At 42.3% G+C, this 144,179-nt stretch overlaps 2 protein-coding genes across 2 annotated transcripts in view; both read left to right on the forward strand.

Moving 5' to 3' along the window:
• The first annotated feature begins 5,216 nt into the window (after positions 1-5,216).
• Positions 5,217-55,812, forward strand: LOC124775670 (brachyurin-like). The gene is made up of 7 exons (XM_047250498.1): positions 5,217-5,264; positions 22,347-22,440; positions 32,340-32,505; positions 41,315-41,487; positions 46,379-46,471; positions 49,251-49,390; positions 55,639-55,812. Exons 1-7 carry the CDS (start codon positions 5,217-5,219, stop codon positions 55,810-55,812), a joined length of 888 nt encoding a protein of 295 aa, XP_047106454.1.
• Positions 55,813-115,140: 59,328 nt separating this feature from the next.
• LOC124775672 (brachyurin-like) overlaps positions 115,141-144,179 on the forward strand; it is a 38,781-nt gene continuing 9,742 nt past the window's right edge. Inside the window, exons 1-4 of the mRNA XM_047250499.1 lie at positions 115,141-115,188; positions 122,940-123,045; positions 132,741-132,906; positions 143,311-143,483. Of these exons, the coding sequence (XP_047106455.1) occupies positions 115,141-115,188; positions 122,940-123,045; positions 132,741-132,906; positions 143,311-143,483 (493 nt within the window). The remainder of the gene's footprint in view (positions 115,189-122,939; positions 123,046-132,740; positions 132,907-143,310; positions 143,484-144,179) is intronic.

Consider the following 144,179-nt stretch of genomic DNA (forward strand, 5'->3'; position numbering starts at 1 on the left):
TCTGCAATGGGCACATACCTGGGGTGGGGACAGTTAGTAGTAGAAAACACCTATTTTGAGTCACCGGATGAAAAATATTATGTTCATATTGCTTTTTGCTCCAGTATATGTCGCTTGTTGGAGCTCAGCCATTAATTCTTAAGACTTCAACAAAAACTCATCATAGTACCAGTAACATAGTGCCTAGTGGTGTAGCGGTGGGGTTCCAGCTTAAGCAGCCGATCAGAGTAGTCGTGTTGTGTGTTTCTGCCTGTAGCGCGAGCACACTCGCTTTGTTTACTTTCTTCGGCCGACAGCTGACGTGAAGCCATTGCGCTACAAGATGATGGCGAATCAATACAGGAAATCGACATTGAAAGTCTTGTTTAGAGACGACTTTCCTAGGCCAATATCACATGAAATCGTGTGCTTTTTGAATAAGGGGGCCAAAATCCCGGCTGTGACATCGTCGGCATCCACTTTTCAATCCTAAGTAGAACGGTCTGTGTGTATCTTATTAACGATGCTACATTTGACAAGGTCCTTCGAGAGACGAAACAAGGACTCCACTTTTGTTACACTGACGGCAATGTTGGCAACGTGGAAGGTGACCATGCTAGGTTGGGACAGCTGACTGTATGCATATTCGAACTACCCGTTAAACTCCAGCAGCAAACGCCATGGCTGTGTAGCGCCCCTACTGCATGGCACAAGAAAACGTGGCAGAAAAGTGGACTCAATTTAAGACATGTCTAGTTCTCAACAGAGTGCGCCAAGCGCACATTGAGCATTGAATTTTGATGACACGTACAATTGTACCTTCAGATAGGAGGCTGCCGACCGATAATTATTTATGATGCCAACCTAAAATGAGCTCCGGATGTAGTAAAGAAGTCACCTACGTTCCGAGTGACTTTAACGTCGGATCACACAACTTGCTCTACGGGACGTGGTACCTCCACCGACGCCAAAGATCCTCCTAAAGACTTTATTTATTTAATCGTATGGCTAGGGCCCCCCTTCGGACAGACTGTTCGCCGGGTGCCGGTCTTTCGATGTGACGCCACTTCGTCGACCTGCAGTCGATGGAGGATGAAATGATAATGATGAGGACAGCATAACACCCAGTCCCTGGGCTCCCATAGACTAATGCGGCGACACTCACGACGTTTCCTCTTGTCCAGACACACCAGACCGACGTTGCTAAACCAGACCCAACCACTGCGGACCGACGCCTGGCCGTCTAAATGGCTTTGAGCACTATGGGACTTAACATCTATGGTCATCAGTCCCCTAGAACTTAGAACTACTTAAACCTAGCTAACCTAAGGACGTCACGCAACACCCAGTCATCACGAGGCAGAGAAAATCCCTGACCCCGCCGGGAATCGAACCCGTGGCCGCCCAATGGCATTGATACAAACGAGCACTGCAGGCACCACTGACGATTGATTCACTTATCGTACCAACTGAAGCCTGGGAGGTGTGAGTCAATGCCATGGTTCGACATGGAAGGCCAAACGCGAAAACAACTTTCACCGAAACCCAGGAAAGGATGCCAAGGGACCGTGTCAGGTCACAGCAGTTCCCACTCGCTGGAGGAAGAACAAGTGATCTCGTAGGACGCCACCAAGGGGCCCACACCATTTATACCGAGTCCATCGTGTGGAACGGACGGCAGGATGGGCGGTGTCCATCTACCACTCCTCTGAGGTGACCACGGCGACCAGTAAGGATCTAGTGCAGGTTGCGAAGCCACAAAGTCTCATCCTATAAACCACTACGATGTCATGGACTATAAACAGACTTTTGCGCCCAAGTCGTGGGCAGAGGACGTCGAGATTGGGCAGGACAGCGATCTGGGTCCCACTGAGGACTGAACAATACTGCAAGGTCTGTGATCGGTGAGACGTGATGTCAGTCGTAGCGTCCGCTTCTCTCCAACATCACCATGGGTAACCCTGCCCAGCCACTGCACCTCCAGGGTTAGCGCTTGGCCACAATGAGTACAAGGTGGTTAGCTCTCCTGCCAAGATCTAACTTCTGAGAGAATGCAAGCTACAGGAGTCGACTTCGAATTCTTGAAAGACGTGTAGACCAACAGTATTTTTATGATTATGCAACGAATGTGATGCCTGGTGATCAATAGACACCGACATGGGGATTTTAGTGTGTGACAGCATCGAAGCCAATGACATCAGTTATGTTCCCTCCGCTGCGGTATTAGCAGTCATAACAATATGCACTGCTAATCGGTCGTTATATTGGTATATAACTTGCTTTGTTATATAGACATGTCGGATATTTTGTGACAACTTGCACTTGAGAATGACTATAAAGTCGAAATCAAGATTATGTAAGATAAATGGATAGTAATTTACAGTTTCATGTCGGAAATTTCTTTCAAAACGGTTACGTATGTAGCGGGTTGTCGCAAGACCGCGGCTTTACTTGCGAACTCGTCTTCTCACCCTCCTTTCTGAGCCAGTCGAGCCCCTTAGTACCCGACAGCAGATAAATGACAGCTGCGGAGATTCACGAGTCGAGTTACGGGCATACTGAGACGGGGAGTTCGGAGATGACTTTACAGGACTCGCTGGCGACTTTAAAACGATTATACGGACCTGATGTCTGATCCCTACCAGAAACGGCACTGATTCGGATTCCACGTTAAACTGTTCGCCCTCTCCCCCGCTGGGTAGCTCGGGTAGATTAGGGACACGCAAGCCGCCGAAGTGACGTCCAACTGAAAGACGTACAGCAGGCCATTGAGTTAAAAGAAATAGTTTTACTAGTAACAATATTGCGTAGGCATCCTTAATGAGCGAACTGAAGACTTTGAGGCAAAAGTTTAGTAATACTTGCCGCTTCGATTTTTCTTGCTTTTAGTTAGAGCATGCAGTGTTCCTACACCCGGTTTCTCCACCTTTCCTATTGAATTCAAATGTAGCACAAAGTAATCATCTTGAGGTTGCTTCTCTTATGTCCGTGTTTGCTTGCAAACAGATCTGTTTTTCGGGGGATCCGCCTTGAGTTAAACATAATTGGGTTTTTTACCATCTTCTATAAAACAGGAAAAATGCTTTTTACTGTTTGTACACATATAAATTTCGGTTTTTATGACAGTATTTCCATATCTGAAAAAAGAAAAATCTTGTACATTTACCTTGTTGCCACATGCCGTGGATTTCCTGGATTTTATGTCATTTAATGTAGCTGTTCTGTTTTACAGTTTGTTGGGTCTTCACAGTGAAGATCATGATGAAATCAGCAGAAGTAAGTGAAACGTAGCACGTAGTAACACGTTATATATGCAAAGTTTATCTGTTTCTTTTAATTCGTAAATACTGTCTTAAAAACTCATATATATATGTGTACAGGAGGTAAAATAAATTTTTCCTCTTTTATAGAAGATAGCAAAAATCCCACTGACGATGTTGAAACTTCAGAAAAACATGTCCGAAAAATTAAAAAAAAAAAGAAAATTATGATTTGCGCAAGGTGGACTCTCCCCAAACACAAATCTATCTGTAGCACCAAGGTTAAAGTGTTGCAGTTCATCACATAGGTACGTTATCGAAACTTCCTGAATGTGGAAAATCATTCATGCCAGAACGTTCTTTCTCGAAAACATTTCCCTCTGCTACCTTCACCGTTCTGTCACATCCAAAGCAAATATACCGCAAGTATTAGACATTTTTCCACTTGCGACTCAACTTTCCATCGCTTACAAAACGTTCATAAGTTTGAAGTATGCAAAACCTATTATGTAACAGCAAGATAAATACCGAACTTCAAGTAAGAAGATATCAATTGATAAACACCTTGATATCGCCCTGCCGCGGTCTCCTGGTCGGACGCTGCCTGAAATAATGTGGTCGGTGGCGCGTGGTCGCTGTGGGGCGATGGAACTGTAGAGCGTAAACTGCTCTGGTCTTCACGCACCCGCGAGCTGTTCTGCAGGATTATTTCTGGAAGTTTTCGCTATTGCTGGTCGGTTAGAAAGTGAATAGGATTATCTTTGAGATTCCATCGGACTGATACCTTTGGAAGACAGTTGAAACGCCGATTAAAAAATAAAGGAGGGAATGGACTGCAACTCGTGACTTTGCGTCTACAGTGCGCGAATTTCACGAGTAGACCACGAGGTGACAGAGCGCGCTAGTATTTCTGTCTCGCAGACTGGTTCATTACAAGTCAAGAGGATCTTCAAGTATTCACTGCCCTGGTAGCAACATGTTAAAGCTTTAAAGCTCCACTCGACCCCATGGCGAATATAAAGTGGTGTCAGTTCGATGTGCATCTTCAGCATACTTCCATCAGGACAATTAATACCTTAAGATGCTCTCGCCTGATGAAAGAAACCAGTAATACACTCCTTTGGGATGCAACTTACTTACTGTGTAAATTGATTATATTTATCTTTCGAAATATTCTGGTACACCACATGAGAATAGTCTAATCTGCCTTACGTTCTGGACACTGATGTAGTTATGTGTCCTACTTGTTGTGCGTGTAACTCCGACTGCGGAAGCGGGTTCCGAGACTAACGAGTATTGGGATTAGCTCGGTCACGCTTCAGGGAGAGAAGGCAACTGAGGCAGCGCAGCGGTTATCTTACAGAGCTCCCGCACGCAGGAGGATCAGACTTCCAATCCTCCTCCAGTCATCCAGGACTAGCTTTTCCTAGGTTTCCATGAAGACAAATGCCTGGATGGTTTCTTTGAAGACAGAATGTTTCCTTCCCCACCCTTGTCCAAAACTTGAATGTGTTCCAATTTCGTCATAGTCAACGACACGTTAAACACTAATCTTCCTTTCTGTTTTATGCCGACCAGAATTCGTAGGTCCCCTCAGTAACAAATGACTGGTGGTTACTTCATATCGATGCTACTTTACACTTGAATTAGGCTACAAGCTATCACCAGCTTCAGATCGTAGCGCAGCAGAAATTGTTCACCTCACCTGGTTTCCATGAAAATTTCCACTTGCACAATCAGGATATAAAATGTATTACAGCCTCATGCTCTGAGCGAGCTCGAAACAGAGATTTCAAAATCAGTGCTTTTAAGCACTTTAACACAGTATTCCAGCAGTCAGGGACGACAAACTCTTATCTGCGCCTCATAAATGTGGCAATAATCTTATCGAGCTACATTCAAAAACCACTGTGTTGGTGCTCTTCAGAAGGTGTATAAATTGGTCGACTCCATCGTTGCTCCATTCACTGACTAGATATGAAACTCCTGTTGGCGTGCGTTCTCCTGTCAGTGGCGGTGGCGCAGGTAAGTGGAAGTCTATTACTTATTCACGAAGTGTTATACAGAATACACGCACCGACGTGATACATCAGCGAACTGATATATTTGTAATCAGGACACGCGTAAAAATCGTGTTATTGTTATCAAATGGTTCAAATGGCTCTGAGCACTATGGGACTTAACATCTGAGGTCATCAGTCCCCTAGAACTTAGAACTACTTAAACCTAACTAACCTAATGACATCACACACATCCATGCCCGAGGCAGGATTCGAACCTGCGACCGTAACAGTCGCGCGGTTCCGGACTGAAGCGCTTAGAACCGCTCGGCCACCGCGGCCGGCGTGTTATTGTTATCGTACGAGTTATATAAACTCTCTGATATAACCCTCTCCGTTTCCCAGGCTAATATAGGACTCATTTCCCTAACAAAGAATATGTCTGACGTTTTCCACGGTCTCACAAAAACCAAAGTGAAGTGCCATCTCTCTTAAACTCTTTAACATAAATAAGAGAAAACGATGTAATTTTCCTAGCCGACTTACAGTTGTGTAACGTGCTGAAAATAATTTTACATGTAAAAAATTACTTCTCTTTCATTACACGCACTATTCCGCTCGTATACCCACCATACCCCTTCTTCCTTCCCCCACCTCACTATCTCTCTCTCTCTCTCTCTCTCTCACACACACACACACACACACTTTCTCTGCAATCTACCATGTAATAATTCTGATTTGGTTCATAAGTAAATTGCAGTGATAAATATAAACCAACCTAACAGAATAACATTTCATACCATTACACACCAAAAATACTATTTGGTGAAGCCTCCACTCAATCTGATAAGGAACTCTAGAGGTCCTAGTACAGAACCAAACAGGTTGTTTACCCACAAGTATTGTACCTATGTGGATATACTGCTCAAACATTTCGTATTATGATTTCTCTGTATACGAAAGCGTGCTGAAAAATAATACCTCCGAATTTTTATGTAACACTGTTAAAGCCTTTTAAACGATACAGACTTTATTGACATTCAACATCATTATTCTTCATGTCAACATATTTACTCCACATCGTAGTCCCCCTGGTGTGGAACAAATTTCTCTCAACGAGAGACCAGTTTGTTGATGCCGTCAGTGTAGAATGTCTGACATTGTTGACGGAGCCACAATTGCACCTCTCCTTGCACCGCTTCATCTCTACCAAAATGAAGGCCTCGAAGGTGTCCTTTATGTTTTGAAACAGGCGAAAATCGGATAAGGCCAAGTCGGGACTGTATGGAGTATGATAGATGGCAGTGAGCACGAATAACCCAACATTGTACATTATTGACGTTGATACAATCATCATCGTATATAGAATTCATTCTTCTAAGGATCTGTACTGGAGACACGTTTTCTGCGGTTATAAAATCGATTGCAGCATGCCGTTTCTCACTGACCGACATTGTTACGTTACACATCGCATTATTACACAAACAATTCTGGGCCCTCTAGCGGAAGAGGGTTGCGAATGTGTTGACGTGAAAAGTAAAGATGCAGAATGTTAACAACGTTTGTTTTATATAAAAAGTTTTAAGAGTTTTCACATAATGAAAATCGGAGACATTGCTTTTCAGAGAGTCGTCGAATTTGGTTTCTGTAGTTGTCCAAAGTTGCTGCAGCATGATAAAAAAACACGCCAAATAATAAAAATAAAATAAAAAACACAGTAAGTAGATAATCAATTACAATGCAGAAGGTGTTTCTACCGTCTGGAGGAAAAGGCCTGAACATTACCGCTTATTTGTGGACGAATATTGGCGTTTGGAATACCGATCCACAAATTATGTGAAACAGGAAACAAGATTGTGCCACACACTATTATTTCACTAAAAGTTGTTTTTTATTGAAAGTAGGTGTTGTGCGCATGGATGTCGTTTTCATTCGATATGATTATCACACGCATTACGCTAAAACTATAATCTAATTAAAAGTGGAATGTATGAAAAGCTAGTTTCCCTATCGTCTCACCATTTCTTGCGTGTTCTAGGTATCTTGAGCAGAGTCGAATAGAGGGTGGTCTCAAACAGTCTGAAAAGCTTGTAAGGGTGTTGCAATGTATGCTGTGATGAGAAATATGTGTTAAGAAAAGAATTTTATTGGCTGCGTCTTTTCCAAATTAAATGACATTGAAGTTAGCCAGTCAGGCTGTGCGGGAGCAAATTCAAGCGGCCCGCCAGATACAACTAGTGTCAGCTGTTGTCATAGTGATCCTTTGGCTCGGGTTCGATCCTTACCACCGTCCCATGTCCAATGTTTTTATTGTTCTTTTGTTCGGATTTAGGAAACCAAGAGGAAAACACATTTTGCGACACCGTCTCCGTGCGCAGCAGCCTGATTAGCTAACTTCAATGCTTATTAACTCGGAAACGGTACAACGTATCGAATTTTTTTCTTGACAATTTTTTCTCAGTGCAGCCTACCCTGCAACACCCTTAAAAGCTTTTCAAACTATTTCTGACGAACCTCGTATAAAATCAATCCACACCGCTGGATATAATGGTGCACAGACAGGCATGGAATGTCGCACCTGTAACAGTGTTGTGGGACAGAAGGTGTTACACAGATGAAGTGTCTGTCTTCCAGCGCCCATGACACAGCTGGCTTTACTGGCTTTTTTTCTACTTCCACACATGGAGATTTGCTGTAGGTTATACCGCATTCCTTATAGGCTGGAAATTCATGGCTGGACAGGCTACTTTCACCGCAGCAACATATCACTCCATTTGACTTCCAGAACTCTGTTATGTTCACCGCTGTTGGACAACTTTTTATACACATTGTTCAACCAGAACTATTGACTAACCCTCTACTGTCAGGAACGAAATCCGACATTACGTGAATGGAAGGTGACACGTTACAATGTATACGCAAGATGCTGTCGATACAGAATAATCGTACAAACGACTTCTTACACAAAGAATGCCGTTGACTTGAATTAAGCTGCTGCGAAATAGAAAGGGTTGTGATAAACGGTGGCTGAAGACAAATATGACGGAACCTGCAAGTCTCCTCCGTCGCCATCTGTGGTCGAACAAATACGGTGCGATCTCTAGCAGAGGACAAGATGTTCCACATCAACGCCTCTGCAAAAAGAGTAGGCGGCAGCTAAAGCAAAAACTGCATGAAAAATAGAATGAAATCCCTTTAGACAACAGGTCACATCATTACACAAAGTGAAATAATTTGTCAAATTGGATGATGTTGCAATTACGGGTCGACAATAGACAACACGAGGGCTGCTTGGGATCCACCAACGAATTTCCTTGGATCATCTATTTCACTTTTGCCTACATTTCATTTTCTTCTTCTATTGTTTCACCGGCGTTCGGAATACGTTAAACTAAGCACTTTTTAATGGTCTGGGCCTTACTTTCAGCCCAGAACTGTTTCGTTCTTTCTGATTTTTGAGATGGAACCATCCTGCTTGCCTCCGGTTTTATTTCAGTTTTATCTTTGAGCATTTTTACCCTCCTCTGTTCCCTTAAACTTTTTTTTTTCGAATTTAGAGAACCAATTTCTGGCTGTCTGTTGGGTTCACTTCAAGGATCTGTCCATAACAATCAATACTTGTGTGTGAGAGATTTAGGCTTTTTGGTAAAGGGTTTCGTTTCTCATTTGGATTGATTTGTTGTTATGGAATTTTGGACCTAGGATTTTTGTCGTTATCTTGATTTCTTTGACCTCGAATGTTTCAATTGGGCCCTGGCAGATGATGCATGGTGTTTCGTTTTATAGGGACTTATTATTGTATTCCATAAGTGGGACTTTGTTATATGTGTTTTTGATGGGTTGGAAGGCTAGTTCATTTTATCAGTATCTGTCGGTTTTTTCTCGAGGACATTCCACCTGATACATTCTTCAAGGTATTTGAATTGGTTGGTTGGTTTGTGGGATTAAAGGGACCTGACTGCAACTATTTGAATTCTTTCAAAAATGTTCAAATGTGTGTGAATTCCTAAGCGACCAAACTGCTGAGGCCATCGGTCCCTAGACTTACACTAATTAAAGTAACAGGCTAAGAACAACACACGCACCCGTGCCCGAGGTAGGACTCGAATCTGCAGCGGGACGGGCTGTGCAATCCGGGACATGGCGCTTCTAACCAAGCGACCACTCCGCGCCGCTTGAATTCATTAACGATACCTGTTTAAGTTCTCCCATTTTAGGATGTTTCTGTGTGTTTTTTTATGTTTGTCGTTATTTTAGTCTTTTAGAAGGATTTTTTGAGACATGTTTTCTTATTGCGTTTTTAGTTGATGGCATGTTGTTTGGCATCTTTTCAGGTCTCGGTTAGAAGGGCGACATCTTCTGCCACTATTATGTCAAGGGTCGGACAGTTCTCCCGTTAACTTTGAATTATATGTTGGAAAGGTTTTCGCCTATTCGGTTCGTGACTTTGTTTCTACCTTTATTACAGAGGTGAGGGAATCCAATTCTGTTGAGTCGTATGTTTCTTGGAAGTCAATGAAAGTAATACCAAGTGATTTGATTAGTCATGGGGTTTTTGGAGGTTCTGGACAGTATCTTAATTTCCTGAAACCCGCTTGGTATTCTCCAGGTTGATGGTTGAGTTGCGGTTCTGCTTTGTTTAGTAGGACTCTAGAGAATATCTCGTATGTTACGTTTAAGAAAGAAGTCTCTCTGTAGTTGCTGGGGTCTGTTTTGGACCCTTTATTATGAAGTACGTGGATGAGGGCCTTCTTCCAATAACCTGGGATTATTTCATTTATCTGAATTTCTTCAAAGATGTTTTGGTGGGACTCCATGGAATTTTGGTCGACATTTTTCCCAAGTTTAGCTGTGATATGGTTTTCTCCCGAGGTCTTAGTTTTTGAGATTCGGTGTAATTGTTCGTTGTTTCTCGACGATGTGTGGCTCCAAGATTGGATTGGTTAATTTTGAGGTACTTCCGTCCAGTTTTTCTACAAGGTTTCATAGTTGAGAAGTCTCTGAAATATTCTCCAGATGCATTACTATTATCCCTGTTGCTGTGGGGAATATTTCCGTTTTTGCCTTGGAGTTGTAGGGCCGATGGGCTTTATTTGGTTATTTTTCGTTTAATCGTCTTATAAAAGTTACTTGTGTTTTTCTTCTGGATCTGAAAGAGGAGTTGTTCTTCTTCGGCTTTCTTGATTCTTTTGAGTCTCTTGTTCATTAATTTTCTTGCACTTAAGAAGTTTTGTCTGTTGTGCTCGTTTTTGTGTGACTGCCACGTTTCGTGTAAGTCGTAATTATGCCTTTCACTTCAGTCTGTTCCCTGATTCACATGTTGCCTAGTCCCTAGTTCCCTAATACACAACATGCATTCCCCCCGCCCCCTGACGTTTTGATAGGTTTTCAAAATAAGTCATGATGATAGACGAAGCAGAGGGGACATAAAGAGTAGATTAACACTCAACTAGATAGTATTCGTGGCCAAAAGAAGTCTCTTAGTATCAAACATAGGGCCACATTACCTGATGCATTTGCGGAGAACAATAATTGTAGCAGAAGACAGAGACTGCAATATACACAACAAGTAATGGAGGACGTTGGATGCAAGTGCTACTCTGAGATGAAGATGTCAGCAAGGAAAGAAATTACTGAAGAACAGTATCGAATCAGCCGGAAGGTTGATGACACAAAACTATTGTAATTATAATAGCTACCATAAAGAAAAAATGGTAATGCAAACAGAGAGTAAGTTTTCCCCTTACGAATTTGCGAAAGCTAGGTTCCAGGTTGTTTAACCTATTTTATTCATCACAAGCACTTTTACTCTTCTGTTTTTTTCCTGTCCATACAAGCATCGTTTCAGCTATCTTAAACACAAAAACTTATCAACTAGTTGTATGACTTAACTGTTCATTTTTAGCGTTTCATTTGATGCATTATTTCAGTGTTGTTATAATGTATTTCAGACCTAGTTACAAACTTTCTTTGTTCATCCTCTGTTCTGCACTGAGGGCAAAGAGCACAAAAGTAACTCGAAGGTGAGTTACAGAAAATCCAGTGATCCGATACCTTCTTCGATATACACTGAAGACCAAAAGAAGCTGATACACCTGCCTAATATTGTGTACAGTCCCCGCGAGCACGCAGAAGTGCAGCAACACGACGTGGCATGGACTCGACTAAAGTCTACAGTAGTGCTGGAAGGAATAGACACAATGAATCCTGTAGGGCTGTTCATAAATCCGAAGAAGTACGAGGAGGTGGAGATCTCTTCTGAACAGCTCGTTCCAAGGCATCCAAGATACGCTCAATAATGTTCATGTCTAGGGAGTTTGGTGGTCAACGGAAATGTTTAAACCCAGAGGAGTGTTCTGGAGCCACTATGTAACTATTCTGGACGTGTGGAGTGTCGCATTTGTCTGCTGGAATTGTACAAGTCCCTCGGAAAGCGCAGATGCAGGCGATCAGACGGATGCTTACGAACGTGTCACGTATCAGAGTTGTATCTAGACGTGTCAGCGGTCCCATATCACTTCAGCTGCACGCGCTCCACACCATTACATTGTCTCCACCAGCTTGAACAGTCGCCTGCTGACATGCTGGATTCATGGACTCATGAGGTTGTCTCCGTACCCGTACACGTCGATCAGCTCGATACAATTTGAAACGAGACTCGTCTGACCAGGCTACATGTTTCCAGTCATCAACAGTCCAATGATGTTAACAGGCTCAGTCGAGGCGTAAAGCTTTGTCTCGTGCGATCTTCAAGGGTACACGACTGGGTCTTCGGGTCCGAACGCCCATATCAATGATCGTGACAAAACAAAACACCTGCATCTTTCCTTATGATTTTACTTTATTTTGTTGCTACCAGTTTCAACGCTTCAGTTGGCAGTTGATGGTTGGAGTGCTGACTCATTATCTGCGTATCCAGTAATGCTAGTAACTGATGTGTTATGAATGGGGCTCATATCAACCTGTTCCACATCTAAAACAGCCTGAAGATGACGCACCGAAGCGCTGAAACTGGTAGCAACAAAGTAAAATAAAATCATAAGGACGGCTTTAGGTGTTTTATTTTGTCACGATAGTAAACGGCCGTCGTGCCAGAGATCTCCTGCCAAAAGAATGAACAAACAAAAGCTTCATATCGATCATGTTTCGTTTAATCGTTCGCCCTCTGACAGTTGTTGATGGCCCAGCATCGAAATCCGCAACAGCTTGCGGAAGGGTTGCACTTCCGTCACGTTGAACGCTTCTCTTCAGTCGTCGTTGGTCTCGTTCTTGCAGGATCTTTTTCCGGCATCAGCGATGTCGGAGATTTGATGATTTACCGTGAAATGGTTGTATGGGAAAATCCCCTTTTCATCGCTACTGCCGGCCGGAATGGACGAGCGGTTCTAGGCGCTTCAGTCTGGAGGCGCGCGACCGCTACTGTCGCAGGTTCGAATCCTGCCTTGGGCATGGATGTTTGTGATGTCCTTAGGTTAGTTAGGTTTAAGTAGTTCTAAGTTCTAGGGGACTGATGACCTCAGAAGTTAAGTCCCATAGTGCTCAGAGCCAGTTGAACCAGAACCATCGCTACCTCGGAGGTGCTGTATGCCATTGCTCGTATGCCGACTATAACATCACATTCAAACTCAACTAAATCTTGACAACCTGCCATTGTAGCAGCAGTAACCGATCTAACAACTGCTCCAGAAACTTGTTGTCTTATAAAGTCGTTGCCGACTGCGGCGCCGTATTCTGCCTGTTTACATATCTCTGTATTTGAATACGCATGCCTATACCAATTCTTTGGCGCTCAGTGTAAGAATTTCCTTTTCTAACGCCCTATCTGGAATGTATCACTACTCTGAGGAAATCTAATTGGCGCTGTTGCAGTGAGGAACATACACTATCTAATGAGAAAAGTATGACATCACTATGTAATGTGGAACTGACCACCAGATATCACAAAGGCAGACCCGCCTATATAAAATGGTGTGCAGAGTATGGTGTTGTCAGTAGATAAGCAGTAACTGCAAAGCTGGACGGTCAGGAGAGATTACTGACTCCAAAGTCGAGCTAGTTTTACCTGAGTAAAAATTCCATCAAGAAAGTTTCAGCTGTTCTAATGCCGCACAACTGGACCCTTTGCGGTGTGATTGTGCAGTGGAAACGCGAAGGAACAACCACAGACAAGAAGACCTCAGATACCGACAGACAGGTACGGTCGAGCATTGCGAAGGGGAGTTGTAAAAAACTCACACGAAACCACCGGAGGAAATCACGCGTGAGTTCCGAAGTTACCAGCAGAGCAGGTAGCGTAATGACTGTTCACAACGAGTTAAAAGACATGGGGTACAATAGTCGAGTAGCTCCTCCAAGTCACACATTAATATACTCAGTGTGAAGTGCTGTTTGAGACGGTGTACAGAGCGACGCCACGGACGGTGGATGACTGGAAACGAGTGCTTTGAAGGGACGATTCACGCTATACCCTGCAGAAATCGGAAGTAAGGGTTTGAATATGGTGAATGCCTGGAGAACGTTACGTGCAGTGCCAAAACTGAAGTTCTGAGGAGAGAGTGTTACGGTTCGGAGACGATGCTCATAAAGCAGCCTCTGTGAAGCAGTGGTTTGTGGACACTGTGATTCTTGAAATGAACTGGCTTGCCTATAGCCCCGACTCAGATCGAGTGGAACACCTTTGGGATGAATTATAATTGCGACTAACATCACTACTTCCTCTTTCCACGCTTGAGAAAAAATAGTTTGCCTTTCCTCCACAAACATTCAGACACCTCGCTGATAGTCTCCCCAGCAGAGTTCAAGCCGTCATAAAGGCGAAGAGCGGACACGCCCCTTACTAATTTCCAGTAAGAGGTGTCCGTATACTGTCGATGAGATAGTGAATTCTTCAGTGTAGAGATATTTTGAATGTTTGCCCAGCGTATCGAGTGTCTTTCTGTGCAAACTTTGTTACGACTGATTCGAAAGCTCTTTCGCAGTTATCTTTCACGGTTTGAAAATCCTCCACTTGTGCTGTATTCGTGGCAAAAATGCAGCTTGTTTCATTACGTGAATAAAAGATGTTTTAGTGAGTATCTGGTACACAATGGAGAGGGGGTTGATAGCTCTATAGGTTTTTATGTCATGTCTTTCTCCATTAAGGCGAAATAGAATATTTGCACCATTGTTGCAGTTTTGAAAAATTATCTTCTTCCCCAGACATAACGTAAATAATTTTTTACTTACTTTTATATTACGTTGTCTCCAGATTTAGCCATGTGTATCGAAACATCATATCCTGGCGCCTTTCGTTTTCTCATTCTTTGACTGACTTTACACACCTCATCTGGCGTCACAACGTGAAGTCATTACTTTCAGTATTACGTATCTGTATTATTGATACATCTACTGAAATATACGAAGTTTCATAGAAATCTTGAACCGATTTTACTGTTTCTTCCCTGTTGTTTGTCACTGTCATCATACCGCACGAAAATATAATTTTCTGTTTGTCTCCTTAATAGCCCTCATATGTCCTGGTTTTAATTTTATTTTATTTTCATTTGTTGGAGGACTTCTTATAATTCTACTGCAACATATTTTATGATCCACTCCTTCTCCACCACAATCTATCTTTAGATCCCAATACTGTACAATTCGTTGTCCCTACTGAAAGGTTGTGGAACCAGCTGTGTTCCTTACGTCAGTATCGTAGTCCATTTAACCAAACAAAGTGCAGTAAGGTACCAACTCAGGAATAGTTGGGCTATTACACTGCACAACATCCCTCATCCTCTACTCATAATATTCTTTCTTCTGCACCGGTATAGGAAGGCATAGACGGTGGTAGAATCTCTATTTCTCTATTTCACCTCAGTGACTGGGATAAATACGATATTATTAGTCAGTCTTAGTGGGACCGCCATATATTTAACTTAGAGGGCAGCAAACTTTAATTCTGCAGTGCGAATTCACTACATCAAATTAACCTCATTCGAAGGCTATTCGCGAGGCTGCGCAACTGCACGTCTTTACTGTACATTATACTCCAATCTGGTTGCATCCATTAACCATCACTAAGATGTATGGCTTTATTATTATACATACTTATCTGAGAAGGTGCTGTAAAATGTGCGCAAGCAGCTTTACTTGTATCTACCACTGACGGTGTACAATAGCTATCTAAATAAGAGAAAGATAGGCAACAACAATATTGCAATAACTTAAGTAGTAATTAACGCACATCTGCCCCGATAACTGAAAAGCATACAGAGAGAACCTTTGCTAATTTTATCCATTTTTGACGTGCAGCGGATACATAAATTAACAGTTACGTAGATATTTAAATTAATTACTCGCACACATTTTAGATGAACATACCCAGCGTCGATCTCCTGAATCTTTAAAAAGCGTTACAATATAGTGGAGCCAAAGAAACAGTGGCAACGTGTGATCTAAGAAAATTCACAGAGGGTTGGCACTGTGTCGCAGAATGTTTCTATTTTATGTAACTTTATAAGCAAATAGCACGATAAGGATTGCTACCACCGGCTGCTATTAGTGTACAACTGGAAATTACCTGGTTTGCCCGAACCGATAATTACAATTTAACAAAGAAACTGATGTAAACTGCGTTTTGTTCATAAACCAGACGGCAACAGCTCTAGACAAGTGTTCATCTCCTACATATCAGTGAGTAGTGACGCAATGTATACCAAGCGCTGAAAGGTTGGGCGAGATAAAGGCACGATGGAAAGTTTGAGATTAAAATTAACGACTGAAACAAAGGTTACAGTTACCCTTCAGCTGTATGAGCTGATACCGCAGAATGGCGACACCTGCTTCGTTATTAGATATATGGAAGTGACACACTTAGACGGTTGAGATAAATAACTTCTGTATGGGACTGACGTAGGGCACGTACTGCGTATGAGACAGAGGTTCGTGGAGCAAGGTTATATGTGCAAGTGGTTGACAGTCATTTTCTTCATTACTCTGAGAAGCAAACTGGTAAGAGAAGTTAGGTGTAGTAGTACTACAACTAACTTCTCTTACCAATTTGCCACTCAGATTAATGCATCTCTTTTACAAAAATTAGTTCACTATGTTGCATCTCGTATTTTATCACTAGTCGGACACTTCCCAAGCACCTAGGACTACTTGACGTATCAGTGGATGATTCGTTCAGATCCAAATAAAGTGGATTTTTGTAGTTGGAAGGTAAATATTTTAACAATGGCAGTGGTTTTCAAAATGTTTCTTCACTCAGAACCCATGGCGATGCTAACAGTGCACCGAGAACCTCAGGGACACGTTTCAGTGGTTTGCATCAAGAGTCGCTGAAGCTCAATTTTCAAGTCCTCGTATCTGCCTAGTTTTTCAAGTTGTTTGTCGTCGATTCTGCTATCACCTGTGGCGGCAGTCTTAATGATCCACACTTTCATTTTATCGACAATAGCGTCGTCTGATGGAACTGTATTCCTGATTTCGATCTGTCTGAAGTGCCTCAGTAGTCTGAATTGCTCGTTTTCGAGAACATTCTCTGGCTTTTGGTGTCATGAGTACCTTGACAGTGGCATGTGATGATTTTAGCTCGAGTTTCAGTTGATAATTTGTGCCATATCATTGTGCCTCCACTTTTAATTATTTTGAGCGATCTTTTCGCAACAGCTCGAGATATGATCAATTCTTTCCTCAGCTGCCTTGCAGAGTCTGCACTTTTTGTTTCATTCGTTGATTTCTCCATTCTGGCTTTGATGGCGTTAGTTCTGGTGACTTATTGCAACTGGCTGTCAACGTCAATTGCTAACGTTTACTTGGACTCCCACGCTTTGCGTTACGTCAGATGACACCTGGCTTCATTGTCACATTATCTAAACTCTCAGAATTTCAGATACTGGTCGCACGACAACCAACATATTCTGCATGAAGAACCTCTCCACTCAAAGCGGATAGGTGTTTGCTGTGCGTTGCTACATGCGCAATGTTGGGTCCATAATTTTCAATTACACCTTAAACAGTACCACATATGTAGAGATCTTTGACTCTTTCTATTCACAGTTAACAGATGCAGGGAAGCTGTATGCAGTGTTCCGGGCAGCCGCTCACACATCCAACCAAAGCATGGCCCACGTCGCCAGTCTTCCCTAAACACAGACTTGTCAGTGGAGCCCTCTGGTTCCCAAGGTACTCGGACTTAACATCGTGTGACTTTTAGTTATGGGACCCATTAAAAGGTAAACTGTATGCTTTCACTCTTGGCACAACAGTCGATCTTAACCGAAACATTACTACAGACATCAACAACATCATGTCTGCAGAATTACAGAGGGGTGCTGGTAACGTCGTCATACGAAGTCAGCGTTGCCTGCATTCAAAATGGTTCAAATGGCTCTGAGCACTATGGGACTTAACTTCTGAGGTCATCAGTCCCCTAGAACTTAGAACTACTTAAACCTAACTAACGTAAGGACATCACACACATCCATGCCCGAGGCAGGATTCGAACCTGCGACCGTAGCGGTCACGCGGTTCCAGATTGTAGCGCCTAGAACCACTCGGTCACCCCGACCGGCGTTGCCTTGATTCCCACCACTTCCAGTATCTCTCTTAAGGACCCGCAACTACATATTTTTTAACCTTACTATTATCTATTCCTTTTTAGCTAGTTCACTGTTACTCCAACCTCGGGCGCGAGGCGTACCGTTTTTATGTGGGACGCCCTATACCAGACTAAGTAAGTGTCACGAGCCTCGCTTTAGCCAGCAAGACAAGGTTAAAATAGTCACTACTTCTATACAACTAATCAGTACCTCGTTCCAGTGCAAATACTTTCAACAGCCTCTCATATCCTACTACCATATTGGAAACAAGCACCCTGTCTACACCTGCGTTCTAGCGTCTCCTACATAACATTGTAACATCAAAAGAAGGATACGCCCAGAAACACCGTACTCCAAGTCTCCAATGCACAAACTGGAATTTATTGCCTTCTGTAAGAACTCGCCAAGACCGCCAAGTTGTTATCAAACACGACCTCCAGCTAGCTGATACCTCCTCGTTCTGATGTAAGGCCGGTGATCAATGACCAAGTCCTTGCCCACAGAGTCGCTCGCTTGGTCCCAAAAACCGAAAACCTGCTCCGCTCTTCAGTCGGATCACGTGCGCCGTAAACACACTTGCTAACTCCCTCAGTTTCCCGTAGCAGGAAACTACGTCCGCGCAACACATTTAAAGCCTCAATTGCGCCTCAGAGTCGACGACTCTCATCCTACAGTCGAGAGGCTTTCCGACTGGTCTTTTATTTCGTGAAATCCAAATCTGAGGTACGAAGTAATTTCACAATGAGTCCTGGCCGCCGATCACGAATAGGAGCAGAAGATAGCAGTTTCATAGACCATTTCCTTATCCCGCTAGCAGAGCTTCAGCAGGTGCTGCCTACTGCCATGACTTTCACCAGTTTCTTTACAGCGAGGCTTGGGAAAACACCGGTAATCGTCGGAAATGATAAGCTCTGGAAGCAGCCTAGTCAGGTCCAGCCACAACCAATTCAGAAGGATTAGAGAAACACCAGCCCGTCCTCTCCATGCAGGACATAAGATACCTTCCGCGGCTCCAGGAAACAGGCCCAGGCATACACAGTGACTGCATGTCAGGCACACAGTCGCCATCTGGCAAAAATGTGCTACAACAAACATTGATGGATGACAGGTCGCACCAAAACAACTTTAAGTAAGAAACTGACTTCAGAAACGGTTAAATACTGCTCTGGCGGTGGCAGTTCTTGAAAGAGGAGAATTTATTGCCTGCCACTTTATCATCATATGTTACGTCAGTGGACTATTTGTGGGATGTCCTGTCGAGGAATCGATGTATTCCGAAGATAAGAAACAAATCCACCATTACAGCGATTTGGGAAGCTGTTATTCGTTATGTCAGTACACTTACTTATTTTTCACCATCGTAACAATATCTCACTAATAACGAGTACTAGAAGTATAACTACTACTGTCACTATTTCACTTTTACCAGTGTGTAAATAACTTCCCAGGGGAAAATGTAGTATTTTCCAATTCCGACATTCTTATCGAGAGGACTTTGTTTTCATGCAGTCCAGTAGGTCCAGAGGTAGTTTTTCAGCACGCTCTGCAACGTAAAGACAGGAGAAACCAGATAAACAATCCTCAATATCAAACCATTCATTGTACATTCGAAATTTACCATGAACTCAGAATAAAGGAAACAATCATCTGAAAATTAGTAATTCATGCTCGCAAAACAAGCGTCACTCAAATACACAATCCACGCACTCATGAAGATGGCATTAACACAGAAAACTATCACATATAACTGGCCACTACAACGCATAACTAAGAAGGGAATAAACGCGTAAGCAAATGTTTGTACACGTTCGACAGCAATACAGCCTAATGCACAAGCAAGAAACAGTACTAAACCACTCATAAAGTATGAAAAGAAGAACCAAACTGAAACACAAGATACAAAAGCACTCTCACACGAGGATACAGCTATTCTCAAAGGATAAACGTAAATATAGGCTACGAAATTTACCGTTCATTACAAACGACGCAAACGTACTGCAAAATTAGGTATTTACTCATTAAAACGTTACATACTCGACGGATAGTGTGAAGGAAAAATAATTCAGACGTTTAGATTTTTGGAGAAAGGCATAGAAACTCAGTGCTTACAGTGCATCTACAGCAACGCTGTTATAAGTTAACATCAAAAACTGAAGGCAGGTAAGTATTGAGACGATAACGTAACATTAATTTCACAGTAAAAGTGGCACGTATAAAACGATATCGTAATACGTGTTGCTCGTAAATGACTATGACAACGCGGCCTCAATAGACGTCCATAACTGCGAAGGTCTTGCCGATGCGGATTTTGTGCACGATCTGATCTGTTGATGACATCCCATTAATGTTCGTTGGGATTCATGTCGGGCGATCTGGTTGGCCAAAAAATTCGCTGCAATTGCCCAGAATGTTCTTCAAACCAATCGTGAACATTTGTGGCATGGTGATATGGCGCATTGTCATCCAAAAAGTTACATCTTAGTTTGTGAACATGAAGTCCAGGAATGGCTGCAAATGATCCCAAGTAGCGGAACGTAACAAGGACCCAATCTATTCCACGTAAACAGAGACCACACCATTATGGAGCCACCTCCAGCTTGCAAAGTGCCTTGTTGACAACTTGGGGGTGACTTCGTGGGTTTTGCGTCACACTCGAACGATACCATCAGCTCTTAGCAATTGAAATCGGGACTCATCTGACCAGGCCACGGTTTTTCAGTCGTCTAGGTCCCAAGTGAACCTAGGAGATGCGCTGCAGTAGGCGATGTCGTGCTGTTAGCAAAGGCACGCTTGTCGGTCGTCTGCTGCCACAGCCCATTAACGCCAAATATCATCGGATTGTCCTAATGGATACGTTCGTGGTATCTCCCATGTGGATTTCCGCGGTTATTTTGCGCAGAGATGTCTGTCACTCCATGCAAACGCTGCTGCTATCGGTCGTTAAGTGAAGGCCATCGGCCACCGTGTTGTCTGCAGGTAATATCTGACTAGAAACTAAACATTAAATACATTGTGTCTCACTGTTTAGAGGCACAAAACGCGTGGGTGTTTTCAGCTCGTTACTAAAAGCACATAAGTAGGAGGCCGAGTTGATATGAGCTGAAGGAGTCCAAGTTGCAATAATATGCGGTACGGCACACTGTTAGAGAGAAGGATTATTATTCAAGAAACACATAGTGCAATGAAAATTATTTATCATCAATAGTTTGTAGGACTGCAGCTGCGGCTATAACTAAACCTCAGAACATGGAATACCATGAACTAATACAACATATTCTCAGGGGCTAAGCCTGATGGGCCCTCCTCAGAGAATCAATGCAAACAGAACTGGCTGAGGGCCGATTATGAAAGTGCGTCTGCCTAGGTTGAAATCTAGCTAAGAAGTGAACGAGGCTCCAGTCCCGTCGCGCTGCACAGCCCGCTAGAGTGCGCTGTGCTCGGCTGCCAACCTTGTGTTGGCGCGGCGTTGTAGTAGTATCTGTGGCAATGATACTACAAAATAAGTAATAAAGGTATTTCTGGCAAAGCATACGCAAAGTAAGATTCAGAAAACACATACGATAGCAACGTGAGTGGCTATGTAACAGTGAAATGTTCGGATCAAATGTGACTTTCAGCTGCAACAGTGCCTGTTTTATAAATAGTATTAACATGATTTCAATAACGAAAGAGAACAATAATTCTCTCCATTACAAAGTGAATTTTTCAGTCTTTAGTGTAAGTATGTGTTCTTCCGTAAGCTCCTGACAGATTAAATATGTGAAATGGAACGGAACTTTGAAATGGAAGCTTTCCTCCCACGGGCAATGTTCTCATCAAGTGAGCAAACAGATGTCATAGCTTTCAGTTTCCAGGACCCTATGTCCTGATTTCCATGCTCATTAGGAGCTCTTCTGCATACCTCGCTGCGCTAACATTCTTGGGAAAACGTGTTGTAGAGAAGTGATTAATTATTTAGTCGTGATGCCGAGCGATCTAAGGCGCTGCAGTCATGGACTATGCGGCTGGTCCCGGCGGAGCTTCGAGTCCTCCTTCGGGCATGGGTGTGTGTGTTTGTCCTTAGGATAATTTAGGTTAAGTAGTGTGTAAGCTATGGGACTGATGACCTTAGCAGTTAAGCCCATAAGATTTCACACACATTTGAACATTTAGACGTGATATAATAAGAGCTGGGACGTCTTTGGCTTTCTCCCATGTGAGACGCGACTCATCCATCACTTTCATGTGACATTCAAATCGCGGGTAATTTGACTTGTTTCACAAAAAAACATGCAGTAACAGTGATGAAAATCACATTTAAGTAAGACAAAATCAAAGCATGGACCTATATATTTGTGATTTGACACCTGGCCACTCAGCAAGCCACATAGTATTGACATAAAAAAAGTAATACTGCTGTTAGGCCTCAGTAACGTATATTAATCGGACCCATGAATACACCCTGAATGTTAACTTGAGCTTCATGCAGTGAATAAGTTTCACAATGCACAGAGTAGTTGAATGTCGTACGTTTCCGTTGTTTGCAGGGAGACTCCCAGCGCTACGTGCGTCGCTTCCCCTCGGGCAGGGCGAGGCGGCCTATGGACACCGTGGTGCTCAGACCGTCAGGCAATCACCAAGGTGAGTCCACGGCTACAGCCTCTGCTAATACTTCTTTTCTCGAAGCAACAGCCTACAGCTGTCAAGTACTTGACATAATGCACAGCAAACCACCAGCTGTACCGACACAATGTTATTCTTGCCGTCCGAAGTAGCCGCGTGGACTAGGACGCCTTGCCACGGTTCGCGTGACTCCCCCCCCCCTCCCCCCCAATCCGTCGGAGGTTCTAAGGGGGGTAGGACGTCAAACGGGCCGGCTTGGAGCAGGAGAGGCACCACAGGACATTTTAATTTCCACTGTCTATATTTTTACAAATTCATAAAACTTTGTCAACATGACCAGAAAGGATTCAGGATTCACACTCATAGCAGTGGAAGTTCGAAAACATAACGAAATAATTTTTTTTATATGTGAAATTTCATCCTTTTTTTCACTTACTAATGGCTGCATTTGTTGCTGTAGGTACACTTTTCTTCATAAGTAAGAGAGAGTCATCGATACATTTTGCACAGCATACTTAAAGGTGTATTAAACTCCAGAATTTTCAAAATCTATTAAAAACTGCGATAAAATTGAGGTAATTAACTACAAAATTTGTGTTTTTTCTAAACATGAAGTTTAAAATATAACAGCTCATTCGTTTTTTCATAAATTAATTAAATTCTAGAGTTTCATACACCTGTAAGTATGGTATGTATGCTGTGCAAAATTCATTGAAGAATCTCTCTAACTTATGAAGAAAAGTGTACCTATAGCAACAAATGCTGCCGTTAGTAAGTGAAAGAGATGATGAAATTTGACACGTAAAAAAATTTATTTTGTTATGTTTTCGAACTTCCACTGCAATGAGTGTGAATCCTGAATCCTCCTTGGTGATGCTGACAAAGTTTTATGAATTTATTTGTAAAAGTATTAACAGTGCAAATTAAAATGTCCTGTGGTGCCTCTCCTGCTCCAACTCGGCCCATTTGACGTCCTATCCCCCTTAAGTAGTGTGCAAGCCTAGGGACCGATGGCATCAGCCATTTGGTCCCATAGTAACTTAGCTCAAATTTCCAAACTTCCAACTTTTTTCCTCTGCCGGCTTCGGTTCATAAAACCACCATCAGTGGAGGGAAAGACGGATATCGGTGATTTACACATACATAACATTTACTAATCATTGCAGCAACTTACATCAGAAGATAACGATCACAAACTTGAAATACGGAAATAATACGCGTCAGGTTGGCGATTTACACATACATACCGGTACAATGGCATTCCACTATAATTTTTGTAATAGTGATGATGGTTTTATGAACCGAAACCGGTAGAGGAATAAAGTTCTTTTGGTGCAGTTGAGGGACTGCAACTCATTATTTCAAATCTGCTGATAATGTCCGCGGGCTTCGTCTGTTGGCTACAGTTTGAGAAAACCTACACAGTTATGACAGTTACACGCATAAATATCAAATCACAAAAACGGGAATTTGTTAAAACAGGGTAGAAATTAAGGAGAGGGAAAAAAGAAAAAAAAACAATGGTTGCAACGTCAGACAATGACATTTATAATACAGTGATGAATATGCTAGCTCTACTGTCAATCATCTAGATTCATGGTACCCTTGACGAACCGTGGACCCATACTTTCCGCTTACCTGACGATCCGCTAATTGCGTCAGTTATTCATAGACAAGGAATGTTCGGTCTTGCACATGTTACAACTTTAATGTCATGACTCTCCATATTTAACCTGATGATGTGGCTTCTAGGCTATGAAACCGGTCGTTAAATAAATTATTTAGAGGAGCAGTCAAACGGTTATTATTGAAGATGAATAGGCGACTGTAGGATATTTATTCATAAAATTCCAATTGTCTTTGTTATTCAACAACTTTTGCCAGTTCGAAGCAATTTCTATGGCCACATTCTTATGACTGATATAATCATCAGCAACAATGATTAAGTGCTTATTATTGCGTCATAACTACAGGGCGTTTTACATTTCATGTTACACACTTCTTGAGGTTGTATGGGAGGCTTAGCGGATCAAGTTTTGTATAGGAACCCATGTCCAAAAATGGATCGTTTCCATGTTAAAAGGAAAGAAGATTAACAGATTTCAGTCTGTTTAGGCTGTGATATTGCAACAGCTGTTCGATATGACGACCACCACGTTCGGTGCACACAGTATATCTGCGAAATAAGTTAGCATAAACTCTGTCCAACAAGCGTGGTGTATGGTCAATCGCTTCTTCCAAAGCCATGATCAGTGCAACCAGATCTTCCTGCGACTGGACCGGGGCCTGTAAACAAAATGAAGATCTTCTAAAGCATCAAAAAATCTCTATCTTCAGTAGTTAAGTCTAAAGATTCATCTAAAATATGTCTCTTACGTTTTGCGGTACGTTTACGATTAATCTCTCGTATTGCTGGCCAAGGTAATTGTTTCTGTTCACCACGAGCGGTATACTTTTTAAACTTCCCACGGTTTGACTCCATAACCCATCGTTAACTAAGTGGAACTAACCAGAATATCCAACGAGTCCGTTTATATACCTGCTCGTGGCCTCATTTGCAATGCAAATGAAGAAATTTCCATAACTGATTACTTGTCAACGACCCCCAGCCACCCACCGACCCTCGGCCGTGACGTCACGGCCGCCACATAGTGCTATTTCGTGCCTTCGGCCCACAAGAATAATCACAGAGGGTTTAAGAAGGATGTTGGTGGCCAAGCATGCTGTCCACCTCGATCGATTCACCTGTCCGGGTAGACTATATTCAGGTGGTTTCGGATGTGAACTGCAAAACATACTGCCGCACTATCATGCTGGAACCGCAGTTCGCCCGAATGCCGAATGACACACCTTGCAAAAACTCCACCGGAACTAGCTGAAGGGCACTCATTACGCAGGGAGGAAGTATGTGCAGCTCAATCACATGACTATCGCAGATACCTGCCCAGATATTCATGTCGAAGGGGCAAAAACTGACACATTAGTACACTCTGACAAAACAAGAAATTAATACAAAAATTACTAGTATCAAAATTGCTGGTACGTACGTGACGAACGATGTTCAACCAACTAACCCAACTTCCCAAATGTAACCTGCTCTCTATGCTACTGAGATGTTCGGCTCAGAAAGAAAATAAGATGTGTAACATAATGCAATTGCTGGCGAGCCATCTACCAGATAAGAGTTTCCAGTCCTGGAATTGTGAGGCCAAGGCTACGGTAGGCATCTGGACCATCACAGCAAGCCACGCAGTCGCCAGTAAGCGAGCGCACCGTGACAGGTAAATTAGTGATTTTGCCCAGGCCACCTTGAATTTTAATTCCGCTCTTGATCCTGTCTTTTATTTCCGCCATTGCTTCTTCGATACGTAGACTGAACAGTGGGAGCGAAAGACTACAGCCCTGCGTTACATCCTTTATAATCCGAGAACTTCGTTCTTGGTCTACCAGTCTTATTGTTCCCTCTTGGTTCTTGTACGTATCATAAGTTACCAGTCTTTCCCTACAGCTTACTCCTATTCATTTCAGAATTTCGAACATCTTGCACCATTTTACATTGTCGAACGCTTTCTCCAGGTGACAAATCTTATGAACGTGTCTCATTTTTCCTCAGTCTTCTTCAATTATAAACCGAACGTCTTGGTCCTCTAACACTAGTAGCAAGCCCGAAGTTACTTTTATGTCTGAAGATTTTTCTCCATTGAGAATGACATGCTTTTTTCTGTATGCTACTAACTCTTCAACTCACACAGCATGTGTGATATTCCACACTCATGTATTTTGTTCATTAGGCGACAGTGTGGAACTGAGTACAAGGCCTTCCGGAGGCCAGGGAACATGATATCAACCTTGGCGCCTGTATCTACTGCTTCCTGGGCCTCGTGGACGAGCAGAGCGAGCAGCGTTTCACACGGTCGTTATTTCGGGACACATGTTGATTTTTACATAGGAGATTTTCGATCTCCAAAAAATGTCATAATATACGAGCATAAAATACGTTCCAAAATTCTACAACCATACTGACGTCAGCGATAAATTCCCAGTTTTGTTGTCTGTTCCGTGACCTCTATTAAAAACGGGAATAACTTACCCTTTTTTTCTAATCATTACGAACGTTTCGCTCCTCCAGCGACCTCGATGCACTGCTGCAAGAAGAGTACCAAGTTCTATGGAATACTTTGTTTAGAAATGTAGTGTTATCCCGCCAAGGTCAGCAGCCTCTCCGCTCTCTAGTGATTGCAGTTGTTTTCTATTCAATGGTCACTTATTTTGATAACTGCCTTTTAAAGTGCGTCCGACGATTTCAGAAACGAACGTCAGTCTTCCTAAGTGAAACAGTTTTTGAAAAAAGAGGATTGGTATTCTGGCCCTCTTCCTGTCTTCTTCTGTTTCGATGTGATTATGGTCACAGAGGGTGTGAACAGTTGACATCTAACGGATTACTGATTTAGCGTATGACTGAAGCTTCTTAGGGTTCTTTGTCAAGTCAGTAGATATAATTTTATTTTTAAATTCACTGAACTCATTACGCATGACTCTCCTTAGGCCAATCACGGTTTCTTTCAATTTTTGTTTGTCTTTGAGGCTTTGGCTATGTTTCGATTTGCAGTGAAGCTCCCTTTGCTATTATGGCAGCTTCCTAACATGACAGTCGAGTCACAGTTAATCTTTCCAACCTCCACAATTTTCCTCGGCACGCACCTGTATAATGTGTATTGTACAATACCATCTTCTTGAACTTGGTCCACCGATGCCAAATATTGTCATCCCTGGAAGTGAAATTTTCATGTTGATCGCTCAGGTAACCTAAAATGCGGTTCTTGTCGCTCCTGCTAAGCAAAAATATCTTCCTGTCCTTCTTTATACTCTTATTTGCAGCCGTATTCAGTGATGCTGTAATGGCTGTAAGACCACTGATTCCCTGATCTACGCTAGTCGGTATGGAGATCTAATATGGGTTTCTTTTTTTTTCCAAGAGTCGGTTCTCTGATTAGATGTTCAAGGTAATTTTCGCATTAGGCATTTAGAACAATTTCACATGATTTCCACTTCCCCACTACCCGCCTTAATCACTTGAGCCTCGCAGTCTATTGAAATTTCCATCCAACACTATAACGTGAACAGGAAATTTACGCAAAATAGTCCCCTCAAAGTTTTCACCACTGCTGGCCCTGAGGCAGCGGTCTGTAAAAGCTTCCGATGAGTATTTTTGAACCACTTTTAATACTTATCTCACACTGGAAGCTTATACTAACTTCATTGCATGTTACAATATAATTTTCGTGTGAACGGTCCGATGTCTGTGTCCAACGGGCACAACATTTAGGCAAGCAACTACGTTGCCATCACCGCGCGCATCGATGAACCATAGTAGACACTACAGTCGTAATCGCAGACTATTACCTTGCTGTGGTGAATGATACACAGGGGAAATCTCAAGTGTAATAGTTTGAGCTATATTGTATAAATGTCTTGTCTAGAACAATCTGGGAAATAGCTAGTCCGATCTACATCTACATCTACATGGATACTCTGCAAATCACATTTAAGTTCCTGGCAGAGGGTTAATCGAACCACCTTCACAATTCTCTATTATTCCAATCTCGTATAGCGCGGAAACAACGAACACCTCTATCTTTCCGTACGAGCTCTGATTTATATTATTTTATCACGGTGATCGTTTCTTTCTATGTAGGTCGGTGCCAACAAAATATTTTCGCATTCGGAGGAGATTCCTCCTCAACGAAAAACGCCTTTCATCATTTCAGTGACACTCATTCTCCTGTTTCGCGATAATACAAATCGTGCTGCCCTTCTTTCAGCTTTTTCAATGTACTCCATCAGTCCTATCTGGTAAGGATCCCACAGCGCGCAGCAGTACTCTAAAAGAGGACGGACAAGCATAGTATAGGCGGTCTCGTTATTAGATCTGTTACATTTTCTAAGTGTCCTGCTAATAAAATACAGTCTTTGGTTAGCCCTCCAAACAACATTTTCTATGTGTTCCTTCCAATTTAAGTTGTTCGTAACTGTAATTCCCAGGTATTTAGTTGAATTTACGGCCTTTGGATTTGCCTGATTCATCGTGTAACCGAATTTAACGGATTTCTTTTAGCACTCATGCGAATGACCTCACACTTTTCGTCATTTTGGGTCAACTGTCAATTTTCGCAGCATATAGATATCTTTTCTAAATCGTTTTGCAATTTGTTTTGATCCTCTGATGAATTTACTAGTCGATAAACGACAGCATCATCTGCAAACAACCTAAGACGGCTGCTCACATTGTCTCCCAAATCGTTTATATAGATAAGGAACAACAAAGGGCCTGTAACACTACCTTGGGAACCGCTAGAAATGACTTGTTTTTTACTCTTTGACAGGAAATCACGAATCCAGTCACATAACTGAGACGATATTCCATAAGCACGCAATTTCACAACAAGCCGCTTGTGTGGTACGGTATCAAAAGCCTTCCGGAAATCCAGAAATATGGAATCAATTTGAAAAACGTCGTGAATAGCACTCAACACATCATGCGAGTAAAGAGATAGTTGTGTTTCAAGAACGATGTTTTCTAAATCCGTGTTGACTGTGTGCTAATAGACCGTTTTCTCCGAAGTAATTCATTATGTCAGAAGACAATATATGTTCCAAAATCCTGCTGCATATAGCCGTCAATGATACGGTCCTGTAATTTAGAGGATTACTCCTACTGCCTTTCTTGAATATAGAGGCTTATTCTGGAGAAACATATCGAGAGACTCTTTGTTTCGATGCCATGACACTGTAGGGTGCAATTTAGTTCTTAGCATTTGCATGTATTATTTTTGTTAGGACCACAGTAGGTGCTAGTGGATTTATCATATTACTCAGATCGAGAATTTACTTTATATTAATTTCATTCATTGTCCCTAATAATTTTCATTTGAATGTGAGATTTACGTATAATCAGCCTGAAATAAAAAGATGTGGTGCCCAGTTGCAGGACTTTAATGAAAGTATACCATAATTCGTCTTATCTTACGCAGTACTGTACTCAAAACGACTGCAGCTTTTACGAAACTTATTCCATTACACACTAAGGATAAAAATAAATTAATATAACCATTGGATTGTTAGGTGTTAAGTGCTGTTGTTACTCCTAGACAAACACAACGTTACCGGTTGTATTTTTTACTTGGATGTTGTAGTGAATTTCACTAGCAGGAATTCTGTGACAGTATGAAGCGTCAAGCAACTCACACAGAATGTATTCTCATCTGTTGAAAGAATGTAATGAAAACAAACACTCCAAACCGACATTTCACGTACGTCACATCCAATGATAATCTGTAACTCAACCATGGCATGCTTATAATTATGCATTATTTATATTTTACAACAATTAATCTGTAAAAAAAAAAGGTTGTAATGAAAGCATGAAAACCGTTTGAAGATGAATCATAACGATTCAAAACCGGTAACGGTATACTTAGAATAAAGGAACTGAAAATAAATTTGTGATTGGTTGCTTCCTCAACATCGTCAACATTTGTCTTCAAATAACAGCCACGATCTCCAACCATGCCATCATATGACAAAATTGCAACTCACACTTGTTGCATCGACGGAATATGTGGGTGGTAGCTGCAGTTGCAGCTGGAAACATGGCTACTGGTGTGGCAGTCTGGGCTGAGCGAGGTGGTCGCTGGCAATGACTACAAATTACTGTAATTGCTTACGCCAGTGACCTCCCATCAGAAACTGACATACCCCAGTTTTGGCTCAGCAGTGCTCCTGCAGTACGAGTAGCGCTCCGTCTCCGTTCCCCACTGGAGTCCTGGAAAATTTTTTATGGATGTGTCCTTACACCTGACTGACCTACTCATATTTTTCTTCTCGTCAGTCAAATTATTCGTTAACAAATTTTGTTGCTATTGTGTAAAGCTTTACTTTCCCACAATAAAGGAAATATACATTCGCGTTTGTGTTTATTTCTAAACGCAATATATTTTTAGTACTGTTTACTTTAGTGATATCTTCAAATTCTGTATGCCCTGTTGGATCATCGATAGCGTCAGGTTCCGTTGACTTTGTCCCCCGTTTTATTACTGTTGTACTGGGTTATTATAACCTTTGGGCTACGTCCTTTACACTCTTAACTACGAGGACTATTCGGAAAGCAAGGAACGATCTGTCGCGAAATGGAAACTGCAGTGAAAATCCGATGAAGCTTTGCACAGATGTGTTGGGCAGTGTCTCTAGTACGCCCGCAATTAGCGTCACGTCGCTCTTCTCAGTTGTGAGCGCAGAGCAAAGAGCCTAAAATATACTGCTTTCCGCCAAGTATGGTTACGTGCCGAAAGATTTCGCGTGATTTCATGCAACCTCACACAACGTAACTGTCATGTATTTCCTTCTTCAAGACAGTTCTCGGCCGCACACTGCAGGGGGAATCAGAACGCTCCTGTAGCTTTTTCGACGGCCAGTGTTTGATCATCCACGATACAGCCTGTACGTTTCTCACTTTGATCTTCATCTCTGCTCAGATGAATTGCTGGCTACGAAGACAACATTTTGGCACAGACAACGAGTCGCAGTCCAGCGTAGAAAATTGGTGGAAAGCACAGGCGGCTTCTTTCTATGACAAAGGTATTGGAAAGCTGGTGTAACGCGACGACAGACGTTTGAGTCGGAGCGGCGACTATGTACAGAAGTAGCTGGAAGGTGTAGCTAACTACTGTAAATAAAACAGTTTTCATTTTCACTGTGGTTTCTAGTTCGTGACCGCCTGCAGTGACGTTTGGGAAACTGCCTCAGCGTATTCCGCATCTCCAGATACCTTGGCGTTCGCTGGTGCAGACTCCTCACATCATTTAACCCGAGCAATAACAAGACTTTTTCCGTAACGCCCTTACGCTCACTCTAAAACATTTTAAAAATCAAAATTCACCGATTATTGTTGATTCATATTAACAAAATATTTTTAAAGAGGTACTGATGAGTTAGTATGGTCTAGAACATTAAAATATATTGTTGCACGCTCCAACCAGTCCGCAGCTCGTGGTCGTGCGGTAGCGTTCTCGCTTCCCGCGCCAGGGTTCCCAGGTTCAATTCCCGGCGGGGTCAGTGGGTGAGGGATATTTCACGCTCACCATAAAAAAAATTAGAAATGGAATTTTCGTTAATTGTTGTTGACTTATACTCACAACATACTTTTAAGGAGATATTGATGCGTAAATAAACTCTGGAACCTGAAAATACTGAATATGACAGCCATTGTGGAAAGTGGTACCTACTACTAAAACTAAAATATTTCGGTTAAGAAAATTTGAAACGTTGTAATCAGTTAGAAGACTTTATTGAAAACAAAAACAATTTTTTATAAAACGAAGTAACTAACTGGGTTAAAATATTTTCAAAAGGTGGGCATAAAGTAACCTCCACACCCTCCCCTGAGATATTTCGAGGGTTACTGCAGCGCTTAGAAGCATAATGTCATGCCCAACTCTTAGATATCTTGTACAATTCTTTACTCTTAAACATTCGTTGTCTCGTTGCTAATCGGTATTATTAAGTTCATTTCAGTCAGATGCAAACTGGACTCGCACTCGGAAGGACGACAGTTCAATTCCGCGTCCGTCCATCCTGATTTAGGTTTTCCGTGATTTCCCTAAATCGCTCCAGGCAAATGTTGAGATGGTTCCTTTGAAAGGGAACGGCCGACTTCCCTCTTAATTCTTCCCTAATCCGATGAGACAGATGACCTCGCAGTTTGGTCTCTTCCCCCTAACAACCCAACCCAACCAACCCAGTCACATGCATTCCACCTGGTGCGGATATTCGCACAGATGTTTTTGTGTAAGCATTCACAATATTGACACGGTTAACTCTACTTGCCGAGAGATTCGTAACAGAAAATTTTCGCGTTTCAGATGACACAAAGGAGGCGTCCGGAGGGGAACGCATCATCGGTGGCGTCGAGGCGAGCCTGGGCCAATTCCCGTGGCAGGCGGCGGTGCGGCTGGACGGCTCCGCCTTCTGCGGCGGCTCGCTCATCACGGAGAACTGCGTCCTCACCGCGGCCCACTGCGCCTACGGGTAAGTCTCCCGACTCAGCCACACCACTCTCTCGTAGCTCAGTTAGTAGGATCAACGTCTGCACTGACGCCGCAACACAAAAGACTGCTGTTGCATCTGGTCGTACAGAGACCTCACTAAAACCAACCTCCTTCCTTTCCCTCTTCTCTTCTCTGCTTTATATTCTTCTATTTTATTTGCACGTCTTGTCCAGGAGAACCAACTGAGGAATCTCCTTGGTCATGGAACGACTTGGTACATGAAATTACATCAAAAAATTTAACACTAAAAAATAAAAAAATACACCAATCTTATGAAGACAACGACCTCTTGAGTATACAGGTTGCTTCAGCACAGCCTACCTTTGTCTTTAATGCAGCACGCAACATCTTCAGACACCACTCACAACTTTTCTTATTCTCTCGCTCGCTACGTCCAAACTACACAGAGCCAAAGAAAGTGGTGCAAGTTCCTAACATCGTCTAGGACCCCCGCGAGCACGCAGAAGCGTCGAAACACGACGTGGCATGGACTTCACTAATGTCTACAGTAGCGCTGGAGGGAATTGACAACATGAATTGCAGGGCTGTCCATAAATCCGTAAGAGTGCGAGAGCGTGGAGATCTCTTCTGAACAGCACGTTGCAAGGCATCCGAGATATGCGCAATATTGTTCATGTCTGGGGAGTTTGGTGACCAGCGGAAGTATTTAAGCACAGAAGAGTATTCCTGGAGCAACTGTGTAGCAATTCTGGATGTGTAGGGCGTCCCATCGTCCTGCTGGAATTGCCCAAGTCCGTCGGAATGCACAATGGACATTAACGGATGCAGGTGATCAGACAGGATGCTTACATAAGTGTCACCTGTCAGAGTCGTATCTAGACGTATAAGGGATCCGATATCACTCCAACTGCACGCGCCCCACACCATTACAGAAGCTCCATCAGTTTGAACAGTCCCCTGGTGACATGCAGGGTCCATGGATTCATGTGGCTGTCTCCATAACCGTACACCTCCGTCCGCTCGAGACTATTTGGAAAGAGACTCGTCCGACCAGGCAACAGTCATCAACAGTCCACTGTCGGTGTTGACGGGCCCAGGCGAGGAGTAAAGATTCATATCGTGCAGTCATCAAGCGTATATGAGTGGTTCTTCGGCTCCAAAATTCCATATCGATGATGTTTCATTGAATGGTTCGCACACTGACCCTTGTCAATGGCCCAGCATTGAAATCTGCTGCAATTTGCGGAAGGATTGCCCTTCTTTCCGGTTGAACGATTCTCTTCAGTATTCGTTGGTGCCGTTCTTGCAGGATCTCTCTAGGGCAGCAGCTATGTCGGAGATGTGATGCTATACCGGATCCCTGATATTCATGGTACACTTGTGAAGTGGTCGTACAGGAAAATCCTCACTTCATCGTTACCGCGGAGATGCTGTGTCCCATCGTTCGTGAGCCGACTATAACACCACGTTCAAACTCATTTAAATCTTGGTAACCTGCCACTGTAGCAGCAGTAACCGATCTAACAACTGCGACAGACACATGTTGTCTTATACAGGCCTTGCCGACCGCCACCCCGTGTTCTGTTCTCTGTATTTGAATACCAGTTTCTTTGGCGCTTCATTGAATTAGGCCCACAGAAAAAAATCAACAGTACTTCTTTACAGGAAATTTAGTTTAATCAAATTTTGTACTGTGCTACGTTTTTGTTAGAGGCCGTAGTTTTTTAATTATTCAAGAAAATCGTATAAAAGTTACCTCCAAACGCTTTTTTCTTGAATAACTCGAAAACCGTGGCCTCCAGCGAGAGCGTGACCCAGCACAAAATTTAACTACATTAAATTTCCTACGAGAAGGTCTTGTTCATTCTTTCTGTAGGACAAATAGTTCGCACGTAGCGAGCTAAAGAAGACGAAAATTTCGCACTTGGTTTTTCAACGCGTTGCAGATTGCATAAAACCAATAGGTAGGGGCAGTTGAACACCCTGTACATCCGCATTGTCAACAATATAACACTGGAATTTGTTTAAACTTTTTCCACGTACTCCCTGGCAGAATAAAAGGAATATACTGTGAGGAAATTCATCTATACGGAATCGAAAGTGCGATGATTACTACTAAGATTTTTTAATTCTTGTCATAGAGTATTGAAAATGAATGTGAAAGCTGCTGTGCCTGCTAATCAGGTGAAACTTTTAACTCAAATCTGAGAGACATTTAAACTCAGATTACAATGTCGCCCATGTACTCTGATCTAGAGCAATCTTTGCCATGCTGCATTTCAACATGAACATTAACTATGTAAATTACTTTCCATGTGTATGGTGCCAATTATTCTAAACTGAATTTGACTATCCGTAAATGAAACCAAATACAAAGAATGACTTCGTTATCAAACAGTCGCAAGACACTGGCTAATTGTGACGTATTGAAACTGTGCGCTCTTAGAACATGCACCAACTAAATTATACGAAGAATTTATAAATGAACATAGTTTCATAATTCCATCTAAAAAAGTTCGTTTAGACCCTGCCATTGATTGTTACCTGCAATGGATAACTCAGCTCTGCTCTTTCTGCTTATCTACGTAATAAATGTTGAAATTCATTTACCTGAAAGAAATCGTTGTGTGGCTACTTGCATTATCATTTACTTTACCTACTCAGAATTTGTTATTTTTCCAAAAATGCGTCTAATTCAAATGGTTCAAATGGCTCTAAGCACTATGGGACTTAACATCTGAGGTCATCAGGCCCCTAGACTTAGAACCACTTAAACCTAACTAACCTCAGGACATCACACACATCCATGCTCGAGGCAGGAGTCGGAACTGCGACCGTAGCAGCAGCGCGGTTCCGGACTAAATCGCCTAGAGCCGCTCAGCCACAGCTGCAGGGTGCGTCTAATTGTCCACCCAATAGTGCAGGACGTGACAGTGAACTAATGTTACGATTTGTGTTCAAACTGTGAGGATAAACGTAGGGATATGTATGCAAATGAATCAAAAGCGTGCCTGAAATTGAAATAACATTACGATTCTTTAATAACATTAACACAGATCACATTAACTTGAAAACTATGCGCTCCCTTGCCATTATTATGAACATTGAAACATATTAATGATACAAAATTTACTCCTTGTTTTTCCTATATATACTTCTAACTGAAAGTGAGGGGTAAAGAATAATTAGAATACTAAACAAATGACTCACTCTCATCCACCCTCACACATACGTGGTGATCATAATCAAAGTTAAACTTTCAAAACTCTGTAGAAATAACACCACTGCTTTGGATGACGTCAAATTGCAACGGAATATTATCGGCAAAAGTATGGCAGAAGAAAAAAAATAGTGTGAAAATTGATCAATATATGACCTGTATGTGTCAGGATACGTAAATGAAAATACCTGTCATGTGCACGACCCGTTGCAGTAGGTATAAAGACGCCGAGTACACGGCTTTTCCTCCTTTCGCGTCTGCGATGTTCGCCATGACTGTCTCAATGCAGGATCGCGCTCTGCTTGTAAAGCTGTATTAAGAGGATGACTGTGCACACGTCGCTCTCCAAATTCCGGACACTGAAGGGTTTGAATAAAGGTGTTGGTCCGATGTCTGCCGTGGGTCTGGAGAAAATGATTCGGAAATTCGAAATGACGAAATCTTTTTGTGTGCAACCTGGTAGAGGGAGGAAACGAACTGATTTCGTCAGTGGAAGCAGGGGTCACAGCAAAGCAGGAAGAGACGAGTGGTGGGGTGCAAACGTGTAGTGCACGGAGAAATGCCCAGACATTGGACATACCCGTGGGCACGGTGCGTAAAATCCAACAAAATATCCTTCTTTGCTATCCATTCAAAATTGCCCATGCGCACGAGTTGCTTCCTTTTCATCTGCCAGCAAGAGAGACTTTTTCTTTAGAATTTCTTGGTCGCATGGAAGTGAAAAAATGATTGGCCGTGGGAGATTTTGTGAACAGATGAAGTCCTCTCCGATCTGACAATATGTCAATACACAGAATTGTCGAGTATGTGCAACGAAACATCCTCACGCAAATCAACTAGTACCACTTCATCCTTAAAAAGTGACTGTGTGGTGCGTGTTTACGGCATCATTTATCATAGGGCCATATTTTTTCAAAGAGACAGGTCTTTTGCACAAGCACGTCATTCCCGCTCTCCAACAGCGTGGATGTGTTGATGGGATCATTTTTATGCAAGATGGCGCACCTCCGCACATTGCAAATCCAGTTAAGCAGCTGCTGAAGCGCCTTTCGGAAATGCTAGAATTACAGCCGCCATTTCCCTACAGGCTGGCCGTCCCCATCCCTGATCTTAATCCATGTGACTTCTGGCTGTGGGGCTATCTGAAAGATGTGTTCAGTGTTCCAATAGCGAACTTAGCTGCATTGAAGGCACGCATTGCGCAACACATTCTGAACGTGACCGCGAAAAACCATCGATTGGTTGTGGAAAATGCTGTTTCTCCATTTCACCGTGCAGAAAACGATCGTCAGCATATTGAACATGTTTTGCGACAGTCACACGTAAGTTAATAATCCGATATGACTTTGATTGATGCTTTTTGTGCCGTTTTTTGGCGTCAGGACAATTAAAAACCGATTTTTCCCATTCGATGTGGTATGCCTTTGCGTGGTGGATGGGCTTACGTAACTAACAGTCTCACACCTGTACACCCATCCATACTGAATAGTATATTTTGTTTAAAGTCAAACGTACACCTTAGACATTGTTGTATAATTGATTTGTAGTCGACCACTATTAAATTATGATGCTTACAGCGCCATCTATTGCTGCATTTTGTAACTATTTATTTTTCTTCTGCCATACGTTTTTCCCCTTCTCCGATAATATTCCGTTGCAATTTGACGTCATTCTGACCAGTGGTGTTATGTCTATAGCGGTTTGAAAGTTTAACTTTAATTATAATCACCCTGTACGTATGCTGGCACTGGTAAGTTCCTACTGTGTATCGTCATTTGAGAACCTCACTGCTCCACTAAGAGCTCACCTACTATTTGGCTGAAAACCAGACTGACGCTCTACGACGTGCAGCATAAGTTTGGATAGCACCTTGGATGTTTACGAGATACTGCAGATGTGGTACACACTGCGCGACCTGAAACGTATCGGTCCGAACTGACACTCTTCGCCGGCCACTGTGACCGAGTGGTTCCAGGCCCTTCATTCCGGAAACGCGCTGCTGCTACGGTCGCAGGTTCGAATCCTGCCTTGAGCATGGATGTGTGTTACGTCCTTAGGTTTACGTAGTTCTAAGTCTAGGGGACTGATGACGTACGATGTTAAGTCCCTTAGTGCTTAGAGCCATTTGAATTTGGCACTTTTCATTTACCCACTCTGACTCGACAGCCCACTTTCTCGGAAATAACGCTGTCGGATAGTTTATAAATGAAGACATAAAACGTGATAATAAGGAATTCCTTCCTTGTCGGACTAGAGCACTGAAATTTACCTGATCTTGTAACCAAACAGCATTTTTTTCGGTGCATATTTTGATATGCTTTCTGTTCCAATTCAGTACGCCAAACATCTCTTTTTTCTTGTGTTGATTAGCAAACCGTGGAAAATGAGCATTCAGGAGCAATGGATCCACAATATTCGCACATTACATGGATCGTGTGTTACACCAATCGCAAGGTACAATAAACTTCTGTAATTGTGCGTAGACGGGACCACGTAAGTATCGGATGTCATCTCAGGAGACAGTCATCCAAGCTGCTTCCATATGGCGTTTGGTCAAGGAATGTCGCCTGTAATGTAGAGTCAACCTGACATCGCCTCGCACAAGCAAGGCGCGCGAAATTTTAGGTGATTGCGATGGGACTAAAATATCACGAAGAGTGCATTACATAAAGCGAGCAGTACGTTCTCGGGCACTGTTCTACTGGAGAACACATCTCCATAACGCAGGTGCGGTAACAGAATTGCCTATATGGTATTCTACAGGTATCCTGCTACCAGAGATGGTACTGTCAGTGAGGCTACTGCTCCCAACACCATGATGCCTCGATCTGGTCCAGTATGCTGTTGCCTGATACACCGCAATAGTTTCCGCTCTCCTTTGCGACACCGCACTCGCAAATAAGCACATCTGACTCCAGGGCTGAATATGCCCTCATCGCTAAACAAAGCTTTGTGACAGTTATCCGTCCAAATGGGCGTTCTGTATCACCACTGGTGGTCGCCTATGCCATGATTAAATGTGAGAGAAAGCCACTTCCATGAGATGTTCAGTCTTCGATTCGCACTTGTCTTTCCTGATTTAGTTTTCATTTTTTATCGCTTTTATCTTTGTGATTTCCACCTCCTTTTTCACTGTAGATTCACTATTCAAAAACGCCTAAACGTTTGATGAATTTTGTTTCGTAGACATTGGGTGGTGGTCCAAGGCTTAATTCTATGCCTAACGTCCCATATCCTAGTGCTGGAGACACAATCAGACGCTATAAGGACTCGGTCAACAGGTTCAAAGTTTAATAAACTCAACAACCCCATATGCTCAAGTCTGAAACTGCTATCTGAGTCTTCGTAGCCTCGGATGGTGTCCCCAACACTAGGAGACGGAAAGTCACAGAAATACGTCTTGGAGCACTGTGTTGACGCCTACAAAACAAAATTCATACGCCAATACCGGCCGTGAAAGTCTATTTTGCACGATGAAACACCTGAAAACTGGCTTCACTTCTCTGAAGAGAGAAGACCACCACGTATTTTACACTCCACCATACAAACGTTTTCTTCAGCTGCTTCTCCATGAGTGTAGGGAATATCTTCTCTCTCATATAAAAACTTTGCTTTGTTCTTGTCACATGTGTTTTTATTCCTTCATCGCACTTATATAATTTTAAGTTAAGTGAATATTCTGTCACTTTTTGGTAAACAACTTCATAACTGAATCGGCGAGATAAAAAAAGTGTCACGTCCACACCCAAAAGGGGCATGTCCACTTTTCTTCAAACTATGTTATCTACAGATATCTGACCTTTATATCTGTATGCGTCGTTTGGTGTAAGAAGGGGTCATGTCACATCAACATAAGTGGTCGTTGGATTGGTATTGAGTCAGAGAAGGGGCTATGTCTGGAGATGAATCGAGAGGAGTGTGAAACACTGATATGTTCGTCGTCTCAGAAGCAGAACTTTCGCATCATAAATGTGGAAACGGATGATAGTCTGGACTTAAGGCCTGGTGGTCTAACCACTACAAAAGCGATGTTACCTCCATGCGCTCTTATGACTGCAAATAAACTGAAGTTTCAGATATTTACGTACAGCCACTTCATTTATGTACTCACTGCTTTCCAGTTTCCACAGCTCAAAGGAGGATGTCTTCCATATGAACAAGCAAAGATTGAATCTGATCCAATAAAAAAAGAGAAAACTAGATGATATACAGAAAATCGTACACTACATGCTTGACGAGCGGAAACTATTTTATAACAGCATCTGCCAGAGGCCACCGAAGGATGGACAGGATGAAGATGATCGAAGGATACCACCCATTGCATACTTTGCCGTATTTTGATTGTGGTTGTTTCATACATTATGAATAGACCTATGCGCTGATAACACACTCTTTTATTGCTATAACAAATATGAATAACATAAAATTGCATAACACAATCCTTCTGCTCCAGACAGAACACTTGTTGCGTCAGTAATTATCATTTTTGAAAAAGCTTCATTCCAGTACGATCAAACTGGATAATTCACCACACTCGATGGCTTAAGTACGGTATGTTGTGTCATCCTGGAGCATATTGCTACATAGCAACTCCACAATACCATACTTAAGCCCATTGTGTAGTGAAACAGTTTTTTGTCTCCTGAAAAATTTGTTATATGACCACTATTTCATCTCATTGATTCAATTATGAGTGACAGACACAAAATTGTGGATGTTATACAGTATTAATTTATTTCGTTAACCAGTAGTCGTCTTACAAGGTAGTCACTAGACTCGCACATGATGCCATTGAAGCTGAAAAGATATTAACAGAATTGATTAAGACTACACAAGCCGCAGTGTTTTGTGCTCCTCAATTCATTCCTTATTCTACATCTTAAGTAGTTTACTTTAATTTTTATTCATCAGGTTCCGAAAGATTAGGCGAGTCAAAGCAAAGTGGTCATGGAACGAGTCAATCATAATGTTAAAACTTAAAATTAAGAAAAGGACTATTAAACTTAAAAAAAACTTAAAATAACAAATATATGTACAATAGCAGCAGTATACAATAGTATACATAGTAAATACTGCGCTGTAGCGGAAGGGAATGAACTACTGTGAGCAACCCCTCTACAGTACAAAAGTAAAATGTTACAAAACAGCATTTCAACTTGGATAATATGGTTTATCACCTAAATTTCTCAATTCTACAGTTTTACTACTGAAAACGAAATCTGCACAATAGTCTACACCCTTTAGTACAATGGCCAAAGAAGTGTTATCCATCAATGCGTAGGTCGTTTTCCGTTTTGTGTTCATGCCTTTTAGTTTCTCTAATTCATTTTCCTGTTTGTGCTTGTAAAGAAACTTGCCTTCGTCTTCATTACACGTAGCTTCACACCTTTTGTAGACTAGTATTACCCATTACCTTTATCATGTTATTCAGTTTGCCATGGCAACTGATCTACATCTCAGTTTCAGATCTTCTCTGTTATACCTGTTCATTCCCGAAAGCAAACTTCGTTAGTGCTGTGTAACCGATGTAAAACAAGAAACAAAAGAAAAACTTCTCTTTTTATTCCGCTGTATGAAATACTCTTCGGTAATTGTTTCCTGCCTATAGGACAACGTCCTTCACGATAAGTCTGGGCACATTGTCGTCCGCTGAAAACCCAGAGGGGGCGCTGACGCAGACGTCGACGGACGCAGTCGTCCACCAGGACTACTGGACGGACGGCAGCACCACGGACAACGACGTCGCTGTCGTTCACCTCTCGGAAATGGTTACGCTTACTGGTAAGACAAAACGTCGTCAATTACAAAGATAATCACCTCGAACAACACGACAGCATACACTACTGGCCATTAAAATTGCTACACCAAGAAGAAACGCAAATGATAAACGAGTATTCATTGGACAGATATATTATACTAGAACTGACATGTGATTACATTTTCACGCAATTTAGATGCATAGATCCTGAGAAATCAGTACCCAGAACAATCACCTCAGGCCGTAATAACGGCCTTGATATACCTGGGCATTGAGTTAAACAGAGCTTGGATGCCGTGTACAGGTACAGCCGGCCATGCAGCTTCAACACGATACCACAGTTCATCAAGAGCAGTGACTAACGTATTGTGACGAGCCAGTTGCTAGGCCACCATTGACCAGACGTTTTCAATCGGTGAGAGATCTGGAGAATGTGCTGGCCAGGGCAGCAGTCGAACATTTTCTGTATCCAGAAAGGCCAGTACAGGACCTGCAACATGCGGTCGTGTATTATCCTGCTGAAATGTAGGGTTTCGCAGGGATCGAATGAAGGATGGAGCCACGGGTCGTAACACATCTGAAACGTACCATCCACTGTTCAAAGTGCCGTCAATGCGAACAAGAGGTGACCGAGTCGTGTAACGAATGACACCTCATACCGTCACGCCGGGTGATACGCCACTATGGCGATGACGAATACACGCTTCCAATGTGCGTTCACCGCGATGTCGCCAAAACACGGATGCGACCATCATGATGCTGTAAACAGAACTGGGATTCATCCGAAAAAATAACGTTTTGCCATTCGTGCACCCAGGTTCGTCGTTGAGTACACCATCGCAGGCGCTCCTGTCTGTGATGCAGCGTCGAGGGTAACCGCAGCCATGGTCTCCGAGCTGATAGTCCACGCTGCTGCAAACGTCGTCGAACTGTTCGTGCAGATGTTTGTTGTCTTGCAAACGTCCCCGTCTGTTGACTCTGCGATCGAGACGTGGCTGCACGATCCGTTACAGCCAAACGGATAAGGTGACTGTCATCTCGATTGCTAGAAATACGAGGCCGTTGGGATCCAGCACGCCGTTCCGTATTACCCTCCTGAACCCACCGATTCCGTATTCTGCTAACAGTCATTGGATCTCGACCAACGCGAGCAGCAATTTCGCGATACGATAAACCACAATCGCGATAGGCCACAATCCGACCTTTATCAAAGTCGGAAACGTGATGGTACGTATTTCTTCTCCTTACACGAGGCATGACAACAACGTTTCACTAGGCAAGGCCAGTCAACTGCTGTTTGTGAATGAGTAATCGGTTGGAAACTTTTCTCATGTCAACACGCTGGAGGTGTCGCCACGGGCGCCAACCTTGTCTGAATGCTCTGAAAAGCTAATCATTTACATATCACAGCATCTTATTTCTGTTAGTTAAATTTCGAGTCTGTAGCACGTCATCCTCGTGGTGTAGCAATTTTAAAGGCCAGTAGTGTAGCATTTTACTAATTTTTAAGTGGAACAGATGTAACTTAAAAGATTCCACTTGCTTTTATTTTTTTATTTACTTAATGTAATGATGTTACCTACTACTTGATTACTGACTGATTCTGCAACTGAATTTCCTTGAAGTACGAGTCCTTCTTTTTGCCATATCGTATGGACTTGACGAAGTCGACGTGCTTCTTATCTTGAGCAGGCAATGCCTCTCTAATTACAGGTTCCACTCAGTGCGATCTCGTCTTAAGCCATTAAGAGAATTTAAACGAATTTGTACCATTGATTAACCTGTAATGCGCACCGCAATCTGACTATAGCCACTTCAGAATGACTGTTCAGGGATTGAGTTTTATTACGTTAACACCACGTGCTTTAATACCAAGTGGGCTGAGACGTGAAATGGAGTTTGCATTGAGGAGCGAGACATGCTAAGGTAGTCCGTGCAGTTGTGCAAAGCCTGGATGGCGTAGTTGTTGGCGCACCTGCCTAGTGAGCAGGAGACACGGGTTAGAATCCCAGCCTTGGTACAATTTCCATTCGTCACTTCAATCTGCATCATAGATGTCTGAGACTTGAAAAGGTCTCTAGGACCATACTGTTTCATTTGATTAAAGCACCTACGCCTGGGTTTCAGGCAGGATATCCCGTTTCCTTCGAAGCTGAGGTGCTACGCCAATACAGTTGGAGAGTCTTTGCAGTGCTGATGAACTTTGGGAGGAATACCAAGTCAGAAGCGGCGTGAATGGATATTTGGAATGAGTAGGGTGGCGTGCTAGGTAGACCGTGCAATTGTGCAAAGCCGTGCCACACTCTGCTAAGCGAGCAGGAGGCCCGGGTGCGAATCCTGGCCTCGGTACAAATTTTCATTCGCCACTTTAGTCTTGAAACGTCCCCTTAGAAAAATTAATGAATTACTGTGCTGATAAACCTCTTACGTTATTTGATTTTCAAACAGCTGGGCAGAACTGAACGTACTTAGACATTTCTCTCTTTACTTATTTTGATCAATACTAAACTGACACACAATATTTTTAGCGCAACGCAATCTGACTTTCAACAATCCCTACAAAAGAATGGCCCTGACTAACAATTACCTATACCTTTCATGAATCACTTACCTCACAAAAACCTTCGTTACTCGAACTACTGCAATACAGCGAGCGCCAATACTGCCAGCTAAATAAAAGATTCTAACTACTGAAGGCACTACTACTGATAGGCATAGTTAGCAAGTGAAAGATTTTGATAGAGAACAAACAATGTATTTACCTTAATAATGTTCAAAAGTCATTATATATATATATATATATATATATATATATATATATATATATATATATATATATATATCAGTTTATGATATGCAGTATTACAAATTTACTCTTCTGGTGGACACGCGTCCAGATGGTCCGCTCTTAAAATTCCGCCATCTCTCTCCCCACATCCACCACTGCTGGCGGCTCACCTCCAACTGCGCAACACTACGCGCTGTTCATATCCAACTGCCCAACACTACAATATCAAATGTTCCAACAATGCAAACCAGCCACAGGCTTCACGCAGCACAGTCAGTGATTTTAATATAGAGCGCTACGTGGCGTTACCAACATAAAAACCCAAACAGCCTACTTACAGTCTGTATATATGTAAGTATCGTAGACGTCTGAGACTCAAAAACCATGCAATTTCATTTAATTCACTGGACGTTCTACGTCGAAAACCAAGAAATCCAGACTGGTCCTACAGTCGCACATCTGTCCCCAATTAAACACACATACATAACTCACATAGCTTACTGAAGTTATGGGCAATATACAATGCTGATACGCAAAGAAAGGAAATAAAAACAATATACTTGGTTCTCCGCACAATCCTTCTCCAAGACATGGCCATATGATACGCAAAAGGCAGAAAAGCAATCTGCTGAATCAGTTTAAGCACCGTTAATCATCACAAATAATAATCTCATGAAAGATGGCTGTCACAGATGGCATTCAAACTTGTTACTGTAATCTTCATTGAACCGATTTTTTCACTGGTCTGCGACTCATACATAGCTATTCTTATTTAATTACGTTTTATCAACATAGATAATAAAAAATACCCTCTTTTGCAACTGAATTTATGTTTTTGTACGGAACATGTTTTGCCTATACGTTCTAAACATCTTCAGTGCTCTACAATACAAAGAAAATTATATTGCTGTACTTGTTTTGATAGGAGATTCGTAGTGATTCCTTGGCAGCTTATTTAAATGCAGCTAATTCTATTTGCAACTATATCATTATTCATTTATCACATATAGAGAAACAAACGGCTGCATAAAAAGAACAAAAAATGAATGTAAATAAAAAACATATTCATACAGATGTAAACAGAAAAAGCTAAATTGAAATAAGCTGACAAAGAATCACTACTCATTTCATATCAAAACAGGTTAATTATATACTTTTCTGTGTGATATAGACCACTGAAGATGCCTTGCATGTACAGGCGAAACATGTTCCATACGGACAAATAAATTCACTTGCAAAATACTGAATTTTTATTATCTAGAGTGATGAAACGTAACTGAAGGTAGCAAATGAAGAAACTGGTTGCAAATATTAACAGTATTCTTATTTACATTTCATTTTAGGCACTTTTATGTTTATTGTAAAGTTAACTTGAGCATCCCTTAAGTTTTCAGTGAACGACAATTAAGAAAGGCTTCCAACATTATATCTATGAATAAAAATGATTAATTCTGTACATTTTTACTTATGTGTTCAGTACTAGAATTGTGTTTCTGACTTCATTTGTAATTTACTAAAAGTGGTTTTCATTAGAGCATACTCATTCTATGACAGGTCTGAGAGTGGACGTGTTGATTAATGCTCAAAATATTTGTGCAGCTACGAAGTAACTGGGAAGACGGTGTCATTCAAATAATTATTGGTGGTTCCAGCTTATTATGTTCATAAAATTTTGGTTAATTTAATCGATATAGTTTCTCAATTACAAGTAACCCCTGTACACTAGAGGATATTTTTTACTGTCTTTTCTTATTTAGATTTGCTGTTGACAGTACGACGCGTAGTACAGTTCTAATTTCTAGCTACAGGTGAACGTAACATCATGCGTAGAACCTGTCGCATCAGTCATGAGCATGTGAACGCTCTCTCTCTATGTTACGAACTCGAGACCTTCCGCTGTTGCCGGCCAGAGCGGTCGAGCGGTTCTAGACGCTACAGTCTGGAACCGCGCGACAGCTACGGTCGCAGGTTCGAATCCTGTCTCGGGCATGGATGTGTGTGGTGTCCTTAGGTTGGTTAGGTTTAAGTAGTTCTAAGTTCTAGGGGACTTATGACCTGAGAAGTTGAGTCCCATAGTGCTCAGAGCCATTTGAACCATTTTTGAACCTTCCGCTGTTTGTTCACAGACACAATCAAGACTGTGAGGCTGGCGTCGCAGGTGGACAAGACTTACAATTACTGGACAGCAACCCTTAGTGGCTGGGGCAAGGTGTCTGACGGTAAGGATTGAGGGGACGTCACGTTGTGTGCCGTGCCTCCAAAAATTCTTTTGACAACCACAGTACTGCCCTAAATGTATCGCTGAATTAAAGTATTACGGACAACGAACATGAAATTCTCTCTCTCCTTCTCTCTCTCTCTCTCTCTCTCTATCTCTCTCTCTCTCTCTCTCTCTCTCTCTCTCTCTCTCTCTCTCTCTTCCGTATCTCCTTAAAAGTTTATTTCACACAGTCATGTTTCGCATTTAGAGCCTTTCTCAAGGAGATGCTGAAATGTTACAATAAATCTGACCTGTCTACATGATATGTCAGCGTGGAAAAAACATATTTCTGGTCTTAGAAACAAGTTGACGTACTATAAACCAGCTGTTATAAACTCATATCCTGTAACAAGATAACTGTTTTATGAGATCATAAATATGTTTCTTCGACTATAACAACAAACGTAGGTCATATATGTTTTAGTATTTCGTCATCCACTTCAGAATGCCTATAAAGCCGAAATGATTATTGCTGGAATAAATGAACAATGGTTTACAGTAAATCAATGGAAATTGCTTTCAAACCACAAATATAGATATTTGCAAGACTTGGGATAAAAGCGCATGGTTGTGCTTGGACAGTCTTAGGTTCTCAAAAGCCTTAAAGTTGTGATTCACTGAAAGGTGAAACCTACAATTACTATATTAAATTGCCGTGCCTGAGCTTCTATGATTTATTTTGGAATGTCCTTCAGACATGCATGCACGTCCGAAGGAACAGCCCCTGCTGCGGTGGACAATTGTATGAAACACAGGAAATACACACATCACAAAAAGTTTTGCATCACCTCGGTTTCGAGAGTTTCGGAACCCGTACAGAAAATTGGAACAGAGATCAACATAAATATCATTTCCGCCCTTTTTTATTGCTCATGATAACAACACATTGCATGTTGTACCACCATACAGCGATACATTCAGAGGTCATGATAACAACACATTGCATGTTGTACCACCATACATCGATACATTCAGAGGTGGTGGTCCAGACTGCTGTACACACCGGTACCTCTAATACACAGTAGCACGTCCTCTTGCATTGATGCACACCTGTATTCGTCGTGGCATACTATCCAAAAGTTCATCAAGGCACTGTTGGTCCAGATTATTGCACTATTCTACGGCGATTCGGAACAGATCCCTCAGAGTGGTTGGTGGATCACGTCGTCCATAAATGGCCCTTTCAATCTATTGCAGGCATGTTCGACAGGGTTCATGTCTGGAGAATATGCTGGCCACTCTAGTCGAGTGATGTCGTTACCCCGAAGGAAGTCACTCACAAGATGCGCACGATGGGTGCGCGGATTGTCGTCCATAAAGACGAATACCTTGCCAATATGCTGCCGATATGGTTGCACTATCGGTCGGAGGGTGGCATTTACGTATCGTACAGCCGTTACGGCGCCTTCCATGACCACCAGCGGCGTACGTCGGACTCACGTAATGCCACCCCAAAACAGCAGGGAACCTCCACCTTGCTGCAGTCGCTGGACAGTGTGTTTAAGGCGTTCAGCCTGACCGGGTTTCCTTCAAACATGTCTCCGACGATTGTCTGGTTGAAGGCATATGCGACACTCATCGGTGAAGAGAACATGATGCCAATCCTGAGCGGTCCATTCGGCTGTTGTTGGGCCCATCTGTACCGCGCTGCATGGTGTCCTGTACCGCGCTGCATGGTGTCGTGGTTGCAAAGATCGCCATGGACGTCGGGAGTGAAGTTCCGCATCATGCAGCCTATTGCGCACAGTTTGAGTCGTAACACAACGTCTTGTGGCTGCACGAAATGCATTATTCAACAAGGTGGCCTTGCTGTCAGGGTTCCTCCGACCCATAGTCCGTAGGTAGAAATCATCCACTGCAGTAGTAGCCCTTCGGTGACCTGAGCGAGGCATGTCATCGAGAGATCCTGTGTCCCTATATCTCCTCCATGTCCGAACAACATCGCTTTGGTTCACCCCGAGACGCCTGGACAGTTCCCTTCCTTCCTGACACAAAGTAACAATGTGGACAGGATCGAACCGTTGTATTGATCGTCTAGGCATGGTTGAACTACAGGCAACACGAGGTGTGTACGTCCTTCCCGGTGGAAGGACTTGAACTGATCGGCTGTCGGATCCGCTCCAATAGGCTCTGCTCGTGCTTGGTTGTTTACATCTTTGGACGGCTTTAGTGACATCTCTGAACAGTCAAAGGGACTGTCTCTGTGATACAATATCAACACTCGACGTCTATCTTCAGCAGTTCTGGGAACTGGGGTGATGCAAAACTTTTTTTGAAAAGTGGACATGCATCTCTGAAGGACATAGCGGAGTACATCGTAAAAAAGACAGACACTGTGATATAGTATTTCATGCCAAGACAAGGCCGAGACAATAATCGTTAAGTCCATCCCTGTGTGGGAATCACAGCAATTGTGCGAATATTGGACGTAGACACACGGCAACATATGGAAGTTTTGGGTCAGCCCGGGAAGTGTGCTCGGATGGCAGAGGCGGCTACGGCGACCGCTCCCCGTATGCGGCAAATCCGGGTTCGAGTCCCGGTCCGGCACAAATTTTCATTGCCCTCAGTCGACTGCGCAGCTGGAGTCTGGTCTTATTCGCAATTACGAATACATTCTTTGCAAAGTTAAATTGGTCAGTTAAGAAAACGCACCAAAGAAAGTTTGCTGAATTACAAACTAGTTGTAATTCACGTCTTGCAAAAGACGTTAAAACGTTCTACGAACGATGTTTCAGAGTCACAAACCGTGAGCCCTACGCTGATGTACGTAGACCTGGTCGTCATCCGCAATGAAGACTGTGAGGAGGCCTTTCCTGGAGCCATCAGCATCGACCACATTTGCACAAGGGGTGCCACCAATGAAAGTCCTTGTAATGTAAGTATCGTCTCTATGGAGGACGCAACATAATGCAGGCATAGTAACACCTCATTTTCCAGATTATATCCCCTTGTAGCATAATCACACGTAGCTACTACGTTGCACCATCGTACTCGTCTCGCACAATACACACATAAAGACAGAAAATGTTTGATGATAAAATTCTTTTACTCTCGTGTTGTTCGTATTTGTGTCACACGACGGACCCTCACTAGCGCACCTCACAGATCTGCCCCAGAAGAAATGGAATAAGTGGTAGTTAGTCGTCCGCTGTGGATGAGCGGTTCTAGGCGCTTTAGTCTGGAACCGCGCGACCGCGCGACCATGCCTCGGGCATGGATGTGTGCGATGTCCTTAGGTTAGTTAGGTTTAAGTAGTTCTAAGTTCTAGGGGACTGATGACCTCAAATGTTAAGTCCCATAGTGCTCAGAGCCATTTGAACCATTTTGAGTGGTAGTTATCTTTTTAATATAAGTTCTGAATCGAAGTACATTCTAACTAACCTATACTTAAATGACCCTCGATCAAACTCATTTCGACTGAACACTTGTTCATGTGACATTCAAAGTTTGATCCAAACCTCTGCCCATACTCTCTGTGCATAGGTACTAGAATTGAACCACAGACTGCACACAAGCATCCAAACGTTTGCTTCGTTTAAAGCGGAGTAAATAGTGCTCGGAGAAACATACAAAGATATGAGCACTGCAACCGAGAAGCACAGATCACCCAAAATACACATCTGATCGGCCGCAGCTCATGGTCGTGCGGTAGCGTTCTCGCTTCCCGCGCCCGGGTTCCCGGGTTCGATTCCCGACGGGGTCAGGAATTTTCTCTGCCTCGTGATGCCTGGGTGTTGTGTGATGTCCTTAGGTTAGTTAGGTTTAAGTAGTTCTACGTTCTAGGGGACAGATGACCATAGCTGTTAAGTCCCATAGTGCTCAGAGCCATTTTTCGAGCCCCACATCTGATCCAAATCTGATATTTATCAGTATTTATAAATCATGCTACATATCATATATGAAAACCCATTGCACTGCTTGCATTATTAGCAGAATCAGTCGAAGTTATCGAACCTTAGCTGCAAGGGAATAAGGTAGGCAAAATCGGTCACTGTAGTGTGACAACAGTAGTGTCTTCGTGTTTTGTCTAACATACGGGAAACAGCGGAAAAATATTTCAAGGACGACCGGCGGCGGTATATAGGTCCGCATATCTTGCAGTGGTAAAACGTGAATCTCATGCCTAATGTTGCAGCCTGAAAGAAAACGTTCATTATAATTATAACAGAAAACGACGGCCTTCGTTTTTCTTACCTTTTCAAAAATTGTCTAGCTATGCACTAATACCCCCCCCCCCCCCTCCACCTGAATAATCGGGAGCTTGCTGCAAATACAGGGTGTCCCGGAAGGAAGCGCCTTGCCACGGTTCGCGCGGTTGGCCCCTTGTCGAAGGTTCGAGTCCTCTCTCGGGCACGGATGTGTCTGTTGTCCTTAGCGTGAGTTAGTTTAGATTAGATTAAGTAGTGTGTAAGCCTAGGGACCGATGACCTCAGCAATTTGGTTACACAGGAACTTATCACCACCACGGGAAGGAATCGTCGCACAAAGTTACAATTTGCGAAAGAGCATGAGCTCTGCTTGAAAGATTGATTGTGGAAATAATCCCACAGGCTCCGGATAAGCCTTTTCTCTGCAGTACGCTTTCTTCATGGACGGGCAGTCCGACAAGGCAAGCAGGAGAGCGCCTGTGTTATTTGGGAGGCAGAAGTAGTGCCTATCAGACAGACCTTTTATGTTATTCGACAAATGATCAAAGGTTTTTGTTGCTGCATATTGAACTAATTTCTGAAGAACTAACAGCTTTAATAATGTGTAATAAACATAATTTTCCCTTTATTGCTGTTGATTACAGTTCTCCTCAAATTGTGATTAATTATTTATGGCGAATTTCATTAGCGAATATATTTATTGTGACAGCACAGTTAAAACGCCTAGTTCCTTTAAGAGGCACATACATGACGGCCAGGGCTGAAGACCACATATTATTCTTACTGCTCGCTTTTATGCTGTCAGTATTTCATTTCCAAGTGGTGAGTTACCCCAGATAATTATTCCTTAAGACATTGTTGAGTGGCTATATGCAAAATATTTCACAGGTTAACTCGTTTGTTTCCAAGATTAGCAATTATACAAAGAGCAAAAGTAGTTGCACTTTGCGAAGCTCAGTAACATGCTTCTTTTACTTCAAGTTTTCATCGATATGTGTATTCAATATTTGAAGCATTTTACCCGCTTATTGACTCCTGCTCATGTGCTACGTGAGTTGTTGGTATGGCTCTAGTTGTTGAACAGAACTGAATAAAGCGTGTCTATTCCAAACATGAGGAGAGTCCGTTTTCTGAGAAGCATTTAACCATTCTTTTCAAAACATCATTTAAAATTTCTTCTGTCGCTTTCTCGCTAATGGGACTATTTATAAGGCTAATATCGATGTGCATTTTAAAATTTTGCCGGAGAATTAAAAGATCAAACAAATATTGGGAATTTTAACCAGTCGTCGTAAAATACATCCACGATATTTCCACTGCGCACCTGCCAGTCATCTTCAGGTGAGCCATCGAAGACTAACGAAGACGTCCTTCGTCCACCAATGTACGAGGCCGTGCTGAAAACTAATACCTCCGAATTTTTTATTCTGTTCTCAAAATCGTTTGAGGTATTACATTTCACTCACATTAGTAGCTCGACTTACCTCTTCACTGACACAAGTTTCAACCCTCTGCCGGGAGAGGGTCCCGAATCTTAGCGTGTAACGCGGCGGTTTGTGACGTAACTATGTCGGCGCGTGAGAAGCAGCATGCTGTAATCAAGTTTCGAATTCGAAGAGTTCGTTCCGGCATGGAACACTCTCTCCTTCAGCATTACAATGAAGACCACACACGAACACTGCAACGATCCGGCGCCTTGTGTTCATTGTCATCGACCATCTTCCATACAGCCCAGACCTGACCGCATCCGATTTCCATTTGGTTCCAAAGCTTAATGAACATCTTCGAAGACTTCAGTTTGATAGTGATCAAGTGATGGAAGCAGAGGTGAGGTTGTGACTCCGACAACAAAGTCAAACTTTCTAAGCATCAATAAGCTGGTCTCTCGTTGTAGAAATTTTGTTCGTTAGCCGGGTAGTTCTATTGAGAATTAAATACGCAGACAAGAAAAATAAAGATGTAGAATGTTAATTACGTAAGTTTTATTTAAAAAGCTTTAAGGGTTTCCACATAAAAAATTCGGAAGTATTACTTTTCAGCAGGCCCTCGTTCAGTATAGCGCACTATGAGTATTCCGCGCATGCGTCAAATCAAACTGACAGACAGACGTAGTGCCGTGACCGTCGCCGCTCTCTGTCGTCTTCGATTAGAGCAGATCTTGCAGATGACAGGGTTCCATCCGCTGTCCAACTGGCAGCCGCTATCACGTTCATCCGCTTTTCCTCCGGGCGAATTTCCACGGTTACTTTAATAATGGAGTCCCAAAAAGGTGTTCCTGCGGTCAGCATCACTGTTCTTTCTCCACTGTATGTCCAGTGGAAATACGATGTTCAGGAATAGTGGACCTGCTTGATTATAAACAACGACTGCAGCGTTGATGTTCAGCGGAGCGTTCTTTCACGGTGCGTATGGTCTAACCTACGTAAGCCATACCACGTTGGTATTTTGTTGATTCCGGCCTTCCGCAATAACAAATCGTTCTTCACTGATCCGAGAAAGTCTGCTATCGTAGATGACAGAGTGGCAATGGAGAGGACTGCTGAGTTCCGTAGTTCCACCAGCGAGGGCGCTGCCGCCGGGTAATGTAGTCCGTCATCATGATTTTGACACATGCGCGGAAAACTCACGGTGCTCTATACTGTTTATTGCGGACAGTCTTCGATGGCTCACTTGGGGATGACACGCAGGCACCCAGTTGGAATATCGTGGAATGTATTGTACGACAACCGGCTGCAATGCCGAAATTTGTTTAAGCAACGCTAGTATCTACGATAATGATAGAATCTGAAGACAAATGAATTAAAATTTGTGTCATGGTCGGGACTCGAACCTGGGTCTCCTTACTTAGTAGGGAGAAATGGTGACCATTACACCACCGCTGAGCGTTACGCGATAGTAATTACATGGTCAAGACTGCTGCACGAATTACCCGACTAGAACGCCCTCTCCAACACGAACTTCGTATCTTCAGCTTATTTTCCCCCTAATTCGTCACTTTTGCCAGGGCTCCCCGGCATTGGAATAACAATCCAGCGTTGGACGTAATGGGGAAGTCCTGTATAAGATCACCTGTAGTGCAGGTACGTTCAACGCTGGAGTGTTATTCCAATGCCGGAGAGCCTTGGCAATAGTGACAATTTAGGGGGAAAATTAGCTGAAGATATGAATTGAACTGAGTGTTGTGCAGGGCATTCGACATGAGTAGTTTGTACAGGACAATTAACCAAAGAGTCGCGGTAGTGCTAAGGGTCAGCATTTCTGCGGATTCGAGCCCCGGCCGCGGCAAAAGTTTTGATTCATTTCTTCAGCTTCAATCATTATGGTAGATAAAGATGGGACTTAAATGTCTCGGGAAGAATTTAATTATAACACAAGGGTCGTTTGCAAAAAGTTCTAATTCGGCTGTAAAGCTATCAGTTCCTTAAAATTCCTTTCTAAGAGAGTAATATGATCTACACAATCAAACGCCTTGGAAACACCACATAAAATATCAACTGTGCGATATCTTTTTATTTAAAACTTGTATTAGTTGATCGTTGTTAACAACTGTGGGTGCTATAGTGAGGCATGAGATAATTATGCCCTATTGCTTAGACTGTGCGGCTACAGTTTACAGCAACATCAAATACCATAAGAAAAGCATATCTCACGAAATAAGCGTCAAACAAAAAAACTACAAAGAATGAAACTTGTCTAGCTTGAAGAGGGAAACCAGATGGCGCTATGGTTGGCCCGCTAAATGGCGCTGCCGTAGGTCAAACGTATATCAACTGCGGTTTTTTAAATAGGAACCCCCATTTTTATTACATTTTCGTGTAGTGCGTAAAGAAATACCAATGTTTTAGTTGGACCACTTTTTTCGCTTTGTGATAGATGACGCTGTAATAATCACAAACGTATAAGTACGTGGTATCACGTAACATTCCGCCAGTGCGGACGGTATTTGCTTCGTGATACATTACCCGGGTTAAAATGGACCGTTTACCAATTGCGGAAAAGGTCAATATCGTGTTGATGCATGGCTATTGTGATCAAAATTCCCAACGGGCGTGTGCTATGTATGCTGCTGGGTATCCTGGAGGACATAATTCAAGTGTCCGGACCGTTCGCTGGATAGTTACGTTATTTAAGGAAACAGGAAGTGTTCAGCCACATGTGAAACGTCAACCACGACTTGCAACAAATGATGATGCCCAATTAGGTGTTTTAGCTGCTGTCGCGCCTATCCGCACATCAGTAACAGACAAACTGCGCGAGAATCGGGAATCTCCAAAACGTCGGTGTTGAGAATGCTACATCAACAGCTGCGACTTCAATGAGTAGCACTCACGTATTGACGTTTGTTGCGTCATAAGCAGCGCCCATTCGAGAGCCTATTATGTGATTAGAAACTTGAGAGGTGTTCTATCCACTGATATTTGTCTATGTTCTGCACGTCTCAGAGTTCTCATGAAGTCGTCTTCTGTACTAATTGCCCTATGTTAGATTTATCCTCTCCAATCAGAGGTCGCACCATCACAGTGCAATATTTAGATTCGTTAAAATTCAAACATCGATCGAACACAAATTCAGAACTTTAAATGTAAGTTACCATAATGAGTTGCATACCAGTCACATTCGGCTGGCGCGAGTGGCCGTGCGGTTCTTGGCGCGTCAGTCTGGAACCGCAGGTTCGAATCCTGCCTCGGGCATGGATGTGTGTGATGTCCTTAGGTTAGTTAGGTTTAAGTAGTTCTAAGTTCTAGGGGACTGATGACCTCAGATGTTAAGTCCCATAGTGCTCAGAGCCATTTGAACCATTTTTGAACCAGTCACATTCGCAAATTTTAAAATAACTTTATATTTGTTATTACCCATTCGAGCTGGGATACTTCATTTGTGAACGTGATCTTTTCACAGTTGCACTACTTGTGGCGTTTATGTAACATCTGTGTTTGTGTAAGGCAGGCGACATAATGTTTTCTGTGTGCCTTAGGGCGACAGCGGCGGCCCTCTGGTAGTACTAGAGGAAGACGGCGAAATCACGCAAGTGGGCGTGGTCTCTTTTGGGTCTGACTACGGCTGTTCACTTGGGTACCCAGGAGCCTACGCGCGCGTCACCACCTACATCGACTGGATCAACGAGAACTCAGTCCACGCTGGGCGCTGAGATCGCTGCAGATGAGCAAGTAGATCCAGTTTGTACACCAAGACAATAAACTACGCTGTAAAAACAAGTTCATAGTTGCGATTTCATTTAACCTCGTCCTTTGTCAAGCCAGAGGATTTTCCTAGTGTCCGGATATGTTCGAGCTGTAATAAAGGTAAGAGCGTCCACGAGAGCAGCGACTCAAAGTGTGGCTGTCGGCTTTATACGAGGGCTGTCCAGAAAGTAAGTTACGATCGGTCGCGAAATGAAAACGACTATGAAAATCCAATAAAGCTTTGCAAAGATGTGTTGGGCAGTGTCTCTAGTATGACTGTAGGTAGAATTATGTCGCTCTTTTCATTCCTGAGCTCTAAGTGAGCGCGTAAAGATGCAATAGAAAATAGTGTCTCCCGCCAAGTATGAGGGCCTGTTGAGAATTTTCCCCTGAAGCTATGCAACCAACATTACATAACTGTCGTGCGGTTTCTTCTTCAAGACATTTCTCAGCCTCATTCTGCAGGGGCAATGAAGATGTTCCTGCATCATTTCAATTGGAAATGTTTGGTTACCCACAATACAGCCCGTAATTGTCTCCCACTGTGTTTCATCTCTGCTCATACGAACCGCTGGCCATGAAGACAACATTTTGGCACAGACAACGAGCTTTAGGGCAGCGTAGAGAATTGGCGGAAAGCTACGACGAATGTCTGAGTCAGAACGGCGACTACGTAGAGAAGTAGCTGAAAGGTGTAGCTAACTGTTGCAAATGAAACATTTCTGATTTTCACTGTGATTTTCATTTCGCGATCAATCGTAACGTACTTTCTGGACAGCCCTCGTATAAGGCATTCATAACGGATTTTCAGTGACTGCATCGAGTGAAGTGTTGACCAGTGCGTTTGTTTTGCCTTGGGACTAGAAGCCAAGGTAGTCCTAATTTTCTCACGTAACCTTATCCATTTATTCCACACTGTATTACAAAAGAGATAAATGGGAAGGTCGTCAGATTGTCAAAGGTGAAAATTCAGGAGTCAACGGTTTCAGAAACATAACAGATGACTGCTGCACTGAAATTTTCCACATTGCTTGGGAAATGTAGACGGAAAACAAGTTCGTATTATTTGCCCTTCCCGTTATGGCTCTATGTTCAGATCCTACAAACATAATGTTCGATTGTGTTACTAGAAATGGTTGATGTCAAATGTAATTAGATAAATAATAATTTAATTAACGGAAGGCATCAGTTATGTGTGATAAAAAAAATATCAAATTAGGTTGTCATGATCAAGAAGATTTGATGAATTTGTTTTTGCCATAACGTGTTGTATGAAGAATATTGGCCAAAAGAGAAAAAAATTATTTAGATGTGACTGACGACACTGTGAAACAACCTTGCTCACTGGAGAATTTAATATGTGATGGAGAAAATGTGGAACATTGTCCTACAGTGAAAACAACTTCAAACATGTAAACGTATCACTCATTCTATTTTCAACTGGGAAACCAGTTGGAGGACATTATTTAGTAGACGGTTAGACACTAAAAATAGTATTTACGTGCCTCGGCAAAGGCTACCACAATAATAAGTAACTCCCCTCCTGTGCGGGTATCCAATGATTGTGGAAGTGCAGAATGTATACACAGGGTGACATATAGAGGTCTGGGTAGGTTCTGGAAGCATGATCAGATAGCCGAAGTGGTAAGGCGACCGCTCACGTAATGCAGGAATTTCACAAATTTTCATATGTCGGCAATAAATTGCACAACTATAGTCTCAATGTATTCGCAGCTAAGAATACATTTCTTATGCCAAATTAACAGGCTGTAAATGTTTGCGATCTCTTCGGAACTTATCTTTGTCGCAGTCTAATGTTATTTATCACAGTTATTATTCTGAAAAGGAAAACTTTTTCGCATACATGTTGCTTTCAGTTAAACTGTTACTTCCGTTCAATACTTATCTACAACGAATATAATTATGATGGTTATCCCCTTTCCGTTCCAGCGATGCAAGCCTCTCAGATACATCAGCAGTAAAACTTCCGGCATAGATTTTCGGCACTAGCAAAAAAACTTAAAGCAGTGGTTATCAATGCTCTTACGACTGATCAGCTTCTAAACGTAGCCCAGAGCGCTGCTCCAACATAGACACTGCTATGGCAATGTCATGTACGCTTTTCGCTGCTACGCTACTTCTAGTATCGCTCTTGTCGTTTGTTGTTGCTCCAACGTAAACAAGCCTTTAGTTATGAAAACCACCGGCGCTATACTTTTTTATCACGAGACGAGTAGCTCGAGAGTGCAGTGAAGAAACCTATCTCAGCTATCACAGAGAATTCCGCATGTGCCTCGTGCTGAACAGTGATGCCTCCGAATTTTTTATTCTGTTCTCAATATCGGTTGTGGTATCATGCAATTCACTCGGTCGACTTTCCTCTGCGGTTAGAGGAATCTGAATTAAAGCATGGTGGAGCGTAACGTAAATAAGTATGTCGGTGCGAGAGAAACAGCGTACTTCAATAGAGTTTCTAACCGCAGAAAAATTAAAAGCGGTGATAGCAGAGAGGATTTTTCACTCTGTCAACAAACATTCTACAGTGACGGTCTCAGCAAATTGGTCTCTCGTTGGGAGAAATGTGTTTGTCGTAGGCTGACTATGCTGAGAAATAAATATGTAGACATGAAGAATGAGGACGTAGAATGTTAATAAAGTTTGTTTGATTTAAAGGGCCTTTGGAGTTTCACATAAAAAATTCCGAAGAATTACTTTTCAGCACGTCCTCATACATCCATATTCGTGACACACAAGTCATTCATGGCGGAGATTAGTATGGCTGTTACCTGCTCTATTTTCTGTGTCATACAAGAATGCGTCGGATGATGTAGAGCAGCAGTTAAAACAGTCCTTCCAGGCTAGCTTAGTTTTCATGTCCATAATCTCCACTACTAATCCATCATTTTTCCGAGTGACTTAAAGCGAACGCTGAGTCGGCTTCTTAAAAAGATCCGCCACGTATTTCTTCCTCGAACTCTTCGAATATGAATTAGTACTCCATGTACGATTACTTTCAAATCGAAGGAACCGAAAACTCTATCCATACCCCTTCTATTTCTTCAGTAATGAATGCCGTAAGCGGCAATTATGAGTCTGTATCATTCAACGTGCGATCGATTATCTGTTACTCATTCTGTACACTATAATGGCCGAGCGGTTCTAGGCGCCTCAGTACAGACCCGCGTGACTGCTACGGTCGCAGGTTCGAATCCTGCCTCGGGCATGGATGTGTGTAATGTCCTTAGGTTAGTTAGGTTTAAGTAGTTCTAAGTTCTAGGGGACTGATGACCTCCGATGTTAAGTCCCATAGTGCTCAGAGCCATTTGAACCATTTTTATACACTATACTGAATATCAGCTGCAAATGTAACACCTGACATCATTTTTGAGAAGAAAACCTTATTCAGTATGTCAACAGTAAAACAAGAGACGTTTGCTTAACTTTATGGATTTCTCTAATTTTGAGAGCTTACGCGTAAATCAAGAAATTCGACTGGCTTCATTTAGATTCTGCTTCAGATTCCTACTAACTTGTTTTAAAGTTCTTACAATTGTCCCAGTCTGTCACAAGCTTTCTGTTCGACTGATTTTATGTGCGAATCGTTTTTATCCATCACTGCACATGTTTCTCACCAGACATTTTGTCCGGTTTGATGAGTGCAGTAACGTTTCAATACAGCGGGGAGAAAATGTCGCTATCTATATGTATTTAATAATGAACCGTCACTCTGCAATCGAATACGGGAGGGTTCGTCACCCTACCTTAAGCGTTCTTCCTACTCCTCAAGACACAATTAATCTTTCTCTTTCTTTAATGAATTATAAAGGTCTGCCGTCTTTATAAATCAAGTCACCAACTGATGTTAGGGTAGTAGTTTTTCATAACAAATGAGGCAATTTGGATCCTGGTATTGGAAGAATATTGCCACTTACAAGAAGGTATAATTAGATGAATGACTAACTTCACTTAACGAAGGTTTATTCAGCACTTGAACATACAAGAGCGCGGAGTGAACTGCCTCCGGCCAGAACACATACAGTACATATACAGCTACAGAACATTCCAGTACAATGATTCTTGACATTTGTGGATACTTCTAGAATGTACTCGAAACGAACATAGAAATTAAAATTGTACAGTCCAGGTGAGTTTTGAAATCAAGTCCCTCCATGCTACTGATTAGTATCATAACCACTACTCAGCTTCTGCTGCGACATTGCTCCCTGCTTAAGTGAACAGCGTCTCGGTGTTACGTCGCCCTAGTCCGGGAACGAGTCATCGGTCCTGCATACTCCGACACCTGATGACTGATTCTCGCCCTGGTGGTAATCGTCTTAGAACTTCTTTTGCCGTTACGCTCTTCGTCACCTTTCCGCTTGTTGTCTGTCCCTGGATCTTCGAATTTACCCTGGGTTGCAGGATCCTTATAGGGCTTCATTCGAAGGATGTTGACCGTATCTCTGATCTTTCTTCGTCTTGTGTCGGGGTCGAAATCTTAAACTTCATAAGTAACATCAGACAACTGTCCTACCACCTTGTAAGGTCCAAACAGCTGTCCGCAGCTCGTGGTCGTGCGGTAGCGCTCCGGGTTCCCGGGTTCGATTCCCGGCGGGGTCAGGGATTTTCTCTGCTTCGTGATGACTGGGTGTTGTGTGATGTCCTTAGGTTAGTTAGGTTTAAGTAGTTCTAAGTTCTAGGGGACTGATGACCATAGATGTTAAGTCCCATAGTGCTCAGAGCCATTTGAACCATTCCAAACAGCTCCTGAGGATCTTCTCAGAGAGACCAGCCTTCTGAACAGGAGTGAAGATCCAGGCGAGGTCACCAGGCTGGTAGACAACAGTGGGGTGGCTCGCGTCATACCTTCGGCGATCGTTTTCTTGAGCCTGCAGCGTGGGGAGTCGAGCTAACTGCCGAGCTTCCTCAGCTCTGGTTAACACCTGGCCAATGTAGTCGTCGTCCACGTCATCAAGATGTAACGGAAACACAGTGTCCATCGTCGTAGTCGCCTCACGCCCATGCACCAGGAGAAATGGCGTAAGTCCTGTGGTGTCTTGTTTGGCGGTGTTGTAGGCAAACGTCACGAAAGGTAGCACCTCATCCCAGTTGCTCTGCTCAAAATCGACGAACATTGAAAGCATGTCGGCCAAGGTCTTATTAAGGCGTCCTGTAAGCCCGATAGTTTGCGGATGGTAGGCAATAGTCATGTGACGAATAATGTTGCACCAACGGTTTATCTCTGCCACAAGATTCAATTGGAAAACATTCCCTCGATCCTTAATTAACGACCTTGGGGCACCGTGTTTTAATACAATGTCTTTCACGATTAATTTGGCTACCTCGGACACTTCGGCTGTTTTCACGGCTTTTGTAATAGCAGATAATCAGTGCAAACAATAATCCATCTATTGCCACTAGCAGTCGTTGGAAATCGCCCTAGGAGGTCAATCCCAACACGCTGGAAAAGCGTTGGGCTGGTGGAATTGGTATGAGTCGGCCAGGGGGTTTCTGAGGAACTGGCATTCTCCTCTGGCACTCTAAACAGTGCGACACATAGTGACGGACGCTCGTAAATAAAACTGACCAGAAAAATCTCTTGCGGATTCTATCGTATGTCTTAATAAAACCTAAATGTCTGTCCTCAGGTGTGTCATGGAATTTCTGTAGAACGCATGTGTTTAGGAATCACTGGTAGCCACCTCTTTCCAAACGGATCGAAGTTTTTCTTGCAAAGTAATCCATTAACTACCTTAAATTGTCCTTTCACATCCTCTGACCGATTTAAGGCAAGCATAATCTGAGATATCTTGGCGTCCTCCTTCTGCTCAGCAGAGAGACACTGGGGTGCAGCGATATAGTCATTATCTTCATCAAAACCTTGATGGTCTTGCACAGGGTTTCTTGAGAAACAGTCGGCATCTTGGTGTTTTCTTCCGCTTTTGTACACTACGGTAATGTCATACTCTTGAAGACGTAGTGCCCACCTGACGAGTCGTCCTGTTGGATCCTTAAGACCTGTCCACCAATGAAGTGAATTATGGTCTGTAACAACTGTGAATGGCCTTCCATAAAGATGCTGTCGAAATTTGCACATGGCCCAGATCACATCAAGACATTCCCTTCCTGTAGTTGAGTAGCTTCTCTCGGCTTTTGTAAGTGTCCTCTCTTTTCCATCAGAAATTTGCACCAGAACAACACCGATCCCATATCCGCTGGCATCTGTGTGTAGTTCTGTAGGTGGTCTCTCATCATACAGACCAGATACAGGGTCAGTCGCCAGAGCTTTTCGCAGTACATCGAAAGAATCTTGTTGAGTACCACCCCAGAAAATTTAGCATCAGCTTATAACAGCTCTTGGAGTGGCCTGGCTTTGATACAAAAGTCTTTGATAAAACGACAGTAATAAGAACATAATCCGAGTAAGCTTCTCACATCTATAATACGAGGGTCAGTCAAAAAGTAATGCCTCCTATTTTTTTTTCTACGTTTAATTGTCAGGAAATTTAAATGCAATTACATAGGTTGAAAACCACAACATTGAGGATCATTTTGTCATTTTTCAATGTAATCTCCGCCCATCTCTACAGTTTTGGTCCATCTTTGAACAAGGGCATGTATCCCAGCACGGTAAAAATCACAGCTCTGCTTCCTAAGCCATTGACGCACGGATGTTTTGACGGCCTCCTCATCTTCAAAATGAATCCCACGATGAGCTTCTTTTAGTGGCCCGAACAGATGGAAGTCTGATGGTGCCAGGTCAGGGCTGTATGGGGGATGAGGCAAAACTTCCCATCCAATTTTGACAATCTCGTCAGAGGTGTGACGACTGGTGTGTGGTCTTGCATTGTCATGCAAAAGAAGAACATCTGCCATTGATTTTGTTGGGCGAACTCGCTGAAGACGTGCTTTAAGTTTGTTGAGGGTTGTGACGTATTGAACAGAATTTATTGTGCATCCCTGCTCCAAAAAATCAACCAGAATCACACCCTCTGTATCCCAGAAAACTGTTGCCATAACTTTCCCTGCTGATCGCACAGTTTTGAATTTTTTCTTCCTCGGCGAGCTTGTGTGACGCCACTCCATTGACTGCCTCTTTGATTCGGGTTCAAAAAAATGCACCCATGTTTCGTCCCCGGTCACAATTTTTTTCAGAAACTCATCTCCCTCCAAACGGAAGCGCTGCAAGTGTTGGGAGGCTATTGTTTTCCTTGCCTCTTTATTCTGATCGGTTAACATTCTTGGAACCCACCGTGCACAAACTTTTGAGTACCCCAATTGTTTAATAATCGTGATCACACTGCCTTTACTAAGAGAAATAATGCGACACACTTCATCTGCAGTCACCCGACGGTCACCACGAATGATGTCATCAACTTGCTGAATGTTGTGTGGAGTCACTGCACTCACCAGCCTGCCGCTCCGCTTTTCGTCAGTCAACGGTGTTTGCCCTTCAGCTTCCTTACAGCGACGAACCCATCGTCTAACAGTGCTGACATCCACTGTCACAACACCATACACCTTCTTCAGTCTTTCATGAATGCGTATGGGCGTTTCACCTTCTGCATTCAAGAATTCAATCACACAACGCTGTCTCAAACGAACATCGATGTCGGCCATCTTACAAACTTCTGCTGTGCTGCCACCTGTTGACACAGAAAGTTACTACTGCAGTGGATTGCAGAAGAAGGTTTGAGGAATGGCGCCAAATTCAAATTTTTCACTTAACTTAATTTCTTTAAGTAGAAAAAAAATGGGAGGCATTACTTTTTGACCGACCCTCGTACTTTTAGGAATAGGAAATTCCTTTATGGATCTCACCTTCTCTGAGTCTGGCCGCACACCTTCGTTCGACATAAGGTGTCCAAGTATTTTGATTTCTTTTGCTCCAAAGAGATACTTTCTTAGATTAAGTTTCAGCCCGCCGTATTGGAGACACTTAAGAACCGCCCTCAGTCTTTTTATATGTTCATCAAATCTCTTTGAGAACACTATAATGCCATCTAAATGACAAAGACACATCGTTATTTCAGGCGCCTTAGAATATTCGTTCAGAAGTTGCTGGTGCATTACACAAACCAAACGGCATTACCTTAAACTCATACAGGCCCTCAGGGGTGATGACTGCAGTTTTCTCACGATCAGCCTCATCTACTTCGATTTGCTAGTATCCCGAATACATGTCCATAGCTGAGAAAAACTTAGCCCCCCTTAGACAATCTAGTGTATCGTCAATTCGTGGAAGAGGGTAAACGTCCTTTTTAGTTATCTTATTAAGCTTTCTGAGATAAACACAAATGCGCCAACTACCATCCTTCTTCCTGACGGGAACCACTGGAGACGATCATGGGCTCTGCAAAGGCTGAATGATGTCATTCTTCATTATTTTCTCTACCTCGTCGCGAATTATTCGACGTTCTGTTGCTGGCTTATTGGTTGATGGTCTCCAGTGCTAATCCAGTGCTTCACCGTCGATTTGCCTAATTTGCTCTTCACTTGTGGATTGAAGTATTCAGAGAACTCTGTAAGAATGGCAGGTAGCTTCTTCTGTTGTTCCATAGTGAGATCTGGTGATAGTCGAGCTAGAAGAAATTGTCTCGTAGTGGTGGCACTAATTTCACCCACAGACTCGGCATGGGAGGTTTCTATGACGCTCAGCTGTTCTTCAATTAACGGCTCAGCGTTTGCTACGCACATGCGTCATGGAAGGATCTGAGGTTCTCGGCGACAGTTATCCATCCACAAATCACCGAATCAGTTCTTAAACGAGACGACAGAAGCTGGGATGTCCAAATTATTCTTCAGTGGTATGCTTCTCTTACATCCACTAGAAAATGGTATGGTGCATGGCATGACACGTGACAGTTACCTTTCTAGCGCTGACTGCAGGAATGATCACGTCATCTAGCACACATAGTCTCCACACACTCGGATGCGCATCTTCCTGTCCACAGTATCTCATCTCGTCTAGCATAATCTTTGAGCGACCTTAATGTATAATTGCCTGAGAAGCTTTCAAAAAGTCCCAGCCTAGAATGATGTCATGACTTCACTCTCGTAAGACGACAAATATACCCACACTAATGGTACATCCTCCTGTAGGTTTTACATATTTCCCACTAGCCACCTTCAGCAGAGATGTTTCGTTGTCGACGGATACGGTTTTCTGCAACTGGCGACGGTACTCCTCCGAAATGACTGAATATTATGCTCCAGAGTACACAAGAGCTTGGGCTGGTCGGCCGTCCATGACGATATCGACGTAGTTTCCTGTCATTTTTGTAGTGATCGGCGGCGGAGGATTTTGCTCTTCGCCGGCCTCACCTTCAAGGAAGGTCGCACCCTTTAGTTTTCCAGGCTGGGGTGGGTAGGTGATCGGCTGGAGCTTCTAAAAGGCGATGGAGACCTTGATCGACGTGCTGGGGAGCGTCCTCTCCAGTGGCTAGCTTGTGGCGCTGGTGACCTACGTCGTCCTGCACCCACATCATCTTGTTTATCTACGTCGCCCCGGAGTTGACGTCGGCTAAGATCGGTCTGCTGTCTTCTGGCGCGGGCGTCATCAAATATCGGCCGTCTTTCTCGACAATAGTGCACCACATGTCCCGGTCGTGCACAGTGGAAACGTACTGGTTGGTTACCCTGGATCCTCCAGACGTCAGTCTTCCTTGGTGCCCAAACAGGTTCCTCATGTGGCATTGTAGGAACGCAACTCTGCTTGGGTCTGGACTTTTTAACCGTTTTAAAGGGAAATGAAGGACAATAGATTGGGTTCAATGTCTGTTCCACTTGCTCCCTTATGACCTCTTGAAGCGTCTCGGTTTTTTGTTCGCCGTGCAATCCAAGCGCCTTTTGAACTTCCTCTCTCAGTAACTGACGAATAACACTTGTGAAATGAGTTGCTTCCTCCATCACAGACATCGATACGACGTCTGGAAGCCGTTCAAACATCTTGCGTGTAATTCTTTTTGGAAGCATTGTCTCGATATACTGGCACCATTTTTATGAAGTCACCTGCTGTCGAAACCTCCTTTAGGATACATGTCCCCAGCAACACTCTTCATGAGATGTGCAACCTTGCCTTCCTCCTTCATTCTAGGATCCACTATTTTACACAGCTCCAAGACGTCTTGAATGTAGGATGCTGTAGTTCCTCCTGGACGCTGTGCCCTGCACTTTAATTTATCTTCAGCCTTGCACTTCTGTCGTTGTGTGTCGCCAAAACACTTGTGCAGTTCCGCCTGGATTACTTCCTAGCTTGTGAACTTCTCCTCGTTGTTCTCATAACATTGCTTAGCAGTAGAAAAATACGTTAGCCAAACACACGGAGTCATCCCATTTGTTAAATTTGGCTTTACGCTCATATACCTTCAGCCACTTGTTTGGATCTTGGTCATCGTCATCGGAGAACCCGGAAGGATGTCTCATGTGGTGACACACAGTTGCTGTCATCGTAACGTCCTCTTCTTCTTCTGTCTCCGATAGATTGCGATCTGTTGAATATGGCTCGAAGTCGGGTTTCTCGACACGTAAACGGCTGCTCTGTCGTGGCCTGATGGGAGCCACTGTGTCATCTATAATGTGCGCTATCACAATTTCCAATACCCAGCGTCTCTACCAGAATAACTTCACGTAGAAGAAGGTGTAATTAGATGAATGACTAACTTCACTTAACGAAGGTTTATTCAGCACTTGTTCATTCAAGGGCGCGAGCCAGAACACATACAATATATATGCCGTACAGCTACAGAACATTCCAGTACAATGATTCTCGACAATTGTGGATACTTCTAGAATGCACTCGAAACGAATATAGAAATTAAATCCTACAGTCCAGGTGAGTTTTGAACTCATGACCCTACATGCAATAGTTCAGTGTCATAACCAGTACCCTACGGTGTTACTCAGCTTCTACTGCGACAATATTCGTTATCAGTACTTGCCGGGGAGGAGGGTAAGAAAGGAAGTTGTGTGCCAACTTTTGAATTAAATTTCAAACCACTCTCCATGAGACTGCTTTTGAAGAACGGGGCGACGGGTAAGACAGATAAGTATGTGAGCTGCATTCGTTCTGCTCGAGAGGAGCTTCTCCCTTTTCAGCATTCCACATCTATGCGAAACTGTAAACGCAACGTTATCGTACACAGCAAAAGGACTCGTTGCAGTTATGCAGACGAGCTTGAAACGTCTAACAGGTAGAAAAAAGACTCCGCCGGCACTACGACGTTTTCCAGGGCAGCGACAAGGGTTCTTCACACTGCCCGCTACGCATAAATGACCGGAGAGTGGTCTGGGCTTTGGATGGGTTCTGCCAGTCAAGTATTTGCTCAAATCAGCCGGCCGGGGTGGTCGAGCGGTTCTAGGCGCTACAGTCTGTAACCGAGCGACCGCTACGGCCGCAGGTTCGAATCCTGCCACGGGAATAGGTGTGTGTGATGTCCTTAGGTTAGTTATGTTTAAGTAGTTCTAAGTTCTAGGGGACTGACGACCTCAGAAGTTAAGTCCCATAGTGCTCAGAGCCATTTGAACCACTTTTTTTTTGCTCAAATCATTGTTCTACAATTATATTCAGTAAGGTTGTACTACACTTGAGGGCGAACGGCAAACCCAAGTGCTGTTATAAGAAGCTGCGCATCGCATCAACTGCAATGAACTCGACTGGACACTGATGAAATCGAAAGCGATGGGAATGGCAAAGCTAGTGAGCAGTGGCAGTACTTCGTTAATTTTTGTTATGAAGTGAATACGTTGCTGCAGCGAGGTTTTGCTCAGTGTTTTATGTACTTGTGCTCACTTACATCAGCAAAATCTATAAATCCGCTCACTAGTCCAGGAAAATGAACAATGTAACTCAGTCAAGAAAAACCATTGGAAGCTGAACTCTATTGGACGTCGTTCTAAACTGTCTAACGTTGTATGATACACTGAAGACACAAAGAAACTGATACACCAGCTTAATACCGTGTAGATCCCCTGCGAGCGCGCAGAATTGCCGCAACACGACGTGGCATAGACTCGACTAATGTCTGAAGTAATACTGTAGGGAATTGGCACCATGAATCCAGCAGGGCTGTCTATAAATCCGTAAGAATACGAGGGGGTGGAGATCTCTTCTAAACAGCACATTGCAAAGCATCCCAGATATGCTCAATAATGTTCATGTCTGGGGAATTTGATGGCCAGCGAAAGTGTTTAAACTCAGAAGAATGTTCCAGGAGCCACTCTGTACTTGTGGGGTGTCGTGTTGTCCTGCTGGAATTGCCCAAGTCCGTCGGAACGCACAGTGAACATGAACGCATGCAGGTGATCAGACAGGATGCTTACGTGCGTGTCACCTATCGGAGTAGTATCTAGACGTATGAGAGATCCAATATCACTTCAGCTGCACACGACCCACACCATTACAGCACCTCCACCAGTTTTAACAGTCCCCTGCTGACATGCAGGATCCATGGACTCATGAGGTACACGTCCATCCGTTCAATACAATTTGAAACCAGACTCACCTGATCAGACAACATGTTTACAGTCATCAACAGTCCAATTTCGATGTTGACGGGCCCAGGCGAGACGTAAAGCTTTGTGTCGTGCAGTCATCAAGCGTACATGAGTGGGCCTGCGGCTCCGAAAGCCCATATCGAAGAAGTTTCGTTGAATGGTTGGCACGGTGACACTTGTCGATGGCCCAGCATTGAAATCTGCAGCAATTTGCGGAAGGATTGCACTTCTGTCAAGTTGACCGGTTCTCTTCGGTTGACGTTAGTCCCGTTCTTGCAAAATCTTTTTAAGGCTGCAGCGATGTCAGAAATTTGTTGGTATTCCCGATATTCACGGTACACTCGTGAAATGGTGGTATGGGAAAATCCCCACTTCATCTCTACCTCGGAGATGCTGTGTCCTGTCGCTCGTGCACCGACTATAACACCATGTTCAAGCTCACTTAAATCTTGATAACCCGCAATTGCAGCAGCAGTAACCTATCTAACAACTGCGACCGACACTTGTATTATGTAGGCGTTGCCGACCGAAACGACGTATTCTGCTTGTTTACATGTCTCTGTATTTGAATACTCACGTGTGTGTGTGTGAAATCTTATGGGACTTAGCTGCTAAGGTCATCAGTCCTTAAGCTTACACACTACTTAACCTAAATTATCCTAAGGACAAACACACACATCCATGCCCGAGGAAGGACTCGAACCTCCGCCGGGATCAGCCGCACAGTCCATGACTGCAGCGCCTAAGACCGCTCGGCTAATCAGGCGCGGCTTGAATACTCATGCTTATACCAGTTTCTTTGGCGCTTCAGTGTAGTTTTCTGAGAGATTTTTCGGCGCATCATGTGTAGGCTCACTAGCTAAATGAGGTGACCTGTTTGAAAAATAATTGTACTGTGTTCTCATATCGAAATCTCCCACCTAGACAAATATTGTCCTAAATAAGGTGATTTATTATCATATATTGTCAAGACTCATTACATGCAGTATAATAACATATTTAAGGTACTACATACTTCAAAAAAGGTTGTTCAGTCAGTGGAACACGTGAAGCAGATCTCTCAAGTTATAATAATATAATAATGTTATTGTAATATATATAATTAATTGAGACATATTAATTATTATTACATTATAATATTATTATTATATTTCCGAGTAATACTGACAGGTTCTCAACCCAAAGAAGATAAGATTGAATATATACGTAGCTTAAAACTATTCTATAAGATTGAATATATACGTAGCTTAAAACTATTCTGTCTCAACTTTTGGTTTTTATTTTAATTGGAGAAAAAATTCTAGTGGTGCACCATCTGCTTCTGTCCTTTTTATTTCTTGCGTCTCCTCCGGACAGCTCGTTAGGTAGGAGGTGATTTCATTCCTCGTTGTATATTTTACGATAATTTTAAATTTAATGAGGAACATCTGCTCATTACTTATTGCTTAAACATTTACTTGTTCTGCCTTGTTTTATAAATTTTTTTACAGCGAAGATCGTTGGAGAGCGCAAGTATGTCGTCTTAATACGGTGATGTCACTGATCAGCCGCCATTATAGCAGATTTAATTGAGTATTGCAAGATGTGCCTTCACTTTATGTTGTCATTATGAAGTTCGATATTACTTTGAAGGATCATTTTTTCTATAAAGTAAGTAGTCGCACTGAAATTCTTAATTGTCTTCTCACGGTCATGCATCAACTTATTAGCGATGAACTGACTACCACCAGTTATGCCGATTTTCCGCCCTCCCCATCAGTCAACTGCAACCTGCCCTTTCTCAGTTTCTTTCATTTTCTCATTACTTACAACATTCAAAACTGTACAACGCGAAGGAGAGGTTAGAAAGTTTTAGAACTACAGCTAGACCATAACCTTAATGAGACAACCCACATCGTAGAATTAATAAATCACCTTCGTTCCCCTGTATTTCCTGTGTGCATCATTGCTGCCTGCCAAATAGGAATTCAAAGTAAAGAAACAACTTAATTCCAAATATTTCATTTCACTAATAAGTTAAGGAATAATGTTATGGAAAAATCAGCATACAGTAATAATAATTTCAAAAAGCGGACATTTACCATAGGACGTATGTTTGCTGCCAGTTCTAAAACATCTTGATGAAACCTTCAAAAACTATATATATTGTCAACTGTTCACAACGCATTATTGAATAACGCTCTTTGTATGTTTTCTCAAAAGAAGGGTAAACATAAACACAACATTATGAACAAAAACAGCTTCTGAAGGGCAAATATTAGTATTATAAAACAATCAGGTACATGTCTACAGATCTACTCAGCAACTTGACAGACTATGTTAAATGTTTTGTGAGTAATGTAGTGCAATTCACAAAAAAAGAAAGTAATTTTTAGGCAACCCCTCCTACTCCATTGAAGAGTATCTTCATAAAAATTCATCGTAGTAATATATTTAATTACACGCTTCGTGTTACTTGATTTCATTGTAATGTACTTAAATAAAATGCACATTCTTACTCAGCACAACCACACAAGACTTCTGGTGGCAGCGTCGGTAAAAGGGTCTAATACTACAAGAAAGAAATGTGAAGAGAATGAGTGCCTACCATGGAGTTGGTAACGCCTGTTGCCCTCGGTACATTGAACGTATCGATTACTAACAAGTAGCTAACATATGTACATTTCAGTAAACGTGAGGACGTATTAATGCTTAAAATAGTTACATAAGCTGAAAGAATATAGATAACCAAACTAGGCCTAAAGCTAGATGAATTTCCTTGTAAACATAATCTAAAAGTACCGGTAACAGTTCGCGATGCTCTTTTCGCAAACTTGATGACAAATATATTCTTTGTAGGGAGAATCATCAGTTTTCAAAACGTGTTGCGCAGAACTGTCATGATTTTGCACAGCTATTTCTATCACTCCACGCAAAGTTTCGGCCAATATTTTCTTACATCTTTCGGTGTATTTTTCCAAGTCTTTGGCCTTTGCGTTTAAGACGTTGAAACTCATCATCAGATGACAATATTTAACAAAACAACCCCACCGTTTAAACAAAATTGTTTTGTGGAGGAAAGGCGTCCCTAACCAGTTTTGCCTTACATATTCAAAAATTAGTAACAAAATGATAGTAGAAACACACACCGCTTCGTAAACCACACTCACAAAATTTGAAGCTTACTGGAGAATCTAAAGACTACTCACGTGCCCTTCTGTATTGGTTCCAGAACATAGAACTTAATTCCTCCATGACAATGTATGTTATGGAGATGGAGTGGTTTGTGTGCCTCAAAGATACAGGTAGTGTAGTACCGTAGGTGAAACCATGTCAGAAAGTGTAGAGAGGACAGATTAACGTGCGGTACCTGAAGAGCGCAGCATTTACAAAAGTCTGGACTATTGACTGACGCTGCTAACACCTAAAAGCAGGGGGAAATTACAACCGTAATATTTCCTCGAGATATTTGGCTCTACCTTATGGTTTAATGATGATGGCCTGAAGTGAAATATTCCGGAGGTTAAACAGTAGCTCATGTCCCAGCAGGGAATGCACAGGAGGGTGTTAGTCATCAGAAAAACGAAATTGGCGATCTACGGGTCAGAGCATGGTATGTTACATCCCTTAATCGTGTAGCCAGATTAGTGAATTTAAAAAGGGAACTAGAGAGTTTAATGTTATATATATATTAATGAAGTGCCGTAGGAGGAAGAACGGAATTTCTGGTTAGCTGAGTACAGGATTATAAATACAAAATCAAAGAGGAAACACAGAAGTAGGCCTGAAACTGAATAAGAAAATATCTGAGTGAGAGTAAGTTGTTATGATCAGTACGAGTATAGTGAACGACAGAGATGAAGGCCACACAAACAGCAGTAAGAACAGTTTATATGCCTATTAGCAGGGAAGCTAATAAAGAGTTTGAAAGACCACACTCGTATGGTGAGGTAAAATAAATTGTTCAGATGATTAAGGGACACGAAGTCTTAATTGCATTGGGAACTGAAATTCGATAGCAGGAACAGAAAGAGAAGGAAAATAGCATGAGAATATGGGCTGGCAGAAGGACAAGTCGCCAGAGCATGCCCCAGTGCTCAGCGTAGCTGTCTAGTAAAGAGGAGAAAGCGATTCTAATTCTTGTCTGGCATAAATTTCAACGGGAATCGGCGAAAGGCAGCGAGTATTTAAGATAATGGGCCAGGGGCACTACATTAGTAGCGTGTGGGTAAGTTGAGAATGTGGGAGAGATGAGAGGCGGGTTAGGATAGTCCATGAAGTTGGCGGAGCGGTCAGGGTATTTGCCTAGTAAGCAGGAGACCTGGGTTCGAATCCTAGTTCAGTAAAAATTTTCGATTTTCCCCCATTGATTTAAATCAACACCCGCTCGGAGTCAATGTCAATAATCTCTCTGTGCCATTGCTAACATTTGGTTTAAGAAAGATGAAAAAAAATGTTCTATATGTGCAAGAATCGCGGGGTCATCTTAGGGTTGTAGATATATTAAATAATAATAAGAGAGAGAGAAACTGATTTTAACTTGAAAAACATTTCCACCTTGTGATGTGGATCCTGATGATGATTTATTCGTCATAAACTGGACACTAAAACCGAATAAATTGGAGGAAGGTAAGAAATTAAGGACATGAGACCTTCAGAAGTTGAAAGAACAAGAGGTTGTCGAAAGTTTGCAAGACTGCGTTATGCAACTGCTGACTTGAACTGGGGGTAGGAATAACAGAAGAGAATGTCTACCGATAATTTTGAGAAATGATATCATAAAGAAGCAAGTGGTTAACTGCGCAAAGGCATAAGGCCCTGCAGAATTCTTTGGATACCACAGAAAAGTTTATTTGATGAAAGGAGAAAACATAAAAGTGAAGTAGGCGAAAGGAAATAGAACGTGTGAAAACTGGAATTATAATAATAGATTACTGCAGCCAAACTGGCCATTTAGTGCATGGAGTACAGGAATTATTCTCTATCGCTATTATTATTCTTAGTCACTACAGAATTTCCGGCTGGTCCCGGCGGAGGTTCGAGTCCTTCCTCGGGCATGGGTGTGTGTGTTTGTCCTTAGGATAATTTAGGTTAAGTAGTGTGTAAGCTTAGGGACTGATGAACTTAGCAGCTAAGTCACATAAGATTTCACACACACACACACACACTGAGAATTTCACCAGCAATTCTGTTCTGATCCTACAGATTAACACATGATATCCCTCGCACTGGTCACCGCACCTCTGAGTGTTGCACAGTTTGTGGTGAAATCTATGCACGGAGAGACTTGTCACTATGTGGCAAAGTTCGTATCCTCTCTGCGTCAGTTCACGGTTTCTCATGGCATCTGTAACATATCCTTCCATATCTTGCGTTTCTTCTCATGTAGTTGCATCATTAAGTCCTACTAGGCTGTCGTCACTGGTAGTAAGTGCTTCAGTCGCAGTTTTTCTATGGAGAAGGGCTCTCTGGGAAATTAATGCGCAAGCCTCGAGAGTGTGTATTTGGAGAGACATAGCATCCTTTTTAAGTGAGTAGCCTTCAGCTTCTCTATTTTTTCGAGATCTGTTTTCTTCAGATGAATCCATATGTTTTCCAGTCCGTAAATTGCAACAGTTTCAACTTTGAGTTCAAACAGAAGTAGGGCTGTTTCCAGGGAGAGTTTGCCTATCGACTTGATATCATTTATAGCTCTCTTTGCTGCACTGGCTCCGCAGTTCATGTGGCGTGTGAATATTGTTCCCTGTGACTGAAGGGTAACTCCTGGGTACTGGTGACTCACTTTAGTGGTGTCTCTCCAGCGTAGAAAGTGCCGGTCTTCCTCCTCTTCTGAACGTCATGAAGACTATCTTCTCTCCATTTAAGGATAGGTCGTTTTTTCGTGCCCAGTACACTAACTGGTTGAAGGTTTTCTGCAGATCATCGTCAGAAACTGAGGTTAATGCCACGTTGTCTGCATACATGAGTAGATTTACATTGTCGGGTTTTATTGTCTCAATGATGTCTGCCGTAGCTAAGAAGATTTGTAAGGGGCTCAGTGGATCACCTTGCAACACTCCAACTGTTTGCTGTATCAGGCTACACTTATCTATACCATCATATATTTCCACCCAGTTGTCAGTGAGAAGATCTCTGATTGGCAACAGTTAATGTGTTGGACCTAAACTGGAATTGACAGGAAGATCAAAATGGCAAAGCAGGTATTACTAAAGGCCTTTCCTGACAGTCATTTTTGAAACCTTTCCTTGATCATTACCGCTTTGGTTTTCAAACAATATCACAGGGTGGGACAGGCGAAGAAGACGGCCGTGATAGAACACGCGCTGTGAGAGACCGATCGCGCAATGAAATTCGCCATGCAGGTTCTCTCTGTGGAGAATTATCGCGCCAGTTTATTCTGGGGAGCCATTGAAACACATAAGCATGAAAGTAGTTTTAAAAGACATGAGAAATACTTAGGGTGAACAGATCCTGGATTCCAGTGCTGCAGAGAATGGCTGTTGCAGATAACAGGAGAGAACCACGGCGGTAATGACAAGAGACAGTCCTTGGACGTCGGTGCGGCAGGTACACACAAACTCCGGCCGCGGGCTCGAGTCTAGCCCGCCCCAGTAGTGGAAAATGAATCCTTGACAATGCCAGCCACAAACGCTGGCGAAACGCTAGAAAAAATCGTTGAAGAGACGTCAGCCAAATAACCCAAAACGAAAACCAACAGGCAATACGTCAACAAGTGGCCTCAATTCCGTATGAAGTAAATTATTATGTCTGTTACTGATCAGCCACGATAACTATAAAATGTGCTTTTGTTTATTAAATGTGGTCACAAAGCTAACTACTGTATTGTAAATTGTTCTGTCTTAACGTTATCTGAATCCTCATTGTTGTGTACAAGCTTCAACCCTCAATACTTCAGTCTGTCTAGTACAAACTGGTGGTGAACCACATTCCGAAGTATCTTCGAGCAACCATCGACACACAAGTTCTCAATATTTTCCGTAAATCACTTGATGTGGATTTCTGCATGGACTCTTCAGTCGGCCACGACAGATTTCCTCATCTGCCCCGGTTTATTCAGCTAAGCTAGTGCACGATCATTAAATATTCTAATGTCTATGCTAACCCTCCTTCGAATGAGACTTGCTTCATAATATGTTTTCTGTAACTATGTACAGTGTTAGTGTGTGGTGCACAACATTAATAAAGTATTATACATTACTAATTTAATAATATCTCTCAGTTTCTTGCTGTTTGTGTCCATTAGATCATACACTCATTCTGTAGAAACGCAGCGTACGTGTGAGAGAATTCTTGATTAAGTTTGTAAGTGTCATTGATCAAGAATTATCACTTAAGATTTTTTTATATCTCTGTAATGTCATTAATATCTCAGTTCAATTATTTGCTATCTAAAGCTTTCTATTGGCAGCGTGACACTGTCTAAACAAATCAGATAAGACCATAACTTTCAGATTCAATCTTTTTGTTGTATAACAGGTGATGTTTATTCACTTTTTGAGTGCCTGCTGACGTTATTTCGAAATATTTTTCAATTTGAAACTAAATCACTTTTTTTATTGACGACGGAGTTGCTGATTGTATGACTGAAGAGTGGGAACGTACAAATATCGTATACCCTTCCCCTTCTCATCCCTGGTCTCACTTTCACAAAATCAAATGGGCAAAAGATAATACTTCTGGTTGGACAGCGAATCGTAATGAAATTTTTGGTGAGTGAAGGTATACATTCCATGACTTTCCAGCACAATTCGCTAATGAAATTAATTTCCAGACCTAAGAGTCTGTCGAAAGAAAGAGTTTTACTGAAATGAGGATCAAAAATATTCAATATGATCGCTGCTCCAACAGTTTCTTTCTTAAGTTTGCAGTCGTCTAGAAGCCCATCGGCCCTCATTACAGATGAGAGTAATTCAAAAAAATTCCTGAGGAACGGTTTCCTCGATTCGTTACTTAAAAACAGAAGAACACAAAACTTGGAATTCTTTGCCTGCATTAATTGGCTAAGAAGAAGAGGGGGCTGATTCCCTCTACAGAAATCTAACTGGAGTTGGTTATTTGTGAGGGAAGTAAAGACGGATGTTCGGAGTTTAACAGTCTGTCAACATTAGTGGCATTAGAGATAGGGCAGTAACTCACTTAGACAAGAATGGAAAAATTAACTGACCGTGACCCGTTCAAAGGAATCATACCGGCTTTCGCCTGATGTAATTTGGAAAAATGACGATAAGCCTAAATCTGAATGGATGGGGTCCGTTTTAATCATCGCTTCTTGCTACTATATAAGAAAATGGACCATAAAATAATGAGGCTGTATGAGTGAGAGCAAAATACAGGTTCTCTTTGCTACAGCTTTTCTTTGTTATTTCATCTACACTACGCAGAGAACTTCTCTAAGATGACTTGAACTGTACTGTGACAATTTATTACAAGCGCACTGACACCACTGAGAAATAAAATGTTTGTCTTTTCCTTCACAGTGATGTCCTGTCATCCCCTATTGCCGTTAAGTAATTCATGCCGAAGAACGGCTCTAGAATGCCAACCTTGTTCCCCTGCTCGTGACTTGCTATTGTTTTGCGGCGATAAAATCTTCCAGCTTTATTCCATACGTTAAGCAAAAAGAAAGAGAGAAGAAAAAAAAAATGAAAGGAAATGAGGAAACAACCGTAGCTGTCCGTTATGAGAAAATTATACGTTGGAGAAAGTAATACACAAGAAATAATGTAATTTTTGCAGAATTTAATTTTCATTTGATAAACTTATATTTACGCGTGAATCAACGTTACAGTTACTCCTTAGCGTTGCATTCACTGTATCAGAGATAGCGTAATTTGTGCCACTTTTAATTGTGCCTTGAGGCATATCTCTTTGCCTCATCATCAAGGCTGTAAGCTCTAGTGTTAATCCTTAAAGGCATACACTGAGATGACAAATGTCATGGGATGGCTCCCAATATAGTGGCGGACCTACTTTTGCCCGGCGTAATGCAAATCGACGTGGCATGGACTCAGCAGCCGGTGGAAGTCCCCTGCAGAATTACTAAACCATGCTGCCTATATAGACGTCCGTGATTGCGGAAGTGTTGCGGTGCAGGATTTTTCACACGAACTGATCCCTCGATTATATCCTATAAATTTGTCGAGTAATTCATGTCGCGTGATCTGAGTGGCCAAATCATTCGCTAGAATTGTTCACAATGTTCTTAAAACCAGTCGTGAGCAACTGTAATGCAGTGACACGGCGCATTGTCATGGGAACATGAAGTCCGTGAATGGCTGCGAATTGGCTCAAAGTAGCCAAACACAAGCGTTTGCAATTAATAATCGGTTCAGTTTTACTGGAGGACCGAGCCCATTCCACTTAAACAACGCCAGCACCATTATGAGGCAGCACCAGCTTGCACAATACCTTGTTGACAACCTGCGTCCATGGCGTCGTGGTGTCTGCGCCACACTCAGTCCTTTACCGTCTGAAATCGGGACTCAGCTGACCAAGGAACGATTTTCCAATCTAGTGCCCAGCCGATTTGATCTCGAGCCCAGGAGACAATGCAGACGACATCGGCTTTTAGCAAAGGAACTCGTGTTGGTCGTCTGGTACCATAGCCCACTAACGCCAAATTTGCCCCAACGAGTACGTTTGTCGCATATTCCCACATTGATTGCTGTGATTATTTCAAGCAGTGTTGCTTGTGTTTTAGCACTGACTACTCTACTTAAACGCTGCTGCTCTCGGTCGTTAAGTGAAGGCCGTCGGCCATTACATCGTCCATGATGAGAGAGATAATGCCTGAAATTTGACATTCTCGGAGCGCTCTTGACACTATGGGTCTCCAAATACTGAATTCCTTAACGATTTCCGAAATGGAATTGGCCATGCATCTAGCTCCAACTACCATTCCACGTCCGGAGTCTGTTAATTCCCGCCTTGCGGCCATAATCACGTCGGAAGCCTTTTCATATGAACGACAGCTACGTGAGTGCACTGCCTTTTTATACCTAGTGTACGCGATACTATTGCCATCTGTATGTGTGCATATTGCTATTCCGTGACTTCTGCATATCAGTGCATAGTGTCGAAAAAGCCCACGTGTCTCATTTCCTTTGGCGTCTTCAGTCTTCATGCAATCAATGACAACAATATAACAATGCAATCAATGACTACACCAAAGTTGAGACGTTCTAGTCACAATTCGAACACTCTGCATGATCCTTCATCGCCACGCTAAGGTTCTACCTAGAGATTTTAAACAGCAAATCATCACAGAAAGAGAACACAGACACATCCTCTGGAATTTGTTCAGCAAACAAGAAGACAAACGCCAATGGTCAGCACCTCGCAAGTCCATGTAGGAATGCCAGTCTGCAGCAAATGTCCATACACTTTCAAAAAAAGCCGCGGAAAACGTCCACCTGAGGTTCATCCGATCGACCATCTAGCAAGCAATACATAATCATCTCCGTAAAATAATGAGTGAATGAGTACGAATATGTGGGAGTTATAGCCCAATTTCTCACAAACCAAAATATACCAAGCTGGGGAAATGTGGAATAACCACATAAGACCAAATAATTGGTAGTACTTTTTAGAAATGCAGAAAAAAATGCGAAACAGAGGAAGTAACCAAAAATAACTTAAACAGATTGAAGGAAATCAATAGTGTCTTCAGAGAGAATAACATTCAAATTTCTACAGAACTTTTAGGCAAGTACTAACAAACTACCATCACCAAGCAGACGCGACCTCACTAGGGGTTTCATCGGGTGCACTTCTCCCAGGTGGTCTCCAAAGTTTAATGGTAGGATCTATCAGTACGATTATTAGTACTTTGTCTCCGGAGCTAGTATGTTGCTAACTTTATTTTACGCATAAACCGGAAAACACATCCGTTTTATTTCCGTGAAAAACTTCCAAACAGTAGTGACTCACATGTTTAACTGGACCCTTCTTGTAGCTGACCTGGAATTAATCACTGAGTCCTAAAGTTACAGATTTCCTGTAATTATTTTTTTCCTTTAGTCTTAATGATTAATAATATTTTAGTATTGTATGAATGATAACAAATGAATTTCCTTTATTTCCGCCACTGATCACAAAACATTTGGTCTTTAGATAACCGGTAGCCTAGAGACCAAAAGTTTTGTGATCACTGGCGGAAATGAAAGAAATTCATTCTGCACTTCCTGTACCACTGATTAATCCGCGGCCGTTACGCAACTTGTGAATTCTGCACAATATTTGTTTGTGTAACTCCTAAAAGAAAATCGGGCTGATTTAGCTACGAAGGTAGGAGTGTCAAGGTAGTTCTCGCACCCCGGACACGTATAGGCTATGGCCATCTCTGCCATCGATTATTTGTTTTCGTTAGCCAGGTTGAACATTCGGACAGACTCAGAACGTAATCGTTAAATCATGATGAATTTTTTCCAGTAGATACACAACTTTGAATTACCTTGAGAAAAATTACAAGTCGACAGATCCATTCCACACAAAGACTCAGTTCCATCAACACACAATGTGACAAGTAGTGTCATACTGCACCGCAAAAACAACAAAATATTGTGGTAATATGGTAGAATTGCTGTGATTCTCAAGATACGGGGGGGGGCATGAATTTGAAAAACGCGGCATGTTGTTCTTCCTGCTCGCCCCAGATGGGGCTACTCTGGCACTGTTAGTGTGACCGGAGAGCACAGTTGACGGTGTTTTGTTCAGCAGCACCGGCGTTCCGTGTCTACCTGGGGTGGCAAGGCACGGCGTAAACCAGGGAGCTGCCCTGCTTGTAGTTGTCAGCATCTTCTGGATGGCAGTAGCAAGCAGCAGGCAGCAGTGGAGAGGTCTCCCATCCTGCAACACATCGCCTCTGGTCAAGCCTTGAGCGATGGCAGGCCAATCAGCAGGGCGTAGATCTGAGCCAGTAGCGGTGTGGCTAGAGATGGGTGAGTGATTAGATGGCACGAGCCCTGGTATGGGCCACTGTGTGCACTTATTTTGGGTGTGGTGTTGCAAGCCCAATTTATCGTTGCAGGCAGCAGTTGGAGGAGACAGAGGGTGGTTGTTGGTGGCCAGCAACCGAGACAACAGCTCATCTGGAATGTGGTACGATGAGGAGCCTGGACACATTACGCAGTCAGTGGTCAATCCGGAATGTGCTAAGCTGTCTTCAATAATGTCTATATGGAGGGCGGACATGTCTTTATTCGGTAACCAGCAACAGCCAAATACAGAGAAGAGTGATTTTGTTATTGTTGTAATATACAGAACACTAGAATGTTCTTTAGATGTTCTCAGTGCTTAGTGTGTGGCTCACAAGTTATCGGACTGAGGTTATTGTACAGCAGGTATCATGTACAGTGAAGACAGTCAGTGGCTGCTGTACATGTTTCGAATACAAAGTACTTGTTACAAGTTCCAGTGTTACAAGACATGGTTGTGGGGGCCCAAGAGTGTACTTTTTGTATTGTGTCTTATCTCCACGTTGTTGTACAAGAGATTCTATTTTCTATTGTAATCACACTGAAGGCATGTTCATCCACTGTATATAGCTGTTAGTTTTCTAAATCTTATGTTGCTGCTGTTGTCCATAGATTAGGTAGCCTTGGCTGCCCTATTGTATGCAGTAGTAGTAAGTTGCTAGTAAAGGTCCTTGGTAGTAAGTAAAGACTCTGTAATGAGTTCATTTAATTATTGTATTGCATTTATATGATTACTCGATTGTACAAATGGGAAGTGTGATTATTGTGTTTTGCATTCTTCTCTGTTGTTTGTGTTTGGTTCCCGCTTATGTGTCGTAGGGACTGAAACACGACTTTATAAATATACCTATGGTGTATCTGAACTGAATATAGAAAATATTTCGTCATAACAAGCGCATTTTACATAGCAAACTATGTTCGCATTCCTTAGCGTATGGCAAGAAGGCAAGAGAGCAGGCACACAATGTCCCATCCGAGCCGTTATGGTAGCAGACCTCAAGGGCAATGTTTTCTTTTTTGTGGCATCAAGGTAAATGAGAAGCCGGGCTGAAGTTTTATAAGCTTTATTTGTAAACAGTTGCAAAAAGGCCTCGAAATTATGCTCTCCTGCTTGGTTGCACCCCGTCCAACGACACTGGAGTGACTGTCGCACAGTTTCAAACACTCCTGGCAAAGTGGAAATTACATCGGTGGATGCCATCATGCGCACTATCAGCTTTTCATCAGTCTTATTGAGTGTCCCATAGACAACATTGTTGTGTTGGCAGAAGAGCCAACACCGTGTTACTAGAGGAGTCCGAAATGCACGCGTTTTAGCTCACGCAGGCTAGCGTGAGGAGGGAAGAACTATACTGACGTGAGGTCTGGAACATGACAAGGAATTAGAATTCAGAAAGCGGACGTAATTAGTTTGATACTTAACTTTAATCCATTAATGATGAACATCGCTCTTGACGGTACATGATTCACAATATTATCTGTTCAGAATATAGTAACTGAATATGGCGCCTTGCTAGGTCGTAGCAAATGACGTAGCTGAATGCTATGTTAAACGGTCGTCTCTGCAAATGAGAGCGTATGTAGTCAGTGAACCATCACTAGCAAAGTCGGCTGTACAACTGGGGCGAGTGCTAGGGAGTCTCTGTAGACTAGACCTGCTGTGTGGTGGCGCTCGGTCTGCAACCACTGATAGTGGCGACACGCGGGTCCTACGTATACTAGCGGACCGCGGCCGACTTAAAGGCTACCACCTAGTAAGTATGGTGTCTGTCGGTGACACCACAAACATATTTCAGGTGGCCCTAGAAAGAAAAAGCAGTGGGTGCCAAGTCGGATGAAAGTGCAGTCCATGCCACTGCTCCCCATCTAGTCCTCACCAAAGGTTTCACCCAAATATATTCACACAGCATGTGTGAAGTGCCCAGGTGGACCATCATCTTAGTATCATATTCGCTGTTCCACGTTGACTGGAATGTATTCAACAACTCTGACAGAGTTTTTCGTAAAAAGATTAATTACCTGTTTGCGTTCAGTCGCCAGAGGAACATGTATGGACCGACCAGACTATCGTCTACCAAGCCGGCAAAAGTGTTGACAGGGAAGCGATCTGCGTGACCACGAACAAGGACAGCGTGCCCACATGTGCTGAGTAAGGCTGTCGAACATACCCTCTTCTGTAAAGTATGTCTCATCCGTAAAAAAGTACGCGGTTCGCGAAGTCCGGTTGAATGGCACATCTTTGCAAAAACCACTGTCAGAATTCAATTCGACGCGGAAAATCGTCTGGGTTAAGGGCGTGAACCTTCGAAAGGTGGTAAGGGTGCAAATCATTTTCATGTCACATACGCCAAATTGTGGACGACACGCAGCAGCTTGGTCAGGGTGTGTTTACTGGCAGTGCTAACACCTCTTCTTCAAGCCCTGGCGTACGCTCGATACGTTGACGTTGACGACCGCGTCCGTCAGGCCTCCGCGTCTGTAACACAGAATTAATACAGCGGGTTTCGAAACAGTCCTTCAATTCACATGTGCCATTACGAGAAGGTAGGAGTGGAAAACGTGCCTCAAGTGACTCTGCCTGTGGTAGGGTTAGATTAGATTAGATTAATACTAGTTCCATGGATCGAGAATACGATATTTCGTAAAGATGTGGAACGAGTCAAATTTTCCAATACATGACATAATTAAGTTAATTTAGCAACATAATTAAGTTAATATAACAACTTTTTTATTTTTTTTTATATATCTAAAACTTCCTCTATGGAGTAGAAGGAGTTGTCATTCAGAAATTCTTTTAATTTCTTCTTAAATACTTGTTGGTTATCTGTCAAACTTTTGATAGTATTTGGTAAGTGACCAAAGACTTTAGTGGCAGTATAATTCACCCCTTTCTGTGCCAACGTTAGATTTCATCTTGAATAGTGAAGATCATCCTTTCTTCTAGTATTGTAGTTGTGCACACTGCTATTACTTTTGAACTGGGTTTGGTTGTTAATAACAAATTTCATAAGAGAATATATATACTGAGAAGCTACTGTGAATATCCCTATATCCTTAAATAAATGTCTGCAGGATGATCTTGGGTGGACTCCAGCTATTATTCTGATTACACGTTTTTGTGCAATAAATACTTTATTCCTCAGTGATGAATTACCCCAAATTATGATGCCATATGCAAGCAATGAGTGAAAATAGGCGTAGTAAGCTAATTTACTAAGATGTTTATCACCAAAATTTGCAATGACCCTTATTGCATAAGTAGCTGAACTCAAACGTTTCGGCAGATCATCAATGTGTTTCTTCCAATTCAATCTCTCATCAATGGACACACCTAAAAATTTTGAATATTCTACCTTAGCTATATGCTTCTGATTAAGGTCTATATTTATTAATGGCGTCATACCATTTACTGTACGGAACTGTATGCACTGTGTCTTATCAAAATTCAGCGAGAGTCCGTTTACAAGGAACCACTTAGTAATTTTCTGAAAGACATTATTGACAATTTCATCAGTTAATTCTTGGTTGTCAGGTGTGATTACTATACTTGTATCATCAGCAAAGAGAACTAACTTTGCCTCTTCATGAATATAGAATGGCAAGTCATTAATATATATTAAGAACAACAAAGGACCCAAGACCGACCCTTGTGGAACCCCATTCTTGATAGTTCTCCAGTTTGAGGAATGTGCTGATCTTTGCATATTACGAGAACTGCTTATTTCAACTTTCTGCACTCTTCCAGTTAGGTACGAATTAAACCATTTGTGCACTGTCTCACTCATGCCACAATACTTGAGCTTGTCTAGTAGAATTTCATGATTTACACAATCAAAAGCCTTTGAGAGATCACAAAAAATCCCAATGGGTGGTGTTCTGTTATTCAGATCATTCAAAATTTGATTGGTGAAAGCATATATGGCATTTTCTGTTGAAATGGCAGTAAACACGCGCAGATCTAGCACTCGAGGTTTCGGAAACCGCCGAACGTACAAAAGTTAGGCAGCGTGACCATTTCCATCTGTATCCCCACAAGCACAGTACATGTCTGTCCTTTCGTCCCAAGAATAGCGCTCCATTTCCAGTACAGTCCACACAGTTACAAAGACACGAATGTCCCCGTTTGATGAAAAACTGAAGCAGGGCGAAACAGTCTCCGCAGTGTGCACAGGTACTGGCCTCGATGCAACACCTATCAAACTAGCACTTTCACAGACAAAAGCAACGCGTTCAGGTCCCAGTAAGAGGCGGGAAACCCGTAGTGTTGTCCCGCATGGAACATCAGCAATTATGTCAAATAAAGCATTTATAAACAAAGATCATAAAACGTCAACTCGCCGTCTCCTTTGCCTTTACGTTACAAGTACATTGAAATCGTTGCCCTTCACACTTGCTACTATGATAGCTCGGATGGCATGTTCTGTGTTTACCTTCTTGGCGGCGCGCTAGCTATTCAACGACGCTTAACGCCGTACGCTAAGGGACGCGGACATGGTTTGGTATGTAAAATATGTTTATCTGAGTAAAGTACAGAATAGGTTAGTGTGGGTGGAAGTTGTAAATAGTGATTTATTGCCTGGTCATCCCTGCAGTATAATATGATGCATTTGTATCTTGTTGTGGAACGCTGTTTGACTCTTGAATGGGTGGAAATTTCTTTTATCAGTTGGAGGTGGCACGGGTATTGCTAGGACGCTCTCCTCGACTTGGAAATCAGTCATAGTTTGTTTTTTGTCATCATATTGTCTATGTCTTTTAAGTGTGTGTTTCTGTGGCATTTCACTCCCATGGCTTGTCGTGTTTGTTGTGATTTTGTTCACTGTAAGATTTTCAGTACTTGTCTTCCTTCATCTGCTGGTAGAGAGCGGTGGCCAGTTTCGTGAGGGAAGAGTGCGCCGTAAGCTTTTGCGGTAAGCTTTTCTTCCTACCTCACCAGATGGCTACGGCACCACAGCTCTGGCGCCCATAGTTCGGCCAGAAAACATAATTGGCGGCATTTTGTGCTGTAGTGAGGCCATTCCACTTGGGGTGGCACTGCGTGATGGAAACCGGGGAGCTACACCACTTAGAACTGTGAACGTCTCCTGGAGGTTAGAGCTGGGGCTGCTGCGTTTCGGCATGTTCGGGCCTCGGATGATGACCGAGGTTGTCAGTGGAACCATGTTGGGCCGGGAGGTGTCTGTAGCGGTGTGGGGAAATGCAGTGACTACAAATTTTGCCTCTACCGGAAGCTACGGTGATTAGCAGCGGACAAGTGACAGTTTGGCGCTGGCCTTGGTATGGGACGCTGTGCAAATTTATTTCAGGTATGGCAGAGAGTTTTTTGGTGCCCAGCAAACAAGGTGGAAGTTCAGCTGGAACGTGATGTGCCAAGGAGCTGGGCAGCCTGTGCAGTCAATGATCAAAATGGGGCGTGGCCAAACTGTCACGGACATAATCCACCTACAGGGTAGACTTGTCTTAACCCAATAACCAAAGAAGACCACAGACAGAAATGGAGAACAGTGTTTTTGTTATTGTTGTAGTATACAGGACCTGAGGAGTGTGATTTAATGGCTTGCAATGTTTGGTAACAAGTTGTCGGATAGGTTATTGCACAGAAGGAAGAAGTGTAAGTAGCCTGTTTATATGTTTATATGTTGCCAGCGCGATAGACTGCATTAACAACTCTGAGAGCGCTGTGCTGCCTCTGTAAGAGACACTGTGGCTGGTCAGACTCGCAGTTAGAGATGAATAGCCAGTAGTGATGGAGATTGAAGTTAATAGCCATCAGTGATGGCAGTTGGAAGTGAATAGCCAGCAGTGATGGAGGTTGGAAGTTAATACACTCCTGGAAATGGAAAAAAGAACACATTGACACCGGTGTGTCAGACCCACCATACTTGCTCCGGACACTGCGAGAGGGCTGTACAAGCAATGATCACACGCACGGCACAGCGGACACACCAGGAACCGCGGTGTTGGCCGTCGAATGGCGCTAGCTGCGCAGCATTTGTGCACCGCCGCCGTCAGTGTCAGCCAGTTTGCCGTGGCATACGGAGCTCCATCGCAGTCTTTAACACTGGTAGTATGCCGCGACAGCGTGGACGTGAACCGTATGTGCAGTTGACGGACTTTGAGCGAGGGCGTATAGTGGGTATGCGGGAGGCCGGGTGGACGTACAGCCGAATTGCTCAACACGTGGGGCGTGAGGTCTCCACAGCACATCGATGTTGTCGCCAGTGGTCGGCGGAAGGTGCACGTGCCCGTCGACCTGGGACCGGACCGCAGCGACGCACGGATGCACGCCAAGACCGTAGGATCCTACGCAGTGCCGTAGGGGACCGCACCGCCACTTCCCAGCAAATTAGGGACACTGTTGCTCCTGGGGTATCGGCGAGGACCATTCGCAACCGTCTCCATGAAGCTGGGCTACGGTCCCGCACACCGTTAGGCCGTCTTCCGCTCACGCCCCAACATCGTGCAGCCCGCCTCCAGTGGTGTCGCGACAGGCGTGAATGGAGGGACGAATGGAGACGTGTCGTCTTCAGCGATGAGAGTCGCTTCTGCCTTGGTGCCAATGATGGTCGTATGCGTGTTTGGCGCCGTGCAGGTGAGCGCCACAATCAGGACTGCATACGACCGTGGCACACAGGGCCAACACCCGGCATCATGGTGTGGGGAACGATCTCCTACACTGGCCGTACACCACTGGTGATCGTCGAGGGGACACTGAATAGTGCACGGTACATCCAAACCGTCATCGAACCCATCGTTCTACCATTCCTAGACCGGCAAGGGAACTTGCTGTTCCAACAGGACAATGCACGTCCGCATGTATCCCGTGCCACCCAACGTGCTCTAGAAGGTGTAAGTCAACTACCCCGGCCAGCAAGATCTCCGGATCTGTCCCCCATTGAGCATGTTTGGGACTGAATGAAGCGTCGTCTCACGCGGTCTGCACGTCCAGCACGAACGCTGGTCCAACTGAGGCGCCAAGTGGAAATGGCATGGCAAGCCGTTCCACAGGACTACATCCAGTATCTCTACGATCGTCTCCATGGGAGAATAGCAGCCTGCATTGCTGCGAAAGGTGGATATACACTGTACTAGTGCCGACATTGTGCATGCTCTGTTGCCTGTGTCTATGTGCCTGTGGTTCTGTCAGTCTGATCATGTGATGTATCTGACCCCAGGAATGTGTCAATAAAGTTTCCCCTTCCTGGGACAATGAATTCACGGTGTCGCGGCATGCTACCAGTGTTAAAGACTGCGATGGAGCTCCGTATGCCACGGCAAACTGGCTGACACTGACGGCGGCGGTGCACAAATGCTGCGCAGCTAGCGCCATTCGACGGCCAACACCGCGGTTCCTGGTGTGTCCGCTGTGCCGTGCGTGTGATCATTGCTTGTACAGCCCTCTCGCAGTGTCCGGAGCAAGTATGGTGGGTCTGACACACCGGTGTCAATGTGTTCTTTTTTCCATTTCCAGGAGTGTAGAACAATAATAAGACCTCTGGTGAAATTTTATATTGTTATGCCATGGAAAAATTTGTTTAATAAACAAAAACTGTGTGTCATCCCTCGACATACCACCGACACAGCTCACAAACAAACTAAGCATTAAGCGATTGCTTCACAGTTCGGTTCTGTAGCTCCGCAGAAAACCGTAAACATTATTTTCATAGTTCTCTGCTGAAAAACGAAACAAGTACGCACTTAATTTTACCTCATAATGATTGTCCATCGGATTCTGCACTAACGTCCTGGCTGATATACAAATGTCTCCAGAGACCCTAAGTACTGAGACTAAGTCCCCCGCCAAACCGTCTTTGCCACTACGATGTGTGAAATGCAGCAGCAATGTTCACGATTCTGTACAAAATGCATCCATCTCTTATATTCACTTCTACACAACTATCACATATATGCGTGTGTGTGTCTGTGTCGCATTTTTTAAATTCCATTATTGTTAGTCATATAAATACGTCTTCACGATCATATTAGCATGTGATCATGAACATTTTTTAAACTGGTGTTTGTGTAAGCGTGTCGTCATATTTACTAAATTGAGCGCGAAAATTGTCACTGCATTTATTCCACGGTTTGTATAATTTCTACTAGATCACATTGTCGATCCCGTTTAGGTCAAATAAAGAAGAAACTATGAGTTTTTGTACCCTCCAGAAATGTTTCAGAAAGTATATCTGTTAAATTTTATAAGACTTTTCAAGACTGTTGTCGAATTGTGGAAACAAGTTGCATTACTACTAACAAAGTCACAGTCCAAAATAGTAGCATTATAAGAGCGACTGAAACCAAGGAGACCTACAGATATAATTTTTCCCGAGGGCAGCTCTACTGCGTGGTTATGTGATGACGGCATCCTCTTAGGCAAAAATATTCCAGAGGTAAAATAGTCCCTCATTTAGATCTCCGGGCGGGGACTACTCAGCAAGATGTCATCATCAGGAGAAACAAAACTGGCGTTCCACAGATGTTGTTGTTGTGATCTTCAGTCCTGAGACTGGTTTGATGCAGCTCTCCATGCCACTCTATCCTGTGCAAGCTTCTTCATCTTCCAGTACCTACTGCAACCTATATCCTTCTGAATCTGTTTAGTGTATTCATCTCTTGGTCTCAATCTACGATATTTCCCCTCCACGCTATCAATACTAAATTGGTGATCCCTTGATGCCTCAGAACATGTCCTACTAACCGATCCCTTCTTCTGGTCAAGTTCTGCCACAAATTTCTCTTCTTTCCAATTCTGTTCAATACCTCTTCATTAGTTATGTGATCTACCAATCTAATCTTCAGCATTCTTCTGTGGCACTACATTTCGAAAGCCTCTATTCTCTTCTTGTCTAAACTATTTATCGTCCACGTTTCCCTTCCATACATGGCTACACTCCATACACATACTTTCAGAAACGACTTCCTGAGACTTAAATCTATACTCGATGTTAACAAATTTCTGTTCTTGAGAAACGCTTTCCTTGCCATTGCCAGTCTACATCTTATATCCTCTCTACTTCGACCATCATCAGTTATTTTGCTCCCCAAATAGCAAAGTTCCTTTACTACTTTAAACGTCTCATTTCCTAATCCAATTCCCGCAGCATTACCTGAATTAATTCGACGACATTCCATTATCCTCCTTTTGTTTTTGTTGATGTCCATCTTATAACCTCCTTTCAAGACACTGTCCATTCCGTTCAGCTGCTCTTCCAGGTCCTTTGCTGTCTCTGACACAATTACAGTGTCATAGGCAAACCTCAAAGTTTTTATCTCTTCCCCATGGAATTTTACTGGCTCAAATGTTTCAAATGGCTCTGAGCACTATGGGACTTAACTTCTAAGGTCATCAGTCCCCTAGAACTTAGAACTACTTAAACCTAACTAACCTAAGGACATCACACACATCCATGCCCGAGGCAGGATTCGAAACTGCGACGTAGTGGTCACGCGGTTCAAGACTGTAGCGCCTAAAACCGCTCGGCCACCCCGGCCGGCGGATTTGAATTCCTACTCCAAATTTTGCTTTTGTTTCCTTTACTGCTTGCTCAATATACAGATTGAATAACATCGGGGAGAGGCTACAACCCCGTCTCACTCCCTTCTAAACCACTGCTTCCCTTTCATACCCCTCGACTCTTATAACTGCCATATGGTTTCTACACAAATTGTAAATAACCTTTCGCTCCCTGTATTTTACCCCAGACATCTTCAGGATTTGAGAGTATTCCAGTCAAAATTGTCAAAAGCTTTCTCTAAGTCTACAAATGCTAGAAATGTAGGTTTGCCTTGTCTTAATCTATTTTCTAAGATAAGTCGTAGGGTCAGTATTGCCTCCCGTGTTCCAACAGTTCTACGGAATCCAAACTTATCTTCCCCGAGGTCGGCTTCTACCAGTTTTTCCATTCGTCTGTAAAGAATTCGCGTTAGTGTTTTGCAGTCGTGACTTATTAAACTCATAGTCCGGTAATTTTCACATCTGTTAACACCTGCTTTGTTTTGCAATGGAATTATTATATTCTTCTTGAAGTCTGGGTGCATTTCGCCTGTCTCATACATCTTGCTCACTAGATGGTAGAGTTTTGTTAGCCCTCGCTCTCCCAAGGTTGTCAGTAGTTCTAATGGAATGTTGTCTACTACCGGGGCCTTGTTTCGACTCAGGTCTTTCAGTGCTCTGTCAAACTCTTCACGCAGTATCATATCTCCTATTTCATCTACATTCTCTTCCATTTTTATAATATTGTCCTCAAGAACATCGCCCTTGTACAGACCCTCTATATACTCCTTCCACCTTTCTGCTTTCCCTTCTTTGCTTAGAAGTGGTTTTCCCTCTGAGCTCTTGATATTCATACAAGTGGTTCTCTTTTCTACGAAGGTCTCTTTAATTTTCCTGTAAGCAGTATCTATCTTACCCCTAGTGATAAGCGCCTCTAAATCCTTACATTTGTCCTCTATCCATCCCTCCTTAGCCATTTTGCACTTTCTGTCGATCTCATTTTTGAGACGTTTGTTTTCCTTTTTGCCTGCTTCCATTACTGCATTTTTGGATTTTCTCCTTTCATTAATTAAATTCAATATTTCTTCTGTTACCCAAGGATTTCTACTAGCCCTCATCTTTTTACCTACTTGATCATCTGCTACCTTCACTATTTCATCTCTCAAAGTTACCCATTCTTCTTCTACTGTATTTCTCTCCCCCTTTCTTGTCAATCGCTCCCTAATGCTCTCCCTGAAGCTCTCTACAACCTCTGGTTCTTTCAGTTTATCTAGGACCCATCTCCCCAAATTCCCACATTTTTGCAGTTTCTTCAGTTTTAATCTACAGTTCATAACCACCAGATTGTGGTCAGAGTCCACATCTGCCCCTGGAAATGTCTCACAATTTAAAACCTGGTTCCTGAATCTCTGTCTTACCATTATTTAATCTATCTAATACCTTCTAGTATCTCCAGGCTTCTTCCGTGTATACAACCTTCTTTCATGATTCTTGAACCAAGTGTTAGCTATGATTAAGTTATGCTCTTTGCAAAATTATACCAGGTGGCTTCCGGTTTCCTCTTTCATTTCTCCCCCCCCCCTCCCCCCCTCCCCAAATCCATATTGGTCTACTACGTTTCCTTCTCCTCCTTTTCCTACTATCGAGTTCCAGTCACCCATGACTTAAATTTTCGTCTCCCTTCACTGTCTGAATAATTTCTTTTATCTCATCATACAGTTCATCAATCTCTTTGTCATCTGCAGAGCTAGTTGGCATACAAACTTGTACTACCGTGGTAGGCGTGGGCTTTGTATCTATCTTGGCTCCAGGGAAAGCTGAAAGGTGGAAGGAGTATATAGAGCGTCCATACAAGGGAGATGAACTTGAAGACAATATTATAGAAGTGGTAGAGGACGTAGATGAAGATGAGACAGGAGATATTATTTTGCGAGAAAAATTTTACAGAACAATGAAACACTTAAGTCCAAACAAGGCCCTGGGAAAGGACGTCATTCTATCAGAACAGCCTTGGTGGAGCCAACCATGACAAAATACTTCCAGTTGATATTAAGATATATGAAACAGTCGAAATACACTCATAATGGAAGCAGGTGCTGACAGGTCTGAATATTACCGAACTCGCCGTTTAATAAGTCATAGTTGCTAAATACTAACATGAATTCTTTAGAGAAGTGTGGATAAATTGGTATAAGCCAGTCTCGGAGGAAATCAGTTTGGTTTACGGAAAATTGTAGGAACACGCGAGGTAGTACTGATCCTAAGTCGTATTTTAGGAGATAGGTTGAAGAAAGGCCAAATAGGTATATAGCATTTGTGGGCAAAAAATAAACGCATTTGACAATGTTGACTGGAATACTCTCTTTGAAATTGTGAAGATAGCAGGGGTGAAATACAGGGAGCGAAAAGTTATTTACAACTTGGAAGAGCAGTTGAACGGAATGTACAATGTCTTGTACAATGAACGTCAACAAAAGCAAAACATGTATGATGGAACGTAGTGGATTTAAATAAGGTGATGCTGATGGGAGTATATTAGGAAGCGAGACACTTAAAGTAGTAGATGAGTTTTATTAACTGGGCAGCAAAATAACTGAGGGCCGAAATAGAGGCGATATAAAACATACACTGGCAATGGAAAGAAAAGTGTTTCTGAAGAAGAGAAATTTTCTAACATCTAATACAGATTTAAGTCTCAGGACGTCCTTGGTGAAAGTATTTGTATGAAGTGCAGCCATATACGGAAGTGGAGCATGGGCGATGAACGGTTTAGACAAGAAGCGAATAGAAGATTTTGAAATGTGGTGCTACAAACGAATGCTGAAGATTAGACGAATAGATCGCGTAACTAAAGAGCAGGTAGTGAACAGAATTGGGTGCCGGCCGGTGTGGCCGAGCGGTTCTAGGCGCTTCAGTCTGGAATCGCGCGACCTCTACGGTCGCAGGTTCGAATCCTGCCTCGGGTATGGATGTGTGTGATGTCCTTAGGTTAGTTAGGTTTAAGTAGTTCTAAGTTTTAGGGGACTGATGACCTTAGATGCTAAGTCCCATAGTGCTCAGAGCCATTTGAACCATTTGAAAAGAACTGGGTAGAAAAGTAATTTGTGGCACAACCTGACTTTAAGAAGGCATCGGTTGGTAGGACACATTTTTAGACTTGAGAAGATCACCAGTTCACTAATGGAGGGAAGTGTGGCAGGTGAAAATCATAGAGGCAGACGAAGGGATGAATACAGTAGGCACAGTCAGAAGGACATAGGTTGCAGTAGTTATTCGGAGATGAAGAGGCTTGCACAGTAAAGAGTAACACGGAGAGCTGCATCAAACCGGTCTTTGGACTGAAGACCACAACAACAACAATGACGACGACGACAAGAAGAGCTCAGTTGTCGCTTTGGAATGCTGTAGAAGGTACAGAACTGATACCACGTGGTATCATTGACGTAAGATACGACGTGAAATCGAGTATATGTGTCAGTGAGTTGTAGGGCGGTAAGATGGGTCGACATGGAGACGTAACAGAATGAAGGAGACGAGCTATCACATTTGAATGGGCCCATGATAAGAGAAATTGAAGTTGCTCCATTTGTTGGAGTACCACCGCGGAATGTCCGACGCGTCTCCGAAGGCTGGTGCTCCACTAGCAGCCATGTAACAAGGCATAAGATAGTGATTGTAAACAGATCCTAACCAACAAGGGCTGGGGACGAGTATCACGTCTTCTCTTTGACAATCGGTTCCAAAAACTGAGAGCAAATGCAGGCCCATTTCAACCATTTTCCGAGAAAATATTGCAACATAAACTATTTGTAATAGACATTTGGAGTCGGGCACCTCGCAAAGGCCTTCGCTCACGATGGCACATACACCGATGAGCCAATAAAATGTTGGCCCACTTTTGGAACGCAGTATACTACTGAATCAGTGTAGCACGAATTGTATAAGTCCTTGGTACATTTCCGGCGGATTGGGGCGCGAGATGGGAGATGTCACCTTCGTCGGGGAAGGTATCGAGAATGGTGGGGTGCAGATGGCCCTAAATAACTCTCACGTAGTCCACAGCTGTCATACTGCCTTCGAATAGCACGACAGCTATCATGAAAGGCCAGGCGAATGTCCTGTAGAATATAAAACTGCCCCCACAGGGGGCACTATATGACAAGAGGGAAATTCATGACTCTTCGGGCTACACTACATACCACATACCTCTAGCTAGTCTCTGTATTGTTCGGCTCACTGAAGATGTGCAGACTTACAGTCATGGGACAAGATATTATGGTCAATGCCTAGCAAGGGACTGAATGCATCTTGGTGTTGTTTCGGGGAAGCGTGGCAATAAGGAAAGTATACAAATGGAGCACAGACGAATGGGGAACCATTCTAATGATGATACGGCTTGTAAATAGGAAAATCCATTTGCATGGGTGACTTTAACAAAGGGCTGATGGTTGTATCCCGGTGCATAGGAACGAACATGTCGGACGTGGCGAAGATCGCCAACTGTTACGCTTGGTGCAGTCATGAGCATCTATGGAAAGTAGTCGAAGGACGGTGAAACCACGAATATGCAACAAGTTGCTGCCAATCTATGGCTTATCCCATAACGTGTAGGTCGTGGGGTTGTCCGCTCTACAAAGTAGGACAGGCGGCGTTCCGTATCAGCTCTGACGACAGAGTATAGTGTTGGTGCAGACACAAACGTTTCGGTGGTTCTGGTTGGAAGTGTTTCTGTGACAATTTGGAGATACCAGAAGTTCCGCCGTCTCATTAAGGTTACTGTGAGCATGAACCGTGACTTTTTTTTACCGTTGGTGTCGAAGTGTAGCCCTTTTTTCTAAATATTCGAGTGGACATTCCAGTTTGCTTACATGACAACAGCAGTGTCCACAGGACAGCACGCACATATTCCTGGTGCAAACACTGGAGCATCCTGCCGCATCTATACTGGTCAGCCCAGTCACATGATCTAGATCACAGAAACGTAGCAATTAACATCACCGCAATTTTGTAGCTCTGTGGGATCTAATTATCAATTATTAGCTTCAGCTGGGTATGGCACCGCAGAAAAAACTTTTGAACTCTCTTCCTCGAGGTGTCAAGGTGATTGTTAAGACTAGAGAAGGTGTTACACAGTACAAGCGTTCTATCTTCTTGGGGTTACTACTTTTTTGCCTGGTGTGCTCTGTTTCTTCTGTGCTGTTGTAGAGAACGAAAATAAAGTAAGGCGCTCTAATATCGTCCCTGTTCCTAATTTTTAGCTGAGTGTGCATACGTGGTTCCAGTCCACTGTTTTGTTGAGAGAGTTTGTTGTGTGCAGCACGGTTAGCTTCCTTGTACGAAGGAAGTCAATTTTTTGTGCTGAGGTTAGTGCAGCAGTCAAATTAACAACCTGTTATTTCTAATGTGAGCAATTATTTGTGTTCATTACACTCGTAGCTTCACTTCTGACAATACTTCATCTGCGAGGAAGGATCTTGAGGTGTGCTTGGGTAGCTCAGTCGGCAGAGCATTTACCCCCCGAAACGCAGAGTCCGGCACACAGTATCAATCGGTTAGTAATTTTTAAGAACAATTTTCTTACCACAAAATGAGTGAACTGCCTGGTTTAGAACATGAATCTGCTCCATCTTTATGACGTCGCACAAAAATATGTCTATTGCGAACATGAAGTACATTTTGTGGGAACAGTATTTTGTTTTATGTGTGGGAAACAAGTGTTATAAGTGTTATCATAGCGCATCCTAATCTCCGTTCATACAGACGATACAGTGGTAGAAGGGAAAAAACAGAAATCGTCTCCACTCGGCTTAATAGCCAACACTGATACGGGGTTTCTCCCATCGTTTCATACCGCATCAAGACGGCATCAAGAGGACTAATCTTGATTAATATCATATAGATATTGTGCAACATTACTTCTCACGATCAAGTGAGTGCGTACATTACCCAGAGGTCTGACTCAAGAAATGAAACACATCCAAGATAAAAGCAGCGACTTTCATTGATGGTTTTATTTCGAAGGGCGCAGGTCTGTTCCTGAAACTGTAAGAAAGGAAAGTTTTTGCCTGAAACAAATTTTCATACTCTCAGCGAGACTCATTCCGTGGATTTCAGTGTGTTAAGACTGGAAGGAACAATCATGGCTCTTTACAGGGCGTAACACTGGACTTAATGACTGAGACACAATTTTATTTTAGCATAGGTACTTACAAACAAGATGGTACGCGAATAAGCATTACGTTCCCTTCTACTCTGATTATAATAGACGAAGAAGGAGAAAGAGACTCAGAGCAAAAGTAGACGTAATGATTAATTTCACACAACGAACATTTGTCAAGGCGGCTAGTAAGAAAAAAAGGCCTAGCACATGGCTCAGTTTAATTGTTTACCACTAAATTCCTTTTTTTTTAAATGAGTAAAAATTTTTTTTAGAATTTGTCATCAAATTTATTTTCGGTAGCGTAGATATGACTTTAGAAACCAAACGATCTTCGTCTGAATCATTTTGTTGTCACATCAAAATCAGCATAATTCTTGCACATGCCAGAGTTACGTAATGACATGTATCTGTTCCTTATATGCATTGTCTAAAGCCTATGATAAAAGTTCTTATTGTTACATTAAATTGTTCTGTGTATTCAAAGTTACCGCATGATATATCGACCGTACACAGTAGAGGCGTAATTAGTAACACTGTGTTTCACATATTCCAGATTACGAGTGGTTTTCAAGCTTTATGCTCGTAAAGAAAATAAGACGTTACAGATCTTAGTATCACATATCACCACTAGAGTTGAAAATGAAACTGAGTTTGCTGTTCAGAAAGACTTGTCATACACAAACTATGTTCAGCTAAACCTAGAACTCACTTTCTTATTTTCTTGCATTAGTATTATGATGCCCCCCAGAGTACCCTGAATGCTCAAAAGAGGTAAATTAATGCCAACATAACCATCTTTATGTGGAGCCTTTTTCATTGTGTGAAATGGTTTACTTGTCTTTTCAAAACATTTTCTTCTAGAAAATTTACCTTTCACTGTATTTGTTAAGACCTACCTAAGCTGAATACCACTCATTATCAACAACCAAATAGTGTGACCAAATAGACCGTTGAAAACACAGGTTCTTGTAAGCAGAAATAACAGATCTGTAGATGGACTGTCCAGTGCCTTCGTCTCAGTGAGAGTATTCATCCGGGAAAGCGTTCCAGGAGCTCCCATATCATGGTTCCTCGACGGCCTGCATAGCCCTATTCATCCCTCATACTGCAATACGTTACGTCACATTCCTTCAGTACTTATTATGAAGGGCCAAGCTATGAAATCAAGTTGTACGATGAGATTCCCTCTTCTAGCGGTTACTAAACTGAAAATTAGTTAAACTTTTACTGACGGAATGAAAGCCCTAACTTACAATGCGGTTATATGACAGCTAAACTGAAACGTTCTGACTGTCCAATTAAAAAACACCACTTACACAGGAGAAATTTCAGAACATGGCTATTGCTTACATGGTCTCATTAAAGGTTGTGGTCTATCAGTAGCCCCAAAAGTTTAACAGCTGCTTACATTTCATTGTCAGAGTATACTATTTTCGTGATTTATGGAATTTCAGGAGAAGAACTGAACTTAAAAAGACTTGTCAGATTGTCTTGATCCACCTGTTTTCAAATATATCATTATGTGCTTTTCCAATAAGTTCGTTAGTACTAGAGTTTATTCGTGTACCTTCTGAAAAAGAAGAAAGTTTGCTTTTTTCTGTCAACCTAAGTTCAACATCATATCTATATATCAGAAACAACAGAGGACCCAAAATAAAAATCGTGTGGTATACCGTATCTCAAATTTCGAGTGTATTGTGTGTGTTGTCGACATTATACACATACACTGTTTTCTGTCATACAAAGGAGATAAAAACGATGAATTTGCGTATTCACTACTTCATAATACTTAATAGTTTACATGAGACTATCGTGGTTTACGCTCTCAATAGTTTTAGCCACATCACAAGTCATACCAACAATCTTTCTTCCTGCACATTATTCGTGAGTGGAATGGGAAATGGGGTGAGTGATAACTGAGGTGTATGGTGTATCCTCCATCACTTATCGTAAGGTATATTACGAAATGAAGATGTACAACAGAAGATACTTCAATATTAGTGAGGTAATAACACCCGAAATTTCTTTTCACAGGTTCAGAGAACACAAGGGATGATCATGTTTGCAGCAAAGGAAAAAGCCCATCACATGCGCATGTCAAAGCCGAGTACAACGCGAATGTAAGAAGAACATAGGTGCAAAGTAGTTCAGTTCCGTAACTATCAAAATACCGAGGGGGAAAGATAAATTGAAAAGTCTGATGAAAAAGGAATATATTTGACAAGACTCTTACTTCTCAACATACTGCCCTTTGAGTTATACAATCTTGGTATACCGTGTTCCAACTTTTTCTTTCAAAATATTTGTTTATGGAAGCACTCATTTAATCATTACTTTAAAATTTATTCTATGAAGCAGATTTTCAAAAGTAGGGTATAGAACAAAGTTGTTTGCGGCAAAAGCAGTAGAGTTGGGACCAATATTTGAACCCCAAAGGGAAGTACCTTCGTCACTGTGGCTCTGCTGTGCTAGCTAAAGCAATGTTCCATGAATAAACTTCTTAGTCATGGTCATTTTCAGGTAATTTCCGTTTCATACGATTTGCCACTGCAACATAAGCGCAGTTCTGGCTTTGTCCAGGTAATGTATCACGAGTATTACAACCAAAAAAATATGGCATTAACCAGGTGGTGTAAGGTCTGTCGCATCCATAGGTGGATTTTCACGAGTATTTGTCTGTCATTTTGATTACTGTTCACAATATTTCTCGTTAAAATTTTCTATCACATAGAATTTTGTTCAAAAGTCAGCAATTGCAGAGACAAGAGAACACAAGCCATTTTAATTCCCTTTTTTTATGTTCGTCATAACAATTCTACTCTTTGTTAGTTGCATACAATGGGGCAAACATGTCCGTGCCATAGTTCCTGCAGTCGAGATCTTTGCACATATTCTGTTGACTCCATCATGTAAGTACATCAATGTAAGTAGAAGAACTCCTAATCCGCGGACTCGGATCTACTCTTTGTACAGCCACAACAGTGAAACAGTTTTTCATTCAGTTAGGTAGTTTGTTACATGTTCCATTGGTAATTTGAACCATTCTTTTATCGAAATGGTGTGGAACGAGTCAGTTTACCAGACAGAGTCCACACAGAATACAGTGTCTGATGCACGGTGACCATTTTTCGTCCCAAGCGCTAGGCGAGTTCATTCGTTTACTCAGAAGGGGAGGTTTTTCGGCCGGTTGGCGACGGCAGAAACTTCGCGTATGCCCTGCAATCTTTCGCGTATGATTTTACAGAAACTATTAGCTAAAAAAAATTCATTTTTGCCTCACTTGTAGCTTTATATGCCAGATTCATGATGATGTGCCCATGATTTCATTAATGCTCATAGTTATTGTGATATTTACATTGAAGAAAGACACTGCCTGAATTTCGAAAAAAATTTACAATGCAAAATAGGGGTTGCTATGAGTTTGCGTTCGGTGCATATTACATAATAGCTTGCGGCGAATGAAATTTAGCTAACATATTGACTTTTTCTTTATGCTTGGATAGGTCTCTATTGTCACCAGTCTCGAGAAAACTGATCTGACGTAGCACACTCATTAGCTATCGCTCAGCGCCGGTGACAAAGCCAGACAAAAATGTCCGTAACATTCCTCCTCTTCCATAGACGTTTGGTATATGGAAATAAGATTTTGACAAATGATAGCAAGCAAATAGGAGAATATTTCGCCATTCGGTTATCATGCAACACTTTATTATCTACCACGTTGTTCCATTAACTACAGACGTCTTCGATGAAAGAATGTAATTTTTAAGGGCCATCGATAGCTGGTGAAATTAGAAATGCCATGGGTTTTGGAACAATATAGGTGAAGACATTAGACGTTGATTTTCTACGGAGGATGTGCATTTTCATATGATACTGACCTAACTTTCCCCTCAGTTTCTCACATAGTAAATTTAATGAATCACTGTTTCAGAATCCTCTCGCAATTGCTTCTGCACAACATGTTAGCAAGGTGAGACTGTCAAAGATCCTCTGTGTTTCGACAAAACAAACCAACTTTAACATGGCGAAAAGAGAATTGTGTAGGTTTTGCTCAAAATTCGCCACACATCGCACTTCTTTGGTAATCGCTGCATTTCCAGTGGAATTCTTTTAAGATACTAGCCAAAGAGGAGGTGACGCCATGCAAGGGTGGACATGGAGGGGCTCATTTAATATTTACAAAAAAAATGTCTGCATAGGCTTCAGTTTAAAACGGCACTTCCCCTCCAGCTCTCTGCTTTTCCCCTACAGCGTCTGCCCGTAATCTTCACCACTACTGCTCTCCCCATTCGCCCTCTGCCGTCGGCGCATCTACCAGCCACGGACTTTAAGTATACGTGACTAGTGTTAACATCAATGAACTTATTTTTAAATCTTGTTCGTGGGATTACTCTCAAAATCAAAGCTTTTTCAGACTACCAGCTTTTGAATAGAAATTCGTCCATGGAATCAATGTGCAGAAGAAATTATTGTAGTTTAGATTTAGATTTAAAACATGCTGTGCTACCTATAAGATATTTTATATTATTGGGCACGTGATTAATAATGGGTAATAAAGGTCATTTTTCGTCTAGTACTTTAGATATAATATCATTGCTTTTCTAAAATTGTGATGGATTATTTATGATGAATTTCATTAGTGAATATATGTATTGAGATGGTGCAATTAATACACCTCAAACGTTGAGGAGTTAGCTACGTAACGACTGCAGGTAAAAACCACATATTAATCTTACTGCTCGCTTATGTGCCATCACTACTTAAGAGATGAGTCACCCCAGAAAATTTTTGCATGAAACATTATTGAGTCGAAATATGTAAAATATGTCAGGGGATTAATTCATTTGTTTCGAAGACTAGCAATTATACTCAAATGATTTGAGGATATGGGGATCCAGGAGTGGTAAGGAACTGAACCCAATCCCAGCAGAAAAATTTCACAACTTTATTTAACTTAATCAGTTCACATAAGGCATACGCTGGTAATCTGAGCATAATTAATTATTCAGTTCAGCACTTGTAAAGTAGTTAAGAAATTGTCTTTAAGTGCCAATAATTAATTTAAACATAAGAAATGTCAAGGTTGTTTAAAGGTGTCAACAAGGTAAATCCATCAAAATTACTTAAAAGCACAAATGAATAGTCGTCAACCATCAAGGTTTCCATAAAATTTATCAAAATTTTACTTAAAAGAGCCAATAAAAAAGTGTCAGATAGTTGTAGGTGCGGCTGAGCAATCAGTAAACTTAACAACTGACAGAGTTCGAATAACATGATGTCGATTATAGCACACAATTTCTTTACGATACCGAAAGACAAGTGAGTAACAGACGAAGAGCCCTAAGACCTCATCCTGAAAAGCTTCATTCAGAAGCTGGTGTGAACATACTTACATTCGTCACAAGTCCCAACAATTCGACCCACTAGACACAGGTACAATAAGAAATTAGATTTTAAATCTCGAAACAGAAGGAAGCACAATATCACCACACGTAGTATAGTGTCTTAAAACACTTACGTATAATTTGAAAGAAGGGACCAGTTTAGCACTTTTCCCAAAATTTAAGAGTGTAAATAGATTTATCAGATCTACATTCCAGTACGCATCTAAGTACACGGACCCTTTGGCTGAGTAGCATTTACTGAAACCAAGAGCCAGCTCATGCAGTTCAACACAAGGTGGTTTATGGAAGACACCGTCTAGAACGTTTAGAGATAGATTTAAATCACATACACAAATTATCACTGGAACTCCCTCTAATATCTTAAATAAAAAGAACACATAAATCTGTCTCTTTGTATCCGAAAGGTTGATACCTGATACAGGAGCAGAAACGTAAATGACAGGGCAGCCAAGCTCTTGCGAGCACTATCAACATTGGTTCGTGCGGGTCGTATGTCACTCACCCTTCACACGACAAAGTCCCATCGAGATGTACTACAACAGATGGTATCAACTTCCAAAGTGTCATGACAATGATTACCATAACCCTCTCGCAGCAAGTGCACTTCTGTGAAGTTCTATCGTGGTACAATTAAACCCTGGTTTCCCTGCAGGGAAAGGCTCCAAAACAGCAGTGTAACTGCCACGAAGGAACCGGCGACTCTGTGTGTGGCTCCATATCACATAGCTACCTCCAAACAGGAAAACCAGATGCTTTTCCAAGTTGGTATTCGTTCACTATCCTAGGCAATCTCGACGTGCTCGCCGCTCCTAGCAGACTGCCTGTCCAATGTACTGCTCACGTCCCACCCCCGCGCCGCTTTTTAGCACGGTCTTCATACTGGCGAATGCTGAAGTCAGATCCTCTGGCGGGATGTCAAAGAAACCCCAACACCCGACGTCAAGACACCGCCACCTGTTTGTCAAAATATCGATACGAACTTATCATATACGAAGAGTAAACGTAGCTGAAATTAATTCTTTCAGGAGCTCAGTAATATGCTTTTTCCAGTTCAAGTGTTCATCAGTATGTACCCACAAAAATTTGAAGCATTTCACCTTATCTACTGACTCCTGTTTCTGTGATACCTCAGTTGTTGGTATGACTATTTGTTGTGCAGAACTAAATATAGTGTGTTCTTTCAGAATAAAGGGAGAATGCATTTTCAGACAACAATTTAATAATTGAAAAACATCATTAAAAGTCTCTTCCGTGGCCTTCTGTCTAATGGGATTTATTATAATACTAGTATCGCTGCAGCATTGCGATTGCATTCTGGTAAATTCCGAGATGCTGCAGAAGAGCTGCGGACAAACAACGCTGACAATTGCTGTTTAACCACCATCTGACTATGGTACTTCCTTGGTACTATCGGCACGTACATTTCTTCGAGCAGCACTTCCTCCATCTACTAGGTCCTTGACCTGGTAGAAAAGTTCCATTTATTAACAATGCCAGCTTGGGTGACATCGCTGTACACTCAGCTTCGAGAGTTAAAACTACCTGCGTTAAAATGATGTAGTCCGCCTATAAAACTCGAAATTGCTGAAAGCACTCTGCGTCCAGGTCTCTCTAGGCCTGCCCTGTTCCCTCGAAGAGGGTGGACGATCGATTCCCCGATTTAACAAGTTTAGTGAAAATCCCTATATTTGTTAAACGTTTCGGCTTCTCAGCCAAACAGCGCTATTACTGAAGTACGCTTAACTGGTTTCTCATCCACAGGTATTCTCACTGGAGCACTGAAACCTCAAATCCAGTAACACCCTACGCTTGCGACTGCATTTTGACAAAGCTACCAAGACTTCTCAGCAAACACTCTGAATTCCATTTCCCAGTGAAGTGCCGTGTGCACTGTGGCGGATAGCTCATGTATTTCAAGTGAACATAGAGTGGTACTCGTACAGGCAACCTGTATATAAGAGTACTCCTGACAATGTTAATAATATAAGTGCCACTTCATGCACTGAGTGAACGTGAAGCACTGTATGTATCAAAGCAATCCTGGACAATTCACGATCGAAACATCAGGATGTGAATACCTCCAGTATATATTACTGCCTGGAGTACTGCTGTAAATAATCAACGATTACGTGCATAAATGGTGAGTAAAAGCCTTGCTGGTATCGATCCTAAGTCACTCTTTCCATCACTCGTTTCGATTATGTACGTATATGCAACCTCACGCAATTCAGCGTCTCGCTAATGTATAACCAGTACAAAGATCCAGGTATTGGTTAGATGTTGCATTTACCTCTTTGAATTTCCAATCTTAAACCACTAATTTCTTTCAATGAAGACTTCAGCACGACTTATCCGCCTTACTCCTTTTTCTTTATACTTAATGTCAAACCTATGATGTATTTATCCTCTTCTACCGACTCGCCTCGACTTCGTAGATTGAATAGTATGTTTGCACAGAGGATAACCCATCAGAAACTGAAGACAGCATGAAAACAGGAAGAAGGTGTACTGAACTGCGAAAAAAGAAGCAAAATGCTCGTAACGCGTTCCCCCCCCACCACATAATTATGAACTATCCGACCGGTCATTGACGTTTCTGTTCACTGTATTTAAATTTGTGTCTGTGTCTTGGAGTAACGTCTGTATGCAACGGCGAAGTGTAAGGAAGGAGCCTCCAGACATACGAAACTCCTATTTCTCCTACACATGTACCCCATGTTATGATTTTGTGTTCCATTTTGGAAGTTTTGCCAGGGCCGTAGCTATCACCGTTATCAGCCTTATCAAAGATACGCGGCCCTCGAGCTATAGGGCCCCGACACTTTATTACCAAAAATTCGTAAATTGTTTTCCACAATTTGACGCAAGGTGAACGCTTAAGTCTTAGGCAGTACCCTAAACGCTTAATTAACCAGGCGGCCAAATGTTGACAACACTGAACGTCTCAGATTTCCCGCGGCGCGCGTCAGCAGACAACAATGATTACGGTATTTCTCCTTTTCAAGTTGAATGAGAAGAATCTACACGCTTTTATTTCAATTTGTGCACGCGTTTCATGACGTTCAAACGTTGTAAATCTAGTATTTGTTCCTTAATAAGTTTAATTGTGAGAGTAATGAATGAAACATAGAGAGATTACCCCATTGATGCTACGAAAATAAGAAATAAACCGAAGAAGGAGGAAGTTATAAAGAAATTGCCCAAAATTCCTTCATTTTTTTCAGCAATCAGATTCTGTGAATGATTTACTTTGCAATGGTAGTTACTAAAAACTTACCTATCTCCACGGGAAAAATACTCCTTGTTTATAATTTAGGTCTCATTATGTAGCGTTCTACGCTGTGTAACGTAGAACTCGCAAGTGTCATTACACGCCGTCGTGGAAATATACAACATACATAATTTTATTTGAATTGTGGTCAAAAGCCGTAGGGTTAGATTAAGGGTGCGCATGTGATGCATGTCGTTCGAGAGCAGCTATGTGTGGAAAGTTGCATCAAGTCTATCGTCTAATCGAACAAACTGCACTAGGTAAATACACGCGAACAGCGCGTTCGCGAGATTTCTGCACACGCATTACGCACCTTTATAAGAAAATACATTCCATAATTTTATATACACAAGTTTTAGCACATTAGATGTATGTACATGGATGTTTAATTTTACGCGCTTCGTGAAGAGTGTATTACTTAAAGAAAGTTTTTATTGTACACAACTGACAAGCCGGTGATATATTAAATTTGTTTATAGCTGTGATCTTATTTCAGGAACAGATCACTTCCAGCCAACATATCTGGTGTGGAAAGGACGTTCAAAAATAAAATCAGTAATGTAGATTTTATTATGTACACATTTAATAAAATAACGTTAATCAATATAACACGGAATTACTTATTAACCTCGTTAGTGCGAAATCGGTCAAGACGAATTCATGGTTAACGCGAAAAAAATTTGGTTCTGGCAGGAATATATTAGTTCTAATAGTAAATTTTGTCGCTTAATACGAATTTCGGTTAAGGCGAATTACGAACTCTTTCTCAGTCCCAAGCGTAATTAAATTTCATTTGAACACAAACTTCCAAAGTCACAGTAATTTTTTCCGAAATTAATCCATTAAACGTAACTACAGAGCTAATTACCCATTGTTTTTTCGTTTCTAACATATTGTAGGTCGGGAACAGTGATTATTGGCGTGTATGGTGCATTTAAACAAAGATTATAAATGTATGTTTTACAGATATTTGAGCTTTGTCACGCGTAATGTAAACAAAATAAGAGCTGTACCTCCAATAGTAAAAAATAGTTCCTTGGGAGAACTGACCCGATGGAAAATTCATTATAACTAAGGACGATAATCGAATTTTTCTAGTAAGATAGACAAATTTATGGATTGTAAGTTAGACGAAAACGTCTGAATTAGCGATGTGAATGCCATGTTGGTATGTTCGATGTGTTGACTTTGCTGGTTAGGTATTCCCCAAGACCATTAATTTCGTCTTAAGGTTGCTACAAATATTTGTTTCTAATCTTGATGCGCCTTGGAAAACATCATACGTCATTATGCTTACATAGTATTTATGACAACATTCATGTGCCACGAATAGAGAGTATGAAAAACTAGCTTACAAAAAAAAGAAGGCACATTTTATATCGAAACCGAACAGAAACACTATGCAGTATACTTACATAAGTAACACTCTGCAAAAGTGTAACATGAACCAATAAAAATATCTCTCGATACACACCAAACTCACACAGGATCACAAATGGGAAGAGCACAAATACAGAGAGGTCAGTCAACGCGCATTGTAGTTTTGTAACCATTGCAAATTGACATTTGTGTGGATTTTTATTTTTTTTTTTTTTTTTTTTTTTTTGCAAATAAATCGCTAACACTCTTTCGTAACACATAGTTCAATCACTGTTACGTTCACCGCTGCCTGCGCAGAGGCGAAGTCTATTTTACATTACATTATTTATAAGTGTGCTACTTTCAATCTCCGGTGCGGATTTGGTCCACTCGTTGGAAAAAGAAGTCTCCCCTCGCAGGTGGCAAAACGCCGTTCTGGCGTGTTCCCACCCAAATTAAGCCCTGTGCTCTACTATTTCATTCACATTTGGTCGATCCCCTTAAGTTCTGAAGGAATCTCGCCCGTGATGCTTAGAACTTTTGGTGATGCTTCGAATCGTCAAACTATGCAGTGATTAATTGTGTTGCTCTGCAGTATCAGTTACGCCGTGTATGTTTTATTGCTGTTATTATCGCTTTGTTGAGCGCTAAGTTGAATTTCTAATATTGCTAGATGGATGAGGAAAGTTTTCCTGGCGCATTTCTATTGCTTTTTCAACGCTTCAATGGCACGTAAAAAGATCGTGTAAGCTTAGTAAGTACCTTATTTTAAATGTCAGTCTTCTGTTACCCATGAAATATCTGTATCAGAACCGGCTTACTTTAACGTAGTAGAAAGATGTACCACATACGAATATGAATGACTCTGCAAAGAAAGTGCTTCCACGAAACGTCACTTACATTCGTCGAATCTCCACCACAGCAGTCGTACGATATGACAGAAAAATGATGTATATGTGTGCATGTGTTAGTTTTGCTTGCGCTGAATAAGATGGTGCAAATTAGTTTTCAAAACAAAACAAAAAAGACGGAAGATGAAGAAGCCATATTTTGATGAGTTGTCTGAAGATGAGAGAATGTGTACTATTGTTGCTTCGATATATTAATTTCTCAAACTAAACAAATATTTCAAAGCCTCTGTGACCTTAGTAATACGTTCGAAGTGCTACAACCTGAGGAACTGTAATCATTTTAAAATGAAATAATAAAAAAAGAAGTGGAAAAACTGACTGCTAACTACAGTAAAGACTTGTCATTTGATCTGTATGAACAATTAATTTCTTTGAAAATGTGCTATAAAATTGAAATTCAGAAAATTCATTCCTTTAAGGAATTCACTGTATTATTACTGATTTAATTCAGTAGTCGTGCATCCAGTTTTCGGGAGGTAATAACAGTGTGTTTCCTATTTTTGATCCTTACTGCAACAGCTGAAAGAAGTTTTTAGAAATAAAATCTGATTAAAAACTATCTTAGGACTTCTCTGAGCCAAGAACGGCTTTCACACTTATCAATGGTATCTTTAGAGGCAGAAAATCTCGAAAAACTAAAATCGTCTTCAGCTATGTGTGATAAGGTTGTCGAAAAAAGGCGAGAAAAGAATATATATTTGAATTGTCTGCCCAACTTGGCTCCTAGGAGCAATAATTGTAAATAATTACTTACCTATGTAACCTATACTTAACCAATAAACATTTATTTTATTCAAATTGAGAGTTTTTGTTACTTTTGTGAAAAATCTTTACCCTCCATTTGAGCTTCGTTACAGATGGATGAAAAGGCCCCGCGACAAATTTTTATACAGGGCGCGTCCAAGGCAAGATACACCACTGGTTTTGACTCTTGAATTCCTTTGTTGTAACACAGTTCACACCAGTTTATTTGTTGTCCTCATTTCTGTGAAAGTCTATGAGGCATCTCATCTCCTCCCCTATTCGTCACATTTACTTGTGACGGTAATACTTTTATATTCTTACCACATGACTCATGCTCCATAATCAGTGTATAGCATGACAATTGATAAATCCACAGAAGAACAGACACGTCAATGACCTGACGGAAAGTTCATAATTTTGTGAAAGAAAAGGGCACGAGCGGGATTTGAGCATGGATCTCCCGCTTTCCAGTTCAACACCGTGACCACACAACACCGGTATCACGATCCTTGCAATTCGCTCGATGTTGCATATCTGGAGCTTAGACCGTCCAGTGTTTCTGTTTTGCTTCTTCATTCACATTTCAGTACGCCTTCTTCCTGTTTTCATGCTTGATCTGTGTTCAGTTTTTTTATCCACTGGACCATTTTAAGGAGAACATTAAGTAAGTGAATATCCTTACTTTAATATAACTTACACGATGTAAGCGGCGCATATCAGGAAAATAGTCTGGAGGCATGAATGTAGTACGCTTGGCACTTGAAGCTTGGAGTTACATCTCACAACAATGATGGGAGCACATCGTGATCTATGTAATGTGTTTACAACCAACAAACTATTGTATGCAAACCATGGTTGTATGTGTGCGTCAGAGATTCAATATGTTTCGGATGCTGGCTGAGGCAGCACAAACAAAAGAAAAAATAAGAAACCTACATCTTCAGCTCGTTCTACGGCACCCCTCCTCTGAAGCTTAGTACACACTTGATGCATTGTTGAGACAACCTGTCGAAATTTTTGCCATGGGCACTTCGCGGCAGGCTTCTTTGCCGTGACACACAGAGTCGTGTCCACATCGAGGTCTGATTCAAGGAAAACAGAAAGTCGAAAGTTGAATCATGTGCTGGACTTCTGAAAAAACCTACTATATGTAAACGAAGCAAAGTTGTTGAAGCAGTTTTTCCGGAAAACGTTGTACATCTACATCTACATCTACATCTACATGATTACTCTGCAATTCACATTTAAGTGCTTGGCAGAGGGTTCATCGAACCACAATCATACTATCACCCTACCATTCCACTCCCGAACAGCGCGCGGGAAAAACGAACACCTAAACCTTTCTGTTTGAGCTCTGATTTCTCTTATTTTATTTTGGTGATCATTCCTACCTATGTAGGTTGGGCTCAACAAAATATTTTCGCATTCGGAAGAGAAAGTTGGTGACTGAAATTTTGTAAATAGATCTCTCCGCGACGAAAAACGTGTTTTCTTTAATGACTTCCATCCCAACTCGCGATCATATCTGCCACACTCTCTCCCCTATTACGTGATAATACAAAACGAGCTGCCCTTTTTTGCACCCTTTCGATGTCCTCCGTCAATCCCACCTGGTAAGGATCCCACACCGCGCATCAATATTCTAACAGAGGACGAACGAGTGTAGTGGAAGCTGTCTCTTTAGTGGACTTGCGTCTTCTAAGTGTCCTGCCGATGAAACGCAACCTTTGGCTCGCCTTCCCCACAATATTATCTATGTCTTTCCAACTGAAGTTGTTCGTAATTTTTACACCCAGGTACTTAGTTGAATTGACAGCCTTGAGAATTGTACTATTTATCGAGTAATAGAATTCCAACGGATTTCTTTTGGAACTCATGTGGATCACGTCACACTTTTGGTTATTTAGCGTCAACTGCCACCTGCCACACCATACAGCAATCTTTTCTAAATCGCTTTGCAACTGATACTGGTCTTCGGATGACCTTACTATACGGCAAATTACAGCATCATCTGCGAACAACCTAAGAGAACTGCTCAGATTGTCACCCAGGTCATTTATACAGATCAGGAACAGCAGAGGTCCCAGGACGCTTCCCTGGAGAACACCTGGTATCACTTCAGTTTTACTCGATGATTTGCCGTCTATTACTACGAACTGCGACCTTCCTGACAGGAAATCACGAATCCAGTCGCATAACTGAGACGCTACCCCATAGGCCCGCAGCTTGATTAGAAGTCGCTTGTGAGGAACGGTGTCAAAAGCTTTCCGGAAATCTAGAAATACGGAATCAACTTGAGATCCCCTGTCGATAGCGGCCATTACTTCGTGCACATTACTTGTAGCATAAAAAATAAAACACCATATAGTTTGGATTCGCATGCTTTCGCGATTGTTCTCAAATGATTGCAAGGAAACTATTGGTTTAAAATATTTGATTATTTCAAACTGTATGTCTCGCGCGACAGCCTGATGATGAGGTGGTTATCTCTCTGTTATTGGTCATATTTATTACGATTCTTCAAAGCTGAGTGATTCATTGCCCGTTATTCGAAGAATTTGCAGTGAATTAAGAATGCAATTGCATCACTAATCTGACGGAAGTAGAAATTGGTAGCCTGAAATTGTCGTCATATTTCTAAATGCGTCCTTCAATCAACTACAGAAGGATTTTGAAATATCGTGTAATCATTCGCAAGAAATTTGTAAATCTCATTCAAGAAGATCGTGCCCACCTCTTTATGATCTTTGAAAGTCCTAAATCACTTTCCTGTCAGTGTAGAGACGTTTAAAACTCTTCCGTGTGATTTTAAAATGTCCAAACAAATATCTTTCACCCCACCACGCAAAGATTCGTGTTTGCAAGCATGTCTGACTCTAAGAAAGCAGAAAGCTGAAAGTTGAGTCATCTGCTGCATTGCTGCAAAATTTTCTTCATATAAACTAAACAAAGCTGCATCACATGCTGAAGCAGATTTTACGTTAAGCATAAAGAACTGAAAACCACAGGTTTCGGATTCGCATGTTTTTTTTTGGCCATGCAGTTGTTCTGAAACGGTTAAACTTAATTGGATGCCACTTAGGTGACTTACTTGTCCCTAACCAGTTAACCAACCGGAGAGAGGAGAGCTGCACTGTAACATGGAATCCGGGCCAAGTTTCGTTTCTGGCGAATCTCCATATGATTGGGAGGTGAAGGCTAGTTTGCCGCCCTCTCGAATCAGTTCTGCTCTCTCGAGTTTGACAGCTGGTCGCTAGGTGGCAAAAACATCGTTTTCATAACTTAGTTAATTCATGGTAATTCAGGTAACTAGTATGAAATATTTATAAATTATACACACAAACCTTCCACATCAGTCAGTGTATGTATTAGTAAAAAGCGGTCAAAATCCATATAGCAGTTCCTGGGATTAACTTAAAACAGATCAATTCCAAAAGGCGGCATCAGTTTACACGAGATGTTCGAAAATTACCGTTACAGAATTCTAGGACTTGAAGAAGGATGTGAGTGCATAACATTTTAAATAGGAACTCACGTCCGGAAACGTACTGTTTCTGTCCTAGGATAGTTTCAATTCAGATGTTAAACTCATCAACTTCTGCTTAAGAAGTTGAATTAGGTGTGACGCAGTACAGTTATCAGGTAACAATTCAACATGAAACATAACGAAATATCCATTTATCACATAAGCAGATTTGTTTGTATTAACGCTTAATCATTACGTGTTTACAATATTCCTATACAAAAAAGAGTATGTACAGAACAGTACTGGTGCATTACAATACTGTACCTACGTAGCGTGTTCCGGTACACACTCTCCATCCTACATAGTGTCTCTTCAGTATCTAAGCCAGCGGCCAGTACTTGTCCCAGCTGATCATCGTCTGTCTCTGTATGAGTCTCGTAAATTAAACTTTGCATACGACACCATATCACCCTGTCTACCACACTGCATACCAGGACAAGCAACTCTGAGACTTTTCTCTTTCCGTGAGCAGTTGTATTGAAACCGTCGTAGAACGCAAACGGTACGTTTCAGGACATGGGTTCCAAATCAAAGTATTGTGTACTCACTCCCCTCTTAAGTCCAAAAAGTTTGTAACGGGAATTTCAGAACACCCTGAATATACACTACTGGCCAATAAAATTGCTACACCAAGAAGAAATGCAGATGATAAACGGGTATTCATTGGACAAATATATTATACTAGAACTGACATGTGATTACATTTTCACGCAATTTGGGTGCATAGATTCTGAGAAATCAGTAACCAGAACAACCACCTCTGGCCGTAATAACGGCCTTGATACGCCTGGGCATTGAGTCAAACAGAGCTTGGATGTCGTGTACAGGTACAGCTGCCCGTGCAGCTTCAACACGATACCACAGTTCATCAAGAGTAGTGACTAGCGTATTGTGACGAGCCAGTTGCTCGGCCACCATTGACCAGACGTTTTCAATTGATGAGAAATCTGGAGAATGTGCTGGCCAGGGCAGCAGTCGAACATTTTCTGTCCAGAAAGGCCCGCACAGCACCTGCAACATGCGGTCGTGCATTATCCTGCTGAAATGTAGGGTTTCGCCGGGATCGAATGAAAGGTAGAGCCACGGATTGTAACACATCTGAAATGTAACGTCCACTGTTCAAAGTGCCGTCAATGCGAACAAGAGGTGACCCAGACGTGTAACCAATGACACCCCATACCATCACGCCGGGTGATACGCCACTATGGCGATGACGAATACACGCTTCCAATGTGCGTTCACCGCGATATCGCCAAACACGGATGCGACCATCATGATGCTGTAAACAGAACCTGGATTCATCTGAAAAAATGACGTTTTCGCATTCGTTACAACCAGGTTCGTCTTTGAGTACACCATAGCAGGCGCTCCTGTCTGTGATGCAGCGTCAAGGGTAACCGTAGCCATGGTCTCAGAGCTGACAGTCCATGCTGCTGCAAACGTCGTCGAACTGTTGGTGCGGATGGTTTTTGTCTTGCAAACGTCCCCAGCTATTGACTCAGGCATCGAGACGTGGCTGTACGATCCGTTACAGCCATGCGGATAAGATGCCTGTCATCTCGACTGCTAATGATACGAGGCCGTTGGGACCCAGCACGGCGTTCCGTATTACCCTCCTGAACCCACCGATTCCATATTCTGCTAACAGTCATTGGATCTCGACCAACGCGAGCAGCAACGTCGCGATACGATAAACCGCAATCGCGATAGGCTACAATCCGACCTTTCTCAAAGTCGGAAAAGTGATGGTACGCATTTCTCCTCCTTACACGAGGCATCACAACAACGTTTCACCAGGCAACGGCGGTCAACTGCCGTTTGTGTACGAGAAATCGGTTGGAAACTTTCCTCATGTCAGCACGTTGTAGGTGTCGCCACCGGCGCCGACGTTGTGTGAATGCTCTGAAAAGCTAATCATTTGCATATCACAGCATCTTCTTCCTGTCGGTTATATTTCGCGTCTGTAGCACGTCATCTTCGTGGTGTAGCAATTTTAATGGCCAGTAGTGTATGTACAGTGAAGGCAACTGGTGTAGAGTAATGCGAATAGCTTCAGTTTTCCATATAATTACTCATACAAATTGAGATACCTAAGTGTATTTTTTGAGACGTAAAAAAACCTCTTAGTATAGAACAGTACTGCTTTAAATCAACAAATCTTTAAGCCGATACCGAGATGGTAAGCGTAGCTCCTTTTTACTTCTTATTAGTAATAACAACATTTAACATGTCACAGGTGTAACTGTTATATATTTATTCATGGTTTAGTTATATACAACGTAACGGTGAGCAGTTGGGCAGTAGCTATACCGTCCACTTGCGCTAATAATGTTACTAGTTTTTATTAACACTCGTGATATGATCTGTCTCCCACGTCTCTACGGCATAAATTTAAATATTAGAGCAAGCCTAACGATTGCGAAATTTATTTTACTTACAGTTATTCCTAATAGGCGCAAGAACCGCAGATCTTCCTTGCTTTGTCGTATTTTGCTAAGCAAAGATCAGACATACTGCCGAGTCAGATATATGATTTTAGTCTCCTCTCTGTTTTTTATCAGTTGCAAACACATATTTTTCCTTATTTCTTCCCGTATTATTGAATTACCATCGAATATTTCTTTTCTATTGCCTTCACTGATTGACTACTTTTAAGTTTTTATCTCTTTTTATCAAATAGAGTTTTACCGTTTATACCAGCAACTTCTCAATCAAGTAGCTCCTCAATTGGCCTCGCAATAGCTGAATATGCGCTGCTGGCCAACAGCGCTCGGCAGACTAGGACGGTTACCCATCGAACTAGTAACCAGGTCCTACAGCGCTTAAGTTCGGTAATCCGAAGGGAACCACCGTTATCACTGTGGCAAGCTCGTTGGGTAGTTTTAAGATGGCTTTTCTTTTTCATTTGGGGGGGGGGGGGAGGGGGAGGGGGGAGAGGCGACCTTCAAAATCAGAAGTCGGAAACGCTGTTTTAAATGTTCAGTAATCAAAGTAGTGAATCACAAAAAAATGAAAACAAAAAACCTACCGCCAATTTAGTCCCTGAAGTTAAACAAATAAACAAAATTCTGCCTCTTTAAGTGTTGGCTTAAGATTCCCAATAGCGTTTCTTAAATTAACTGTCACTCGCCACAATAACTCTGCAAGTAATGATACTTCTGCACAAGGCCCGCACTAATGGTTGCGATAGGGTGCAGCAATTAAATTCTTCAGGTAAAGATCTTTGTTGTTCAAGGATTTCGTGGAAGTTGGAAGCATGGAAAGAGTAACGGTCAACGCAGAATTTACATAGATAATAATGTGATGAACTATGGTCTTTTATGCGTAGATGAAGGCCGGGGGATGGTCTCCACGTTTTGCTGGTAAGTAGTTTCAATCGATATTATTTTGAACGATTAGGATGCGGGATTCCAAGTTAATTTTTTATCGAGTGTTAGGCTGAGTGTTTAGTATTCTAACTCGGTGAAATTGGTGGTTTTAGATTACTAGATAATTCTCCGAAATACAATGCATGCGTGGTTTTTCGTACAGATATTGCCTGGATTTACATAGGATTGATGGTGAAGTAGCATTTGTTCCGTCAGGTGAAGAAGTTGTTGACATGGAGTTGAAAGACTCTTTGGGATGAATGGCGATTGATATGGACATCAGGGAATGTAGTGTTCCCAGTATACTGAAGTAGGTACACAGGAGGGGATATCACTTGTTTACTGACAAAGGTTATATGATCATTATCGTGATGTCCTATACTGATGAGTAAAAGAATCATGCCTTATCAGGATTCACCTATGGCCAGTTGACCGACACGTGTCTATTTCGGCGTAGATACGATATTGATCTTCAGTACTTGAAGTTTCGTAAACACTTCACGCATGTTCCCAAGCTCCTCTATCCTAAGTGCTTTGGGGTGACCATATATATGTTCACGTGTGTGGGGCAGTGTGTCCATCCCAAAATGAAAGTCCTGCTCGTGTGTCTGATGTTCGTAGCGGCAGCCGTCCAGGTGAGATCGCCTGTAGAAGTACAGATTCCACTGTACGCTAATAGCGCTTATTACTTCTCTAAAAACTGTTCAAACAAACGTACACATATGATGGTAGTACTCGTAGTCTGTTCTACTCTTAGCTGTTTTGCGCTTCCTTCTCAGTTTAACTGCAAGTGATCGGGTGCATGTGGTTTCTCGCATTTATTTACACTATAGATAATATTACATCAATCATTATATTAGAAAAATTTCTTTCAAAAGTTCTCATGTAGTAAAAGTATCGATTTTCCTCTCAAGTTCGATGTTTCTTCCCAGCACAATAGTTAGTTTAGAGGATTAACAGTTAACTATGGACTAGTAGCATGATCAGTCTTTCCTTAGGTTCTGTCTTTGCCAACAGTTGTACTGTGAAAACCGTTAGAAATGGTAAACGACTCATATTTCATTTTATACACTCTAACACAAAAAAACGCACCACGATGGGATTGTCCGAATGGGACGGAAATCTGTATATATACAGACAAACGACTACAATTTCGGAGAAATGGCTCTGAGCACTATGGGACTTAACATCTATGGTCATCAGTCCCCTAGAACTTAGAGCTACTTAAACCTAACTAACCTAAGGACATCACATAACACCCAGTCATCACCAGGCAGAGAAAATTTCGGAGAAGTTGAATGATTTGTTCAAGAGAGAGAGCTCCAGAAATTGAGCGAATCAATAACGTATTGGTTCACCTTTGGTCCTAACGCAAACAGTTATTCGGCTTGGGACTGATTCAGTAATTGGTAGAGTTGTCGGATGTCCTCCTGAAGTATATCGTGCCAAATTCTGTCCAACTCGCACGTTATATTATCAAAATCCGGAGCTCGTTGTCCGCAATGCTCCAGACATTGAAGAATAATCTGGACAATTCGAGCTAATGATTTGGCCACTCATCGAACGTTAATGGGACGTAATAGACAGGTCATTTCGTGCACAACATCCTGCATCGGCAACACTTTCGCAGTTATGGACGGTTGTAGAGGCAGCATGGCTCAATATTTCTACAGCGGACATCCAGTAACTTGTTGAATCCATGTCACTACACTGGGCACGTTATTAGGAGATATCCAAATAATTTTGTCACCTCGCTTTCTAGATGTGAACTATGATTCTGAACTCTGTTGCATGCCGGGTTGTTTAAAATGATTCTGGCTTTTTTCATCCGTATTTCTTTGAGATCACGCTACTTGCAGTCGTAACGTTTGCTATATACTGAGTTTCCGGCCGTCGACCCAAAGTAGATCTCTGTATGTTAACACTTCGTGGTTAGAGGCGGTGACCAGCCTAGCTTATGTCAGGTTACGAAACAAGGCCTTTATTTTGTATTGAAGGTGTAAAACTAAACAGAAGCTATAGCTGGTTAATATTAGTGGTATGGTATCAACGAACATCAGTGTTGCTATGCTATCTGAATCTCAATTGATGATGTTGAGGCCGGCCGTGGTGGCCGAGCGGTTCTAGGGGCTTCAGTCTGGAACCGCGCGACCGCTACGGTCGCAGATTCGAATCCTGCCTCGGGCATGGATGTGTGTGATGTCCTTAGGTTAGTTAGGTTTAAGTAGATCTAAGTTCTAGGGGACTGATGACCTCAGATGTTAAGCCCCATAGTGCTCAGAGCCATTTGAACCATTTAAATTTGATGATGTTGAGGTGAGGTAGTTTGCCACTAGCATTCCCGTTCGATAAGTGTTACTTCAATTCATATACATTTTCCACAGGTTTGTTTCCTACATAAAATCTTTGAAATTACCACGGGTAACAGAAAGCTGAGTTAATGGTTCACGGTAATGAAAGGGCAGAAAAATATCTGTTTCTGCGATAGGACTCAGATAGTTATAGAACCCACCTTCGGCAGATCCTACGAAAATGTGGTCTACTTGAATAGACTGGGACGAACGGTGACACATCACTTCCTTGGGTTAAGAAGCCGGATGCTAGATTACAAAGCCGAGGGAAGAGTGAATCTTATTTCTGGTCACAAATTAGTAGATATGTAGAGTAGATTGATATTCTATTGCGTAGTTAGAATATTGAAGCAGTAGATGTGTAATAGAGACATATTAAGAATTAGGCTGCTTCGAAATTCCTTAATGCTATGAGCAATGGACTGAACAAAACAATTTAGCAGAGAAATGTAGTATGTAAATAATCAAGAGCTCGAAGACGAAAATAATTGCATTTCCGCCCGAAGCGAATAACCGTTCATAAAAAATTAAGTATCCATCTCAACAGTGGAGGTCGCTGACGCACACCGTTGCTGAGGCAATCGACAGAAATATCCGGTTCGAAATTCGTGTTGCGGGAGAAATTTTCGTCGCCAGCAATGGGAGGAGCGGTGGTGTCGTAAAGTTCCTCATCGCCAGACCTTGTTTCAAGCCAACGTCCTGCATTAAGTTCCAAACCTCTCCACAGTGCCTCATGGACTGAAGGCATCTTATTCTGTATGATGGTGATCCACTCTTCAGGTGGAAATGCTAAGCCCAGCGATCCATTTACTGCTAGTCGAGAATAGTTACCTAAGTCAGGACAGTCCAAACCGCAACAAGCCTCATGCGGCCGAAAGGAAATATCAGTGCGGTCCAAGAAGTGAGCATCTAGCCTTGAATCGATAAAAGAAAAAAAGAAAACTAAAAAAAGGATAAAATTACTTTTAGGTAAAGTTATGAAAATCTGATTATTTTCAACCTGAAACTAATGCCACACGATGCTATTCTCTCATTGGTCCATCCCCGTTCTTGATGTTGCTGTCCACGCTACACTTAAATCCTCGGAGTCTCGTTTTTAAAACAGGCCAATCCATCAGACGCACTGGTCTGATATCTTACTGCTACTTCAGTTGCAACTGCGAAACTAGAGATTCAGAGACGCGTAATGAATTAATTCATGGAAAGTAGTTCTGATCACGACAAGTCGTGTAAGTTAAAAATCTTGCAATTACTGCGGATGTTTGCTATCTAACAGTAGACCTACAGCTATTCTGTTATCACCGTAAGTTAAATGTGACATACTTCTAGGGTTTGTAATTGTTGTTGTTGTGGTCTTCAGTCCTGAGACTGGTTTGATGCAGCTCTCCATGCTACTCTACCCTGTGCAAGCTCCTTCATCTCCCAGTACCTACTGCAACCTACATCCTTCTGAATCTGCTTATTGTATTCATCTCTTGCTCTCCCTCTACGATTTTTACACTCCACGCTGCCCTCCAATGCGAAATTTGTGATCCCTTGATGCCTCAGGACATGTCCTACCAACCGATCCCTTCTTCTAGTCAAGTTGTGCCAAAAACTTCTCTTCTCCCCAATTCTATTCAATACCTCCTCATTAATTACGTGATCTACCCACCTAATGTCCAACATTCTTCTGCAGCACCACATTTCGAAAGCTTCTATTCTCTTCTTGTCCAAACTATTTATTGTCCATATTTCACTTCCATACAAATACTTCCAGAAACGACTTCCTGACACTTAAATCTATACTCGATAATAACAAATTTCTCTTCTTCGGAAACGCTTTCCTTGCCATTGTTTTCGATCATCATCAGTTATTTTGCTCCCCAAATACCAAAACTCCTTCACTACTTTAAGCATCTCATTTCCTAATCTAATTCCCGCAGCATCACCAGATTTAATTCGACTACATTCCATTATCCTCATTTTGCTTTTGTTGATGTTCAACTTATATCCTCCTTTCAAGACACTGTCCATTCCGTTCAACTCCTCTTCCATGTCCTTATTTCTTCTGGTTAGACACTGGACTCGCATTCGGGAGAACGACGGTTCAATCCCGCGTCCGGCCATCCTGATTTAGGTTTTCCGTGATTTCCCTAAATCGCTCCAGGCAAATGCCGGGATGGTTCCTTTCAAAGGGCACGGCCGACTTCCTTTCCCGTCCTTCCCTAATCCGATGAGATCGATGACCTCGCTGTCTGGTCTCCTTCCCCGGAAAAACCAACCAACCAACCTTATTTCTTCTCCGTCGATTTTAATACCTACTCCAAATTTTTCTTTTGTTTCCTTTACTGCTTGCTCAATATACAGATTGAATAACATCGGGGAGAGGCTACAACCCTGTCTCACTCCCTTCCCAACCACTGTTTCCCTTTCATGCCCCTCGACTCTTATAACTGCCATTTGGTTTCTGTACAATTTGTAAGTAGCCTTTCGCTCCCTGTATTTTACCCCTGCACCTTCAGAATTTGAAAGAGAGTATTCCAGTCAACATCGTCAAAAGCTTTCTTTAAGTCTACAAATGCTAGAAACGTAGGTTTGCCTTTCCTTAATCTTTCTTCTAAAATAAGTCGTAAGGTCAGTATTGCCTCACGTGTTCCAACATTTCTACGGATTCCAAACTGATCTTCCCCGAGGTCGGCTTCTACCAGTTTTTCCATTCGTCTGCAAAGAATTCGCGTTAATATTTTGCAGCTGTGACTTATTAAACTGATAGTTCGGTAATTTTCACATCTGTCAACACCTGCTTTCTTTGGGATTGGAATTATTATATTCTTCTTGAAGTCTGAGGGCATTTCGGCTGTCTTGCACATCTTGCTCACCAGATGATAGAGTTTTGTCAGGACTGGCTCTCCCAAGGCTGTCAGTAGTTCCAATGGAATGTTGTCTACTCCCGGGGCCTTTCAGTGCTCTGTCAAACTCTTCACGCAGTATCGTATCTCCCATTTCATCTTCATCTACATCCTCTTCCATTTCCATAATACTGTCCTCAAGTGCATCGCCCTTGTATAGACCCTCTATATACTCCTTCCATCTTTCTGCTTTCCCTTCTTTGCTTAGCACTGGGTTTCCATCTGAGCTCTTGGTATTCACACAAGTGGCTTTCTTTTCTCCAAAGGTCTCTTTAATTTTCCTGTAGGCAGTATCTATCTTACCCCTAGTGAGATAAGCCTCTACATCCTTACATTTGTCCTCTAGCCATGCCTGCTTAGCCATTTTGCACTTCCTGTCGATCTCATTTTTGAGACGTTTGTATTCCTTTTTGCCTGCTTCATTTACTAAATATTTTTATTTTCTCCTTTCATCAATTAAATTCAATATTTCTTCTGTTACTCAAGGATTTCTACTAGCCCTCGTCTTTTTACCTATTCGATTCTCTGCTGCCTTCACTACTTCATCCCTCAGAGCTACCCATTCTTCTTCTACTGTATTTCTTTCCCCCATCCCTGTCAATTGGTCCCTTATGCTCTCCCTGAATCTCCGTACAACCTCTGGTTTAGTCAGTTTATCCAGGTCCCATCTCCTTAAATTCCCACCTTTTTGCAGTTTCTTCAGTTTTAATCTACGATTTGTAATTACTTATGTATAAAATTATTAACGAACTCTCATATATAGTCAAATTAATTGCATCTTCCTTTTCCTTTTCTTTAGAATTAAGAACCATAAAGTAACATTCTTTTCCCCCGTACTCTAATGTGGATCAGGTAAGCTAAAGGGTTGCACACTCCTCGGCTGTTTATTGGCAGAGGTTTCACCCTCTCCCTTCTCTGACCATCATACAATACAGACATGATACACCCAGATTGCGTCATCTGTATTCAACAGACAAACTTAAAACTTTCTTAAGCTGAGTGGAAAGTGACCATTGTGCGTAGAAGGGAAAAAACTGTCCGTTTTGGTAGCTGAAGAATCACAAGTAATCCAAACAATTAATGCCAGTTTGAATCAAAAATAACGCGACGGAACTGAAAAGCAATAATAGCATGAAATTATGACGCCGAGTAAAATTATATCAAACGTAAAAATGTTTTCTGACAGCAATCATATTTTTAATGCTATCAAATATTATAACCACAACTAAAGTTGAAGGCGTTTGAGTGAAAAACGACCGAACTCTTCTCCTCTTGAAGTGTGATGAATATTATTTCAGCATCTTAATTTGTCAGGAGCTCCATTAAGTCTGCTGCACGCCATTTCATCGTACTTAAAGTTGTTGACACTTTACAAGGGAAGCTGTTACTTCACTTCGTACATTTTTGGGACATTACTTTATATCAGGCAGCGATCGTCTCATCTTTGCTTTCTTTCGTTTCATGTACATCGATGGAAGAAGTGGCTTCAAATGGGAAGTTAGTTAGTTACGTGCTTCATACACTACTGGCCATTAAAATTGCTACACCACGAAGATGACGTGCTACAGACGCGAAATTGAACTGACAGGAAGGAGATGCTGTGATATGCTAATGATCAGCTTTTCAGAACATTCACACAAGGTTGGCGCCGGTAGCGACACCTGCAACGTGCTGACATGGGGAAAGTTTCCAACCGATTTCTCATACACAAACAGCAGTTGACCGGCGTTGCCTGGTGAAAAGTTGTTGTGATGCGTCTTGTAAGGAAGAGAAGTACATACCATCACGTTTCCGACTTTGATAAAGGTCGGATTGTAGCCTATCGCGATTGCGGTTTATCGTATCGCGACATTGCTGCTCGCGTTGGTCGAGATCCAATGACTGTTACCAGAATATGGAATCGGTGGCTTCAGGAGCGTAATACGGAACAACGTGCTGGATCCCAACGGTCTCGTATCATTAGCAGTCGAGATGACAGGCATCTTATCCGCATGGCTGTAACGGATCGTACAGCCACGTCTCGATGCCTGAGTCAATAGCTGGGGACGTTTGCAAGACAAAAACCATCCGCACCAACAGTTCGACGACGTTTGCAGCAGCATGGACTATCAGCTCGGAGACCATGGCTGCGGTTACCCTTGACGCTGCATCACAGACACGACCGCCTGCGATGGTGTACTCAACGACGAACTTGGGTGCACCAATGGCAAAACGTCATTTTCTCGAATGAATCCAGGTTCTGTTTACAGCATCATGAAGCTCGCATCCGTGTTTGACGACATCACGGTGAACGCACATTGGAAGCGTGTATTCGTCATCGCCATACTGGCGTATCACCCGGCGTGATGGTATGAGGTGCCATTGGTTACACGTCTCGGTCACCTCTTGTTCGCATTGACGGCACTTTGAACAGTGGACGTTACATTCAGAAGTGTTACGACCCGTGGCTCTACCCTTCATTCGATCCCTGCGAAACCCTACATTTCAGCAGGATAATGCACGACCACATGTTGCAGGTCCTGTACGGGCCTGTCTGGATACAGAAAATGTTCGACTGCTGCCGTGGCCAGCACATTCTCCAGATCTCTCACCAATTGAAAACGTCTAGTCAATGGTGGCCGAGCAACTGGCTCGTCACAATACGCCAGTCACTACTCTTGATGAACTGTGGTATCGTGTTGAAGCTGCATGAGCAGCTGCACCTGCACAGGCCATCCAAGCTCTGGTTGACTCAATGCCCAGGCGTATCAAGGCCAGAGGTGGTTGTTGTGGGTACTGATTTCTTAGGATCTATGCACCCAAATTGCGTGAAAATGTAATCACATGTCAGTTCTAGTATAATATATTTGTCCCATGAATACCCGTTTATCAGCTTCATTTCTTCTTGCTGTAGCAATTTTAATGGCCAGTAGTGTAGATCGTATATAAACGATTCTTGCATTGTAATGATGTGGAATGAGTCAGCTTACAGGAGATGTATACATGATTAGTGTTAACATTAATGAACACATTATTATTTTAGTCCTGCTCATGCAACTACACTTCATTTTCCACCACGAGGCGGCCGAAAAACACTGGATCTCGCGGCCATTAATGCAACACGGTCAATTGATTTTTCTGTGTGTGGCTGTGTGTGTTGTACAGGCGGTGCCAGCCCGCGGCCTGCCACGGCTGCCGGAGAGGCGCTCCGACGTGAGGGCGCTGAAGCCCAAGGACGCGCTGCTCCTGCCAAGACAGCACAGTGAGAAAGGTTAGTTGCAGCTCTTTACCGCATATCTTAGAACCTTTGTACAGTTTCCGTGAAAAGCGATAGCAAATCTGCACGTCCACGGTACAGAAATGTTCTGGTTAGCAGCATCGCTGGCTGTGTAAACCTATCCGTCATCGATGACGCAGTTGTTTACAGGGATTGTTTACAGGGGCATTGTCAGACATTTTAATCACTAAATCTTCATTTCCATCTAATCTATACTCCAGAAGCCACCTTATAGTGTACAGCAGAGAGTACTTCTAGTGCCATTACCATTTCACGCTCCATTCGCGAATGATGCGAGGGAAGAACGACTGTTGTAAGCTTCAGTATCACCTCCAGTTTCGCGGATTTTCTGGTCGTGGTCATTTGCAAGATGTACTTGAGACAAACTAATATGTAGCCACACTCTTCATGGAACAAAAGCTCTCGGAATGCCATTACCAACTCTCTCCCTGATGCACAGCATCTCTATTGTATTGTCTGCCATTAGAGTTGCGGTCTCGCGCTTACTAAACGATCTCGTGACGAAACGCGTCGCTCTTCTTTGGATCTCTCTTTAATTAACATCTCTTCTATTGATATAAACTGTGAGGCTCCCTTACTTAGGACCGATGCTCTAAAATCGGTGGAACGAGCGTTTTGTAAACCCCTTCGTCTGTAGATTCCTCCAATCTTGGCCCGAAATGTGCTATTCTTACTACTACACAAATCCGGATTGTTATTCCCAGATAAGTTACGGTTGTTACTACTTCCGGTGTTTTATCGACAACATTAATCCATCATTTCCTCTATTTATGCGCTATTTGTTAGATTTATTCCGGTTCGGTATCAACTCCAGTCTCTGCACCAGTTACTGATCCTATGGATGTCTTCCTGCATTTCGCCAGTCTTGTAACTTTGTAACTTCCCTATAGGCAACAGTATCGTCCTCTAAAAGCCTCACGGATCTTTCGATCCTATTCTCTTGAGATTTCACACACAGGGTGTCCCAAAAACATACCGACGAGCTTTAGGCGCAGGATCCCTACAGTAAAACAAGAAAAAATTTACAGTAAATTTGGGATCTGAAGTGCATACCTTAAGTGCTATGAGCATTTGTTCATCTTCCATACTATCAAACAGATTTCTACTGCAAGGTCTTCACTTTCCATATTTTGAGAGGAGGTAGTATGGACCAAAGGAAGAAAAAAATGTCCAGTAAACGTGGATCTAAAATGCATGATTTTAAGAGTTCTGAGCACTTGTTCATCTTCGCTAGTGTGATACACATCTCTTCTTCTGAACAAGTGCTCATTGCTCTTAAGGTACACATTTTAGAACCAATGCTCACTAGACGTTTTTTCTCGTTTTTGTGTAAGGAACCTGTCTCTAAAGCTTGGGACATCCTGTATATATCGTAAACAGTAAGGGTGTGACAACAGTTCATTGGGGTAACACCTCCTTTTAGCACTCATGTTCATGACCTAACACTTTTCGTTATTTAGGGTCAACTGACACTTTTCGCACCGTTCAGATATCTTTTCTAAATCGTTTTGCAGTTTGTTTTAATCTCCTGATGATTTTATTAGTCGATAAACGAGAGCGTCATCTGCAAACAACCGAAGACGGCTTCTCAGATTGTCTCCAAAATCGTTTATATAGATAAGGAACAGCAAAGGGCCTATAACGCTACATTGGCGAACGCCAGAAATCACTTCTGTTTTACTCGATGACTTTCGGTCAATTACTACGAACTGTGAATTCTCTGAGAGGAAATCACAAATCCAGCCACATAACTGAGACGATATTCCGTAATCACGCAATTTCACTACGAGCCGCTTGTGTGTTACAGTGTCAAAAGCCTTCCGGAAATCCAGAAATACAGAATCGATCTGAAATCCCTTGTCAATAGCACTCAACACTTCGTGTGAGTAAAGAGATAGTTGTGTTTCACAGGAAAGATGTTTTCTAAATCCATGTTTGCTGTGCGTAAATAGACCGTTTTCTTCGATGTAATTCATAATGTTTGAACACAATATATGTTCGAAATTAATGCTGCATATCGACGTTAACGATATGGATCTGCAATTTAGTGTATTACTCCTACTACCTTTCTTGAATATTGGTGTCATTTGTGCAACTTTACAGTATTCGGCTACGGATCTTTCGCCGAGCGAACGGTTGTATATGATTGTTAAGTATGGAGCTAATGCATCAGTATACTCCGAAAGGAAACTAACTGGTATACAGCCTGGACGAGAAGACTTGCTTTTATTAAGTGATTTAAGTTGCTTCACTACTCCGAGGATATTTATTTCTCCGGTACTCATGTTGACATTTGTTCACGATTCGAGTTCTGGAATATTTACTCCGTCTTCTTTTGTAAAGGCATTTCAGAATGCTGTGTTTCGTAACTCCGCTTTAGCAGCACTGTCTTCAATAGTATCTCCATTGCTATCGAGCAGAGAAGGCATTGATTGTTTCTTGCCGCTAACATACTTCACATGCGACAAGAATCTCTTTGGATTTTCTGTCAGGTATCGAGACAAAGTTTCGTTGTGGAAACTGTTATAGGCATCTCGCATTGAAGTCCGCGCTAAATTTCGAGCTTCTGTAAAAGATCGCCAATCTTGGGGATTTTGCGTCCGTTTGAATTTGGCATGTTTGTTTCGTTATTTCTGCAACAGTATTCTAACCCGTTTTGTGTACCAAGGAGGATCAGCTCCGTCGTTTGTTAGTTTATTTGGCATAAATCTCTCAATTGCTGCCGATACTATTTCTTTGAATTTAAGCCACATCTGGTCTACTTTTGTGTTATTAATTTGGAATGAGTGGAGATTGTCTCTCAGGAAGGCGTCAAGTGAATTTTTATCTGCTTTTTTGAATAGGTATATTTATTGCTTATTTTTCGAGGATTTGGGGATTACAATGTTCAATCTCGCTACGACAACCCTGTGTTCACTAATCCCTATATCGGTTTTGATGCTCATTATTAAGTCAGGATTATTCGTTGCTGAGAGGTCAAGTGTGTTTTCACAACCGTTTACTATTCGCGTGGGCTCATGAACTAACTGCTCGAAATAATTTTCAGAGAATGCGTTTAGCACAATTTCGGATGATATTTTATGCGTACCTCCGGAATTAAAAATGTATTTTCGCCAACATATCGAGGGTAAATTAAAGTCACCACCAACTATTTATAGTATGAGTCGGCTACGTGTTTGAAATCAAACTCGAGTTTTCTTTGAACCTTTCAGCAACTGTATCATCTGAATTGGGAGGTCGGTAAAAGGATCCAATTATTATTTTATTCCGGTTGCCAACCAACAATGACCTTTGCCCATACTAACTCACAGAAAGTATCTACTTCAATTTCGCGGCAAGATAAAAACTACTTCTGACAGCAACAAACACGACACCACGAACCGTGTTTAGCCTATCCTTTCTGAACACCGTTAGGTTCTTCGCAAAAACTTCGGCTGAACTTATCTCCGGCTTTAGCCAGCTTTCAGTGCCTATAACGATTTGAGCATGAGTGCAGTGCTTTCTATTAGCTCTTGCAGCTCTGGTACTTTCCCAACACAGCTATGACAATTTACAACTGTTGTACCAATGGTTCCTGTATCTACGTTCTTCCTGTGTTCAGCCTGCACCCTTTGTGACTGAGGCCCTTCTTGTGTTTTCCAGAGACCCTCTAACCTAAAAAACCACCCAGTCCACGCCACACAGCCCCTGCTACCCGTGTGGCCGCCTCCTGTGTATAGTGGACACTTGACCTATTCAGCGGAACCCGAAACCTAACTACCCTTTGGCGCAAGTCGAGGAATCTGCAGCCTACACGATCGCAGAACTGTTTGAGCCACTGATTCAGACCCTACACTCGGCTCTGTACCAGAGGTCCGCAATCGGTCCTGTCGACTATGCTGCAAATGGTCGGCTCTGCTTTCATCTTGCAAGCAAGACTGGCAGCCTTTACCACTCCTGTTAGCCGCTCGAAACCACAGAGAATCTCTTCTGATCCACACATCATTGGTACCGAAAAGCAACATGCTGAGTTCTCTTGACAAGGAAGTTCTGAATCCAATTACAAATCTGGTATAACATTCAGTAAGGTCGTGCTTTTTTTAATTAAACGAAGGTGAGGAATTACATCGAATTCCTCCTTCAGGTCAAAGAGCTCTGCGTCAACTTACTTATCGTTGTCTAGGGTGCTCTGAATCTCGTGGGCGAACAGCGGGAGGTACGCTTCGCAAGATCTCTGTTAGCTGAAACCATCAATCGACAGAGAAGATTTGTTTTCCACACAAACGTGATAATGGGTAAATATAAAAAGTGTTCCATCATTCCATAACTGACTTCTGTGTTTATGCGAATCTGTCATACCGACTTGTCAGAAAACGAAGGTGATTTGCATGTTTTTAAATCGCTTTGTAACGTTCACTGATACTAAGAATGTTTAAATCGCGACCTATAATACAACAAGTGCTAGTTATTACAAAACTGCCCTTTGCTTCGGGTCGCAACAATTTTTCGACTATCGGACTCCGCCTTAGTTACGGTGTCGAGTGAGATTCAATATTGTAATACCTGCATGTTCAAAACAAACATTATTTGAAGTGTCTTCTATGTAGTCAGCTGACACTTGCTGTTCCCGCTGCGCTAGTATTGTAAAACTTGTTTAAAAAATTTTCTTTCCCTTACAGCAGGCCGGGGCACAAATTCCTCCATCTTTACTCTCTCCAACCACCTCCACTCTCCCATATCTCGCACATTTTGTGGTAACGGCCTCGTTGCAAAGTAAAACTTGGCACATCCATACCAGTATTCCATATTAGCCTGAGCTCTGAACACAATGCTTTGGCCAACAACGCTGAACGGCGACCCTCAACGTTATGGAAGAAGCCAAGTCAAAATGTAAATGAATGAGATTTCTTATTAATTATGCTACTGAAATACTACTGAAAGAAATTAGTAGTTGATGTTCCGGTATAAAGCCATAACAATGACAGAATTAATCAATGGAAAGGCATTTCAGGCAGTTAAGTCTGTTGTCTGGAATTACGCTGATCACAGCTACAGGTAGCTGGAAACTTCACTTACTTGTGAAGTCCTCACAGCACTGATCTCAGGAAGGAGATGCCAGACTCCCTACCTGCCCTAATATTGTTTATCGCTAAATTTTCAGGGAGAAAAAATTTACAGTTATTTGAAGTGATAAAAGCAGCACTGGTTCAGATATTTTTTATGAATGATGCATTCCCAGCAAACATGGTAGATGGTGTAAAGAGAATTCTGAACCATCACCGCAGCGTTAAGATCAGTTAATAAAACACCATTCCAGCAAGTCCTTGAAGCTGCACAGGTCGTTTCACGATGGCAGTCCCTCTTTTACCTCGAGCAGCAAATGCCAGCCATCTTTACTTTCGACCGTCTAGTACATGAAGCCTTGGTGTTACCACTGAATTAGCCCATAATTCTGGATGAGGTCTTCTCACCTACGAGGACAGCATCAAAGGCGCCCCGACCTTCTTCGTCGGACCGCGCCCAGTAAAGCATGCTAGCTGCAACTACTTTCCCATACCTCGTCCACACATAGTGTAAAGCCTCCACGTCTTGCAACATTCTGCCGTCTTCTGCCTCACAAACGACCCACTGCCGCGTCTCTCCCACCACTCGTTGCCCCCTCCAAGAGACACTCTCATTGGTTGCTTTTGACTCTACTTATTTACGTTAATATATTACATCTTGCATGGTTCCTAACAGTGCGGAAGTTTAATACAAAATAGTCGTTAACTACCGTCGCACTGTAGGTTAACGAAAGACAGAAATCTTGGCGACGTGACCACCCTCGCCGGGTTTCCTGTCAAGAAGGATGTTTCCCGTGCAATATATTTTCATCCACAGTCTACTCGTGCTGCAACAATACACCACCATAGCGCGTGCGGTTCGTTCTCACTTTCGTATCTCCGCACTCGGTCATATAAATCACTCTTAGCCGGACAGGTCGCAAACACAACCGGGAGGAAGTATGCCCAACCTAGGCAGCTATTGCCAACATGGAATCATAGCACCGTACATAGCACAATGTTTATAATAACAGCCATGAGGGACTTCATTATGTAACACAAAGCTTAATTTGAGTCTGGTTCAAAATGGTTCAAATGGCTTTGAGCACTATAGTACTCAACATCTGAAGTCATCAGTGCCCTAAAACTTAGAACTACTTAAACCTAACTAACCTAAGGACATCACACACATCCATGCCCGAGGCAGGATTCGAACCTGCGACCGTAGCGGTGGCGCGGTTCCAGACCGAAGCGCCTTGAACCGCTCGGCCACAAAGCCGGCCAGTTATTCGATCTACAGATTCAATTTCATAGATTTGTCTCTAGGATCAGCTATAAAAATAATCTGCTCTGTTGTTGTCTGAAGTGCTTACTGTCCACTTTTCAATTCCGTACAAGGTTACATTCCAGACTAATGCCTTAAGAACAAAAGTCATTACTTTTGATTTTATATTGTATGTTAACAAATTCATCTTTTTCACAAACAGTTTTCTTGATATTGACAGTTTGCATTTTATATCATCTCTGATTCGGCCACCGCAAGCTATTTTGCTGAACAAGTAGCAAACTCGACTACTTTTAGTCTATTATTTCCTAATCTAATTCTATCACCATCATTTGATTTAACTTCACTACATTGTATTACCCTTTTTTAAAATTCTGTTTATATTGTTCCTATAAACTCTTTCCAAGATGCTATCAATTTCACTCAACGTTATTGCAAGTCTCTGATAGAATTATGTCGTAGACAAACGGCAAAGATCTTATTTCTTCCCCTCACTTTTAATTCCCTTTCCAAATTTTTCAGTGGTTTTCTTCACTGCTTGCTGAATATAGAGATTGAGTAACATTGGGAAGAGGCTGCAGCACTGTCTCACTCCCTTCTCAGCCACTGCTTTCATTTCATGGCGTTCTAACTGTAGTCTGGTACAAGTTGTAAACATAAGCCATAAGGGCGGTATGACCTCACGGGTTACATTTCTGTGGAACTCAAATTGATCTTCCCAAGTTATGCTTCTACCAATTACACCATTCATTTGTTAATAAATAGTTCGAGTATTTTGAAAGCATGACTTATTAAACTGATATTCACACCTGTCAGCGCCTCTCTTCTATAGAATTGAAATTATTACATTGTTACTAAAGTCTGAAGGTATTTCTCCTGTCTCATAAGTATTGCCCACCAGGCGGATCAGTTTTTCATGACTAGCTCCCCTGAGGTTGTCTATAATTCTGAAGAATAGCGTCTACTACAGGGGACTTTTTTCGAGTTAGGCCTTTCAGAGCTGTGTCAAATTCTTCTCGGAATATCATATATACCATCTCATGTTCATTTACTTCCTCCACTCTTTCTATATTATAGTCCTCAAATTCAATTACTTGAAAATCTATGTTCGAGAGACATATTAGGTCTCAATTTTCTATTTTGGTAGCGAATACATGTCAAAGCAATGTACTAAAATTTGTACCAACCTGGGATACGAACCAAATCCTCTGCTCATCATGCAGATGCGCTAACGACTGCACCACTCTGGCAGTGTTGCTAACACAGCATTGTGGACTGCCGTAGTATATAACACAAACTCCAACTCACGAGTGGAGAAGGGACCATCAAGATGGGCTGAGGCGTGAGCTGGAGGGAAACGTACTAGTTAAACCCGGTAAGCGATTTTAGCTGCAGTGCCAGTGGCGCAATGGTTAGTGCATCTGCCTAGTGAGCAGAAACCCCGGCTCGAACCTCGGCCTTCATATAAATTTTAATTCATGGCTTTGGATTGTATTCATTATCATAAATCTTCAAGTTTGTTTCCAACCTGCTATGTCTTCACCTCTCAGCCTTTCCTGCATTATTTAATATGGGTTGCAGTCTGAACTCTCATTATTCATACATGTGCTTCTCTTCTCTCCAAACGTCTGTTTAATTTCTCTACACATCGTATCTGGCTTTCCCATAGTCGTGAATGCTTCTACAGTGTTGTATTTCTCGTCCAGCCATTCCTGCTTTGCCAGTTCCGATTCCTGTCAGTCTCACCTTTTACAACGGCGTTGCATGTGCTCGGGAAACATAACGCCTGTAGTTTTCCCTTTCTTTTAGCCGCTTGCTGTACCAAGACAGCTGGCTAAGTTGGCTAATGTTACCAGGCCAGATCAGTTACTCATTCATGCTGACCGGCGCCCCTGCATCTACTGTAAGACTGCTGCACCTTTTCCGGGACCACATGTCTGTCAGGACTCTTCATAGATAATCACCCGTCCGCCCCGATAGCTGAGTGGTCAGCGTGACGGATTGCCATCCTACGGGCCCGGGTTCGATTCCCGGCTTGGTCGGGGATTTTCTCCGCTCAGGGACTGGGTATCTACATCCACATCCCTACTCCGAAAGCCACCTGACAGTGTGTGGCGGAGGGTACCTTCTATATCAGTCTCGTATTGTTCGTGGAAAGAAGGATTGTCGGTATGCCTCTGTGTGGGCTCTTAATATCTCTGACTTTATCCTCATGATCTCTTCGCGAGATATACGTAGGATGGAGCAATATACTGCGTAACGCTTTCGCGATTACTAAATGATCCTCTAACGAAGCGCGCTGCTCTCCGTTGGATCTTCTCTATCTCTTCTATCAACCCTCTCTGGTACGGATCCCACACTGCTTAGCAGTATTCAAGCAGGGGGCGAACAAGCGTACAGTATCCTACTTCCTTTGTTTCCGGATTGCATTTCCTTAGGATTCTTCCAATGAATCTCAGTCTGGCATCTGCTTTACCGACGATCAACTTTATATGGTCATTCCATTTTAAATCACTCCTAATGCGTACTCCCAGATAATTTATGGAATTAACTGCTTCCAGTTGCTGAACTGCAATATTGTAGCTAAATGATAAGGGATCTTTCTTTCTATATACTCGCAGCACATTACACTTGTCTACATTGAGATTGAATTGCCATTCCCTGCATCATGCGTCAGTTGGCTGCAGATCCTCCTGCATTTCAGTACAATTTTCCATTGTTACAACCTCTCGATATACCACAGCTTCATCCACACAAAGCCTCGGTGAACTTCCGGTGTCATCCACAAGGTCATTTATGTTTATTGCAAATAGCAACGGTCCTACGACACTCCCCTGCGGCACACCTGATATCACTCTTACTTCGGAAGACTTCTCTCCATTGAGAATGACATGTTGTGCTATCTTCATCATCATTTCATTCCCATCCGGCGCACAGGTCGCCCAATGCGGCGTCGAATGTAATAAGACCTGCACCAAGGCGGTCGGACCTACCCCGCAAATGGCCTCCCGGCCAATGACGCCAAACGCTCATTTCCGTAGATATTCCTCCGATGTGGTTGCACCTAATGTCTGGCTCATTGTATCGTGGCAACTTCTCGTTTATTTAATGTACAAAATTACTTATCTATATCTGTTCCTGAATTAAATGTTATACCCTTCATGCAAGCTCGTCTGTAAATTGCCTTGATGACCACACATTTAAGAAAGAAATACAATAATGCGTCTGTAATCTGACTCGTTCCACATCGTTACAGTGAGCCGTGAAACACTTTTCTAACATACTAGCTGCGGTAGAGAATTCCTCCTAACGTGAGATCGGAACTGGTGTGAAGCGCTGACAGCTACTTTTCTGTGCCGCAGATGAAGCCGACTCGGTGGGCAAGCAGCCGCGCATCATCTACGGCAAGCAGGCGGAGGAGGGCCAGTTCCCGTGGATGGCTTCCCTGCGGCTCGACTACGTCGCCTTCTGCGGCGGCTCGCTCATCACGCAGCAGTGCGTCCTCACAGCGGGCCACTGCGCCGACGGGTCAGTACCACGTCTGCACCTGCACCTTGAGCTCTACCTGTGTTCGGATCCCCTTCAGCAGTCTCTCAGATCCACAACCGTGGAAGACATACTCGCGTTTTTATAACCCTTTTTGTCCAGGTTTGCAAGTCCTCGATTTCATAGAAGGTAATCTGAATGGTTTCAATAACGAACTGAAACCAGCGTCAGATTGTTGTGTTACCCTTGATCTTCACAACAAAATAAAAGCATTTTGCTCCACTTCTATATACATCTATACCTACATCCATAACTTGACGTGCGTGACAGAGGGTACTTTCCATTGCAGATAGTGTCTCCTCCCGTTCCATTCAACTTACGATGCGCTGTAGTTAGTCTAATCTTGCACTCGCGATCCCTACAGGAGTCGTACGTAAGCGATTCTAGTAAATTTCTAGAGAGCCGGCCGGGATGGCCGAGCGGTTATAAGCGCTACAGTCTGGAACCATGGGACCGAATCCTGCCTCGGGCATGGGTGTGTGTGATGTCCTTAGGTTTAAGTAGTTCTAAGTTCTAGGGGACTGATGACCTCAGAAGTTAAGTCCCATAATGCTCAGAGCCATTTGAACCATTTTTTTTTCTAGAGACTTCTCTTAAACTACACAGGGTGTTACAAAAAGGTACGGCCAAACTTTCAGGAAACATTCCTCACACACAAAGAAAGAAAATATGTTATGTGGACATGTGTCCGGAAACGCTTACTTTCCATGTTAGAGCTCATTTTATTACTTCTCTTCAAATCACATTAATCATGGAATGGAAACACATAGCAACAGAAGGTTCCAGCGTGACTTCAAACACTTTGTTACAGGAAATGTTCAAAATGTCCTCCGTTAGCGAGGATACATGCATCCACCCTCTGTCGCATGGAATCCCTGATGCGCTGATGCAGCCCTGGAGAATGGCGTATTGTATCACAGCCGTCCACAATACGAGCACAAAGAGTCTCTACATTTGGTACCGGGGTTGCGTAGACAAGAGCTTTCGAATGCCCCCATAAATGAAAGTCAAGAAGGTTGAGGTCAGGAGAGCGTGGAGGCCATGGAATTGGTCCGCCTCTACCAATCCATCGGTCACCGAATCTGTTGTTGAGAAGCGTACGAACACTTCGACTGAAATGTGCAGGAGCTCCATCGCGCATGAACCACATGTTGTGTCGTACTTGTAAAGGCACATGTTCTAGCAGCACAGGTAGAGTATCCCGTATGAAATCATGATAACGTGCTCCATTGAGCGTAGGTGGACGAAACTAAAATGAGCTCTAACATGGAAATTAAGCGTTTCCGGACACATGTCCACATAACATCTTTGCTTTATTTGTGTGTGAGGAATGAAGGTAGTATCTGTTCCCGAAAGACCATATACCACTGATGACCGTGCAGCTTCTCTAGAAGGAAATAATAATTAAATGGACACCCTAGCTGCAAACAGTCGTTAATATACATCATTGGGGACATGATGAAAATGTGTGCCCCGGCCGGGACTCGAACTGTATATCAACGCCTGTTTGCAACTAGGACGTCGATTTAATTATCATTTCATTCTAGAGAAGCTGCACGGTCATCAATGGTATATGTTCTTTCGGGAACAAGTACTACCTTCATACATAGTTAAAATTCGGCTACCCAACCTTTGACCTTCTTGTGCGAACGCACACGCTATGCCCCAACTCGTACGGGACTTGGTAGACTAATCTCCCACGAGTAATGAGTATGACGGGAAAACATGTATTTGGCGCACTACGAATGTAGTGGTGTGGATATGTTTGGGATATGGTTCTCACGGGAAGTGTGCAAGGGATAAGTCCCTGCAGGCCCACTATCCTCTGTGCCCTCGGTGGCTCAGATGGATAGAGCGTCTGCTATGTAAGCAGGAGATCCCGCGTTCCAGTCCCGGTCGGGGCACACCTTTTCAACATGTCCCCAATGATGTATATCAACGACTGTTTGCAGCTAGGGTGTCGATTTAATCATCATTACTTCTCTTAAAGCTGGTTTTTGAAGCTTTATAAGTAGGCTTTCCCGGCACGCTTTTCGTCTATCTCCAAGCCAATTCTGGTTATTCAGTACCATCGTGAAATTCTCCCGTCGTTCAAACAAACCAGTCAAGATTCGTGATGCTCTTCTTTGTATGCGTTCTATATCTCCTGTGAGATCTCCTCTGGCTCGAGTCCCAGACACTTGAGCAATATTCTAAGACGTGTCGCACGAGTATTTTGTAAGCAATCTTCTTTGTAGTCTGAATGGATTTCCTTAGTATTCTGCCAACGAATCTTAGCCTCCAACATGCTTTACTTACGACTTAGCCTATCCGATCATTCCAGTTCAAAGCTCTACAAATTGTCACACCTAGGTATTTGTATGAGACACCGATTCCAGTTGTGATTCGTTGATATTGTACTCATATCACACTACGTTTCTTCGTTTTCTGAAGTGCAGTTCTACAGTTTTGAGCATTTAAAGCAAGCTGTCAGTGTTTACACTACTGAATTATTATCAAGATATGACTAAATACATCTACAGCTGTATTCAGAAAGTACTTTATTGTAATCACTTCATTTGTGAAAAGTCTGAAGTAGTTACTGATATTGTCTACAAGGTCATTAATATACAACGAACAACAAGGGTCCCAAAACATTTCTCTGGGGCAAAACCGAAGTTAGTTCTACAGCTTTGAATGCCTCTCCATACATGAGGAAATGTTGCGCCCTTCCTATCGAACAGCCTCAAGCCAATCACGAAGTTCGCTTAATACTCATAAAGATCGTACTTTCGATAGTTAGTGTAACTCTTATACTATATCACCTCCTTTTCAGAAGTCAACAAATACTACGTCTACCTGATTAACTTGATCCATAGCTTTCAGGATTTCATATGAAAGAAGTATGAGTGCATTTTACATTACGGATATTTTCGGAACCCATGCTGGTTGGCATGGACTAGATCATCCTGTTCGACATACCTCGTTGCATTTGTGCTCATACGTTCCAAGATTCTACAACAGATGTCAGGGTCATGGGACGATAGTTTTGTGGGTCGTTTCTGCTACCCTTCTTTAGGAGAGTGTTAGCCGTATTTTCTTCCAACTTTTTTCACTTTTCCACTTTTTTCCATAGACCTACGGTAGATTCCTATTTAAAGAACGTTACCTTAGCCACAAATTCTTTATAGAATTTGATAGAGATTCCATCGGCCACTGGAGACTTGTTCAATTTCAGCTGTTTACCTACGGGGTGTTCCAGCAGAAATTGTCGATATTCAGGGATACGACAGAAACGATCATTAGAAGTAAAAATTTCTAATGATCATGGACTCTAAAATGCATAGCTTAGAAGCTATGAATACTCGTTCAGTAGACGAGATGTGTTTCAAAGTAGCGAAGATGAACAAGTCCTCGTAGCTCTTAAGGAATGGACTTTAGGGTCGAGTTTACTGGTCATGTTTTTCTTGTTTTGATCCATATTACCGCTCAAAATACGGAAAGCAAAGAGTTTATACTAGAAGAGATCTGTTTCACTGTATCGCAGATGAAGAGCTGTTCATGATTTTTAAGGTATGCACTTCTCAGCCAATGTTTAGTAGTCAATTTTTTCTTGTTTTGGTCCATACTACCTCCTCCCAAAATGTGAAAACGCAAAGAGCTTGTAGTAGGAGATATTTGTTACACAGCATCTCAGATAAAGGACTGCTCATATCTCTTAAGGTATACGTTTTAGACCCAATGTTTACTACAGTTTTATGCTAGTAGTGATCGTTCCTGTCATATTCCTGAATGTTTATCATTTCTCATGGGACATCCTGTATATCACTCATCTTCCCTGTGGTGAGAGTATTCACTGGGGCACTACTGCTGAATTTTCCTTTGTAAAGGGGCATTTAAAAAGGCAACTCAACATATTCAATTTCGCTTTGCTACCCTCAACTTCCGTTGCTGTATCGTCCATGAGTGCCTGGACACTAACTTTGATACCACTAACAGCCTTCACACACGACCAGAATTTCTTTGGGTTCTGCGAGAGAGTTCTCTATAATATTCCGCTACGGCAGTCTTTGAAGCCTTCACGCATTTCTCTCTTGACAGCCAAAAGCGCTTCATTCAGTGTATGTCTCTCTATAGATCTACAATCTGCTTTATAACTATTAAGCAATAGTTTGTTTAGAAGCTTTTTTACAATGACTGTATACCATGCAGTAAAAAGCCTGAGTTTGATGCACACATAACTTATTAAAAACCAGATTCTGCCAAGGAAAAGTCCTTATGGCATTTTTATCGAAGTTTGAATTTAATATCAAGTAAAAAGTCGTATTTTAGATAAAAGAAATTACCTATGACGTATTTTGACCCCGTAGATAAACAGCGATACGTTAATTGCTTAAGAATGCTTTTTTAAAAAAGAAAATGTCTAAAAGTATGTTGTGCAGAGTTCTCATATCAGGCCTTGTGGGCTTAGTTTGTTGAAGCTGTCCTGCCACAAAAACTATTACGTCACTGCGAATAAGAGATGATTCTGTTCCAGTAAATGTTAATAAAGTTGGACAGATAGAAAAGAGATGGATAATTTCAAGCAATTTTATGTTGCAACCAAAAGTTTCGGTTACGTAACATCAGTAACAACTAGTATTAGACAAAAATTTAAGTTATGATGAACAAGGAACCTATTGTATGAAGAAGTCCATAGATATAGGTTGAGTGGTTGTAATTGACCTTTTCTTTGCATAGCCTGGAGGCCATAGAATTATGTCACAGTTTTTCCGCCAGTCAATATCATTTTACTCTGTTTCTGTTCAATTTGCAAACGACACAAGAAAGGAATAGTCGTCGGCAAGCGGCAGTACAATTCCGAACTTCTCTATAGTTTTGCCGTCATGAGAATGATATACGTAATTCCTTGCACAGTATATGCTGTGTTGAATATATGAAAGAAGTTGAAGTTGCGTTCCAGGGTATAAACACAGACCCTGCCTTTCACAGGCAGTGTGTTGCCAATTACGCCAACCAACTGCCTGAAAGCATCAGCTTGCCATAGACTCCTCCTCTATAGTTCCAGGTTCTGCAGAGAGTCTACCAAAGTGGTATTTGCAACTCGGAGTCAAAGGATATCGTGCTTAGTTTGGTTCATCTAAAGCACAGGATATCGCCTATACCTGGTTTCGAAATTTGATACTGGATTGTATGGTGTATCAGGGAACAGGTACACATTCATATCACAGTTTAGCAATGATAAAGAGTATCCTGTAGCTTAAAAGATTCGTCAGGAAGAGTCAACGTTCAAATAAGTGGGATAGTGAAGTACTGACAATAAATCATGTGCTTTCGCAATTCTCTAAGCCTGTAAATACTGCAGTACTGAATATCACAGTTGATAGTTCAAAAATGGTTCAAATGGCTCGGAGCACTATGGGACTTAACATCTGTGGTCATCAGTCCCCTAGAACTTAGAACTACTTAAACCGAACTAACCTAAGGACATCCATCACACACATCCATGCCCGACGCAGGATTCGAACCTGCGACCGTAGGAGTCGCGCGGCGCGGTTCCAGACTGTAGCACCTACAACCACTCGGCGACACCGGCCGGCCGTTGATAGTTCAGCTGAGGAAGAATAGACATCTGTAAAAAGGGTAACTGCAGAAGTGGGACAGATAAATCTACGTCTATACATACATTCTGCAAAACGCTATGAAACACATGACAGAGGGTGCTCCTCATAGTACCAGGTATCAAGGTGCTTTCATTTCGATTCGTGTATGGAGTGCTGGAAGCGTTCTTGCTTAAATGCCGCTTTGAGTAGTGTAATTAGCTTAACCTTGTCTTCACTGCACCGCAGGGGAGGACACATAGGAGGCTGACTAAATACTGTTTGTTGATACTTTGTAAGTAGCTTTTCACGCGATAATTGGGGTCTGTATTTAAGCGTTCTTCCAGTTCAGTTTTTTTTTTTTTCAGCATCTTAGTGATGCTCTCCCTTGGGTCAAACGAAACAAATGTGCGTGTAAGACATAGGAGAGGAAATCGATATCGATTCTGGGAACATAACCTTTGAAAACTTGCGATCAAATAAAGCAGGAAGGCCACATAACACTCTTCCCAAAAGACGAGTTCGTTATAATTAAACTGATGGTGTTCCGAGTGCTCCAGTGTGGGCTGTATACATTGCAAAACGCTGAAATATTGTAGGTAAGTTTATCAGTTGGTGTGCTGGCAGAGTACACAGAAAAATAATAGTTCCACTTTCTACCACCGGGTGAAAATATGGCGCTGTAGGCAGTCAGAACGCGAAATGCTTCCGGTTCTGATGTCAATATGCGTTAAATTCTTTAATTTTATTGTTTTTAAGTCATCGTTGGTGGCAAGGGTTAAGAAGGGTGAAATTTTCCGCAGAAAACTCGATGGCTACTAAGAAAAAGATCGTACAGTGCTGGTAAAGTTGTTTTATCAGAACGGCAGTAATAGCCACGCTGCATTGCGGGAATATCGCCGACAGAAACAGCTGCTAAGAAGCCTCATGTCAACAAAAGAGGTAAAGAATATAATCAAGAAATTTGAAGAAACAGGTGAATTATGTGGAGCAGCAGGGAGAGGTAGGCGTCTATTCCCATGGCAGTTGTTGATGAAGTTGCTGTAACTATAGCCATGTTCCTCAAATTCTGCAGTCAATGCTCGAGCTGTGTCACAGGAATTGTCTCTCCTCTGGTCAATGCTTCAAACGATTTTACGGCGTATCTTAATCTGATAACTGTACATGTTTCAGAATGTGCACCAGATGAAGCCCCAAGACAGCTTACATTGCATTGACTTCGCTCTTCATTCTTTGGCACGCGTGGAGAATATTCCTTGGGCGGGCGAGACACATTTTATCCTGCACGGTGCCGTGAATGCACAGAACTGTCACACATGTTGCTCAAGAACATCAATGGCACTCAGCTTGTTTGACTGTGTGATGTGGTTTCACAAGCTCCTGCATTTACTGAGAGGAGATGGTACGTCGCCGGTCTGTTAGGTGAATAGTGACATCCGCGCATTATAAGACCCATCTTGTGCAACACTTGATTCCAGCTTTACAAGAACGCAACTGTGTCCACATCACTACTTTCATGCAAGATGAGGCCACACCACATGTCTCTTGTAAGGTGAAAAATTTGCTTCGAGAAATCTTTGGTAGCGACCGCATCGTCTCTAGGCAATATCAATGTGACTTCTGGTTGTAGGGGGTATCTGAAAGATCGTGTCTGTCAAGGATGTATCGGGACTCTTCTGATCTGAAGGATAGCATACGCCGACATATCGCTCTGATTACACTGGATATGCTATGAGCAACTGTCGACCATGCCGTGTTCCAGAAGCAGAATTTTGCTGATTCAGGAGGCCATATTGGAGACATGTTGCAACTTGTAACAATATCCTAATAAACATACCACAACCACCGTTATCATGCATACGATCGTCCCTCCCCTTTTCCTGCATCCACACCGCATTCTGACGGTTTACAGCGCCATATTCTCGTTTGGTGGCAGAAAGTGGAACCATTAGTTTTTCAGTGTACTCGGCGAGCGCATCGATTAATGAACATACTTACGAAGTTTCAGCGTCCTGCGGTGTATGCAGCCCACACTGCACCACTCGGAACATAGTAATTTAATTATAGCCACCGTGTATCTAAAATCACTGTAGTGTGTGGTAATCAAACGATTATTCACGTTAGTGAGTACAATCATTGGCACTGGAGACATGCTATCGGACTTTTAGAAGAATATCATCCACACTACCTCAAAGCCAGCATTGAAAGGTGAAAGTGAGAAATAACGCACAATCCTGCAGCCATGTTACTAACCTGAATAAAAACATGAAGACAGAAAATAAAATAGAGATTCTGTTAGATGACCAAGAGTTTAACTAAAGGCACCAGAGAGGCAGTTCTGGCTTTATGCTTGTTAACTTAAGAAAGACTTAAAAGAAAGGTCAAAATATTTCCTTAGGATCTGTCGGCCCAGAAGGGCAAAATATTTGAAACCCTCAGAAAAACAGGTATATGGTATTGGGTTCAAATGGTTCAAATGGCTCTGAGCACTATGGGACTTAACAGCTGAGTTCATCAGTCCCTAGAACTTAGAACTACTTAAACATAACTAACCTAAGGACAGCACACACATCCATACCTGAGGTAGGATTCGAACCTGCGACCGTAGTGGTAGCGCGGTTCCAGACTGAAGCAGCTAGAACCGCTCGGCCACCACAGCCGGCCTACAGTATTGGGAAAAAAGGGTATAGTAAGGGCCATCTTTTAAGTTGGCATAACGATAGTAAAACAAAAACATATTTTGGTACAGATCATTTTGTTGTTAGTCAAAGTATTCGCCTTTAATGTTTACATACTTTTGCATGCGTTCAAAGTTTAATCTCAAAATAGACGTTTCAGAAGATTTCAACAGCTCCTTGTAGTGATGAAATTAGCTGTCTTCTGGCAATAAGCCATTAATTTGACAATTTCTTCCATCAAATAATTAACGGTTTACGTGCTGTGTGGCACCTGCCAATGTCGTAATGAAGATTTATGCTAAATTTTCTATTGTTTTTTACTGATTCCAAAGATAAATTGTGGGAAACAAATTTTTGTATATTATTTAGTATCAACAGCTCTTCAACCTTATAAAGCAGGGTTATATAGATTTACTAATACCGCGGGCTGCAAACCACTCTGTAAGGGCCGCAAGAATGAAAAAGAATAAAAAAAGGTACATATTTATGTAGTCCTATTTCTGTGCTCGTTTACCTTCGTTGCAAAAAGTTCGGAGCACTAATGAATCGGTTCGTGGAGCTCTCGGATCCATGGCATGTACTGTAGAATACACCTAGCACTGACGACTGAACAATGTCGTTCCCTGCAGGCCCCGGTGAAGGTCATGTTGCCGCGATTGTATTGTTGCGCAAATGCGCAAGCTCAAAAATAAAATGTTGTGACACAGGATGTTATCGGATTGGGACACCTCTTCCCTAATGCCAGCAAGACTGGCGTGACTCAAAAGAACTAAATTCCACAGGGACCCGCCCCCTCCTTTCCGAGAGGCAATAAAAACTGAGTTAAAAACATTACAAGAACGAACTGTAAGGGTCGGGCGACCGTCAGAACAATGGCGGACCGCTTTCTGTGCATGCTTGCCCTAAGCAGTGGTAGCTCAAAGATAGTGTAACCAGAGAAAAAAGCGATAATTTTCTTGCTATCATTTCGTGAACGAACCACTGTTGGTTTCGGTGCATTTTGGAACGGCCAAATTGATTGCCGCTTAGTTTCCGGCTGCCAACGAATGTACCACACCTGAGTTTCGTCTGCTACGGAGTTGTAGTAATCAGATTTGCCATTTTCTTGTTCGACTGTTTATGAGGATTTCCTTTCACCAATTGAGACGAGGCTGTTCGTAAGCTTTGGGGTAAATTGAGTGGAATACATTAACGACAGATCTTTCCATATCTGAATATTCATACTGCATTCTTCGACAAGCTTTAAGGATTACTGTCTCACGGTAAGTCACCTGTCACTGATCTTCAATTATGTTCCGCCCAGTATCCATTTCTTTTAACAACGACCCATTTAGGGTCGAACTCCATGGAATTGTCGCTGTCACAGGCACAACCACTACGAAATTCTGCAAAGGAACGATTACAGATTTTTCTAAAACTTATTGATTTCCAAAAGTTTAAAGAAGCGATTCGAGACATTCTTGTTGGTTTAGACCTTATGCGAAAATCGTAAAGAAATCATCCAACAAAAATCTTTACGTGAAATTATCATGGTTTTCGCAACAGATTAAATGATCACTGTAGACAAACTGTTCGACCAATTTCTAAGTAAAACTAACGTTCCTGAGACACCGCGGTACCTATCATTATGTTTAGAGGCAGAGAACATGTTTCGGAGAGGATTTACAATGTTTTGAGTTCAGCACAGCATTTTCATAAAAACAGAATGAGACTGATGGCTTCAGTGGTGTAGCTAATACACATTCATAACATCCAGAGAGACAGAGAGAGCGAGAATTCTTTGACATACAAATTCAGAGGCTTAGTACTTACCATCAATATTAAGCAGTTTCATATATTGTTGGAGCCTGAATCCAAACGACCAAGCAAAAAATAACACGCTGCACAAGGAATTCAGAACAGTAGATCTATACTCATTAATGGCACTCATGTGATGGACAAGTTAACAGAAAATCTGATATCTCTCACAGGCTATATTTTTCGCGCAGTGTTTGTCTGAGTAGGGAGTTCGCTAAGATGATGAAATTTTGGAATCCTATGAAACACTTGACAGACGCTCCAGGTACTTCTGTAATGATTTCTGGTTTTGTCTTAAGAATGTTTCCTGAGGTGAGGTATCTTGTCCGCAGGGTGATGCAATTCGCGATCAACCTGGGCACTATCTCATCGGACTTATATCCTGATGACGCGCTCTCGCTGGTATCTACAGATGCCGTCGTACACCCCGACTATTCGTCCGATGGCAGTACCACCACTTCTGACGTCGCCGTTGTGCGTCTTTCTGAAATGGTTACGCTTACAGGTAAGACAATACTCACATAACAGATTACTACAAATAATTATTTTCTCTACAATTTTTTTATTTTTACTGGAAACACAGCTATTGCAATCATAGGAATGCAATATATTCCTTGTATGTGACCAAGTCCTAAAATACGCTACCGTTCGATTCTCTGATAATGTACCTCTAAATTTTCAGTATTTTGAGACTGTCTTCTGCGATCCGAGTGTATAATTAACAGATCAGTTTGTTGATTAATTTCACGTTGTGAATGACTTCTACTAATATTTTAGCCTTAACACTATTTACCCCCTAAGAAAACCCTTTGCCCTGACTGTAGCAAATGAAAGCATTTACACTCAGGTAAAACCAGCGCTTCATGAAAGATGCAAATATTTATCTTTATATCTTCTGAAATATGTGATTTAATTTTAATAATTACGGTAGAATTGCGATTGACATAACAACTTAGTACAATGTTTAAAGAAAATCGAAAATTCCCACAGCTGTTGAGATGGACAGTTTTTATTGATTTATTGAGCAGTTTCGATCATAAACGATCATCCACAGGCAAAGGAATGGTCACCTTAACTTCCCTATGGGTTTACAGTCATGACATTTCCTAATTAATCATCACAAGTTTAAGCCTGCATGAATAATTTCTGTCCTCGTAAATAGCATTTTTAGTAATATCAATAAGACAATTTGCTTATAGTG

This window comes from Schistocerca piceifrons, chromosome 2 (genome assembly GCF_021461385.2).
Source record: "Schistocerca piceifrons isolate TAMUIC-IGC-003096 chromosome 2, iqSchPice1.1, whole genome shotgun sequence".
Taxonomy (NCBI): domain Eukaryota; kingdom Metazoa; phylum Arthropoda; class Insecta; order Orthoptera; family Acrididae; genus Schistocerca; species Schistocerca piceifrons.

Coding starts and splice junctions, on each gene's coding strand:
- LOC124775670 (XM_047250498.1), top strand. CDS start 5,217: ATGAAACTCCTGTTGGCGTGCGTTCTCCTGTCAGTGGCGGTGGCGCAG. Junction 5,265..22,346: donor TGTCAGTGGCGGTGGCGCAG/GTAAGTGGAAGT, acceptor CGTTGTTTGCAG/GGAGACTCCCAGCGCTACGT. Junction 46,472..49,250: donor CTGGGGCAAGGTGTCTGACG/GTAAGGATTGAG, acceptor ACGATGTTTCAG/AGTCACAAACCGTGAGCCCT.